We start from the raw sequence: 144,179 nt of genomic DNA on the forward strand, positions 1-144,179 counted from the left end.
CTAAACACACACACAATCTTACACACACACACACACCCTCTAAACCTTTTTATGCACTCTATTATCTTTAAAGGGCTTCCCTGGTGTCTCGGATGGTAAAGAATCGGCCTGCAACGTGGGAGACCTGGATTCAATCCCTAGGTTGGGAAGATCCCCTAGAGGAGGGTACGGCAACCCACTCCAGAATTCTTGCCTGGGAAATCCAAAAAAGCCTGGCGGTCTACAGTCCATGGGGCTGCAAGTAGCTGGACACAACTGAGCGACTGAGTACAACCACAAAAGTATACATTTTTGACAAAGCTGATCACAGGAATCATATTTATAAGGTTTCTCTCTAGTAAGAATTTTGTTACATTCCAGAAGGCTGAAACTTTGGCTACCCTTTGCCAAAATTTTATTTGCGTGGTTTCTTTTAAAGATGTACATTCTGCCACCAAATAAATATTAGGCACAGTTACAGGCTTTGCCACATAACGTATGTTTTAAATGATTTCTCTCCTTAAGGGGGGGTCTCTGATTTTAAGGTCTGACTACCTACATACATTTTATCTCAATCATTATATTTGTAAGATTTCTATTATTAATTTTTCGATGATGCCCAAAGCTTCAGCTTTTAATAAAAGCACTGCCACATAGATTAAGTTTATAATGTTTCTTTTCGGTATGTATTTTCTGATGCCTACCCAGGTTTGTAAACTGAGTAAAAGCTCTGCCACACTCATGACACTTGTAAGGTTTCTCGCCAGTATGAATGATCTTATGTCGATTGAGATGCGAACCATCTGTAAAGGCTTTGCCACACTCATTACATTGATAAGACTTCTCTCCAATATGAGTTCTCTCGTGACGCCAAAGTTGTGAATTTTGGGTAAAAGCCTTATCACATTTATTACATTTATAAGGTCTTTCTCTTGTATGAGTTCTCTGATGTGCTACAAGGCTTGAATGCTGGATAAAAGCCTTGCCACATAAACTGCATTTGAGTTCTCCAGTGAGAGTTTTCTCATGACTACAAAGTTGTGAATGTTGGACCAATGCTTTACAGCACACATCATATTTGTAAGGTTTCTCTCCAGTATGAGTTCTCTCAAGATCCCAAAGCTGCGAATGTTGGATCAAAGGCTTCACACACACATTGCACTGACTCGGTTTCTTTCCACTGTGCCTTCTCTGATGCCTACTAAGACTTGAAACTTGGGTAAAAGCTTTGTCACACTCATCACATTTGTAAGGTTTCTCTCCAGTGTGGGTGGTCTTATGTTGAGTAAGATTTGAATGTTTTGTAAAGGCTTTGCCACACTCAGTACATATATAAGGTTTCTCCCCAGTATGGATTCTCATATGTTGAGTAAGGATTGACCGCACAGGAAAGGCTTTGCCGCATTCATTACATTTGTAAGGTTTCTCACCAGTATGGATTTTCTCATGAATCCAAAGGAGTGAACGTTGAATAAATGACTTACCACATTCTTTACACTTATAAGGTTTCTCCCCAGTGTGCAGCCTCTGATGACTTGCAAGGATTGAATTTCGACTGAAGACCTTGCCACAGACATCACATTTGTATGGTTTCTCTCCTGTATGGATTATCTGATGGTTCCTTAGGGCTGAGTGCACACTAAATGCTTTGCCACACTCATTACATCTGTAAGGTTTCTCTCCAGTATGGACTACCTTATGTTGAGTAAGATTTGAATGCTTCCTAAAGGCCTTCCCACACTCATTACATCTGTAAGGTTTCTCTCCTGTATGGATTCTCTTATGCTGAGTAAGGCTTGAGCGCTTCCTAAAGGCTTTGCCACATTCATTACATTTGTAAGATTTCTCTCCAAAGTGCACTGTCTGATGACTTACAAGGACTGACTTTCGACTGAAGGCCTTGCCACAGACATCACATTCATAGACTTTCTTTCTTGTATGAATCAACTGATGTCTAGTGAGGTTTGAGCACTGATTGAAGGTTTTGCCACACTCTTTACATTTGTAAGGTTTCTCTCCTGTATGAATTCTCTGATGACACGCGAGGTGTGAATTTCGACTAAATACCTTACCACATACATCACAATTATAAGGTTTCTCTCCTGTATGGATTAACTGGTGTCTGCTGAGGTTTGAGCTGTAAGGAAAGGCTTTGTCACATTCATTACATTTATAATGTTTTTCCTTGTATGCTTTCTGGCCTTGTGTCAGTATTGAAGGGTGAATAAAATCATTCCCATACGGATTAGAAATGTTGGTTTGGACAACAGGAGAAATTGTCTGCAATGGTAAAAATGAGGTGCTACTGTTGCTACTCTTGTCAGCTTCATTAAATTCATCAATTTTCTCTTCACTTTTAAATATACACCATTCATCCTGAAAGCTTAATGCAAGCTTATTTTCAATAGGTTTGTTTCCTGGATCCCTTCTACCATGTTGATTTTTTCCATCAGTGAGATTTTCATTATTGTTTACAGACAGTCCTTTGTCATTTCCTTCATCATCTGTCCACTGACACTCAAAGACATGTATATTTTCCTGGATTTCCATGAAGTAAAAATCTCTGATTTCATGACTTTCATATCTTCCCAACATCATTCTCTGGAATACTCCTGTATCCCTGTTTGCTTTTTGTTTCAATTTCTTGATCACATGTATATGAGAGACAGCTACAAGATATAAAGAACCATAGGTATCCTATTAATTACAGATGGTAAATAAATGTTTCATATTGAAAAGGTGATATTACACCAAAGGCATTACCAATCCTGGACAGTTATTAAACTTCCCCACCATGACCTTCAAGTTTTCAGACACAACTAAAGAAACAGGATCTTTTATTAAAGAAAGAATAATTGCAAGTAATTCAAGTTAATTTTAGGGTAGCCTAGTCACTCAATGACAAAATCACTCACATTGTGCAAACTTACGTTAGCTCTCAAAGAAAGGATATTTTCCACCGTGACCTCAAAGATCACATATCTTTTGGCAGTAAACATATTGCTGTCTCATAACTGAGGAGAAAAATCTATTATACATATTTTATGTATAATTACTATACATATATAAGTACTAAAGAACAGTCAATGTATTGTAATGCTGCTGCTGCTAAGCTGCTTCAGTCGTGTCCGACTCTGTGCGACCCCATAGACGGCAGCCCACCAGGCTCCTCTGTCCCTGGGATTCTCCAGGCAAGAACACCGGAGTGGGTTGCCATTTCCTTCTCCAATGCATTAAAGTGAAAAGTGAAAGTGAAATCGCTCAGTCATGCCCAACTCTTAGCGACCCCATGGACTGCAGCCTACCAGGCTCCTCCGTCCATGGGATTTTCCAGGCAAGAGTACTGGAGTGGGTTGCTGTTGCCTTCTCTGATTGTAATGCTAAATAATCCAAAACAAGCTTTATCTAATAATCTAAATAACTTGTAGTTTAAAATTGCAAAACCATTGTAGAACTGAGAAAATAAAACAATTTATAAGAAAACAAAATATTTATCTTAATACACATTATATATCCACATGTACCCACTGAGAGAAGGCATTTTACAACATTAAGAGATGCTGTGTATCAGATATATTGCATAATGCATGCTCAAAGATCATCTATAAATCACAAAATAAATTGAAAATTATTCCAGTAAACCATGATAAAGTCAGCATATATAATAAGTCACCATATTACAGAAAATTTTTACTCTGCAGAACTCTAGACATTCCCCCTTAAGAATAAAGAAAGAACTTATATTCTAGAAGGAGCACACAATATGAGAGCTGGGAGTTATATAGAAATCACCGACTTATGAACTATCACGTCAGGAAAATACATAACATTATAAAAAAAACTGGAAAAAGAAGTCAGAAGTCACAATTATGATTTCATGACTGCAGCTATATCACAGTCAACTAATAGAGAAATTCCCTGTCTATGCACTGCCCTTTAGTTATCCTGGTCACACTGGCCCAAAATCATATGTGATACATTGCATGTGCTTTGAGAATTTATTAACGAAGGTCAGAGACAACACTGTTGAGAACATATTGGAAAATAAAAACATACACAGGAGCTTCCCTGGTGGTCCAGTGGTTAAGAATCCACCTGCAATACAAGGGACACGAGTTTGATCCCTGGGAAGATCCTACATGCCATGGAGCAACTAAGCCTGTGCACCACGAATACTGAACCCTAGAGCTCTAGAGCCCAGAAGCTACAACTTCTGAAGCCCAAGCACCTTACAACCACTATTTTAAAAATAAGGAGAGCAGACTCACAGGATTTATGTACCTGACACCAATGTACACAGGAAGCGAGAGAAAGACAATCTGAACCTGTATTTGCAGAATCAGAAAACATGTTCTTGAGTACAACTGGCTATTCAGGCAGCACACATTATAAAATACTACAATGAATACCAGGAGCTGAGAAAGAAATAATTCATGGGAGATAATAAGAGCTCTAACAGTCACACTTGGCTATCCCTCTTGGAATTGGCTTTTGAGTCATCAGCCCTGTACATACTGATTTAGGTTCTGTCGGGAGAAAGTTGTTCAGTGGATGAACATGCGTGCATATGTGCTCAGTCATGTCCAACTCTTTTCGACCGCCATGGACTGTAGCCTGCCAGTCTCCTCTGTCCATGGGACTTCCCAGAAAAAAAAATACTGGAGTGGGTTACCATTTTCCTTTTCCAGGGGATCTTCCCAACCCAGGGATCGAACCCACATCTCTCCTGCATTGGCAGGCGGATTTTTTATCACTGTGCCACCTGGGCTTCCATAGAACTGTACAAGAGTGACTAGAATACTGACCTTGGAAGAAAAGAACTGGCAGGCTCTGAGACTGAATTCAGAGCCTCCCAATATCCAGAGCTGCCCTCAGGAGGAAATGCAAAGCAAAACCACAGTGACATACCACCTCACACCTAGCAGAATGGCCATCATAAAAAAGTCAAGAGATAGAAAGTGGAGGTGAAGATATGGAGAAAAGGCAACCCACTGCAATACTGGTGGAAATGTAAATTGGTGCAGCCACCATAGAAAAAGAGCATGTAGAATTCCTCAAAGTATTTAAAAAAGAAAAAGAAGGACGACCATAAGATAGCAATCTCACTTCTGGGAATACACTGAAAGGAAATGAAAGCACTCTCTTAGATATTTGCACTGCTCTGCTGTTGCAGCATTATTTACAATAGCGAAGACATGAAATAAAGCTAAGTGTCCAACAGTGTGTAAAGAAATTTTAAAATATTATACATACAATGGAATATTATTCAGCAAAAAAAAAAAGTAAATCCTGCTATCTGTACCAATACAGACCTTCATGGCATTATGCTAAGTGAAGTAAGTCAGGAGAGAAATACAAATACAGTTATGACCTCACTTTTATCACATATATATGGAATCTTAAAAACAAAAGCCAAATGATTAGAAAAAGAGAGTAGAAGAGTGATTGCAGGGGCAGGGGAATATTATTACATACAGTGGAATATTATTACATACAGGGGAATATTACTATATACAATGGAATATTATTACATGCAATGGAATATTATTACATACAGGGGAATATTATTGCAGTTTTAGTTATAAGGTGAATATGTTCAGATCTAATATACAGCATGGTGACTACTGTTAACAAAACCGTCTTATATACTCAAACTTGATTAGACAGTAGACGTTAAATGTTCTCACCACACACACACACACACACAAATTGTAATTATGTGACTTGATGGATGTGTTAAGTGTGTTCTGGTAATTATTTAGTAATATATGTATATCACATCATCACTGTACACTTTACATTTATACCATGTTACATGGATTGAAGTGAAGTGAAAATTAGTCGTGTCCGACTCTTTGCGAAACCATGAACTATACAGTCCATGGAATTCTCCAGGCCAGAATACTGGAGTGGGTAGTTTTTCCCTTCTCCAGGGGATCTTCCCAACCCAGGGATCAAACCCAGGTCTCCTGCATTACAGGCGGATTGTTTGCCAGCTGACCCACAAGGGAAGCCCAAAAATACTGGAGTGGATAGCCTATCCCTTCTCCGGCAGATCTTCCAACCCAGGAATCAAACCAGGGTCTCCTGCACTGCAGGTGGATTCTTTACCAGCTGAGCTATCAGAACTCATGCTTTGATCTGTGTCCACATAACATATGTGGATTACATGTCAATAAATATGGGAAAAAAGAAAATACAAAGGAGTGCACAAAAGAAATCCCGGTTGACCATGTGAATAAGAATTTAAAAAAAGAGAGAGAGAGAAAGGAAGAAAAGATTGGGAAAAAAAGATCTCAGGAGAACAAAACAGAGCCAAAGCTAGAGAAGGAAGGAAGAAAAAGATTAAAGGAATTAAGAGAATAAAAAAAACTACAACCACAAAACTCAAAGTTGGTTCTTTGAAAAGAAAGACAAAATTTACACTCAGCAAGATTAAGAAAAAAATCAGAAGATTCAAATAGCTAAATGAAAGAGGGAACATTACAACTGGTCACAACTGATTCTACAGAAATCAAAAGAATTATAAGAGAATACTATGAGCAATTCTGGCTTCCAAGGTGGCACGAGTGGTAAAAGAACCCACCTGCCAATGCATCTGATGGAATCAAGAGAGACCAATAGAAAAAGACTATCCCATTCTCCTCAAAGTCAAGGAAGCAAAGAATTCTCAGGAGCCAGATGATGGAGTGTAGATGGTGATAAACACTTTGCCTTGGTCTGTGTGGGAGCTGCTGTAGCACCACTGAGCGTGAAAAGATAAACTTTACATATTGTAGGACAGAACAAGTCAGCTGCTGCTGCTGGTACGTCCGACTCTGTGTGACCCCATAAACGGCAGCCCACCAGGCTCCCCCGTCCCTGGGATTCTCCAGGCAAGAACACTGGAGTGGGTTGCCATTTCCTTCTCCAATGCATAAAAGTGAAAAGTGAAAGTGAAGTCGCTCAGCCGAGTCAGACTCTTCCAGACCCCATGGACTGCAGCCTACCAGGCTCCCCCATCCATGGGATTTTCCAGGCAAGAGTACTGGAGTAGGGGAACAAGTCAGGGAGGAGAACAATTTTCTCTGAAAATTCACAAGAAATAAACTTCTTTTTTCCCATAGACATCTCCCACTTAGGGAGAGTTTCCCAAACACTATTAATGGTGCGGTTTCCTCACTGCCCTTCTGAGCTCCGACCTGTGTTGGCACCTTTGATACATTCCCATTTGTTTACTTTTTTTTTTTTTTCTATTTTCACTTCATTCTCTAGAATCTAGAGTTCTTTCCCTTGCTCTAAGATGGAGATAATGTTCAGAAACAGAAAAGAACAGCCTTCCCTGGGTGGTGCAGTGGATAAGAATCTGCCTGCCGATGCAGGGGACACAGGTTCAATCCCTGGTCCAGGAAGATCCTACATTCCTTGGAACAACTACGCCCTTGCGGCACAACTATCGAACCCGAGATCTAGAGCCCATGAGCCACCACTACTGAAGCCCACTTGCCCTAGAGCCTGTGCTTTGCAATAAGAGAAGCCATTTCTTTCTGGGGATGTGCTGGTCCCCAGTCTGCCCAGGACCGTGGGGATGGCTCCGGGGCTTGGGAAAGCCAAACAGCCAAGACTCAAAGCAACCTCCTTCCCATCTGGGAGGCTGGGTGTCCTCATGCCTCTGGCTTCTCTGTCCCAGTGGGCAGAGTCTAGAGCCCACGGCCCCCAAAAGAGAGCTCTCGGCAGACAAAGCCAGTGGCCGAGCCTTACCTGTCCCTCCTGGCCTGCCGGCCTGGAGTCGTGTGCCCGGGCCTGTCAGTATTTATTGCCTCCATATGTACTGTCCTCTGGGCCCGCTGGCCTGCCACCTCTGCTCCCAGGCTTGGTGCCACCATCCCCAGAGGGCCCTCCCTGGACCAGCCTGGACAACCATGGGACCAAGCTTGCACAGCTGGAGCCGTCCCCTCTGCCTGCATCCCACCCTACCCAACCCTTCGTCGGTCAGGTCCAGGCCTAGAATGCACAGGGTCCTGTCCCTGATTCTTCTTTTCTGACCAGGAAATAAACTTCCCCTTAAGAGAGGAAAAAAAAGAGAGAGAAGCCATTTCAATGAGAAACCTGACAGCACAAGGAAGAGTAGCCCCTGCTCGCGATAACTAGAGAAAGCCCGAGCAAAGCAGTGAAGACCTAGTGCAGCCAAAAATAAATAAATAATTTAGAAGAAAAGAAAAGAACTCCCAGCTCCTCACTCAGCTGAGGAGTGAGGACATTACAAGGGGGAGGTCTGGGAAAATACTTCACACATTCATCCACTGCCTCCTTCTGAACGCAGAGGGAACATCGTAATATGCGGGTCTCGAGCTCTCTTCCTAGAACTACTGAATCAAAAGCAGAGGGAGAGAAAACAGGGAATTCAGGATTTTACAAGTTTGCCATTGGACTTCGTAAATACTTAAGCTCTGGAACAACTCCTAGTGTATCATGAAATGTGCATATTTCTGAAGAAATGGTTAAACTCCTGATGCCAATCACAAAGCTTTGCATGTCTGAGTCAACAAGGCTTTGAGGTCAGTCAAGCAAAACAGGGGCTCCCAAGAGGCACAGAGGGAAAACGCAGAGATACCCCAGGGTAGATCCCAACTTCTAGAGGAAAATGATCCTCACCCACTGAGAGCAGGTTCCTGTAGGTCTCCAGCATCACGTCCCTATACAGGGCCCTCTGAGCAGGGTCCAGGCATTCCCACTCCTCCTGAGAGAATTCGATGGCCACATCCTTAAAGGTCAAATGTCCCTGAAATAAAAAATATATCTCACTGAGGGACTACAAGGAGAGTTCTTATCTTCACACAAAATGAGGAGAGAGGATCAACTGGGTTGGAGAATAGGTTTTGACAGATTCCAGTACAGGCATTTTGAGCAAGTTATGTGCCTCGAATTTTCATTTCTTTGCTTCTGTAAGAGAATATGATACCCTCCAAATCAGTGTGGATGACTGATTTCTGTGGATGATACATGAAATATACAAGCAAAAATGAAACACAGGTTGGCTACATAGGAGAGTCTGATATTCTGTTGTACACACTGAGTGGGATTCAATATGCAGATGAGCTAGTGAGTGGTGTCCTGAGAGATGAAAAAGTTCACAATAACTTTACAAAAAGATCGAGATTTAACATTGAGATGAGGATTACAAGAGAAATGACAAAAAGCGTTTCAATACTTCCTATGTGCTAAGCATTACTCTTAATGCTTTATGTGTATTGACAGTTACTACATGTATTAACATAGAGGGTTCCCTGAGAAAGCTGAAACAAGTACAAGGTGAACCTGTGCAAATGCATAATGTGTGTACACATCCACACATAATGTTTCCATTTTTACTCCTATTTAAATTATTAATGTGACAGTGTAAAAAAATTAAGATATAATCTCAATTGCTAAAAAATAAAAAACTTACTATAAAATGATGTCTTTTATAAAAGCCATGAACTTGGACATGCATGCATGTACACACACATGTAAATATCCAATTCACTAAAACGAGAGTAGCTGTTTCAACGTATTTTGGGCAAGTTTTTAAATTATCATTTTTACTTAATGTAGTTCAGCATCTCTGGGACAAGGAAAATGTTCTAATCTTACATAATTTAGTTTGTCAACATTATTCTACAGTAGGTTAGCAAAGAATGAGTACAAGCATGAATATATAATACTTCAATCTCTGTAAAATACATATAACTCAAAATGCAAATATAATTTTACCCATTTAAATCCAGATAAGTAACTATTAACAAAAGCCAGAGTTTGTTTATTCCACTAACAAAATATTGATTCAAAATTGGAAAGGATATTAGTGGTATACAGGGGCTTCCCTCATAGCTCAGTTGGTAAAGAATCTGCCTGCAATGCAGGAGACCTGGGTTCGATCCCTGGGTTGGGAAGATCCCCTGGAGAAGAAAATGGCTACCCACTCCAGTAGTTTTGCCTGGAGAATCCCATAGACAGAGGAGCCTGGCAGGCTGTCAATGGGGTCACAAAAGTGCAAGAGTCAGACACGACGTGGTGACTAAACCACCATTAGTGGTATATATTAAAACAGTAGGGTTGAAAAGTTCTTGAATTAAAAATTGGAAAAAAAAACAAAACACTTTTATTGAGCAAGAACATACTTAACCATCAGAGAAGACTGGTAATTCTGAAGCAGGGCATTTTGGAAGGACCGACAAAATGATCAACTGAGGATATGACTTCACCTGAGAAAGAGCCATTCTTGACCTCTTTTCTTTCCTCTTCTGCCTCCTCTGGATTTCTTCCTCAGAGGTGAATCTTTCGAGGTCAATCCTGAAAGTTGAAAACAGGCTGCTTAAGGCTTAGAATCAACATCCCCTTTCCTGTGCCACAACCACACACACAGGGAAGACCTCACCATATGGAAGAGAGTCCTCTGCTGCCCACTGTCGCAAGAGGTGCGTGTAGGCACCCGCCAGGACTAAGGCACCCATCTTCCTGCACACAGCGCTCCCATGGGCTCAGCCCAGAACCTGTTTTAACAACATCACAGGAATACATTTCCCTCTGCCAAATAAATCCATTGCCTTCATTCTTCCACAGGTGAGATCATGTTACTCAATTCAACCCACGCATGCACATCTCAGCCTCAGCATCTGTGTGTCCCAGGAAACCTGAGTTAAGATGCTATGGTACCCACACCATTTCACGCAGCCCACATCATCCATAAACCCACTTGCAGATGCTCCAGCCAGAACAGCAACATCCTTTCCGAACAGCTCCGTACACCCCGTGATCCCACAACTATGCCTGGGACACACACACACACACAATTCACTGGGCTCATCCAGAGGCCCACACTTGCTCCCACAACTCTCCTGCAGACCCCAACAGGCTCCCCTCCATTTTGTCCATTTTTCCTCCTCTCCTCCACGCAAGCATGAAGAAACAGAGCTGAAAGGCATAGAGACCTCTGGGCACGAGCACTCTAAGAGGAACGCACAGAAGCTGCAAACCCAAGGACTCCGAGTGTCCAGGAATGGAGACCAAGAAGCTGACCCTTCTGGGAAAATACTGAAGGGGTTAGCTTGGAAATAAGCTCTGAGGGAATATGCTCATTATGAACAGAGGGGCTCTGTTGGAAGGTTTGAGGTCAATCAGCCCATTCTGCATCACCGGCAGAGAACACAGAAGACAGACCTGAGGGGAACATCCACTTAGTACCTCACTATTTTAACAGATCGCATAAAATGGAAGACAACGGAATATTAGACTGACTAAACTAGGTTTCAACTGCTAAAAAAAAATCACTGACATCCTTACCAAGTACTCACTGAAACAGGCCCTCGCCCGTCCTCTACGAGGCCATCTGTCCTCACTCATTCTTATTTCCTCCTTAGTTTTCCTACTTTTCTGTGAACCGCTGTCTCGGCTTCTCCTGATCCCCCTCGCCCACATATTTACAGGGATATCGACCGAATAAGATGCCTGCCTAGCGGAAGAGAGCATTTTCCAGCGAGAAAGCTGGGTGTCACGGGGCTGACCCATGTCACCTCCCCCCACACGCGGACGGGGAAACGTCACTATGAAGAGGCCTGCGCGGCAGAAGGACCGGCCCGACGCGAGGACAGAGGGGCTGGGAGGGCGGGGGTCTCAGGAGCCGCGAGGGCTCCCCAGAACCCCAGGACCGGGGAGAGGACGGGCGCGGCCTCTCCGGGAGCGGGGACGGGCGCGGCCTCCAAGGCGAGGTTATGGGGGACGAGGAAGGGGAGGAAGAGGAGAGAGCGAATCCATGTTGGGGGAGAGGGCTTTACGCGGGTCAGCGGGGGCGGTGGTCAGTAAAGGATTTTAAGCAGGAACATAGAGCGAAGAAAACCAAAGGGCGGGGCGGGGAGCCAAGGCACCGAACTCGCCTCAGAGAGATTTGAAACGCCCCCTGTGACGGCGACGTCTGGACTTACGGGGCACAGAGGGGTAGGTGCGGTGATTTTCAGGTCCCTAGTTATTCCCACACCCTGAGGAAGGGTTGGGCGCGCGGCTATGAGGCGCAAATTTACACGAAAAACCAAGACACAACGCGCCGCAATATGACCTTCGCTCCGCGATCTTCACTTCCGGGTCCGTTGCCAGCTGCGCAAGCGCGGACTCGGAGGCACGGCGGCGGGGGCGGAGCGCGGCCGGAGAGGGGCGGGGCGTGGGACCAAGGTCCGCGCGAGGCGGGCGAGAAGGCAGGAAAGGGGCGGGGCATGCGCGTCCCTCCGAGTCGAAGGCGTAGCTCTCTGCGTTAGAAACGCTTGAGAATCTTTTGCGTCTCTTGATGATGCATCGTTGCTCCCTGCTAAGAGATTAAGTTACTGTCTCTCCATCTAAAGGAAGTCACTCCTGAATATTCATTGGAAGGACTGAGGCTGAAGATGAAACTCCAATACTTAGACCACCTGATGTGAAGACCTGACTCATTGGAAAAGACCCTGATGCTGGAAAAGATTGAAGGCGGGAGGAGAAGGGGACGACAGAGGATGAGATGGTTGGATGGCATCACCGACTCGGTGGACATGAGTTTGAGTAAACTCCGGGAGTTGGTTTTGGACGGGGAGGCCTGGCGTGCTGCAGTCCATGGGGTCGCAAAGAGTCGGACATGACTAAGCCACTGAACTGAACTGAAGATGTTTTCCTCTAACACTGAAAACGGTTTAAGTCAAAAGCTTGTTTGTGCCAGCCAGTAGGTTGCACTCAGTCCTGTGAGACTGAAGCAATTCAGCGGTCTGAGATCTCGAAGAAGGATCTGTATGTGGTGGTGGTTAGATCCAGAAACATTTCCTGCGGTTGGATTTAATTTAAGCAGGATGCAGTTGGTCCATACAAACTAGAATGTGAAATACAAGCTCTGCATGCGTAGAAGTAGTTATTTTACACTGACGTTCTACAGAATAGCATTTTGGCTTCTATTGCCTGTTCTCACAGGAGGCGAACTTGGCATTGTGCTCTGTTCCGGAGACTCATGGCGACAGGACTGATCAAAGAATTTTTCACATATTGATAAGTAGGCAAGTCATTCTGATTTCAGTTAACCTGAATTTTATGCTAAGACAGCCTGTTTGTGTCCTTTTTCCTGTGGAGGGAAAAGTCCAGTTCCTCCTTCCTGTGTGTTTCTTCCCTCTGTCTCCTTTACCCTTAAACTACTTCCACACTGACAGAGAACACTCCACTTTCTGACACTTCTGATCAACAAATATGTGGGTGTTTTTTCCACAACAAGCAATTGCATGTGACACCAGCTGAGTGTCCTACAATTTAACTCAAGCTCGGCGTTTATCCGATATAGCATCAGATCCCACACATCCCGAAAATCTGCCCCTCCCCTGTCCCCACTCCACTCCTCCCACAACACACTTCAGGTGCCAGTAAAAGTCCAGGTTGTCATCTCTGCTTCTGACCAGCTGGCTTTAGATTGGGGTTTCCAAACCCTTTTTTGGTTCATACAAAAGTATACACACAGCTGGTTTATATAGTGCTGCTTCTAAGTCCTGAAAAAAAAGAAAATCTTAACTGGAAGCCCCAAATTTTAAATGTCTCCAGTGGAAACTTAGTATCACACCCCACCAAGCCACACATCAGTTGTAACTAGTCCTCAGCCACTGTAAATGTTCCTGTCCTGGCAATTTTCTCCTAGTTTGTCCACCCAATGGCCTTTCTCCATTTGCATGACACTCTTCAATTAAGGAGTGATTCTTCTCAAATATCACCTTATCATTAGAGCATTCTCTGAACACACTTTAAATCAGGACTCTCACTCTATCATTGCACATGCACACCTTCACTGTATTTATCACCGTCCTGTTTTATTATTGCTGACTTTCCTTACAGAATATAAGCTCTTTGAAGATGGTCATTGATTCCCTGCTGTATCATTAGTGATTAGAATTGTTCCTCATTGATAGAATGAGTGAATGCATTTTATCACTACAAAGAAGAAAGCTACTGTAATGCATAAGTTTACAGATCAGTGGGTTGTCATCAGGTAAACCTCAAATTATATTTGTGGCATTGAAACGGAGCTGGCCTCTATGATCCTTGCCTCCGCCCCACCCCTCACCATGTCTTCTGCCTGCCTTTTGCCTGTGAACACTTTAGTCAAAGAATAATTTTAATCAGAAAAGTGAGAAATGCTTAAACAAAGGAAGGAGACTAAATAATAATAATGTAGTCATTAAGCATAGTCAAGGACTGTTAGTTCTTTCTTAAGGGCTGTAGATAATATTCTGAACCATATCCTGTGAGCTGTCCTATAGATACCAAAACCCCAGATGGAGAAGTTAACTACAAGATGGCCAGACTGTACCCAGGACTTGAGCTTCCACAATTCCAAGAATTGACCACAAAGAAATGGGAACAAGTGCACCCCAGAACTAAAGATTAACTGTACCTTAAACAACCAAGACGCTACTGCTAGTCAGACCACTGATGACCAATATGAAGATGACTGTTAGAGATGACTGTGCTATTTCTGCATGTAATCTGCCCCCGCCCCCAACACACACACACACACACAGTGTCTATAGAAGCTCTCACCCCTGCTTGTCGGGGGCAGGGTGGGGAGTTAGCCTTTGGACAGATGTCCACCACCCCTCCCCCACAGTTGCCAGCAACTGAAATAAACTTTCCTTTTCCCCAACCTGGCCCATTTACTGGCTTTAGAGCCGTGAGCAGCCAGACCCCCTACCCATACCTTCTGGTAACAGCATCCGATTCTTTACTCCCGTAACATACAACCTAACATTCTGAACATTTCTGATAAATTGCCATGCTATTTTGTGTATACCGTTAATTTTGTGGACAGACATTGTGACAGAGATAACATGAACGTCCCAAAGAGATATACTACTTTTATTTCAGTAAACCCAGGATGTCTCATTTTACTATCAAAGTTTGTTCAGATCACATATAATCTTTCCAATTTAAGCCAAATTAAAAAAAAAAAAAAAGACCAGCCAACCCAGTTCATTACAAAGTTCCCTCAAGTTCCCTGCCTAGGGAAATTTTTTTTTTTTTAAACATTTGGCTGCATTGGGTCTTGGTTGTGGCATGTGGGATTTTCACTGCATCATGCAGGATCTTTCATCGTGGCACATGGGCTTCAGAGCGTGCGTGCTCAGTAGCTGCAGCGTTCAGGCTTAGTTGCTTCATGGCATGTGGGATTTTAGTTCCCTGACCTGCATCCCTGAATTGCAAGGCAGATTATTAACCACTGGGCCACCAGGGAAGTCCCCTGCCTAGGGAATGTTAAACCATACTCCCTCTGAGGACTCCAAGTCCTGAGAAAAAACAGCTCGAATAAAACTCAGGACATCATTTAAAGCAATGATGTCTGAATATCAGGAGAAATCACTAAAGTGCCCAAGAAACACCGAAGAAGTGGGCGGGGCTCAAAGGACCCATGCTGCTACCAAGCATGGGTTTGGGACAGACTCCAGGGTCCTCCAGTAGGTGTCCCTGATAACCTATTGACTACAAGAAAATGTCAACAAAATTCCATTAACAATCAAGAAGGAAAAAGGGAATTTTATTTGAGCCAAGCTGAGGATTATAATTTGGGAGACTCTCATAAAGCTCTGAGAACTGTTTTGCCTGTTAGAAGTCGAAGGCACAGTTGAATATACATTTTTAAGATAAAGGATAATTCATCAATATGACATGTTGATCGTTTATCATAAACTTCACCAAGGACATACAGTCCAGGTAACCATGTACAAAGCAAGCAGTAAGTCACCATGACCTTTCACAGAGTTGAGAAAGAACACTACTCTTTTAAAAAAATATCTAATTAATATTTATTTGGCCAGGTCTTAGTTGCAACATGGGGGATCTAGTTCCCTGACTGGGGATCAAACCCAGAACCCCTGCATTGGGAGTTCGAAGTCTTAGCCACTGGACCACTAGGGAAGATCCTAGAACACTTTTAAGGAGTTAGATCACTAGTGTCAGAAATAAAAAAGTAAGTTGACCTTTATGGTCAAGGAGGCACTCCCACCTCTGAGGAGCTGTGGTTTATGTGTAACGCAGATGTACACTGCACATTAGGGAGGGAGGGAGGGAGGAAGCCCAAGCAAACAGAAGTGTGTTTTTTTTTTTTTCTTGTCTTGCCTTGAAATATAAATTTTATTAAAATATGAACTCCAAGCACACACACACAAAGATTATTTTATCTATATTTCTGAAATTTTATCTCCTAGTATTTTTTATATGTTCACCATATCTTGTCACTTCACGTAAAGCTTCAAGTGCACACACACACAAATGTATGTAGGAATATAATCATACAGTGTAGATTTACAACCAAGGAGGCAGATTTCAGGGGGCTGAGTCTGAAATTGTACTGCTACAGTATTTTTATTATAGCTATAGAAATAATCTTGGTTACACTATGGAGTTTGTAACTCCAATGTAAATTGTGAATATATATCTTTTTCAAATACTTTGTTTAAATCTAATTTGAAAAGAAATTGTCACAGATGCCATTCAGCCTAGAGAACATGATGATGTATACTTAAGGGTCATTATTATGACGCCCCCAATGCAGTGGGATATGCTTGCATTAACAGAAGGCACACGATTCACTAAGGATCACAAAAAAGATTGGGTTTCCTTACTGGCTCAGATGGTAAAGAATCTGCCTTACACTGCAGGAGACCTGGGTTCAATCCCTGGGTTGGGAAGTTCCCCGGAGAAGGGAATGGCTACCCCCTCCAATATTCTTGCCTGGAAAATCCCATGGACAAAGGAGCCTGGTGGGCTATGGTCAATGGGGTCGCAAAGAATCAGACACGACTGAGCAACTAACACTGTAAAAAAAAGATTACACTTTATTCATTTGGATATGAGAAGTATGATACATTCTAATAAATAAAATGGTATCAAAACGCAACTCTAGAGGCCAAATCCGCAGCCTTCACAGATACACTACTCTGATTCTTTTGATGACTGTCCTCTGTAACATTATCCCTTTGGTTTCCGAAAATGAGACTAATTTTGAATATTTTATATATACAGTAGCTATTCCCCTTCAAAACACAGGGAGACCACTGTTCCACCCCCATTTTTTTCTCCCACATATGCCTTCCCTGAAGTTACTTAGCATGCACACATGCAGTGGATAATGCACTATTATGTTCCAGGTGTACCACAGAACTATTTTAACAACTGTATACAGGATGAACTAATCACCCCGGTAAGTCTAGTAGCCATCTGTCCCTGTTCAAAGTTACTGACTATACTCCTTGTTTTGTATATTACACCCTACACTTCATTATGTAACTGTAGACCTGCACCTCTTAACCCTTTCCTACTTCACACACAAGGGCCTCCCTGGTGGCTCAGACAGTAAAGAGTTGGCCTGAAGTGCAGGAGGCAGGGGTTCCATCCCTGGGTTGGGAAGATCCCCTGGAAAAGGAAATGGCAACCCACTCCAGTATCCTTGCTTGGAAAATTCCTCGGACGGAGGAGCCTGGTGTGCTACAGTCCATGGAGCTGCAAAGAGTCGGACACGACTGAGTGACTTTACTTTCACTTTTTCACTTTCTTTCACTTCACACACACCTGCCCTTCTGGCAACCATCTATTTGTTCTATGTATGAGACTATTTTCCTTTTGTTTTCTAAATTCCACATATAAGTGAAATCACAGGCTGTGTCATTCTGACTTATTGCACCCAGTCAAATACCCTGTAGAGTTGTGTATGTTACTGGAAATGGCAAGATTTTGGTTTTTCTTCACAACTAATATTCCACTGTATGTGTGTATATATGTGGATGTGTGTATATGTATATATATATTTTTTTTCCTTTTATCTATTTTATTGATTCATCTATTGGTGGACTTTTGGTAGGTTTCTTACCTTGGCTACTTTGTTTAAAAAAAATTTTTTTTTAATGTGGAACATTTTTAAAGTCTTTATTGAATTTGTTACAATATTCTTTGTTTTGTGTTTTGTTCTTTTGGCCTCAAGGCATGTGGGATTACCTCCCTGACCAGCGATTGAACCCATACCTCCTGCAATGGAATTGCGGATTCTAAGCCACTAGACTACCAGGTAAGTCCCTTACCTTGGCTATTATAAATAGTGGTACAATGAACGACAAAATGCATATATTTTTTGAACGAGCATTTTTGTTTTCTCTAGGTAAATGCCCAGATGTGCAATTGCCGGATTATATGGCAGCTCTATTTTTAATTTTTTGAGGAGTGGCCATAGTCTGCCATGGTAGCTACCAATTTACAATCCTACCAAAAGTGCTTGAGGGTTCCCTTTTCTCCTCATCTTCACCAACACTGTGAGTTGTCCTTTCGATGCCAGCCCATTCTGACAGGTGTGAGGTGGTATCTCATTGTGGTCTTGACTTGAATTTCCCCGATGATTAGTGATGCTATGCACTGTATCATGTACCTTTTGGCCATCTGTAAGTCTCCTCCTCCATGATGGAGTCTCTCAACCTGAGTAGGGCTTGAATACTTGCACAAGTTTTGTGTCAGGCATTACATTTTAAGGTTTCTTTCTACTATGAATTGTCGGATGAGCCCCAAAGCTCAAGTTCTGAATAAAAGCACTGCCACACGTGCTGGATTTATGTCTGTTTTCAGTATGCCTTTTTTGATGCCTAGTAAGGCTTGCAAATTGGGTATAAGCTTTGCCACATTCATGACATTTGTAAGGTTTCTCTCCAGTATGGATGGTTTTATGTTGAGTAAGGTATGAATGCATTGTGAAAGCTTTGCGACACTCATTACATTTGCAAGGTTTCTCTCCAGTGTGAGTCCTCTCGTGACCCCAAAGTTGGGAACGTTGGATAAAGGCCTTATCACAGTCTTTACATTTGTAAGATTTTTCTCCTGTATGAATTCTCTGATGTGCCATAAGGCTTGAACATTGGGTAAATCTCTTGCCACACACATTACATTTGTGTGGTTTTTCTCCAGTATGAATTCTCTCATGACCCCAAAGTTGTGAAAGTTCAATAAAGGCCTTACCACACACATTACACCTGTGTGGTTTCTCTCCAGTGTGCATTTTCTGATGTCGAGTAAGGCGTGAAAATTGGGTAAAAGCTCTGCCGCACTCACTACATTTGTAAGGTTTCTCTCCAGTATGGATTGTCTCGTGCTGAGTAAGATTGGATCTCATGGTGAAGGCTTTGCCACACACAGTACACTTGTACGGTTTCTCTCCAGTGTGGATTTTCTTGTGTTTGTTAAGCCTCGATCGCTCGGCAAATGCTTTGCCACATTCATTACATTCGTAAGGTTTCTCACCACTGTGCATCTTCTCATGACTCCAAAGGAGCGAATGCTGGATAAAGGCCTTACCACATTCACTACATTTGTAAGGTTTCTCTCCAGTGTGCATCCTCTGATGATTTTCAAGGTGTGAGTTTCTACTAAAGACCTTGCCACAGACATCACATTTATACGGTTTCTCTCCTGTGTGCACTCTCTGATGTGTAGTGAGATTAGAACCCTGGTTAAAGGCTTTGCCGCACACATTACATTTGTAAGGTTTCTGTCCAGAATGGATTCTCTTATGATTTCTGAGATTTGAGCTTTTGCTAAAAGCCTTCCCACAGTCCTTACAGTTGTAAGATTTTTCTTCAGTGTGTGTTCTCCTGTGTTGTGTGGGTAACACAGGAGGTTCCACAGTAGGAGGAATTCTATGAAGTGGGGAAACTGAGGAACCATTGTTAACTGACTTCTCAACTTGAGGGCCTCTATACATTTTCTCCTCAGCTGGAAATCTCTGCAGTTCAGCCACCTGTGCCTGCAGCCTTGCTCCAGTTCTACCGTCCAAATACTTTATATCTTTGCTTCTAGCAATGCTCATGTTATTTTTCATTGTTAACCAACTTCTTATGAATGGCTTGTCATGCACGAGATATTCATATGTATTACTTCTTACAGAAACACTCTGAGGAAAATTCATTAAGGATTTATTATCCTGATTTTCTCTCTGACTGAGATTTTTGTTAAGGGTCAAAAGCACTTCTTTGTCATTTCTTGCACCATATCCGCACTCACTCTCACTCTTCTGCATATTTTCACAGACTTCCTTGAGGTCAAAATCCTTGATGCCATGGTTTTCATTTCCATATAATTCTCCTAAATTAGTGTTCTCTCTTGGTGATAATTTGTTAATTGCAAATCCAGCAGAAAGGATTCCTATAAGATAATCTGGAAAATAAATATATTGAATTACATAATTATACAAAAATGTGTTTAATAGCATGTGGCAATATAAGAAAAAAATATTTTTAAAACTCTATATATCACCATGGGATTCCCAGGTAGCACTAGTGGAAAAGAACCCACTTGCCAATGCAGGAGACATAAGTGATGTGGGTTTGATCACCTCCTCCCTGGAGGAGGGCTTGGCAACTCACTCCAGTTTGCGTGCCTGGAGAACCCGATTGGCAGAGGAGCCTGGTGGGCTACAGTTCATAGAGTTGCAAAGAGTCAGACACAGCTGATGCAACTTAGCAGGCATGCATGCATGCAATCCATGATAAATCTAGCAGGTTAAGTTAATAAATAACCGCAATTATACCAAATAACAGTTTCTGGCATTCTAAAGGATTCTTCCATAAAAACAGAAGAAAGAATATATATTCCAGAAGGAATATATCATAGGAAAAGCAAAATATATTTTGAGAATTACTGAAGTTTGTCTATCTTCTGAGAAGTTCTCTCAAGGATATAAAATGTGAAAGGGAATGAACGAAACAGTCCTAGGGTCAGGACAACAGAGAACTTGATATGTATTAACTGAAAACCAAGAGAGATCAAGGGAAAAGATGACTCCTGAGAGAGCCATCTCAGTCCCTCTCAAACCAAAGCATCGAAATGGTTAGCGGTGTCCATTACAAAATAGAAAATAGAATGCTGTAGGTCACAACAAAGCCCTTTCTCAGCTCTGAATGAGCCACAGCATCATGGTGGAATGGAGTTTAAACTTTATATTTGAACAAGTTTGACTGTATGGGATGGATCTCCTTTGAGATCCGCTAAGAAACAAACTATTATTTTTCTACAGACAATTCCCACTTAGGAAGAATTTCCCGAGCAATATTTAATGGAGCAGTTTACTCTGTGCCCACTTGAGCTCCTATCTGTATTCACATCTCAATCTATTCATACTTGTCTGATTTTCCCCGATTTTCACTTTGCTTCCAAAGTCCAGGGCTCTTTCCCTTGCTCTAAGATGAAGATAACATTCAGCTTATAAGAGATTTCAATTCATAAAGTAAAATGGTACACGACATGCTAGGCTATTACAGAACACATGCCCACTCTTTGTTCAGCTAAGAAAGAAAATTATAGATGGGTCTAGAAATGCATCATAAAAATTAGTCAACTGACTGCCTCCTGAAGTTTTAGATTAAGTAGGGTCAGGAAAATCCACTGCAGAAGGGATAGGCTACCCACTCCGGTATTCATGGGCTTCCCTGGTGGCTCAAATGGTAAAGAATCTGCCTGCAATGTGAGAGACCTGGATTTGATCCCTGGGTTGGAGAGATCCCCTGGAGGGGATAGCAACCCACTTCATTATTCTTGCCTGGAAAATCCCATGGGGTCGCAAAGAGTCAGACACAACTGAGCCACTAAGCACACCACAGCACAGCGTGCAGGTTATCTAATTAACTTTAAAGAACTACTGAATCAAAAACACAAGGGTGGAAGCACAGAATGAGATGTTTTAAAAAAATGTGCTGTAACGCTTTCTGACTACTAATATTCTGCAACCACCACTGATCAAGCACGAATGCCCAACTTCTGAAGAAATGAGAAGTTATAGAGTGATAAGCCATGTCATGAAGCCTTTTCATTCTGAATCCAAACAGCTTCAATCACTCTCTTAAGAACAGGGATTTGAAACTTTAACAAGCATGCCAGGGGATCCCAAGTTTGAGACTCAGAAGGGAAAACTCAAAAGATACATAGAACTAGTTACCAACTTCCAGAGAGAAGTTATCATCACCCAGGGAGACCAGGTTCCTGTAGGTCTCCAGCATCACGTCCCTGTAGAGGGCCCTCTGAGAAGGGGCCAGGCATTCCCACTCCTCCTGAGAAAATTCGATGGCCACATCCTTGAATGTAAATAGTCCCTGAAAGGAAAGCACATTTCGCCAAGTGGACAAGGAGCAAGCTCCGAGTCTGACAAAATTACAGAAACAAACATGTAAGGATTGACTTGGCTGGAGCGAATGTCCTGATCGATCTGTAAGATAATTTTGAGCAAGTTACTTTTCTTAAATTTTTTTAAACTGAGGTGAAATTCATGTAACATAAAGGTAGCTATTTTAAGGTACCATTCAGTGAGTGGCATTTAGTACCCTCACAATGTTGAACAAACACTTGCCTATCTAGTTCAAAAACATTTTATCATTGTTAAAGGAAATTTACCCATTTAACAATCTCTTCCCGTTCCTCTTTGGCCCCCATCCCTGTATATCATAATGCTTACTGTCAATTATGCATTTACCTACTTGTGATATTTTCATATAAATGCAATGGTACAAAATGTGAGCTTTTCTGTGTGGCTTCTTCCACTTACAATGGTTTTTTCAATTTATCCATAATATGGTATCAGTACTACATTCCTAAAGTATTCCTTTTTCAGGGCTGAATAATATTTAATTCTATGACTACAACACGTTTTACATATCCACTCATCTCCTGATGGCCATTTAGTTTTTACCACTTCTTTCCTAATTTTAACAGTTCTGCTGGAACTTTCATGTACAAGTAAGTGTGCGAATACCTATTTTTAACTTTTTTTTTTGCCTGCACCTTGTGGGATCTTAAATTTTAATTCCCCAACCAGGGATTGAACCTGTGCCCACTACAGGGAAGTGCAGAGTCTTAACCACTGGACCACCAAGGAAAACCCTTTATTAATATTTTCTATTTGTTTAAACACAGTTCTCCCACTTTCCTTTAGTTCTTTGTCCGTGGCTCCCCGTAGCTCTTTAAGGATGTTTAAGATGGTTGATTTAAAATCTTTACTTAGAACTTGCAAATTCTGTTTTTCCTTAGAAACATCATCATTAATGCAGTAATCATGCTTAAGCTCTGGTGAAGGAAATGGCAAGCTGCTCCAGTATTCTTGCCTGGAGAATCCCATGGATAGAGAAGCCTGGCAGGCTACAGGCCACCGAATCGCAAAAGAGTTGAACACAACTTAGTGACGAAACAACTACAACAACAATAACATGCTTAAGCTGCTCAATCTGGAGAAATCCTTAGGCATCTGTACTGAAGCTAGCCTGCTCAAAAGCAGCCACTGTGAGATCTTTTATAACAGTAACAAATGTGAAACCCTTGTGTCTTCATGAAGAGAATGATCCAATGAGGATGTAAAAAGGAAAATTACCTCTATATTTTCTAAAGTGAAAGTAACTCCAACATGTATGGCTTGTGAAAATTTAAACTTGCAGAATAAATACCATAAGAAAAAATTTACTGAAAAATATTTTCTAAAATCACATGACAATATAAGATGCATTTTTATTAAGATTTGGGTTGAGAACAAAGAGTTGTTCCTGATGGAGACATTAAGCGATGCTGGAAGACGTGACAGAGAAAGGGACATTTTACTTAAAGCTTCTAATCTGCATCACTACGTGGAGTTGAATCACAAGTGTATATACATGAGATGTTTAATACAAAAAAAAAACAACACTATTTGTTATGGTGACCTGTGACCTCTGATGTTATGACTAAAACATAACTGAAGGCTGAAACATGCTGAAGGCTCAGATGATGGTTAGCATTCTTTTTTATCAATATACAACAGTGAATAACTATAATGGTAGAATCAGATCATGGCTCCAGGCTTTCTGATGGCAGAAGGTTCTGCTCCTATGTCTTGGCTGAATTATAACCATTTTAATCGAAAACACCTGCTACATGAGAGTCCCTACTGGAATACCTGGGTCTTTCAGCCATGAATGTGGTATGAATGAGATATAGAGCTTTTTCTGTTAGTCAATTAAGTTAATTGCATTTTTTACAGCTAATTATGTACTAAAACATGACTTCCCAGGTGGCACTAGTGATAAAGAATCCACCTGCCAATGCGGGAGACATAAGAGACTCAGGTTCAGTCCCTGGATCGGGAAGATCCCCTGGAGAAGGAAATGGCAACCCACTCTGGTATTCTTGCCTGGAGGACATGGACAGAGGAGCCTAGCAGCTACAGTCCATGGGGTCGCAAAGAGTTGGACACAACTGAAGCGACTTAGCATAGCACATGTACTAAAACACTCTCTTCTACCTCCTGTTTCCATTTGGGAACTTCCCATTTTAAAGTAGTGATATTTTAGAGTCAGAAACACAATGATTCACTCAACTTCAAATGCATTCAAAAGCATGTTTCCCGATGTAAGTCTTCCTTTCAGACCTCTTCAGGTATTGTGAGCATCGGAACATCACTTATCATATGTAGCCTCTTTGGCCCTGGTTTATATGGAGCTGAAAGGGCTTGCACAAGGGTTCTCTGAACAACCCTTAGTGCCCTACCTCACTGACACCACAGAGCCTACTCCTACCTCTAATCTACATCTGAGTACAAAACCTTTCACAGGAGGATCACCTAAAAGGACCGTCTTCCCAAATGCCAGGTCACTAAGTCACACTGAGGAGGAAATCTGCAGGGAAATGAGAGGAGATTCAGGGAAGGCCCAGGGTGTAATTAAATATTTTAGGCAAGAAACTTCATAGAGAAGTTTAACAAGTCCAATTCCTGTCATTTTAGGAAAGAGTTAACAGATCAACAAAGAATATGACTTTCACCTGGGAAATGGCCATCCCTTCTCCTTTCTTTCCTCTTCCTCTGAGCTTCTTTCTCAGGTAAGATTATTCTGTATGACAAAAAAAAACCCACATCTTTTAATGTTTGGAGTCAACAAACCTCCCTCCCCTGCCACAAGTATCCACACAGAAAGAAACTTCCTCTGGGGGAAAGAAGGTTCCCAGTGACTGGAGGGATCGGAGACACAGAACTCCTATCAGGAGACCAATATGTGAGTTTTCACCCCTTTCTTCAACCCTTTCTCCTGCTGGAACTCCCACTCTGCTGCAACTGCACCGTCCTTTGTCCATATGACATTCAGCCAAAGGAAACTGTCTCCTCCCGGTTCCTGGCTCCTCCCTGGGCAGCCAGCATCCAAGGACTGGCTGATACAGGATAAGATGCTCATCCATCCAACAATCTGGGTTTCCTTGGTGACTCAGACAGTAAAGAATCTGCCTGCAATACAGGAGACCCAGGTTCGATCCCTGGGTCAGGAAGATCCCCTGGAGGAGGGCATGGCAACCCACTTCAGTATTCTTGTCTGCTTAATTTTTTGTACATAATCTCTGCCTTCAGTAAAATATACTTTGTATTTTTTTACGACAAATGTCATAAACCAATAAATACTGTTTTTTGCACTTAGTTACTGTGCTGCAATGTTTATGTGAAGACTAACTCAACAATTATTCTAAAGTCACACTAGGGCTTCCCTGACGGCTTAGTGGTAAAGAATCTGCCTGCCAATGCAGGAGAAGTGGGTTCCATCCCTGGGTCAGGAAGATCCTCTGGAGAAGGAAATGGCATCCCATTCCAGCATTCTTGCCTGGAGAAGCGCATGGACAGAGGAGCCTGGTGGACTACCGTCCTTGAGGTCGCAAAGAGTCAGACATGACTGAGCAACTGAACAACAACAAAGTCACTTTCACTTTTTTTTTCTATTTTGTTGAAATATAACTGATGTACAATACTACGTTAGTTTTGAGTATACTACAGAGTGATTTGACATTTTCAAACATTATGAAATGATCACAATAAGTCTTAAAAAGACTTCATGTTATGATACAGAGATAGACACAAGCTAAGAGAAAAGTTATGTCTTTATCTCTGGTCCTGTGCCCTCTGCCCTTAAGTTTTTCATAACTGTTGGAGGACTGCAGCACATTTCAAATTCTCATTGTAACTGGCCACTCATCCCAGAAAATCACCAGATGCAAAAACAAGACCAACTTTGTAAATTATTTCTCTCGGAGGATCTCATTTGCTCAGACTCAGAAAACCGGGTCAACTTTACTTCTCCATGTTACCGGTGGTGCATGCATCCCACAGGGGAAGGGATTTACCAAGTTACTTTGAAGAAGTCTGAGTTGAGTGAGCAGAACTGACTGTAAGTGGCAGCCTGGATAGGTTTAAGTTGAAAGAGTTTGTCCTATTTGCAAATTACCTTATTTATTTCTGAGCAAGAGAGACTTCTTCTTCAGGGTTTAATGAAAGACAAACATTTAATTCCTCTACTGTAGAAAAAAACAGGACAAAAAATGCAAGCCACATCCATCCAGCCCACCCTTCAACATCTGCAGAAAAAGGATGAAGGGGACGAGCGAGGAACATCTATTCAATTCTTAGCTGGAGACTTCAGCTCAGAGCTCACTAACTTAGCAGATCTTTTAAGGGAGGAATAAAGTTGTTAAATACCAAAGTAACTGGTGAATCTAGGTTTTGAGTTTTAAAATATTATCAACATCCATAACCACAGACCTAGTGAAATACTGTAAAGTTATTTACCAGACATCAAAGAAGAGCTCCAAGTTAGGATATAAAGCATACAAACATCATAATGTGAACAATCAAATTAAGAGGGAAAATAATCTGTAAATTTAAAGGGGAGGAAAGCAGTACCATTAACAATGCCCATTTTAGCGGGCTTCCCTGGTGGCCTAGTGTTTGGAAGTCTGCCTGCCAGTGCTGGGGATACGGGTTTAATCTATGGTCCAGGAGGATCCCACATGTCTCAGGGCACCTAAGCTGGTGCGCACAACTACTGAGACCCTGTGCTGCAACTACTGAAGCTCGAAAGCTCTAAAGCCTGTGCTCTGCAACAAGAAAAGCCACTGCAATGAGAAGTCCAGTGCTCCATGAGTAAGAGTAGCCCCTGCTTGCCAAAACTAGAGAAAGCCCTTGCAAGCAAGGAAGACCCAGCACAGCCAAAAACAAAAATAAATAAGTTAATTTTAAAAATAGTCATTAAAAAAAAGCACCAGGTGGTGAAAGAAATTCGTCCTCCATTTCTCGGAGGAAGACCTAGAAGTGACAGTTAAGCCTCTGCCTTCAGGTTGAATAGGGACTGCAAATAGAATTATCATTTGATTCCAATACCTGGTTTTGCAACTCTCATCTCTTCTGCATAATTTAGACAAGTCAACAAATTTTATAAAAATTAGGTTGTAGAGCCACAAATTCACTACTTCAGAATTTAACAGTCCATACCCAATCTACTCGATACTCACCTAGGTTTGGGTACCCCCCGCTTTCTATACCACTATGCTTTTTTTTTCTCTGTATATCTCCCCGGATCCTTCTGTTTTTCTCTTCTCCTTTGCCCATTTCTGCGTTTCTTCCTCTCTTTTCTATGCATCTTTTTGTTTCCTTCTCTTTCTATTCCTCCTCCCACAGACTGGCCTCGCCCTGTTGTAATACCTGACGTTCTTGCTGCACAGTATTTCTGATGCCTCTCTAGTTGCAGAAACTTCTGCCTCAGTATTCCCTTTCCGCTCTCCTTAGAGGGAGGTCAAGGAGGATCCATCCTCCAGGAGTGAGGACTTGGCAGAACGAAATCGGGCCGAGGAGGGTGAGGTCGGGCAGGGGAGCCGGGCGTCGGATAGAAGTTTGAGAAAGGGAGTCAGAGCAGGAAAACAGAGCTGCAGGAGGTCAGCGTCTATACGGACCGAAGGCAGAAAGTTGGGGCCGATGCCTGCCTCAGAGCGATTTTAACAGGAACCGGGCCCAGACTGCCGGGACCGAGTCTTCAGATGACGCCGCAACAGGCGAAATGAGAGGACTCAGAGCGAGAGCGACGACCGCGTTCAGGGGTTTTAACTTACTGGGGGCCGCTCCGAAACCCCGGCCGCGGGCCGCGATGCTAGAAGAACGCATAGCGCGGTCACCAACGAAACCAAGACTTTCTCTTCCGAGGGTACCCGTTGTTCGGCGAAAATCACTTCCGGCTCTTCAGGGAACTGCGCGTGTTTACTGGGGCGGGACTGTGGCTTTCGGGTGGATGGAGGGGCCTCCGCCTGTGGTCCTCGGACCTGCTCCTCTTCCCTCTGGACAGGTTTCTCTACTTTGGATCCTCTGCACTTGTCTGCTGTCCTTTGAAGCCAGGCCTCGGTGCAGAATTAGAGATGCGCAGACCACTTCTATTAGAAGCTGAAAGTTGAGAAACGTGGACAGAGAAACGTGGTGGGCTGCAGTCCGTGGGGTCGCACAGAGTCGGACACTACTGAGCGACTAATGCTTTCACTCCCCCCCACCCCCGCACCCACTTACGTGGAAAGGGCCAGCAGAGGAAGAAACTGGATCCTCTGAGCAGCGAGGATGCAGGAGCCCTGGACCTAGGGCGGGGCTTGGCGCTGTGGGCGGGGTTGGATCCCGGAACTTGAGACCTCAGCCAGTCACACCTTTTTGAAAGTGAAAGTGAAGTTGCTCAGTCGTCTCCACTCTTTGCAGATCCCAAGGACTGTAGCCGGCCAGGTTCCGCTGTCCATGGGGATTCTCCAGGCAAGGATACTGGAGTGGGTTGCCATTTCCTTCTCCAGGGGCTCTTCCGGACCCGGGGATCGAACCCGGGTGCCCTGCATTGCAGGCAGACTCTTTACCCTCTGAGTCACTAAGATTATTTATTTTAAATTTATTTATTTATTTTTGACTGTGCTAGGTCTTCCTTGCTCCTTGGGCTTTTCTGTAGTTTCCTTGTGGGCTTCTCCTTGCAGTGGCTTCTGTTGTTGCCAAGCCTGAGATCTAGACCTTTCTGGCTTCAGTAGTGGTGGTACAGGGGCTTAGCGGCCCTGTGGCATATGGAATCCTTCCTGATCAGGGATTGAACCCTTGTCCCCTGTACTGGAAGGCAGATTCTTAACCGCTAGACCACCAAGGAAGTCCCACAGCTTTTTATTTACTTAACCAAAAGCTTGAGTTTTAGAGCGGGTGATGGACACTGGTAGTGTGACAGGAAATGCAGAACTGTGCATGTGGGGAACGTGCAATTTTATACTCGCTTTCCTCCTGGGCTTCCCTTGTGGCTCAGCTGGTAAAGAATCCACCTGCAATGTAGGAGACCTGGGTTCAATCCCTGGGTTGGGAAGATCCCCTGGAGAAGGGAAAGGCTACCCACTCCAGTATTCTGGCCTGGAGAATTCCATGGACTGTATAGTCCATGAAGTGGAAAAGAGTCGAACACAACTGAACGACTTTCACGTCACTTTCCCTCCAGAGCATAATTTAGACTTCTGTTTCCCATTCACTTGGAGGCATCACAAACTAAGTGAGGAAAAATTTCAACCCTAAACATGTCATTATCCAAGGGACGCCTTTGGAGATTGTGCGCAAGTAGGCTACAGTCAGGCGCTCGAGAAAGAAGCTTTAGGAAGGAATTCAACTATATATATATATATATATGCAGTATAAATTTTTTTCTTTTACTTGTATCAGGCTAGTGGATTTGAAGAATAAGACCATTTTGATAGAAATTTCCACTTCCCAAATATCAACTATTAATGTTATCTTCACTGTAGTTCTGCTGCTTATTAACTTTAGCTTATGAGAAGAGCTGACTCATTGGAAAAGACTCTGATGCTGGGAGGGATTGAGGGCAGGAGGAGAAGGGGACGACCGAGGATGAGATGGCTGGATGGCATCACAGACTCGATGGACGTGAGTCTGAGTGAATTCCGAGAGATGGTGATGAACAGCGAGGCCCGACGTGCTGCAATTCATGGGGTCGAAAAGAGTCGGACACGACTGAGCGACTGAACTGAACTGAACTGAACTTTTCTTATGCACTTTAGCATATTTCTGAATGATTTATCAGTTGAGAACAAACATATCTCCTTTGTCCAAGGCTCTGGGGCAAAACTCCAAAAACCTTTGGAATTTCCACTAACTGAACAGTTTGCTGTACAGCAGAAACTGATACAACATTGTAAATCAACTACCCTTCAATTAAAAATAAAAAACACGATTGGAGTTTCCTGAATGACAGACTTGTTTTTGTTATTATGTTAATAAGGTAACTTTGAGTGGGGGTTCCATACAAAATTTTGGAATAGGAGCTTAGACCCCAGAAAAACCAACCAGGTTATGAGAGAATTGGAATATTACACAGTGGTGAAGCTCAATGAACTAGAGGTACATATGTAAGAAGAAAATCTTCTCAAAAACAATTGGGAGAAAAGTCATGATACAAAATTAGATAGCATAAAGACATATTTATAAACATTTTTCACTCACAGAAAATAATATTTAGTGTTAAAAGTATGTATGTATGTGTTAGAATTTCTAAAAATGCTTGGGAAAGACAAAGATCAAGCTATAGTTATGTATCAGATACATATGTGATCAAATGAAAATGCAAAGTAAACAGGAAATAAGTTTATCTTCCGGTCTTGTGGATGAGACCTGCCAGGTCAATTCCCATGGACACCCATGATTAGATCTCATGTGATTGCATTATATTTGATGTCAGAGGGAATGAAAAGCCCAATGAAACAAGAAGGCATCTTGAAACCAAAGCAGGGAGGTAAGGATCTTTATGTAATCAATGAATCAGTTTATTGTAGGGTGACTGACTCCAAGAGCCTGATCTAGATCAGGGTGACAGTGATAAGAGGAAATTTTCACAGCTGCCCTCCACACTGCCCCAGAGCCATTCTGACAACTCTACAGTTAACCTAGGCTATCTGGGTAAATGCTTGGAAGCAGAATAAATTTTCCTAAAATTTATGAATGGATTCTGTCTCTTCTAGGATCATCACATCAGGAGAGGGAACAGATAAAGCATCCATTTGTTCACATGGGACTAATTCAGTAGCATCTCTGTTCTCCTATTTTGACAGATGTTTACTGATGCAACTTTCATGAAAATTTTGGGTTTTGTGGTATATTGGTAGTGCTCAAAAGGTTTGTTTTGTGAACACTCCATGGCTTGTGAAACTGTGACCTCATTTCAGATGGAATCTAAAATTTTAATCTAAAGAACTAATGCTATAAATGGTACAGTTTGCAGAATATCTCAAATATTACCCATGAAAATTAAAAATTTTACATCACCAAAAACAGACCTACGTGGCATGTTTATAGAATTATGTTGTCTCTAAAACAGAGGGCTTCCCTGGTGGTAAAGAACCTGCTTGCCAATGCAGGAGAGGCAAGAGATGCGGGTTTGATCCCTGGCTTAGGGAGATCCCCTGGAAGAGAGCAGGGCAAACCATTCCAGGGTTCTTGCCTGGAGAATCCCATGGACAGAGGAGCCTGGCAGGCTACCGACCACGGGGTCACAAAGAGTGGGACTTGGCTGAAGCGACTTAGTGCACATGCATGCCCCCAAACTGTAAGGAACCTAAATGTCCAACAAATGATGGATAGATAAACGACCACCAGTCAATCTGTAAAACTGAATGGCAGTCAGCAATGAAAAATAATAAACTCTTACTCTGTGCAAAAACGTGACTGAATACCAAAGGCATTATGCTGAGTGACAGAAACATACAAACGGATAGTATTCAGCCTTAGAAAGAAAGGAAATCTTGTCACATGCTACAGAATGGATGCACCTTGAGAACATTATGCTGAGCAAACCATGCCAGTCACAATAACACAAGTATCATATGATTTCACTTACTGAAATATCTATAGTCGTCAAATTCATAGTTACAGAAATAGTAGGATGGTAGTTACTGGGGACTGAGGGGAGGGAGACCCAGAGAGTAATTTAATGGGTACAGAGTTTCAATTTTTCAAGGTGAAGAAAGTTCTAGAGCTCTGTTGCCTAACAATGTGGATATATTTGAGCTCTGTGAATGTGTGTGCGTGTCTCTGTGTTATTACTATTTTTTTAAATTGCCATTATACTTAGTTAACTTCCATCACCATGGTGGTGGTTTAGTCGCTAAGTTGTATCTGACTCTTGCAGTCCCCAGGCTTCTCTGTCCATGGGATTTCCCAGGCAAGAATACTTGAGTAGGTTGCCATTTCCTTCCCCCAAAACATTACTGTTTACTTTGTCACTAAGTGATATGGAAATAAGACGACAAAGGCTAAAATAGATTTCTGAAACTTTAATTTCATTTTTGTTACATAAAAATTATATACATTTATATGCTGAGACTATATGATCCCAGTGTAAAGTGCAAATCAAAACTATACAGAATTAAATACAATAATATATAAAGCCAACAATAATATATATATGACATTTAATATCCTCTATGAAAACATGGCAAATTGAAATCTATGAAGTAGGAGAAATCCAAAAGTAGGTACATAATAAAAAATACGCAAGGTCAAGAAACCTTTTCATAGATCTTGACTTAGGTTTTATCTAAATTAAACAAAAATGTGGTGGCATTACCATCTTTCATCAACCTGAAAACTATAAACATTTCCCAAGACAGATCTTAAAGCTTTGTGAATATCTGCTTCCATGGCCTGGAGGTGAATGAGGAAAGATCTAGTGCTTTTTCAGACCAAAAAAAAAAAGGGTATGAATATGTTTTCAGTTCTACACTTCAAAGTGTGCAAATACATGTGAATTACATCCTGATATTTGCTCTCATAAAAGACTGCCAGTGTGGTACATTCACCTCAGCTTTAGCCCTCCAGAGAGGCAAGGGGCCTGGGAGTCAGTGGGGTAGGGTGGGGGAGCAGGGGGAGAGGGGCCAGTAGGTAGGCGGGAAGGGTGGTGGTTATTAATACACCAACTTGGTTTTTCCAAGATACTCAAAGTGCATGCATTGTCTAGCATGAATTTTAAACTCTGTAATCTGAGTCCTCAAGGAAACCCAGATTTCACCATTCTGAGTCCATTTCTCAAGTTCCTCTCCTATCACCACCCCGGGTTTGTGACGAACAATCGGCCCTGCTGGTCATTTTGGAGAATCTAGGGGGTTTCAAGGCTTGGCTCTCACTGTCAGAGCTGTGGTCTCTGCTGAGCAGGCTTGGGTCCCCCTGTCTCAAATCAAGCTTCTTCTGACTCTCTGACGTCTAGAGAAGAGGTGGACTGGCCTCGGAGCTTGGCCCTTCTCCTCCATCCTTGGTCAGCCCCGGAGTACCCTGCGCTGGGGCTGGAGAGAGCCAGCCCTCGGCGGGGAAGGCATAGGCCGCCTGGTTGGCCATGGCGTACGTGGTCTGTGCTGCGGCCCACAGAAGGCCCCGGAGCTGGACCAGCCGCTGCCAGCACTGCGGGGAATATCCCGGCTGCTTGTGCACGTGGACTATGCTCTGATAAATGGCCTCGGACATAGAGCGCAGGGAGGTCACGAGGCTTTTTCGGAGTGGAGGCACCTGGTCTTCGGGGGACCTGGATCTGGGCTGCTGGCTGCGCCCAGGGCGCCTCGGGTGGGGTCTTCTGGAGCGAGGAGCCCGGGTCTTTTCGCTAGAGCTGCTGCGGCCAGACTCAAGCACCTTCCGTTTCTTGTTTTCCGAAGTCACACTGGGTTCATCTGGAGAGGCCCCTACGGACAAAGCATACGGGTGAGAGACCTGCCACATCAATTTCCAAGGACCCTCCATCCCAGGGATCTCACCACACGCCTTAAGGTACACCCCACCTCTCCTGCGCCACACCCTCAGCTCTAGAACGAGGTGATGCTGCGCCCATCTTGGGCGCTCAAATGCTCCAGGGACCCCAGAGTTTCTAAACGCCTTCAGCCGTTGGACAACCACGCACTGGGCAGGTCACCTGTTTTCTCTTCACACACCTCGAGACCCAAAAGCAAGATCCTACCTGTTCTATCGCAGGTGCGGTCCCTGGAATCCATCTTCCGCTTTCTGGAACTCTCGGAACTGGAACCGCGTTCTGAATCTGTGGATCAGGTGAGAGTTTTGAGTGACTGCTTGCCACCCGTGCCTTGACAACCTAGCTGATCCCTGACACAAGAAGCCAAGATCGCAACAAAAGCTGGTTTGCCTGGTACGCATCCTAGAGTTCAGGATGGGCAAGGCCTGGCAGCCAAAGCTCACCTAGTTCCCTGCCCAGGGAGACTGGGGTACCCCCTGTTCTGTTCCTCTTCTCCAGAAAAATGAAGTCTTACCTGAAGGAGCAGTGCGTCTCTTTCTGTCTTGGGTCTCATTTTCCTTCAAATTCTCTTTCTCATCCATCTCGGGCTCCGACCCTGGAAAAAAGAGGGAATGAAATGACTGCCCTCCTTGAGGGACGCTTTAGTGTTTAGTCCATCCCTCACCCGTATTTCTGGGCAAATCTCTCAACTGAGGCCCTGCAGACGCATCCTATGCGAACTGGAGCCATACGGTTCTGGGGGATCATCGCCACAGTACTCAGAGCCCTCATAGGACTGAGGTTCGGCTCCTATCACCAATCTCCAAATAAAATACCCACAAATTAGATGTCCCTGATTCTATTCCTCCTTTCCACCCCAGACCAACAGGTCAGGTTCCTATCTGGCCTCTGGACGTGGCTAAGTGGAAAGACAAGGTCTTGCCTTTATCTTCAGATCGTTTCTCCTCCCCATCTGAGCCTCTTTCTTCCACGGAGTTCTGTTGGAGTTGGGAAGAGACTATTTCGCCTTTCCCTTCAGAGAGTTTCTCCTCCACATCAGAGCTCTTTTCTTCAAAGGAGTCCTGTTGAGAGGGGGTCTGGTCAGTGGGTTGTTCCATGGAAGGGCTGTAGGGGTACCGGTCTTCTGAGCCGGATTCCATCAGGAGCTCCAAACGAAGAGCCTGCTGTCAGAGAGGTTCAGAGTGAGACGTGTCCACTGGAGGGATGAACTGGCCTTTTATTAGAACTTCAGGGGGCGTGGCTTGTTCCTATTGGCTGATTGGATTATGCCTTCTTCTCGTGAGAGTAGGAGCCTTATTTGTGGTTGTACTGTCAGACAAGACTGAAGCGATTTAGCAGCAGCGGCAGCCATTTCCTGTTCCCTGGAATCTTCCCGACCCAGGGATCGAACCCTCGGCTCTTAAGTCTCCAGCATTGGCAGTCAGGTTCTGTACCACTAGTGCCACCAGGGAAGCTATGGTTTTAAATATTATACAAATTGGCAAAACCTAATTGTAGCACGTTGTTTCAGATGTATACATTTGAGAAAAAAGTGGAACGTATGAAGTAATGGTAAACACCTATAAAACATTCCATCCAATCAGGGGGATGGGATCGGTGATTAGGTTAGGATGATGGGATTATCTGGAGGGCCTAGCCAGTGGGTCCTGAGACAGTATAAAGACCAGCAGAAGAAGGAATTCTAGTCTGCAGTTGCTTCTCCAGTCATCTTGGTGAACATTCTGTCTCCAGTGGTTTTGTGCAATGTCCACGGATTTAATCGGCTCAGGACAGAGGGCAAGGACACAGCTTAGTTCTGATTTCTCCTATACTCAACTAATCCCTCAGAGAAATTGCTGAGTGGGACAAATCTACTGAGGACCAATTTGAGTGTTGAGGTGAGGATTAGTTAATTGTTAAATAGCATTTCTTGGCATCGTGCCTGCTTCACGAAATACTTCTAAAATGTCCATTTTTAGATGAAAGTCAAACTTTTTAAATAATGGTTACTCGGGGACTGATTTGTTTGTGTGTGTGTGGCGGGGGTGGGGGAGGGTGGGGGTGGTGGTGAGCGGTTGGATTATCAGTTATGGAGCCCTGTTGTCTTTGAGCAAGGGCTTTAAAAAATTGTGAGTTGTTAACTTCTCTCTATCCTGGTGTACTCAGGAAAATTAGTTTGCAGCTGATTTAAATTCAGGACCCTGAATATTTTTAATGCATGGGTTTTTTTTTTTTTTAAACAGGGTCTATTTTTATTGCAGTTTTTAGCTCACAGCAAAAATGAGCAGGAAGCTCAAATATTTCTATGTACCCCGCCTCCCCAACTCATGCATATCCTCTCCCACTGGCAGCATAGGCTTAAATATTTTAAACATAGTATATAATTGCAAAGTTGTAGTCATATGTCTGTCTTTCTAAGATTATATGGAATGCCAAAGACCAAATTATATTATATTTCTTCATTTCTACACACTGGATATAATTTGGAGTGTGACAGAATGGTTAACAACCACTAGAACATTCCATCCAATCAGGGGAGGTGGGCGGGGCTCTGTTACCATGTGATTAGATTAGGATGATGGAGTTACCTGAGGGTGTGGCCAGGAGGTCCAATGGTTAAGACTCTGCACTTCCATGGCAGACGGCCAAAAAATAAAAATATAAAATACTGAGTTACTCATTTATTTTTATCCCAATGTGTTTAGCAGAACAAATTTGGAGCTGGTTGAAATTTAGGACCCTGATCACAAACCTGTAACAGCTATGTGGAAACCAGAGTTACATTTTCTTTTTAGAAATTTTATCTTTTTATTTTTTGGCCTCCTCCCATGGAAGCGCAGAGTTTTAACCACTGGACTGCCAGGAAGTCCCAGAGATGAGTGATTCTAACTTAATTTGTGTTTGGGAAGTGCTTCCTCAGTACTTGAAATTGGTCATGGAAAATATGAAGAGAAAACACACTTTATTCTAGACCATCAAATATCCCAGTCCCATGATCAGATATACCGTGTGCTGACCCTTTCTTTCCTGTTCCTGGTAGAACTGTCTTTTCTTTTTCTTACTATAATCCATTATGGTAAATTTTATTTACTTCTTATGACAGCTTGTGGAATAGGATATATTCCCACTGCAATCTATTTGTATTTCCATTAGATCCTATTGATTTTTTAGTCAACCCATTCCATCCTTTCAAAGTAGTTCCCTGAATGAGGAGGCTTCCCAGGAGATTCAAGGGTAAAGAATACACCTGCAATGCAGGAGACATGGGTTTGATCCCTGGGTTGAGACGATCCCCTGAAGGAGGAATTGGCAACCCACTCCAGTATTCTCCCCTGGAGAAACCCATGGACAGAGGAGCCTCACTGGCTACAGTCCATGGGTCAGAAGAGTCCGAGAGCACTGAGGGACTAATGTTTTCACTATATTGTTTAAATGAAGTAGTTATACATGTATCTTTCTAAAGTCATAGGGAATGGCAAAGACCAAATTCGACTATTTTTTTCAGGTTTATACTTCGAAATAAAGTGGGAGTGTAAAAGAATGGTAAAAACGCAATACAACATTCTATCCAATCACGTTAGGTGGGCGGGGCCTTGTCACGTGATTAGGTGAAGGAGATGGGGATATTGGGAGGGCGTGGCCGGGGGGGGCGGTCCTAAGACAGTATAAAGGCCAGCAGAAGCCATTCTGGTCAGTGGTCTCTTCTCTCTTCATCCAGGTAACGCTCTGTTCTCCAGCGGTTTGCCCAGTGTCCACATATCTGAGCGGCTCTGGACAGACAGCAAAAGCACGGTTGAATTCTTTTCTCTTTGGGGGCCTCAGTTTATCTTCAGCAAACTAGGAGATTGGGAAATCTCTGCCGTGGTCCATTTTCAGGCATTGAGGTAAGGATTAGTTAATTCTTTGCTAGAATTTCTAGCACAGTGCTGATTCACAAAATACTTCTGAAGTGTTAATTTTTACATGAAGGTTAATGTCTTGTATACAGTAGAATGTTTCAGTTATATAAATTTATATGTATTTTTTCATATTCCTTTCCATTCGGTTTGTAATAGGATATTGAATATAGTTTCCTGTACCATACAGTAAGAACTTGTTGTTTATCCATTTTATATATAATAGTTTGCATCTGTTAACTCCAATCTCTCACTTTATCCCTCCCTCACCCCTCGTCACCCTTGGCAACCACAATCTGTTCTCTATGTCTGTGAGTCTGTTTCATAGATAAGTTCACTTATGTCATATTTTAGATTCCACATATAAGTGAAATCATAAGATATTTGTCTTTCTGACTTACTTCACTTGTATGAGTATCTCTAGGTCCATTCATATTTCTACAAATGGCATTATTTCATTCTTTTTTATGCCTGAGTAATACTCATATTTACCACATTTTCTGTATCCATTCATCTGTGGATGAGCATTTAGGTTGTTTCCATGTCTTGGCTATTGTAAATAGTATCACCTTATTTTTCATTAATTGGTACTCTGTTCCCAGTAGAAGAATAGGTACATATCCTTTGAATAAAAGGTAGCAGGTGAGATGGTAGACAGAGAAGAGGGATGGAACTTGACTGTCCTGTATGTGGGAGGTTCTAAGAATGTCTAAAATTCAATGGCCTAAAATTCAATGTCTAAAATAAAATTTCATTTTCTTTACTCCACAGAGAAAGAGAATCTCCGAGGTAAAACCAGCAGCGATGGACCCCAGCAAACTTTCCATGGAACAGGGTAAAGCATTCTTACAGGAGATCGGGATCCCACAAAGAGATGTAAGTACTCGAGGTTTTAGGTCGGGCAAGTAGGATGCTGAGGAATAAGGTGGACTTCCGCTCTGGTGTCAGTGCTAAGGCAGGCTTTCCTGTGCACAGGGGTGAAATTCAGTGATGAACAACATGGGTGGGCATAGGAAAGGGTGCTTGGAGATTGAGTTCAATCATATGACCAATAATTCAATCAAACTCAATCAAAAATTGAGTTTCGATCTGATGGAGACAAAAGAGAACCAACATGCTACGGCTCTGGCTCTTCAGTTCTCACTTGGAGATTCCCAGTATTCCCTTAACACCCCACGTTCAGCCCCTGCTGCCTGCTCCTTGAAGATAACAAGAAAACACATTATGGGGTTGGAGGAAAGAACGTTTACACTCAGACTAGCATTACATTAAATACCTTAGGAAACTGGGAGTGTTTTTCATCTTCTGTAACCCCAAGGCTTCTTCCTGGGTGCAAAACTCAGATTGTATGTTGGTTCTCTTTTGTCTCCATCAGCTCGACTTGATGACAGAGAAATGGGTAGTTGATGCTTCCGTGGAGGTTCTGCTACGGTTCCCTCTATCGCCAGGAGAGGACCCAACTGCCCGCTGTGTCCCCGATAAAAAATGTCAGCCTCCAGAGCACAAGCCTCACGGAGCTCCACAGAGACCTGGAGTCCAAGAGGAGAGGTAGGTCAGACATCAGACAGTGATGTGGGTAGAGCCTGGAGGGATTCCCAAGGGCACAGATGTAGCTGTAGATTTCTGCTTGCATAGATTAAAAAAAAAGTTGTTTTTTTTTCTGGAGTATAGTTGCTTTACCATAGGTCAGTTTCTGCTGTACAGCAAAGTGAATCAGGCACATGTATACATATATCCCCTCTTCCTTGGGTTTCCCTCCCATTTAGGTCACCACAGAGCTTTGAGTAGAGTCTCCCCTGTTATACAGTAGGTTCTCATTAGTTATCTGTTTTATACGTAGTATCCCAATTCCTCCCTCCAGTAGACTTTAACACAATTATTTATTTAGTTATTGGCTATACTGGGTCTTTGATGCTGCACGGGCTTTTCTGTAGGTGCGGCGAGCATTGTGTGTGTGGGGTACTCTTTCTAGTTGCCATGTGTGGGCTTCTCTATGGCAGAGCACAGGCTCTGGGGCACTCCGGCTCCAACAGTTGCAGCTCTTGGGCTCTGGGCACAGTAATTGTTTAGGCACAATAGCTTTAGTTTAGGCACAATAGTTGTGGCACACAGGCTTTGCTGCTCCACAGCATGTGGGATCGTCCCGGACCAGGGATTGTCTCCTGCCTGGCAGGTGAATTTTTCACCACTGAGCCACCAGGAAGACCCTCCCCACCCTCAATAGACTTTTGACTTGTGTGTGCCCCAGCACAGCACAGCACAGCCTCAGCCTGGTGTGAGTTTGCACATATATGGGAGCTTGTACAAGGACCCTCAGACTGCTTGTTCATCTGTGGCTTTGTGCAAAAGCCTCTATTGAACATTGACCTATGGGGTTGGGGTCATGTCTGAAATTTCACAGGTGTTCATTAATTTACATGTCACATCTTTGCAACGCTTTGTCGGAAGAACTGGCAGGTTTTCTCAGTGAGAAGTTGTTATGTGAAAATTGTGAGTTTTCTGAAAATATGTGGGAAAAAATTCCATAGTTGTTGGCTGCCTCTGTTTTGGCTTTAATAAATATTGGTAGATGCTTAAATGTTGGAGGGAGTACTTGGCTAAAAATCTAAAATTCAGGCCCAAGTTTAGGTGGAAATTCTCAGGGAGAAACATTAGAAGTAGCCCTGATCATAGCCAAGTCATCAAAACCAGGCATTCAAGGTTGCAAATCTAATTTCCCTGTTTGTTAATAAGAGGATTCATCTCAGGCAGTGTCCTACTCTGGAACTAAGTAATGGTGGGAAAAGATGACACATTTCACAGAATGGGACATGGGTTCATGAGTAGACCAACTCACAGAGGGTGTGCCTTAGTGTGTGTCCAACTCTCTTGCGACCCCATGGACTGCAGCAGGCCAGGCTTCCCTGTCTATCTCCAGCTCCCTGAGTGTGCTCAAACTCATGTCCATTGAGTCAACGATGCCATCAACCATCTCATCCTCTGTCATCCCCTTCTCCTCCTTCCCTCAGTTTTTTCCAGCATCAGTGTCTTTTCCATCAGGGTCTCTGTGTTTACCTGTATTTTTTTTCTTGTGACTAGAAAATCCAACAGCCAACTCCCAAGGAAGAATGCCCAGAAGCCCCAGGAGGTGAGGCAGATAAAAAGTCACTACATTCATCAACTGCCCCAGAGACCTACTATGGCTCAGAATGTGAAGAAGCTACTGAGGGGACCTGTGGAGCAGAGGACTACTTTCTCAGATGAGAATAACAAGGTAGGTGGAAGCTTGGATGTTTCAAGAACCAAGGTGTCTGCATGCATCCCAGAGAGTGGATTTTACTGTGGAAATGTTTGCAAGATCTTAGTTCCCCAAGTAAGTACTGAACCCCTGCTTGGGGCAGTGAACGTGCTGAGTCATAACCACTGGACCACCAGAGAACTCAAAAACATCTGTGTCTTATGACTCAGATGTTCTTACTTATCCAAGGCTGGCTTGGTTTGTAGTATCCTCACCAGGGCAATTGACCCATCAACTCCTCTGAGGAGCAACTTTATTCAATGTTCAGTGTCATGTCAAGCTGGGTGTTTTCCAATGCACAAACCTAGCTCATTTTTATCACCTTTAGACACTAGGTTCTTTTCTCCTTGATCTCTCTAAAATGCTCTGTGGGCAGCACCATCAGTTCAGTTCAGTTCAGTTCAGTCACTCAGTCATGTCTGACTGTTTGCAACCCCATAGACTGCAACATGCCAGGCTTCCCTGTCCATCACTAACTCCCGGACTTTACTCAAACTCATGTCCATTGAGTCGGTGATGCCATCCAACCCCTCTGTCGTCCCCTTCTCCTCCCACCTTCAATCTTTCCCAGCATCAGGGTCTTTTCCAATGAGTCAGTTTTTCTTATCAAGTGGCCAAAGTATTGGAGTTTCTGCTTCAGCATCAGTCCTTCCAATGAAAAATCAGGACTGATTTCCTTTAGGATGGACTCATTGGATCTCCTTGCATCATGGTATCTCTAATTTCCTGGCAGCTCTGGTCCATGTCTTCTATCCCAAATCAATATGCAACTTCAAAAATCTGTCCTTATGCAGCTGATCCTGAAACAATGCAAGAGTTAGGAGCTGCAAACCTTAGTCAGTGGAAAATCCAACTATGACTTTAGAGCCAGCCCTGTGGTCCATTATACTTGCAGTTGGTTTCCCATCTGATAATTCAACCAACTTTGGATGTGGTCATCCTACAGTATGTATGGATGAAAAATATCTGAGTGTAAATGGATCTGCCCCGTTCAACCCATGTCTCAAAGAGTCAACTGTATTAACCTTTGAAATTTGCCTGTGGGGACTTCTCTGGCGGTCCAGTGGTTAAGACTCCATGCTTCCAATGCAGGGGGCATGGGTTCGATGCCTGGTCAGGGAACAAAGATCCCACATACAACGTTGGTATGGCTTTAAAAAAGTTGAAAAAAACTATAAAATAAATTAATCTGAAAAAAGATTGCCTGTGACACCTGTTAACTCCACACTCCTCCCCCACCCCCAGGTGAAGTGCAGAAACTGTGGTGCTTTTGGACACCTGGCCACCAGCAAGTGGTGCCCCATGAAGTCCTGGGCTGGGGCCGTTGCTCCACAGCCTTTGGGCTCCAAGAGGAAGGAGAATCTGGAACCGAGGAGACCCCAGGACATCCAGACTCCAATGTTCTTTAATGAGGCTGTAAGAGAGCAGGAACCAGAACCAAGGTGAGGAATCCTGGAATTCAGAATGATTTGTGGTGGTGGGGGGAACACCCTCAGAGCTCATTCTAGTCCTGAGAATCACAATGGGGGAAGGGCCAGCAGCTCTCTTGAAAGGATGGAGAGAACCACCTGAGAGTGTTCAAGGATGAGCCCTCAGGAAGGGAAGAGGCGCTTCCTGGGAGAGGAAGCTGCCTCTGAAATGGTGGAAGGACTTGCCTTTGCAAAAATCTCAGAACCTTGGCCGCCTTCCTCACCCCAAACAGGGGCTAAGACCAGGCTCCAGGGCTGCTCTTGGTTCCTGGTCAGTGGTGAAGACAGAAAGGTGGGGGCATCCAGACACTTAAGATGAACTGTTCTGCAGGCAAGAGGTGCAGCAGAGAAATGCTGTTCCCCAGACCCACCCCGTGAGTTGCCAAGGGAAGAGGCAGAGACCCTGGCAGGAGCCTGAGGAGTTGTGTGCCTTCATGAGGGTGAGTCTTGCCCAAGCCCCCTTGCTCTGTTCCTCCCTTCCATCCCCCTTGTGCTTCTATGTGATAGAGCACTCTTGCTTGGAAAATCCCATGGACGGAGGAGCCTGGTAGTCCACAGGGTCGCTAAGAATCGGACATGACTGAGCGACTTCACTTCACTTCATGCCTAGCATGTGTGCAAGGTCATGTTAAACCCGGGCTGACCGCTAGGTGTCCTGTTTTTTGTTTTCATTTTCTATATTTTTCAGGTTCCATTTTTTTTTCACACTGTGGGTTGGGGAATCCAAAATTCTGGTCCCGCTTTATTTTAATTTTTTCTCTTTTGTGCAAGTAGGCCAGCAAAAGCTAGTGAAGGCATTTCAGCATTTTTATTGTTCAGTGGCTCAGTAGTGTCCGATTCTTTGCCACCCCATGGACTGTAGCATGCCAGGCTTCCCTGACCTTCACCATCTCCTGAAGTTTACTCACATTCAGGTCCATTGAGTTGGTAATTCTATCCAACCATCTCATCATCTGTTGCTCCTTCTCCTCCTGCCCTCAGTCTTTCCCAGCATCAGGGTCTTTCCCAGTGAGTTGGCTCTTCACATCAGGTGGCCAACTTACTGGAGCTTCAGCTTCAGGATCAGTGCTTCCAATGAATAATCAGGGATGATTTTAGCATACAAAGTGTTTTATCACATGCCTTCTCTGACTTCCAAGTCCAGATGAGGCATCTTTTAACTTGCAATTACTCCTAATTGTCCTCAAAAAGATAGTTGCTATTGACATTCTCCACATTGCATAGGAAAATGTTTCTACCGTTGACCTTAACAACAGACAGTATAGGGAAGTTTTCATGGCCATAACTGATGGGCAAAAGCCTCGGATTGGTATTGTAATTTTCCCCCTTGACCACCTCTGAGGTGGATTTCTCTGCAAATGTGTAATGACCATTTATTTGCATGTCTTCTCTGTGAAATTTAATTTTGCATGTGTTGTCTGTGTCTAATTGGGTTGTTTCTCTTCCTGTTGTAGAAAAAACTCCTAGCGTATATTTATTTTCCGTCTATTGTATTTCATTTTATTTTATATATATTACCTATATATATTTATATTGTATTAGTCTGCCAGCGAATACATTTGTTCCAAATTGCTTATGATCTTCCTGTTTTCTATTACTATATGGTTGAAACGATCAGTGCCGTATTGCATTCAGTTAGATGATTCTGACTCCCGAGGTATCTAATGAGGTTCCCTCTCCCACAGCAACCCACCCGGCCGATGCCTGTCCAAACGTCCAAGAGGAGACCTGTCCTAGGCCCTGTCGTCATGGGTCAGCCACTGGCCCAGATCCCCAAGAAGAGATGACTCTGCCCTTGAACTGAGTGCTTGTGGACACAAGACACGAGGTGGACGCTAATGCCTCACCCACCCAGCTGTGCAGACCTTCTGCCTGGAGGCCCCTCTCATGGCCGAGTCGACAGCCAGTGGGCCTGATGGTGTCCCGTGGGATATTCCACTCCACCCGGCTTGCCCTGGGTTGTGTCTGTGACCTCTGGGCACAAAGCTAATGTCCTGATGTGGGCTCAAAGCCCAGCCCCCAACGTGCTGCAGAACACAGTGCAGCATCCAGGCATGACTTGAGAGGGCTTCTTAGATCCCCATGCAGACTTGCCAGAATCTCTCACCAAAAGGCAAACTTGGCCTGTCTTACAGCTTCCAGCCCCATTCCCAGCCACCTGCTCTGGGGCTGCCAGGCTCTCCCATGTCCCCTCAGTACACCTGGACTTGGATCCTAACAAGCACCCACGTGACCAGGAAGACACCACCCGTGGCGCCCAACTTTTTTCCTGGCTGCACTCTGCGGCATGTGGGATCTTAGTTCCCTAACTGGGAATGAACCCTCACCCCCTGCATTGGGAGAGTGGAGTCTTACCACTGCACGCCCCCAGGAAAGCCCCTTCATGCCTGCAGGCTCCACCCAACTCAGTTTGGCCGAGCCCTGTCAGGATCTGCAGTGTCCCCAGGGGTGGGAAGGAGGCAGGAGGACGAACTGAGTAGTAGCACTGAATGGCTAGTGGGAAGTTGCTGTAGAACACAGGGAGCTCAGCCCAGTGCTCTGTCATACCCTGGAGGGGTGGGGTGGGGTGGGAGGTGGGAGGGAGTGTCTGGAGGCAGGGTACATATGTAGTCTTATGGCTGACTGTTGTGTGGCAGAAATCAACACAGCCTTGTGAAGGAATTATCCTCCAGTTAAAACTAAATTAAAAAAAAAAAAAGATCTGGAGTGTCTCCAATCCACACCATGAGTGTTTCTGGTCAGCCAGACAGAACTGTCTTTATAAGGTGGGATGAGGGCTGGCCAAGCTCCAATCTCAGGTGCTTCCTCCACTCAAGAAGTCCACACTCATTGGTGAGAACCGTCACATCAGTGAGGAATCTGAGGGACAGGTGTGTCCTCGTCTCTTTCTCCCCTGAGTGACCGTGTGACCCTCCCCCTCGCTCCCATGGAGGGAGGCTCGTCTTCAAGTATCGCAAGATTGGGATGAGCCTGAGTGGCGTAGAGTTGGAAAGATGTAGGCATCCCTGAGTCTGGTGAATCTGCACTTGCCTGTGCAGATTCTGGAACTCCAGACATGACTGGGGACCGAGGGACAAACACTGCCTTGACGTTTTGTAAATTTATGTTGTATTTAAAATGGAGCTTGCGAAATTATCATAGGTAGTCCTTTGTAAGTTAGCTATGTAAGAAGTGGAATACAAAGAAACTGTGTTATAATGTCAGTAGAAAGCTATGAAATTCATCCGTGTGGATGAGTAAATGACTAAAATATGGGTAACTGGGCAAAAGGCCTCTTTATGATTTTGGAAAATGTCTGAAGAATTTCGGTGGAAGTTCTTTTCACTTGGTTAAGGGCACTTATTTTCTTAACTTTTTACAGTTTGTTATCAAAAACCATTATGATGTTATTTTTTGATTGATTTAAGTATTAATAAAATGCTCTGAAATAGAATGTATATTGTAGGTGTTTTCATTTTTGTTTGTCACCTCAAGTTAATTTTCTTTATTTTTCTTCATCAAATTCTCTTGAGTAAAGAGGATCTTGGTACCTGCAGTGAAGTCCAGGGACTAGCTTGAAAGAAATACAAATCCTTAGCCACAAGCCAGTACTCTCAAACTAATATCTTGAATCTTATTAATAGTTCATATGCAGCTTGATAAGCGCAAAAATAAACTGGACCTGACTTTGCACATCAGAATCACATGGTGAGCTTTAAAAGTTGTCATGACTGGGTCCTGCTCCCAGAGATATTTCTTTACTGGGTTTGGCATGGTGTGAGACGATTGGGGTTTCCCAGGTGGTGCAGTGGTAAAGAATCTGCCTGCCAGTGCAGGAAACACCTGAGAGGTGGGTTCAACCCTTGGTTTGGAAAGATGCTCTGGAGTAGGAAACGGCAAGCCAGTCCAGTATTCTTGCCGGGAAAATCCCATGCACAGATGAGCCTGGTGGGCTATAGTCCAAGGGGTCTCAAAGAGTAGGACATGACTGAGCACACACACACATACACACATGAAAATATTGAAAATATGAATATTGGTCTCTTGCCCCTCGCTTCCTGGCACCAAGCTTGTAGTTCAGTTCAGTCGCTCAGTTGTGTCCGACTCTTTCTGACCCCATGGACTGCAGCATGCCACGCCTCCTTGTTCATCACCAATTCCTGGAGTTTACTCAAACTCATGTCCATCTAGCCTGCGATGCCATCCAACCATCTCATCCTCAGAGCTTGTAAGACCCATGTAAATTCCTAAGTGATAAGAATACTAGTGAAATGGAACAAAACCCTCTGTTTTTTTTCCCGTGTCCTCTGATTGCCTTTTGTCTGTGGGAAAAATGTTAGCCAAAGAATAAGTTTAATCAGAGAAGTGAGAAAATGCAGAAACAAAGGCAAACAGTCCAACAAGACTAAATAATAACAATTTGGTTATTAAGCAAAGTCAAGGACATTTAGTTCCTTCTCAAGTACATAACAAGACTGTAGCCATGACAACAGCTGACTCAGTTCTGAGACTGGACCTCAAAGAAATGGAAACAAACTGATCTTGTGACTGAAGATTAGCTGTACCTAAAACAATCAAGACAACACTGGTCAGACCACCGGAGACCAATTTCAAGATGACTGTCAGAGCTGACTGTTGTTTGTGCATGTAGCCTCCTCCCTCCATCTATAAAAGCTATAGGGGTGAAGAGTTAGCCTTTGGACAGGAGCCCATTCTTGGATGACCCCTGGTTGCCGGCATTCAAAATAAAGCAAATTTCCCTTTCCACCAACCTGGATTGTTTATTGACTTTGGAGCAGGTGAGCCCCCGAACCCCATTCTCACTTACACTAGGAGCGTATTTTGTTCTATTGAGGTGACTCAAGTTGGGCTCTTGGATGGAGGCTGATCACTGGAAAGATCAAGCCATGATTCTGTCATTGTTCAGTCGCTAAGTCGTGTCTGACTCTTTTCAACCCCATAGGCTGCAGCACGTAGGCTTTCCTGTCCTTCACTATTTCCTGCAGTTTCCTCAAACTCATGTCCACGGAGTCGGTGATGCTATCTAACCATCTTATCCTCAGCGACCTCCTTCTCCTTTTGCCTTCAATCTTTCTCAGCATCAGAGTTTTTTCCAATGGGTCAGCTCTTTGCACCAGGTGGACAAAGTGTTGGAGCTTCAGTTTCAGCATTAGTCATTTCAGTGAATATTCAGGGTTGATTTCTGTGATTAGAAGCTTGGAATTTTCAACTTGCCCTTCATCTTCCAGAGAGGGTGGAGGGGGCTAGGAACAGAATTAATTATTGATCATGCCTACATGAGTAAGCCTTCATAACATCTCAGTTCTGGGAATGTTTGGTGAATTTCCAGGTTGGCAGGCATGTTCACCCTGAGAGAGTGAAGCAGCCCAAATCCACAAGTGCCAAAGCTCCCGTGACTCGGACCATCTCAGACCTTCTCCTCTGTGTCTATTCATCGGGCTATTCATCAATAATCTTTACCATGCTGCTGCTGCTGCTGCTGCTGCTAAGTCACTTCAGTCGTGTCGAATCTATGTGACCCTATGGAGAGCAGCCCACCAGGCTTCTCTGTCCACAGGATTCTCTAGGCAAGAATACTGGAGTGGGCTGCCATTTCCTTCTCCAACCTTTACCATCTCATTTCATTAATGTTAGCTTCAATAAATATTTCTCTGAGTTCTATGATCTGTTATAGCAAAAATTATTTTGGCTGTGCCACATGGCTTGTGGGATCTTTCTTTCCTAACCAAGGATCAAACCCATATCCCCTGCAGTGGAAGCATGGAGTCTTAACCACTAGACCACCAAGGAAGTCCTCATAAGCACAGATTTAAATTGGCATACCCCGGAACCTGGCAAGTGCACTTTCATTAGACTGATCATCACACTGTATTTTACTTAATTAGTGCTTACTTATCCCAGTTGTCTTACTCCTTTTAGGCTGCTATATCATAGACTGGTGGCTTAAAGACTAAACATTTACTTCTGACAGTTTTAAAAGATAAGTCCTAGATCAAGGCACCAGCAGATTCAATGTTGAGTGAGCGCCCCTATCCTGCTTCATCAGTTCAGTTCAGTTGCTCAGCTGTTTCCGGCTCTTTGAGACCCCCACGGGCTGCAGCACACCAGGCTTCCCTGTTAACCACCAACTCCTGGAGATTGCCCAAACTCATATCCATTGAGTAGATGATGCCATCCAATCAGCTCATCCTCTGTTGTCCCCTTCTCCTCCTGCCTTCAATCTTTCCCAGCATCAAGGTTATTTCCAATGAATCAGTTTGCCACACCAAGTGGCCAAGGTATTGGAGTTTCAGCTTCAGCATCAGTCCTTCCAATGAATATTCAGGACTAATTTCCTTTAGGATGGACTCGTTGGATCTCCTTGCTGTCCAAGGGACTCTCAAGAGTCTTCTCCAACACCACAGTTCAAAAGCATCAATTCTTCGGTGCTCAGCTTTCTTTATAGTCCAACTCTCACATCCATACAAGACTACTGGGAAAACCATAGCCTTGACGAGATGGACCTTCGTTGGCAAAGTATTGTCTCTGCTTCTTAATATGCTACCTAGGTTGGTCATAGCTTTTCTTTCAAGGAGCAAGCATCTTTTAATTTCATGGCTGCAGTCACCATCTGCTGTGATTTTGGAGCCCCCAAAATAAAGTCTGACACTGTTTCCACTGTTTCCCCATCTATGTGCCATGAAGTGATAGGACTGGATGCCATAAGCATAGTTTTCTGAATGTTGAGTTTTAAGCCAACTTTTTCACTCTCCTCTTTCACTTTCATTGAGAGGCTCCTTAGCTTTCTGCTAAAGAGGTTCTTTGCTTTCTGCCATAAGAGTGGTGGTGTCTGCATATCTGAGGTTATTGATATTTCTCCCGGGAATCTTGATTCCAGCTTGTGCTTCATTCAGATGCTTAGGAAGCATGACTTCAAGGAAAGCTAGTGGAGGTGATGGAATTCCAGTAGAGCTATTCCAAATCCAGCTTGTGCTTCATCCAGCCTGGCATTTCACATGATGTACTGGTTCCAAATTGGGAAAGGAGTACGTCAAGGCTGTATAATGTCACCCTGCTTATTTAACTTCTATGCAGAATACATCATGAGAAACGCTGGGCTGGATGAAGCACAAACTGGAGTCAAGATTTCTGGGAGAAATGTCAATAATCTCAGATATGCAGATGACACCATCCTTATGGCAGAAAGCAAAGAAGGACTAAAGAGCCTCTTGATGGAAGTCAAAGAGGAGAGTGAAAAAGTTGGCTTAAAGCTCAACATTCAGAAAATGAAGATCATGGCATCTGGTCCTATCACTTTATGGCAAATAGATGGGGAAACAATGGAAACAGTGAGAGACTTTATTTTTGGGGCTGCCAAATCACTATAGATGGTGACTGCAGCCATGAAATTAAAAGACGCTTGCTCTTTGGAAGAAAAGCTATGACCAACCTAGACAGCATATTAAGAAGCAGAGACATTAGTTTGCCAACAAAGGTTCGTCTCGTCAAGGCTATGGTTTTTAGAGTAGTCTTGTATGGATGTGAGAGTTGGACTATAAAGAAAGCTGAGCACCGAAGAATTGATGCTTTTGAACTGTGGTGTTGGAGAAGACTCTTGAGAATCCCTTGGACTGCAAGGAGATCCAACCAGTCCATCCTGAAGGAGATCAACCCTGGGATTTCTTTGGAAGGAATGATACTAAAGTAGAAGCTCCAGTACTTTGGCCACCTCATGCGAAGAGTTGACTCACTGGAAAAGACTCTGATGCTGGGAGGGATTGGGGGCAGGAGGAGAAGGGGACAACAGAGGATGAGATGGCTGGATGGCATCACGGACTCGATGGATGTTGAGTCTGAGTGAACTCTGGGAGATGGTGATGAACAGGGAGGCCTGGAGTGCTGTGATTCATGGTGTCACAAAGACTGAGCTACTGAACTGAACTGAAGGTCACTTGTTACTGAACAAGGATCATTATTTCCTTGCTTCATCATCAGAAAGCATTTAGAGAATCATTTTCAAAGGCATTTGTCTCTTTCCCACACACTTCTAACCCAACATCCTTTGCTGCCCTTCTTTTATGTTCAAAGAAAGCTGTGATATAAACCCCTTCAGACTCCTGGTCTCTGAAGCTGGAGACCCCCTACCTGTAGACAGGTGGTCACAATGCAAATTATTTTGCGAAAACCTGTGTCCCCAGGCTGCAGAGGGGAATGAAAGAAATGAAGGACTCAAGATATCTTTGAGAAGAATTTTGATCTTCCTAGGTGGCACAATGGTAAAGAAATGGCCTGGCGAGGAAGGAGACGTGAGAGAGATGGGTTCGATTCCAGGGTTGGGAAGATCCCCGGCTTAGGAAATGACAACTCACTCCTGTTGCAGCCAAGAAATTAAAAGACGTTTACTCCTTGGAAGGAAAGCTATGACAACGTAGACAGCATATTAAAAAGCAGAGACATTACTCTGTCAACAAAGGTCCCTCTAGTCAAGGCTATGGTTTTCCCAGTAGTCATGTATGGATGTGAGAGTTGGACTACAAAGAAAGCTGAGAGCCAAAGAATTGATGCTTTTGAACTGTGGTGTTGGAGAAGACTCTTGAGAATCCCTTGGGCTGCACAAAGATCCAAGCAGTCGGTCCTAAAGCAAATCAGTCCTGGGTGTTCATTGGAAGGACTGATGTTGAAGCTGAAACTCCAATACTTTAGCCACCTGATGCGGAGAGCAGACTCATTTGAAAAGATCCTGATGCTGGGAAAGATTGAGGGCAGGAGGAAAAGGGGACGACAGAGGATGAGATGGCTGGATGGCATCACCAACTCAATGGACATGGGTTTGGGTGAACTCAGGGATTTGGTGATGGACAGGGAGGCCTGGCGTGCTGTGGTTCATGGGGTCTCAAAGAGTTGGACATGACTGAGTGACTGAACTGAACTGAACCTGTATTCTTGTGTGAAAAGTTCCATGGACAGAGAAGCCTGGAGGGCTACAGTCCACAGGGTCGCAAAGAGTTGGACACGACTGAGATACGGAGTATGCACAGCTGAGAGCAAAGCCTTTTCAAAACCCAAGGCCCCCAGGTGATTCCCACCAAGCAGTCATCCCCCACCTCCCCTCCCCTCCTTCAAGGGCACAGCACAGGCCACACCCATCCTAGAAAGAGCCTCTCCCCAGGGAATCAGGTTGACATTCTTTGTTTCTAGAAGTTCCCGCCCTAACTCCTCCCTTTCTGAGGTCTCCTGAGTGCTGAGTGTGAGGCTGCAGCTCCGGGCTCCTAAACGCGGGTCTTCCTCCTGCGTTATTTCAGAAACCCTCAGAGCCTGGGTCTGGTAGCCCAGTTGGCGGGTCCATTATTGTCTCTCATGAATTGTTCTGCGGTCTGCTCTCTGTAACACAAGAAGAAAGGAGAACTCGCAGGGGCGGTCTGCAACGAGCGTGCAGGAAAGGTGAGCACCAAACCCAGGATGTGATTAGCATATCAAGTTAGTCTTGATTACCTACTAGGAGAACACAGAAAGTCAGAAAAGGGTGAGAGAACCAAGAAAACTTTTTCTTCTTGCTCACTGCAGCAGTTGCAGGCTTAAGAGTTGTGTTGTTGCATTTGAAGGTATTTTCACAACATGTAGTTATGAGTTTGCAACATAATATCCCCAGAGAAGACACAGAGCAGGAGGAAGAAGAGGAGGAAATGGCAGCTTCTCAGGTAATTGTCCTGTCCCTGGTCTGGGGCTGTGTCTGCTTTTCCTTCTGAAATGCCTGGACTGAGAATCTGCAAACCTTTAGTTCTCCGCTTCTAATTTTTCTGCCTGGGGTGTCTGTTATCAAAGCCTTGTTTTCTCTCTCTTTTCTTTTAACAGTGAAGCCAGTCTCCTTAGACTATTTCTCCCTTGTGTCCCAGAGCCTTTTCTCTATTGTTTGTATCCCAGTTTTCTAGAGAGAGTGATGCATTCCCAACGTGAAAAGTGACTTTCAACTGGTGAATGTATTCCCTTGGTGAGAGATCAATTGGGAGAGGCACTGGTATCTGAGATTCCCACTAGGATGTAGTTCAGTGTTGGGATCTTAGAGAAGCAGGGGAAATAAATGCATTGATGAGTTTATGTCTGGATGCAATCCAGTTCTTTAGAACAGGAGTAAGAAAATGTCCTTATAAGTAGAATGAACTCACCAGTCCAGAATTTTTCAGAAATGAAAAAAGTAGCAGACACTGCCCTCTCTATCTATAAGAAAGAATGGCTGCTAAACGTATTATTAGGTTACAGATCATGGGAGGTAAATATGAACTGAAATTTGCTTAAAACTGACATCTTTTCACCATAGGTTCAGATCATGGATTCCATAATATTGCCAAAATATCCGGTGGTAATAGTGCATTTTTCTTTGTACTTCTTACCCCATGACCTCAGATGTTCACTGGTTTAGATGTTTGTGTGAGATTCCCATGCTGTGAAGTTCTTTTTTTTTTTTTTTTTTCTGTCTGTCTTGAACAAGAGTCTTGGAAAGAAAAACTGAGGGATGTGTCTAACTATCACAGTTAATGGGGAAACTCAGTATCTTTTTAGTTTCTCTCTGGTTTGGAAAATGAACACTGTTGGCTAAAACCAATGCACAACTTGATAGCTGTGAATCAAGCTTTATCTAGGGCAAAATGAGGACTGCAGCCTTGGAGACAGCACCTCAAAGAGCTCTGAGAGACTGCTTTATGGTGGCAGTGGGGGAAAGTCAGTCTATATAAGGTTTTGGCGAAGGGGTGTTTTGCCAAAGTTTTCGCTTTTGTCTCAGGTTAAAAGGGTTTGTTACGTGTTACATACAAATAAATAATACAGATATTTACTTAAAAATTGCCAAACTGACTTTCAATATACTAACATTAAAAGAAAAGAGAAGTAAAAACAACAGAGGATACCTCACCAAATTGGCTTCTGACCAACATCCAGACTCGGAACAGCACTGGGAAGTCCCAGGACACAGCACATCTGGAGTCTCAATGGGGAAAAGGTCCTAAGCAGAGCTTCTGCTCATTGGGTGAGACTTCAAACTCTGCATTTTGGGTCTGGTTTATAATCCCAGGAGGGATACAAACTGATAACTTCACCAATCTGTGACCAAATTACAAGCCTGGTTCTATGTTAAAGCTGTTTGTTTTGTCTTGTAAAACTTGGAATGTTGCTAAGCCTGGGGTTCGGTTGGCTGGGCCCCCCAGTGTCTCAACAATCTCAAGATTTCTCCCCCATCTTATCTCTGGTGCTGTAAGTCTTGCACTCACCGCAGGCAGTCACTTAGTCGCTTTCAGTCAGGGCAGTGTCCAGGCAGGTTAGAAGCAAGGTCAGAGGCCTGCTCGGCTTTGTCTCTGAAGCCTAAACCAGACTATTCACTTCATTTCCCTAACAAGGGGGAGTTCAATGCAGTCAAGCTCTTACTTTACAAAAGGTTTTCTGCCAGTCGTGGGAAGCTGGTGTCACCATTTAGTGATTTTCTAGATATAAAGAGATGCAAGGGTTTGGATCATGAAATCAGTTCCTGACAAGACCTGTTCCACTAGATTCCCTGGAGTAGAGTGCCTCAATCCACCCTGAACTCCCTCTGGGGAGAGTTGACAGCTGCAGGGACCATAGGGCTCATTCTCCCCAGAGGCAGATGGCAAATGCCCTTGTTGTTCAGTTGCTGGCAATGCCCTTGACAAGTGCCAATTTGTAGTTGACAACATTCACGTGTGTTTAGTAGAGATGCTGGGTTTTGGGAGGGAGGGTTTTCATTACTCAGATCCAGGTCTGATCATTTCCAGTACACTCCATGCTCACATCACACATATAGTCTCATTACATTTTTGAATTTTCCAGAATGTTTACAAGAATCGTGTTAGTGCTAATCTATGTTCAACTGTGCTAAATTTTAAAATATAGCTCTGTGCAAATGATACATATTTTCAGGAAATTAAAAAATTCAGAGTCAGAGCTCTACTTTATTTTATATCATTGTGTATGTCTGCATCCTAGTCTATTTTTAAAAATTAATAATATCATCCTCAAATACTTATGCACATTTTTAATCAGTTAAAAATTATACTGATTTTATTGACATGACAGTTTTTCTCTGTTACTAAGTATATAGGCCCATTTTAGTGTATGTTTATGTGTGAGAACATGTTGATATGATTTGATCTATTTTTTTTCTTTAAAGAGTCCCTCAGAAGGAAATCATGATCCACTCCAATATTGTCTGGAGAATTCCATGGACAGAGGAGCCTGGCAGGCTACAGTCCATGGGGTTACAATGAATAGGACAAGACTGAGTGACTAACACTTTCTTATTTACAAATATTATCAAATATTATTTACAAATATAGAAATTTCTACAAGTTTTCATTAGAGTTGTCTCTGTGTATTTTTCTATTTTATTAAAGTCTAGAGTCCATAAATTGAAGTAAAATTTTAAGCTCTGCCATTTACAGAATGTTTGTTAAAGTATTTGCCAAAAGGTGCGTCAGCAGCATTATTGATTTTACATTATTTCTGTTGCACATTCAAGACTTCTAAAATTGTCAGAAAGATATATAATATATACTAAAATTAAAATGATTCTTACTGCCAAGTTTGCTATCCTATTAGACTGTAAAATCATTAAAACTCTTGAAGTTGAAAGTTAAGTATGAATTCTTCCCTTACTTTCCACTTCGTTGCTGTTCAAAAATGGTCATTAATGGAGCACAGTTTTCAACATTGCTAGTTAAAATAAACTTGTTAAAAATGGGCCACATATGTCCCACTCCGTACTCTTGGATCAGAGTACGCTTTTTAAAAATATTTCCTGTTTCTTTGATAAACAATTTATCCCATGTCACATGAGTAAAACACTAAAAAATAAATATGCCAATGTTGATCTGATAATTTACAATTTCTCTTCCAGATCAGAATAGTTTCTGTAGTGATTTGTGGATCATATCTCATCCTCTTCTCTTGGGGTTAGAAATATGGTAGAAAATATTATATTATATTGTATTATTGTGTAATACCGGCCACTCTCCTAGATCAAAACCAGGTCTCTGAACTTGCTGTTTTCATCTTGGGTCACATTAGGAAGTCTTCCCGGAGAAGGCAATGGCATCCCACTCCAGTACTCTTGCCTGGAAAATCCCATGGACAGAGGAGCCTGGTAGGCTGCAGTCCATGGGGTCCCTGAGAGTCGGACACAACTGAGCGGCTTTGCTTTCCCTTTTCACTTTCATGCATTGGAGAAGGAAACGGCAACCCACTCCAGTGTTTTTTCCTGAAGAATCCCAGGGACAGGGGAGCCTGATGGGCTGCAGTCTATGGGGTCACACAGAGTCGGACACGACTGAAGCGACTTAGCAGCAGCAGCAGCAGGAAGTCTTCCCGCAGCCATATGACACATGTACTTTGTATTTCAGGGACGACTGAGGTTCCAGGATGTGGCCATAGATTTCACTCTAGAGGAGTGGGAGTGCCTGGACCTCGGTCAGCGAGAGTTGTACAGGGACGTGATGTTAGAGAATTATGGAAACCTGGCCTCCTTGGGTGAGGATAACTTTCTTCCAGAATCCCTTATCTACCCACATGGTTTTGGCCCCTTCATTTGTAGAATGTCTCCTGGAATCTTCTGCTTCTTATAATAGAGTTTCAGATCCCTGCATTTTAGGGGAAAATGGGAATCTGTGAGTTTAGAAAGAAGACTTCATGATGGTTATGATTGTAACCTTTTTCTTCCTTGATGTAATCTGCCACCTTTTAGGTTAGTGGCAATTCTGTAAGTTTTGTAGTATAAAAGGGTGTCACTTTCCTTTTCAAATCAGATTTCTGCTACTTACTTTTACCTTAGTAGTACTTCAGTAGAATCTCAGATCTGTTCTTTAATGTATTTGCTAGTGTTGTAAATGTCCTTTCAATAAAGTATTTGGGAAAATTGTTCTCTAGGCTGTATTAACAGTCCACCATGTGTTCTCTTCATGCATGAATACATATTGGATTGGAAACTGATGAAACTCTAGCAAAACAAATATTCCTTTCTCTGATGAATAGGTCTCGTAGTCTCTAAGCCGGACCTGGTCACCTTTCTGGAGAAAATGAGGGATCCTCAGGATGTAAGGGGAATAGAGACAACAGCAATACACCCAGGTATGTCTGAATGGATGGAGCAGATGACTCAGGTGAGAAGTCCAAGCATCAGAGAGGAATCTATCCTTTGTGTATGGTTTCAGAAGATCTGCTTCAGTGGATATGATTTTGGGGAAGTCTGGTTATATTTCTGTTGCTGTCATAGACGGATATCTCCTGCCCCATTCTATCTCTTTAATCAATCATGAATTCATCTCCAGTGGTTACTTTTCTCATTCACAGTGAGAATTAAAATTCTCTTCTTGGCCTGTGACAACCTGCATGAGCTGGCTGCTCTTCCATTTCTTGGGGATCCTGGGAAAACTGTGCCCATTTCTGAGTAACTCTATGATGCTCCTTTTAAAGTTTGTTTCTACCTCTAGACAAAAGTGTGTGAGTGAAGTTGTAGACAAACTGTTAAAGTTCTAGAAATACTGGGGACAAATGTTTTTTTTCTTCTGATTTATAATTTCTAAAACACTGGAAGCTACAAATATCAACTTATAAGTTTTAAACTCAAGTCATTTCTTCACTGCATCAGTCAAAACCTCCCTAAAATGAAAGAACACAAATCTCAGGGTTACTTCAAAGTTTCTTTTTTCTTCATATGAATTCATGTTAAATATATTAAGTATATCTGTCCCAATTCCTCAATGCTAAAATACTTGAATATATTCAATTACCTCAAAGAATGTTAAAATAAATTGGCATAAGAGATTTGACATTTTCCACCATATTTTTAATGGTTGTTAAACTATTAGAATTTTTAGATAATATAAGGAAATCCTTCAAAAATGACCTTATTGGAGTATAGCTGTTTTACAATGCTGTGCTACTGTATAGCAAAGAGAATCAATTATACATATATATGTATATCCACTACATATCCACTCTTTTTTGATTACCTCTCATTTAGGTCGCCATAGATCACTAGGTAGAGTTTCCTGTGTTCTCCTCATATCTTTAAAGTCTTCTTATTTAGTTTCTGAAGAATGACTGCTTTATTCATTTATCTTGTTTGTTATCAGTTTCCCTGGACTTTATCCCACATGTCCTCACTTTCTGATGAGTTCTCTGTCAATATCAGTTATGACTTTTAGATTTAAACATCCAATATAACATTCTCAAATAAAAACCTGTGTGATAAGAAGTAGAGCCCAGTGAGAGCCCTTCCTAGAGCCTGGCAAGGAGGGGCTGGCACAGGAGAGAGGCTGCAATGGTGGGTCTTCCCTTTGGACATCACTCACCAATGGCGCTCTGCACTATAGAGATACAGGCTTCCTCCACAAACTGTTTGCAGAGCTCCTCTCTCCCTCCTGTCCCCTCAGGATGTCTCCTCACAGCCAACCACAGTCCTCTGCCTGGGTCTGCTCTCCAAACCCCACATTCCAGCACCCAGCCCTTGTCTGCTGCGGTGGACACCCTCTCAGGCTGGGTGGGCAGGGCTGGGGTCAGCACAGTGTCCTGCTGCCACAGACTGTTGCCGTGTTCTCTTCCCACAGAGAATGAGGCTCCTCTTCTACCCCAACTGAGCTCCCATCCCCGGATGGGACGGGCTTCCCCGGATGTCAACCTCTCCTCTCTTCAGTTCCCCCACTAGGATTGGAGGTCCCATACTGCCTCTTCCATTTCCTTCTTCTTTCTTTTGTCCTACCTGGCTAAGCAGGAAACTTTCTTGTCCTTTGAGGTGTCCAAGATCCCCTGTTAGTGTTCAGCTGGGCTCTGTGAGAGTTGTCCCATTTGCACATGTATTCCCGATGCATCTGTAGAGAGATGAACACCATGTCTTCCTAATCCTCTGCCATTTTGATATTTCTGTCTCTATTTCATCCTTAATCTAGTGAAGGGTTCATCAATGTCATGTAAATATTTAAGGATGTTCACTGAAAATACCAAGTAAAATGGCTTGTTATTTGGTATCTTTCAGCTGTGTCTTCTTAGGACACCCAGGGTTTGATGCCAAAGAATCCAGGGTTAGAAGATGTATTCCCAAAAGCAAACCTAGAAATAAATGAAAGATTTCACCTTGGCAACTTGCATTTAATGAAAGACTGGGAATATACAAGGGCATGTGAAATACAGAGAGGATGTTTGCAAGGACATAAGGAAATTGAGATAGTTTCACATAATACAGATATGACTGCCAAAAAAAAGAAAAGTACTATGAGTCAGTTTGGGAAAAACACCAATTTCAGGCATCAATATCTGCAGAGAGTGCATGTTTTTAAGCAAAGACCCACATCGTTTTTGAAATATACATATTCTCTGAAAGGAAATGTCTCAAATCTGGAAAGGTATCCAGTCTATACTGCAAATACTCATTCAAACTATTCTGAACATAGGCTTTGATTAAACATAAATTCAAACATGTCTGAAAACTAGATATTTAAAAATCAGGGGGAAAACTCCCAATATAAGCAGTTTGAGAGATCCGTAAGCAAAGCGTCATTAGTCTTCCAACAACAGATTATTCTCTCTGTTCCAATATTTGTAATGTTGATAATAATACAAGACACTTAATCCAACCACCATAGTTCAATACATATTGTGATATGGTTAATATGGAACAACTTTTCATGTGTACTAAAATAGGTCAGGCCTTAAGTAAGAGCTCCACCCCCAATGATTACAAGAGTATTTGTGATGGAGTGAGACGCTATACATGCAATAACACTGGGCATAAGGTTGAACAAGTCTCAAACCTGAACAAATATCAGGGACCTCAATGTTCACACAAGGTTTTTAAAAGTAATAAATTTAGGAATATCTTTTATCAATGAATGCATCTATATATAGTGGAGAAGGCAATGGCAACCCACTCCACTACTCTTGCCTGGAAAATCCCATGGACGGAGGAGCCTGGTAGGCTGCAGTCCATGGGGTCGCTAAGAGTCGGACACGACTGAGCGACTTCACTTCACTTCACATCTTTATATAAGAGTATACATATCGGAGAGCAGACTTATAATTGTAATGAATATGATAACGTTTTTTTTTCTTGTTTTTTTGAGATTAAAAAAATTTTAATCCAGTTCAAATCAGTGTGTGTGGTTCATTTCCGCTCCTTCACTGCTGAACCTGGGGGCTGAGTTTGCTTCGGCTTTCCTGCCTTGTTGTCCGTGATGACCAAAGTGTAAAGGTATCTGCTGCATCGAACTGGAAACTTCATATTATCCTTATTTTTCTTGATCTTGACAGACTTGGCGTCCTTTCGCCCAGCTGTGAGCCGATTGTCCTCGATTTCCTCAGTTTTGCAAGGCATGGCGACCATGCGTGGAGATTGCAAGGGGAACAGCAGGAGAGAATTACTTGGAGCACTCCGGAAAGTTTCTGATCTGTCTTCAGATCTTACTCGACAGCAGAGGATTCAGAATCCACGGAAAGAGAACAAGTGTGATATATGTGGGAAAGTCTTTACTTACTCATCCAATCTAACGAGACATAGGAAAATCCATTCAGGAAGGAAACCTTTCAAATGTACAGAGTGTGGTAAAGGCTTTATGCGTGGCACTGATCTTACCCAACATCAACGAATCCATACTGGCCAGAAACCTTATAAATGTAAGGTATGTGACAAAGCCTTTAACTGTAGCTCAAGTCTTACTAGACATCAGCGAGTTCACACTGAAGAGAAGCCTTATAAATGCACACAGTGTGGCAAAGCCTTTAAACAGAACTCAAGTCTTAATCATCATCAGCGACTTCATACTGGGAAGTCCGACGAATTTAACAAATGCAGTGAAGTCATTACTTGCTGTTCAAGTCTTACTGAACATCAGGTAATTCATTCTAGAGAAAAGCCTTATAAATGTAAGGATTGTGGCAAAAGATTTATCAAGATTACGAGCCTTATTCCACATCGCCGAATCCATACTGGAGAGAAACCTTATAAATGTAAGGAATGTGGCAAAGCCTTTACCCAAAGTTCAAGCCTTACTCAACATCAGCGAATTCATACTGGAGAGAAACCTTATACATGTAAAGAATGTGGCAAAGCCTTTCGTCAGAGCTCAAGTTTTCATAAACATCAGAGAATTCATACTGAAAAGAAACCTTACAAATGAAAGGAATGTGGTAAAGGCTTTCATCAGAGTGGTCATCTCACTAGACATTTGCGAGTACACCCTAGTAATGAAACAAGTGATGGAAGAGATTTGTCCTAAATCTACACCAGAAAACATGACCTGTTTTCTGAAGTTACTCTGAAGGAGAATTACTGCAGAGAGTAATCTGTAGTTAAAACATGTAGAAAATTGATGTGTTAGTATGGATCATGAGATGAATGGTTGGTGTTTAAGAAGTTGTGGTTATTAGCACTGTGTCCTTGTTTAGACTGACATGATTTGAGATTATTTGAAAACCAAAATGAATGTAATTCAACTCTCAAATACTCCATGCTAGGCCTTGTTTCTAGTGTGTATTCAAACTTTTTCTGATGGTTGCTGCCTCAAAGATGAGAGAAGACCTTCTATATTGTGTTGGAACCATTTATATCTAATCTCCATTAGAAGATTAAAGACACAGTAATGTAAAATGTACAATGAACATCTAAATGGAGGTGTTTGTCACTGATGTCAAATATCCCTGTAGGTCACGTCATGTAAGTGACGATGGACTCTTTCCATGTATTAAAGTAAGACAGGTTTGTTCTAAATTTTCAGTAGTTATATCACTTGATTTGTAAGAACTCAGTGATGGTTAACTAAAATATTGATGTATCTATAATATCAACAGAAATCATGGATATTAGTTGACAACATTGAAATAAAAACATCTTCTGTGATAACCTAGAAATGTATGGGAAACCCTTCCTGAAAAAATCATATAATTAGGGTTTGTCAATTTACTAAGTGATTCCTAGCCTCTGTTTTGTAAACCATAGAAATCACAATTCTCAGGTCATTGTATCAGAAAAATAAATATCTTTCTCTACTCTTGTAATTTGTATTTTAATCAAGGATAACACAGTGGGTTGTAAAAGGTTTTATTTCAACTATGTGTTAAATATGCTAATTAATAAAAGTGAATAGTTTTTAGTATTTTGGTTGATTGTAATGAATTCAGTGTTAACCCACCACCACCACCATTAACCTCTCCCACCTTTTTTAAGGTTGTAGAGAAGAGACCGTAACAAACTATTTGGTAGCAGAGAGAGATGCCATCTGTAGAAATTAGTTCCTTACTGGCTTTAAACCTCTAATAACTTCAGATATTTTCCACCATTTCTATGTTGTATCTACTCTCTCATTTTGTAACTACTTGGACATTGTGATGGTTCTAATAAGAAGGATCATACAGAGTATTGCTGAGAGATTCCCTGACTGCCCCGTGCTGTTGCTGCCTCAGCGTCTGTCTGGGGAGCAGGCAGCCTGCAGGTCCTTGAACTCACAGCAGCCAGTCCTGTGAGCACCTGCACTAGGTGACCCCCTTCCTTGAGATCAGCAGTCTTGCTGAACCCCAGGGTCTACTGCACAGGCCCCCCTTCAGTGACACCCTCAGAGCGCACCAGATTCCTGCTCCTCTGGTTTGAATGGACCCATCCACACTCAGCCTGGGGAGCCCACAGCACTTCACCCAGTGTCCCTTAGAAAGGCCTGAACCCCAAGTACTGGAGCTTTACCTGGTTCTAGCCTGACCTCCCTTAGAAATTCCCACCCTAAACCCTCCCCTCCTGAGATGTCTCAGCTGTGCTGAGTGAGATTCAAGCTCAGGGCTCCTGAGTGTGGGTCTTGGAGAAGCATCATCAGAATAAACAGGGAACTTGCTAAAGACTCCTTTCATGGCCCCACCTCAGACCTGTAGATTAATAACCTCATAGAGTGGGGAACCTGACCTCGAGGGGTTTGTACTCACTGAACTGGTTCAGAAAGAATCTTCGGCCAAGTGATTTCCATCTGCTTCCATCAGGATCACGTGATCAGTATTAGGAAATGACCTCCCTTGTGCCCTCCCCACCGAGTTCTCTCTTGGTCCTGTGGGAGCATCAGTGTGGTGTGTAGGAAGTGCTCCAGGGGATTCTAAGGGGAGGCCCAGGTTAAGCATTTGGCTCCTGGTCCATTGGTGAGAGCTGAGGCCGGGCTTCAGTCTGAGGAGAGGCAGCAGGGTTGGTCTAGCTGGATTTGGACCGGGTAAGTCAGCTCATATGGTCTGTGTGAGCAGAGGGTTAGGAGCTCTCTGTGGGGAAAGAACAATCAAGAAATAAGTTCACAGGCTGGTCTCCAGGTAGGAAGTGATTGTTCTTGAATCTTTCCTGAGACAGAGGACAGGAGAGGTGGTTGCAAGTTATAGAGCTGCACAGATGCCTTTAAACGTATTTTCTCAAGACGCAGAGGTGTGTTTGCTATATAACATCCCCCAGAGAAGACGCAGAAGAGGAGGAAATTGCAGCTTCTCAGGTACATGTCCTGTCCTGGGTCTGGTGTTGTGTCTGCTTTTCCTCCTGAAATGCCTGGACTGAGAACCTGCAAACCTTTAATTCTCTATTTTTTTTTTGGGGGGGGGGGCGGGGGCAGGCTTGGGCTGTTTGTTTTCAACTATTTGCTTTTTCCTACAATAGTGAAGACCAGCTCTTTAGACCACCTCTCCCTTATGTCTCGAGCCTTTTCTCCATTGTCTGTATCCCAGCTATCTATAGAGCAAGATGAATTCTCTGTGTAATTGAGTGACTTTCAACTGGTGAAAGTTGAAAGTATATTCCCTTTGTGAGAGATCAACATGAGGAGTCACTGGTATCCAGGATTCCCCCTGGGATGTGGTTCGCTGTTGGGATCTTAGGGAAGTAGAGGAACTGCAGTGAGGAGCTTCCATCTGTATGAAACCTCAGATCTTTAGAACAGGAGTAAGAAAATGCAGTTATAGATAGAATGAACTCAGTGGTCTGGAATTTTTCAGAAAATTTTGAAACAAAAAATAATAGTGTAAGGTCTATATCATTAAAATAACTTGCTCTTAAAATACAGGACGCAGAACAGGGGAGGTATATGTGAACTGAAATTTGCATGACTGACATTTTTCAGGGTAGATTCAGATTACCTGTTACCATTTATCCCATTATACCACATCTTTCCTGGTTCAGAGTCTTATGTGAGATTCCAGCACTTGTGATGTTCACATTTTTCCTCTTCATCTTTAAGAAAGGTTTTGGATGATTGTCAGGGACATACAGAAGCCACCAGTTACTGTAGAAACCCGTACCTTCTTAGTTTCTCTTTGCTTTGGATACTGAACAAACCTGTGGTTAGTGGGCATATTGAGTTTTGGAAGTGGAGGTTTTCATTACGCAAGTCCAGGTCTGAGTTTACATTGTACTCCACTGGCATATCTCAAATAATCACCACATTTTTTGATTTTCACAAATAGTTATGATTATTCCTAATGTTTGTGTAACTATGTTAAATTTCTAAAATATAGCTCAACACAAATGATATAGATTTTGAAAGAAAGGACTCAGAACCAAGAACTCTAATTTATTTTATATTGTTATGTGCATTTGTATGTTAGTGTATTTAAAGCACACAGATTATCATCCACATTATAAAATTTAACCAGACTTTATTGATTTGAATACCTTTTCTCACTTTTAAAACATATATACTCCCCATTTTAGTGTGTGTGCACAAAAATGATAACATTATTTGATCCATTTTTGAGGTATATTTTTATGTTTTTCCCAGTTACCTACACTGGTATACACATTTATTAGAGTTGTCTCTGTATTTGTCTGTGCTCCTTTTTTAATTTTTCTCTTTAATTTTTTATATTATGAAAGTACATGTGAGAGACATGTGAAATACAGAACAAAGTCACATATAAATTCTATTATATATTTTAAAAATAGACAAATTATGATTTTTAATTGGTGTTTCAATGTCAGACCCTCCAAAGTTAATGGAATGAAGATTCAGAAAAGTACAAGGATATCAGTTCAGTTCAGTTCAGTTGCTCAGTTTTGTCCGACTCTTTGCGACCCCATGAATCGCAGCACGCCAGGCCTCTCTGTCCATCACCAACTTCCGGAGTCTACCCAAACTCGTGTGGATCGAGTCGGTGATGCCATCCAGCCATCTCATCTCATCCTCTGTCGTCCCCTTCTCCTCCTGCCCTCAATCCCTCCCAGCATCAGAGTCTTTTCCAATGAGTCAACTCTTTGCATGAGGTGGCCAAAGTATTGGAGTTTCAGCTTTAGCATCAGTCCTTCCAATGAACACGCAGGACTGATCTCCTTTAAGATGGAATGGTTGGACCTCCTTGCAGTCCAAGGGACTCTCAAGAGTCTTCTCCAACACCACAGTTCAAAAGCATCAATTCTTTGGCACTGTCTTCACAGTCCAACTCTCACATCCATACATGACCCCTGGAAAAACCATAGCCTTGACTAGATGGACCTTTGTTGGCAAAGTAATGTCTCTGCTTTTTAATATGCTATCTAGGTTGGTCATAACTTTTCTTCCAAGGAGTAAGCGTCTTTTAATTTCATGGCTGCAGTCACCATCTGCAGTGATTTTGGAGCCCCCAAAAATAAAGTCTGACACTGCTTCCACATCTATTTCCCATGAAGTGATGGGACCGGATGCCATGATCTTTGTTTTCTGAATGTTGAGCTTCAAGCCAACTTTTCCACTCTCCTCTTTCACTTTCATCAAGAGGCTTTTTAGTTCCTCTTCAATTTCTGCCATAAGAAAGTGATACTATCTGCTTATCTGAGGTTACTGATATTTCTCCCAGCAATCTTGATTCCAGCTTGTGCTTCTTCCAGGCCAGCGTTTCTCATGATGTACTCTGCATATAAGTTAAATAAGCAGGGTAACAATATACAGCCTTGACGTAATAACCATGAACTTACCAGTTAAAAATGAGCTTGTTAAAGAAGAACAACTCTGGTCTGACTCCAGAACTCTTGAATTTGAATCCACTTTTAAAAAATATTCCCAGTTTGGAGAAAAATATTCAGGTTTGGTTGATAGACGATTTATTCTGTATAACAACACTCTAAATAAACATGCCTCTGTAGATCACATCATAGTACAGTTTTTCTCCCAGATAAAAAGAACCTCTACAGTGGTTTTGTGAATTGTATACCATCTTTTTTTCTGGGGCTAAAAGTATGATAGAGAATATTAGTGTGTAAAAATTATATTCTTGTGTAATATCAGACATTCTCCTAAATCAAAACCATTTCTCTTGCTGGTTCCTTCTTGGGTCACATTAAGAAGTCTTGCTATGGCCACATGGCACGTGTAACTTGTATTTCAGAGAGAGCTGACGTTCCAGGATATGGCCATAGATTTCACTCTAGAGGAGTGGGAATGCCTGGACCTCGGTCAGCGGGAATTGTACAGGGACGTGATGTTAGAGAATTATGGGAACCTGGCCTCCTTGGGTGAGGAGAATTTCCTTCCAGAATCCCTTATCTACCCTCAGGGTTTTGGTTCCTGCATTTCTAGAATGTCTCCTGGAATTATCTGCTTCTTATAATACAGTTTCAGACCCCGGCTTTTTAGGGAAAAAATACAAGTTTGTGAGATTAGAAAGACTTCATGATGATTTATGATTCTAACCTTCCTCTTCCTTGATGTAATCTGCCTCCTTCTCTCTGGATTACTAGCAATGTTATAAGTTCAGTGGTATAAAATGGTTTTGCCCTCATTTCAAAATCAGATTTCCACTACTTACTTTTGCCTTGTAGTACTTGACCAGAATCTCAGGTTCTCATTTTTATGTATTTGTTAGTGTTGTAAAGGTACTTTCAATAAAATATTTGGGGAAATCATTTTCTAGGCTGTGTTAATATTCTACCATACCTTCTCTTCTCACCTGAATACACACTGGATCAGAAACTGATGAATCTCCAGCACAACTAAGTTCCCTTTTTCTGATGAACAGGTCTTGTTGTCTCTAAGCCAGATCTGGGCATCTTTCTGGAGCAAAGGAAGCATCTGTGGGATGTAAGGAGAATGGAGACAACAGCCACATACCCAGGTAGGTGTGAATGAATGGAGCCGATGACTCAGGTGAGAGGCCCAGGGATCTATGAGGAAGTCATCCTTTGTCTTGTGATTTGGGAAGACCTGCTTCGGTGGATAAGATTTTGGAGAAGTCTGGGTTTATTTCTGTTGCTGTCATACAGGGACATCTGCCCCATTCTGTCTCTTTAATCATTCATGACTTCATCTCCAGTGATTACTTTTCTCACTCACAGTGAGAACTGAAATTCTCTTCTTGGCTTGTGACAATCTGCATGAGTTGGCTGCTCTTTCATTTCTTGGGGATCTTAGGAAAACTGCCCATTTCTGAGTAACTCTATGATACTCTTTTTAAAGTTTGTTTCTACCTCTAGACAGAAGTGTGTGAGTGGGGTTGTAGATTCACTGCCAAAGTTCTAGGAAAACTGGATACACTTTTTTTCCCCCTGATTTATATTATCTATAACACTGCAAGCTACAAATAAAACCTTGTAAATTTTAAACTCAAGTAATGTCTTCACTGCATAAATCAAAACCACCCCAAAATGAGAGAATGCAAATCTCAGGGTTACTTCAAAGTTTCCCTTTTCTTCATATGAGCTCATGTTAAATATCTTAAGTGTATTTGTTTTGACTTCTCAATGCTAAAATACCTTAATGTATTCATTTAACTCAATGAATTTTCAAGTAAATTGGCATGGGAGGTTAGAACATTTTCTACCATATTTTTGTAGTTCTCACTGTTAAGATTTTTAGATTATATGAAGACATCTTTTTAAAAAGTTCTTATTGGAGTGTAGCTATTTTATAATGTGCTGCTGTACAGCAAAGAGAATCAATTATACGTATATATATCCACTGTCTTTTAGATTTCCTTCCACTTAAGTCTCCACGGAGCATTGAGCAGAGTTCCCTGTGTTCCCATCATATTTTTAAAGTCTCATTTCTTATTTAATTTCTTAAGAACTACTACTTAAGTTTATCTTGTTTGTTATCAGCTTCCCCAGACTTGTTCTATATATTCTCACTTTCTGATTAGTTGTATGTCAATATCATTTATGACTTTTGGACTCAAATATTGAATAGAATATGCTCAAATAAAAAACAGACATGGTAAGAAGTGGATTAAAGAATTATTAGGCACCTAGTATTTGTGAAAATGTCTGGTGTCTCAATTCAACATGACTTAAACCAAAAAATCATCATTAGATTGCCTATCTCCTTTTCATTTAGTGGTTCTTGTAGGTTTTTATCTTGCTCCTTCCTCTACAACATATTTCTTTGTCCTCTCATTTTGTCCAGTTTTTTGTGCGCCTGTGGTCTCTCTTATGAAGGCTGCAGGATCCTAGTTCCTCTAGCTGTGGTGTCTGCACCCTCATGGGTGAGGCTGGTCGAGAGGTTGTGCCCTTATCTCTTTGATCTGGCTTTGACTGTTGTTACTGTGACCCGAGCCTGCCCTGGACATTGAAGCGAGCTTCCCCTTGGCTCTGTGGTTGTCACTGCCCTGTCTGTGGTGGGGTCTGCTCCCTGGTTGGTGGAACAGAGCCCCCAGATCTGTTTCTTCGCTGTGATTCTGATCTGTGGTCGAGGCAGGTGGGACTGGAGCACACCCACTGGGAGAGAAGACCCTGAGGATTGCTCCTCTGGGGGTGTTCACCTCTGTGTGCTCTGTGGGTCAATTTCACCCACTGCGTGAGTCTCATGTGGCCCTGTGTTGGCACTGCCCTTGGCCCTACTTAAACCGTGGGTATGCCAGCACATGGCCCGGGTGTCTCTCAGATGTTGTTTTCAGCAGGTCACCAGCATAGATCCTCTGAAGTCAGGTCCCAGGATGGCATTCATCATGGAGCTGGACCCACTGTGGTGCTGTGGTGCAGCTCAGACTCTGGCCTGGCCCCGCCCCCTAGTGTAGGAGCCCACAAAGTCTACAGCTGCTAAAGCTGCATGCTGTGACTCGGGGAGCCTTGGTTGTCCACTCAAATGCTTTGTAGTTTACAAAGACAGTTGTGACGGTATAGAAACGAGTTTGTGCAGCTTCCAGTAGAAGATTTCAGCTTTACTTCCTTAATTTCCAGACTCTGGGGCTCAGCAGTGTTTAGCCCCCTCTGTGCATGTGGATAACCCATAGGCACCTGCTCCCGAAGTTTCCCAGAGCCCACCAGTCTACGCTGGTAGGGAGGGGGCACAGAGGGGGAGGCAGCAACCAGCATCGTGAGAGCACCCACCCTGGCAGGAGCCCTTCGTACTGCCTGGTGAGGAGGGGCCAGCACAGGGGGAGAGAGGCTACAGACGATGGTGGGTCTTCGCTTTGGGCATCACTCACCAATGGTGCTCTGTGCTATGGTGGCTCAGGCTTCCACCTCAAGCATTCCTGTTTGCAGAGCTCCTCCCTCACTCCCATCCCTCAGGATGCCTCCTCAGAGCCAACTGCAGTCCTCCGCCTGGGTCTGCTCTCCAAACCCCACATTTCAGCACCCCGAGCCCTTGTCCGCAGCAGGGGACACCCTCTCAGGCTGGGTGGGCAGGGCAGGGGTCAGTACCCCGTGTACAGGTCTCACTCTGTCTTGCTGCCACAGGCTGGCTGCCATGTTCTTTTCCCCAGATGTGGAGTCCACCCTTCTCTTTCTGCTGCCCTCAGGGTTGCAGATCCCATCTAGCTTCTTTTCCTCCTCCTTTTCCTTCTTCTTTCTTTTGACCTACCTGGCTCAGCAGGAATCCTTCTTGTCCTTTTACGTGTCCCAGGTCCTCTGCTAGTTTTCTGCAGAGGCTCTGTGAGAATTGCTCCATTTGCAGATGTATTCTTGATGAGTTTGTGGAGAGAGATCAACTCCATGTCTGCCTAATTCTCTGCCATCTTGGTCCTTCTGTCTCTGTTTTATTTTCAATCTAGCTAAGGGTTCATCAATTTTATGTAAATTTTAAAGGATTTCACTGAGACTTGTAAGTAAAATACCACGTTCTTTGGTATCTTTCAGCTGTCTCATCTCACAACATGCAAGATTTGATGCCAAAAAATCCAGAGTTAGAAGATTTAATCTCCAAAGCAAAGCTAGGAATATATGAAAAAATTCACCTTGGCAACTTATATTTAATGAAAGACTGCGAATATATACAAGGGCATGTGAAGGACAGAGAGTATGTTTACATGGACATAAAGAAATTGAGACAGTTTCCCATAATGCAAACATTACTGCCAACAGAAATCGAGGATATGAGTCAAATTGGGAAAATACCAATTTGAGACATCAACATCTGCAGAGAAGTGTATGTTGGTAAGAAGAAACCCACATTGTTGTTTGAAACATACATGTTCTCTTGAGAAAAATGTGGAAAATCTGGAAAGTCATCCAGTCTCTACTGCAAATAATCAGTCACACAATTCTGAACATAGGCTTCGATTAAACATACATTCAAAAATGCCTGAAAACCAGAAATTTAAAAATGAGGGGGAAAATTCCCAATATAATCAATTTAATAAATCGTATAGCAAGGGTTTATTATTCCTCAACCAACAGATATTTTCTGCCCATTCCAAAATCTGAAATGTTGATAATACTGGGAGAGACCTTACTGAACCATCACTGTCCAATACATATGGAGTTATAATTAATAACTTTAATTATTATTAATAATTATTCCAAGTTATAATTAATAACTTGGAACAACTTTACAAGTGTAGTAAAATGAGTAATGCCTTCCATAAGAGCCCTACTCTCAATAATTACAAGAGTACGTATGATGGAGTCAGAAGCTATTCATGCAATGAAACTGGGTATAACCTTGACCAAGACCCAAATGTTATGAAATATCAGGCACTTCAATTATCAGACAATGATTCTAAAAGTAATCAATGTAGGAATGTCTTTTATCAAATCTCAAATCTTACTAGTTATAAGAGCATTCATATTGAAGAGAAAAATCATAATTGTTGTGAATACGGTAAAGGTTGTAATCAGTCTTCAAAACGTATTCAGACGAAGCAGAAATGCTGCAAACATAATACATGTGGAAAAGTTCTTAGTAAATCATCAAGTCTAAACAGACACAGACCAAGTCATATAGGAAGGAAGCCTTTCAAATGTACAGAATGCGATAAAGCCTTTGGCAATCAAGCCTTACTCAACATCAGCGAATTCATACTGGGGAGAAACCATACAAATGTAAAGAGTGTGGCAAAACCTTTAGCTGCTGTTCAAATTTTATTCAACATCAGGTAATTCATACTGGGGGGAAGACTTATAGATGTACAGAATGTGCAAAAGCCTTTAATCAGAGCTCAAAACTTACTAAACATCAAAGAATTCATACTAGGGAAATATCTTAAATGAAAGGAGTGTGACAAAGCCTTTAAGCGGCATGCAAGCCTTACTCAACATCAGCGAATTCATACCGCGGAGAAACCATACACATGTAAAGAATGTGGCTAAACCTTTATCCGTTGTTCAAATCATATTCACCATCCGGTAATTCATACTGGGGAGAAGCCTTATAAGTGTAAGGATTGTGGCAAAGCCTTTGCCCGTTGCTCAGCTCTTGACACCAGCGAATCCATACTGGAGAGAAACCTTACAAATGTAAAGAATGCGGCAAAGCCTTTAATCAGAGCTCAAGTATTATACATCTGCGAATTCATACTGGAGAGAAACTTTGTACAAGCACACGTGTGTGTGCTAAGTGACTTCAGTTACGTCCGACTCTTCGAGCCCTCCAGGCTCCTCAGAGGTCCAAGAACACTGGAGTGGTTCCCATGCCCTCCTCCAGGGGGTCTTCCCAGCCCAGTGGACTGAACCCAATTCTCTTCTGTCTCCTGCCCTGGCAGGCAGGTTCTTTTCCACTAGCGCCACCTGGGAAGCCCCAGAAGCCTTCTAAGTATAAGGAATGTGGCCAACCTTTAACTGGTTTGGAAGCATTACTCAACATCAAGGAACTCACACTGGGGAGAAATTATGCAAATGTAAAGAGTGTGAGCTTTTACCCAGATCTCAAATGGCAACCCACTCCAGAACTCTTGCTTGGAAAATCCCATGGACAGAGGAGCCTGGTAGGCTACAGTCCTTGGGGTCATGAAGAGTTGGACGTAATGGAGTGACTTCACTTTCACTTTTCACTTTCAAGTCTCACTAGACATCAGAGATTTCATGCTCTGAAGAAACTTTACATTTACACATAGTCAACATAAAACATTTTACAATCCTCTCTGTGATCCTTGGGCTTCTGAGGTGGCGCTAGTGGTAAAGAACCCGTCTGCCAATGCTGAAGACATGAGAGATGCATCTTACTTTGTGATCACTGTGTGATTCTTGATTAAATAGAGATTATAAGCTTTCAGAAACACTCCTGTTCCTATGATAAAATGATCTGAGAATTGTGGTTTCTCAAAAGCCATATGTGGCAAAGGCTTTAATCAGAGCCATCACCTTACTTGACATTAGACAGCACATACTGGAGAAAAACGCTAGAAGTCAATAAGTGATAAAAGAGGTTTGTCCTAAATATTTACACACTTTAGAAAAAAAATGAGAGCATTTACACTGGATAAATGTGTGAATAATGTAAAAAAATGTAGAATAATGCTTAATTAAAAATCATATGTAAATAAATATCAGAGAATGCATACTAGAAAACCTTGCATCTATACCTCTTTTTTGGAATGATTCTAAATTGAGAATACTGTAGAATGTAATCCATTGTTAAAATGCATAGAAAATTAATATGTTAGTATGGAACACAAGATGAAGGGGTGGATGTTTGGAGAGGTACAGTTATCATCAATATATCTTGGTTTATACTAACACTATTTGAGATTATTAAGAAACCAAAATGAATGTAATTCGACTCTCAGATTTCTACATAGTAAGGTTTCATTTATAGTGTATAAATTGACTTTTGTTTTTGATGGTTGCTGCCTCAAACATAAGAGAAGCCCTTCTAACCTAGAGAGAAATCATTTGTATTTATTTTCCATTAGATTAAGAACACGGTAATGTAATGTGTATACTGAACACCTAAGTGGTGTTGTATGTCATTGACGTCAAACATCCCTATAGGTCACCATGATGGAAGTGTTCAGGAATCATTCCCTGTATCAATGTATGACAGAGGTTTGTTCTAAAATTATAATACTTATGTCACTTGATTTTTAAGAATAAAACTATATAGTCCATTAAAAAAATCTGATGTATTTTTATTACATCAACACGAGAAATCATGCATATTACCAGACAGACTTGAGGTAAGGACACCTTCCATCTCCCTGAGAAAAGTGTAGAAAACCCTTCCTGGAAAAGTCATATAGCTAATGTACATCCATGTTTACTAAGTAACTAGCCTCCATTTTGTAAAGCATAGAAATCACAATTCTCAGATCATGTTATCATAGGAACAGGAATGTTTTTGAAAGCTTGTAATCTCTATTTCATCAAGAATCACACAGTGATCACAAAGTAAGATGCATCTCTTATGTCTTCGGCATTGGCAGACGGGTCCTTTACCACTAGCACCACCTCAGAAGCGCAAGGATCATAGAGAGGATTGTAAAATGTTTTATGTTGACTATGTGTGAATTAATATATGTTGATTAATAGAAGAGAATGCTTTGTAGTGTTACATTTGATGTGTAATGAAGTGTTAACCAACTGCCAAAATTAACCTCGCCCATGTTTTTTAAGTTTACAGGGAAGGTATTGTAACAATAAACTACTTCTAGCACAGAGGGTGGCATCTGTAGAAATTAGCTTCCTTAGTGCCTTTAAACCTCAAATAATTTCCTGTATTTCCCATCGTTTCTACATTGTACATTTTTCTCTCTCTGTAACTACTGGGACATTGTGATGGTTCTAATAAGAAAGATTATACAGATATTGTTGACAGTTTCCCTGAACTGCTCCGTGCTGTTGCTGCCTCAGCGTCTGTCTGGGGAGCAGGCAGCCTGCAGGTCCTTGAACTCACAGCAGCCAGTCCTGTGAGCACCTGCACTAGGTGACCCCCTTCCTTGAGATCAGCAGTCTTCCTGAGCCCCAGGGTCTACTGCACAGGCCCCCCTTCAATGACACCCTTAGAGCGCACCAGAATCCTGCTCCTCTGGTTTGAATGGAGCCATCCATGCTCAGCCAGGGGAGCCCACAGCACTTCATCCAGGGTCCCTTATAAAGGCCTGAACCCCAAGTACTGGAGCTTTCTCAGCCTGGTTCTAGCCTGATCTCCCTCAGGGGGCCCTCAAGGCTGCCTGTGAATTCTCTCAGGACCTAGAGTCATAAACTCACCTCCCTCATTTCCTTTGTGGTCCTTTGTGGAACTGAGACATTCCACAGACTGCCACAGTCTCATTTTAACAAGTGCAAACCTTAAAAACTGCCAAGAACTAAAATTAAAAGCCATGTTAATATTCTGAACTAACATTCATAAAATTCGACATTATGTATTTTTGAGCACGTGTTTCTTGCCTATGCTTAAGCTTCTTTCCATGGCTTTGACATACATTGAATGCAATATATAAACATGTGAAGGTATACATTAGCAGTGAGAAAACTAAGAATGAAGAGTGTGTCTATATTTGTACCCATGGTCTTTTGAAGAATTAAGAAGCATTAGATAAAAATTGATACTTTCAAACTTTTTGATTTACTAAGAACTGAGAAATGACGGATTTTTAAATTAGATATATTTTACGTATTTTCCATTGAGTTCATTTCCCCCAAACTTCAGGAATCTGTGTTTTAAAGGAAACACCATACTGTTTTATGGTGACATAAAACTGAACACCAGACTGAAACCACAATCACAGGCAACTAGCCACTCTGATCACACAGACCACAGCCTTGTCTAACTCAACGAAACTAAGCCATGCCCGTGGGGCCACCCACGATGGACGGGTCATGGTGGAGAGGTCTGACAGAATGTGGGCCACTGGAGAAGGGAATGGCAAACCACTTGAGTATTCTTGCCTTGAGAACCCCATGAACAGTATGAAAAGGCAAAAAGATAGGCTACTGAAAGAGGAACTTGCCAGGTCGGTAGGTGCCCAATATGCTACAGGAGGTCAGTGGAGAAATAACTCCAGAAAGAATGAAGGGATGGAGCCAAAGCAAAAACAATACCCAGTTGTGGATGCCACTGGTGATAGAAGTAAGGTCTGATGCTGTGAAGAGCAATATTGCATAGGAACCTGGAATGTCAGGTCCATGAATCAAGGCAAATTGGAAGTGGTCAGACAAGAGATGGCAAGAGTGAATGCCGCCATTCCAGGAATCACCAAACTAAGATGGACTGGAATGGGTGAATTTAACTCAGATGACCATTATATCTACTACTGTGGGCAAGTAGATAGAAGAAATGGAGTAGCTATCATGGTCAACAAAAGAGTCCAAAATGCAGTACTTGGATGCAATCTCAAAAATGACAGAATGATCTCTGTTCATTTCCAAGGCAAACCACTCAATATCACAATAATCCAAGTCTATGCCCAGACCAGTAATGCTGAAGAAGCTGAAGCTGAACAGTTATATGAAGACCTACAAGACCTTCTAGAACTAACACCCCAAAAAGATGTCCTTTTCATTATAGGGCACTGGAATGCAAAAGTAGGAAGTCAAGAAACACCTCGAGTAATAGGCAAATTTGGCCTTGGAGTACAGAAGGAAGCAGGGCAAAGCCTAACAGAGTTCTGCCAAGAGAACACACCGGTCATAGCAAACCCCCTCTTCCAACAACACAAGAGAAGTCTCTACACATGGACATCACCAGGTGGTCAACACTGAAATCAGATTGATTATATTATTTGAGCCAAAGATGGAGAAGCTCTCTACAGTCAGCAAAAACAAGACCGGGAGCTGACTGTGGCTCAGATCATGAACTCCTTATTGCCAAATTCAGACTTAAATTGAAGAAAGTGGGGAAAACCACTATACCATTCAGGTATGACCTAAATCAAATCCCTTATAACTATAGAGTGGAAGTGAGAAATAGATTTAAGGGACTAGATCTGATAGACAGAGTGCCTGATGAACTATGGACAGAGGTTTGTGACATTGTACAGGAGACAGGAATCAAGATCATCCTCAAGAAAAAAAATGCAACAAAGCAAAACGGCTATCTGAGGAGGCTTTACAAATAGTTGTGAAAAGAAGGGAAGTGAAAAGCAAAAGAGAAAAGAAAAGATATGCCCATTTGAATGCAGAGTTCCAAGGAGCAGGAAGAGATAAGAAAGCCTTCCTCAGAGATCAATGCAAAGAAATAGAGGAAAACAATAGAATGGGAAAGACTAGAGATCTCTTCAAGAAAATTAGAGATACCAAGGGAATATTTCACGCAAAGATGGGCTGAAAAAAGGACAGAAATGGTCTGGACCTAACAGAAGCAGAAGATATTAAGAAGAGGTGGCATGACCCAGATAACCATGATGGTGTGATCGCTCACCTAGAGCCAGATATCCTGGAATGTGAAGCAAGTGGGCCTTAGGAAGCATCAGTACGAACAAAGCTAGTGGAGGTGATGGAATTCCAGTTGAGCTATTTCAAATCCTGAAAGATGATGCTGTGAAAGTGCTGCACTCAATATGCCAGCAAATTTGGAAAACTCAGCAGTGGCCACAGGACTGGAAAAGGTCAGTTTTCATTCCAATCCCAAAGAAAGGCAATGCCAAAGAGTGCTCAAACTACTGCACAATTGCACTCATCTCACATGCTAGTAAAGTAATGCTTAAAATTCTCTAAGCCAGGCTTCAGCAATACGTGAACTATGAACTTCCTGATGTTCAAGCTGGATTTAGAAAAGGCAGAGGAACCAGAGATCAAATTGCCAACATCTGCTGGATCATGGAAAAAGTGAGAGTTCCAGAAAAACATCTATTTCTGCTTTATTGACTATGCCAAAGCCTTTGACTGTGTGGATCACAATCAACTGTGGAAAATTCTTCAAGAGATGGGAATACCAGACCACCTGACCTGCCTCTTGAGAAACCTGTATGCAGGTCAGGAAGCAACAGTTAGAACTGGACATGGAACAGCAGACTGGTTCCAAATAGGAAAAGGAGTACGTCAAGGCTGTATATTGTCACCCTGTTTATTTAACTTCTATGCAGAGTACATCATGAGAAACGCTGGACTGGAAGAAGCACAAGCTGGAATCAAGATTGCTGGAAGAAATATCAATAACCTCAGATATGCAGATGATGCCATCCTATGGCAGAAAGTGAAGAACTACAGAGCCTCTTGATGAAAGTGAAAGAGGAGAGTGAAAAAGTTGGCTTAAAGCTCAACATTCAGAAAACTAAAATCATGGCATCTGGTTCCATCACTTCATGGCAAATAGATGGGGAAACTGGAAACAGTTGCTGACTTTATTTTTCTGAGATCCAAATCATTGCGGATGGTGATTGCAGCCATGAAATTAAAAGATGCTTACTCCTTGGAAGGAAAGTTACGACCAACCTAGATAGCATATTAAGAAGCAGAGACATTATGTCGTCAACAAAGGTCCATCTAGTCAAGGTTATGGTTTTTCCAGTAGTCATGTATGGTTGTGAGAGCTGGACTATAAAGAAAGCTGAGTGCCAAAGAATTGATGCTTTTGAACTGTGGTGTTGGAGAAGACTCTTGAGAGTACCTACTCAAAGAGATCCAACCATTCCATCCTAAAGGAGATCAGTCCTGGGTGTTCATTGGTAGGACTGATGTTGAAGCTGAAACTCCAGTATTTTGGCCACCTGATGTGAAGAGCTGACTCATTTCAAATGAGTCTGATGCTGGGAAAGATTGAGGGCAGGAGGAGAAGGGGACGACAGAGGAGGAGATGGTTGGATGGCATCACTGACTCAATGGACATGGGTTTGTGTGGACTGCGGAAGTTGGTGATGGACAGGGAGGCCTGACATGCTGCGGTTCATGGGGTCGCAAAGAGTAGGACACAACTGAGCAACTGAACTGAACTGATACTGTTTTAAGTTTTAGTTTTTTAAGGAACGTCCATCCTGCTATCTTTAGTGATTGTAGCAGTTTACATTCACATGAACACTGTGGGATGGTTCCCTTTTTTCCACACCCTCTCTAGGCTTTTTTCATAGCTCAGTCAATAAAGAATCTGTCTGCAATGCAGGAGACCCAGGTTCGATCCCTGGGTCAGGAAGATCCCCTGGAGGAGGAAATGGCAACCCACTCCAGTATTGTTGCCTGGAGAATCCCATGGACAGAGGAGACTGGTGGGCTACAGTCCATGGGGTCACAAGGGTAGGACACAACTTAGTGACTAAACCACCACCACCACTCAGCATTTCTGATACTATTTGCAGGCCCTTTGATAGTGATCATTCTGACTGATGTGGAATGTGCTATTATTGTAGTTTTGATTTGCAATTATCTAATAATTAGTGATGTTGAGCATCTTTGATGTACCTAGTGGCCACCTAAATGTCTGGAGAAATGAGGTGTTCTGCCCATTTTTTGATTGTGCAGTTTGTTTGATATTAAGTTTTTTGATATTATAGTCACTGTTTCCCAGGGGTTGCAAAGTTCAGGCTATAAATATCCTGATCTAGAGTACTTCCAGAACCATGAAATAATCTGTGTAAAACTGTCACGATGGACACACGTTGCTATACATTAGCCCAGACTCATAGTGTGCAAACACTTCCTAAGTGACACTAGTCATAAGAAAAAAAAAAAAAAATCCACCCGCCAGGGCAGGAGTGGAGAAGGCAATGGCACCCCATTCCAGTACTCTTGCCTGGAAAATCCCATGGATGCAGGAGCCTTGTAGGCTGCAGTCCATGGGGTCACTAAGACTTGGACACGACTATGTGACTTCACTTTGAATTTTCACTTTCATGCATTGGAGAAGGAAATGGCAACTCACTACAGTATTCCTGCCTAGAGAATCCCAGGGATGGGGGAGCCTGGTGGGCTGCCATCTCTGGGGTCGCACAGAGTTGGACACAACTGAAGCGACTTAGCAGCAGCAGCAGCAGTGCAGGAGATGCAAGACGGGCAGGTTCCATCGGTAGGTTAGGAAGATACCCTGTACAAAGAAATGATACCCATTCCAATGTTCTTGTCTGGAAAACTGCATGGGCAGAGGAGCCTGGCAGGCCACAGTCCATGGGGTCGCAAAGAGTTGGACATGACTGAGCGACTTCACTTTCAATTTCAAATACACATTTATGGTTCATGTCCAGAGGCTTTGGTCCCTTCCCAACATACATTTTAATCCATCCTCCATGCCTGCCTAGGGTTTATTTTCAAAGAAAGCTGTGATGTCAACACCTTCGTAAAATCATGCCTCCCCGTCTCTGAAGATGGAGTCAAAACGCAAATCATTTTCGGAATGCCTGTGGCCCCAGGGGTCTTCCCATTTGGCTCAGTGGTAAATAATCCGTCTGCCAGTGTAGAAGACCCAGGAGACGTGGGTTCGATCCCTGGGTCAGGAAGATCCCCTGAAGAAGGGAATGACAACCCACTCCAGTATTCGTGCCTGGGAAATCCCAAGGGCAGAGGAGCCTGGAGGGCTACAGTCCACGGGGTCGCAAAAGAGTGGGAAACGACTGAGCTACTGAGCATGGAAGCACGTGGCCCCAGGGAGGCGAGGGGGAGACAGGACCCAAGGACTCAGGGTAACTTTGGGAAGATCTGGGAGAGCAGAGCCTCATACCCCATCAAGGGCATCATGTGACTTTGTGGACCACTCGCCTCCCGCCTCCCCTTCCCTAAGCGCAGCTGCAGGCCACGGAGGGCCTCCCCCAGGAGGAGCCCTTCCCCGGGGCATCAGGCGGCCGGAGCCGGTGTTTTCAGAGGTTCTAGCCCCGCGCCCTCACCGGCTCAGGGCTCCCAGGTGTGCTGTGTGGGATGGCTCCAGCTCAGTGCCACGGAAGACAGATGCTACAGGAGCAGCGCCAGCACCCACCGGGGGCTTGTTCAACGTGTCGTTTCACGGGTTCCCCTCAAACTGGCTAATTCATAACTTCTTCGACTGGGGAGGGTTTGTATCCACTATAAAGCTGCAGAAAAAAAAATCTTTAGGCAAGCGGTTCTTGTCTGGGGTCCCAGGAGGATCCTCCTCGCAAACTCCGGCCCCTGGCCCTGGAGGAGCATCGGCGCCGCTTGTCTTCCTGCTCCAGGGGAGGCCGGGCTGAACACGGGGCTTCGGGCGCGTCTGTGAGAGCTCAGAGCCAGCTTCAGGCCGGGAGGGGCGGCGGGGTCTGCTGTTCTGGGGTCGGGAGGGGGACGTCAGTGCCGCTCACCTGTCCCGTGCTGGCAGAATCCGGGGAGAGAACACCGTGTGGATAGCAAAGGAGAACTTGACGTGCGTCTCCGGGAGGAGCTGATCGTCCTGAGACGAAGGGCAGGAGAGCTGGGCCCTCTCAGCTTTTCAAGCTCCTCTGCCTGTGGGCGTGTTGCGAGCAGGCGAAGCGCTGGGCTGACGCCTTGGAAGGGGTTCTCTCACGATGCTGAGGTGATCCTTCCCATGACCTTGAGGAGAAAACGACCCAGGGCAGGAGGAAAAGAGGAGGAAATGGCAGCTCCTCAGGTAAATGTCCTGTTCTGGGTCATAGGCTATGTCTGCTTTTCCTCCTGAAATGCCCTGGATTAACAGTTTACAAACCTTTCATTCTCTATGTCTGATGTTGCCTATTGACGTGGTTTTCAACTGCTAAATTTTTTCCCCTTTTATTCTGATGATGGTCAAGATCAGAGCTTTCGAATGTTTCTCCCTCACATCCCACAATCTTTTCTCAGGTGTCTGTCTTCATCAAGGCTCCCTGTAGAACACGAAGTATTCTCACCAAGAACTAATGACTTTCCTTGTGGCTAAGAATCCCCCTGCCAGTGCAGGGGACGCGGGTTCCATCCCTGGCCTGGGAAGATCCCACTGGCCCGCAGAGCAGCTAAGCCTGTGCGCCACAACTAGAGAAAAGCCCACACAGCAACAAAGACCCAGTGCAGCCAGACATAAATAAATGAATAATTAAAAATAGAAGGGCCTGGGATTTAGGAAGACTGCTGGTTACCAGGGCTGCTGGGGAAGACCTATGAGGAATTTACATTTGCTTATGAATTTTCAGGCTGTTATCTAGTGCATGTGCTTATGAGGATAACTGGTGTCAAAGCAAGGCACCCGTGGGCTACCAGTCTACACAAATGATGCCAAGGCAGCAATATCATGGAGCAGTGAAGGTAACTCTCATCAATACTCCTATGCAATCCATACAGTAATCAGCATAATGTCCCAGTAGTTAAAAATGAGGAAATGACACACTGAAAAATATGATCTCAAGTTATTTGAGGGTTATGGCCAGTAGAAAAAGGGAATTACTATGAGATGTCATTCTATGTGCATGCTAAGTTGTTTCAGTTGTGTGTGACTCTTTGCAACCCCATGGAGTGCAGCCATCCCGGCTCCTCTGTCCATGGGATTCTCTACAGAACAATACTGCAGTGGATTGCCCTGCCCTCCTCCAGGGGATCTTCTGTACTCAGGGATCAAACCAGCATCTCTTATGTCTCCTGCATTGGCAGGCAGATTCTTTACCACTAATGCTATCTGGGAAGCCCCATGAGATATCATCCTACTGTGTTATTACAGATACTTTATATTCACCATCTGTCAATCAGTTCAGTTCAGTTGTTCAGTCATGTCCGACTCTTTGTTACCCCATGGACTGCAGCACGCTAGACTTCCCTGTCCATCACCAACTCCTGGAGCTTACTCAGACTCATGTCCATTGAGTCGGTGATGCCATCCAACCATCTCATCCTCTTTCTTCTGCTTCTGCTCCTGCCTTCAGTCTTTCCTAGTACCAGGGTCTTTTCAAATAAGTTGGTTCTTCGCATTAGGTGGCCAAAGTATTGGAGTTTAAGCTTCAGCATCAGTCCTTCCAATGAATATTCAGGACTGATTTCTTTTAGGATGGACTGGTTGGATCTTCTTGCAGTCCAAGGGACTCTCAAGAGTCTTCTCCAACACCACAGTTCAAAAACATCAATTCTTCGGCACTCAGCTTTCGTTATAGTCCAACTCTCACATTCATACATGACTACTGAAAAAAATATAACTGACTAGACAGACCTTCTTTGGCAAAGTAATGTCTCTGCTTTTTAATATGCTGTCTAGGTTGGTCATAGCTTTTCTTCCAAGGAGCAAGCGTCTTTTAATTTCATGGCTAGTCACCATCTGCAGTGATTTTGGAGCCCCCCAAAATAAAGTCTCTCATTGTTTCCATTGTTTTCCCATCTATTTGCCAAGAAGTAATGGGACTGGCATCACTGACTCGATGGACATGATCTGAGTGAACTCCAGGAGTTGGTGATGGACAGGGAGGCCTGGCATGCTGTGATCCATGGGGTCACAAAGAGTTGGACATGACTGAGCGACTGAACTGAACTGAATTGAACTGACTAAATGGGACCAGATGTCATGATCTTAGTTTTCTTAATATTGAGTTTTAAGCCAACTTTTTCATTCTCCTCTTCCACTTTCATCAAGAGGCTCTTTAGTTCTTCACGTTCTGCCATAAGGGTGGTGTCATCCGGACATCTGAGGTTATTGATTTCTCCCAGCAATCTTGATTCCAGCTTGGGTTTCATCCAGATGCTTTGGAAGCATCACTACGAACAAAGCTAGTGGAGGTGATGGAATTCCAGCTGAACTATTTCAAATCCTAAAAGATGATGCTATTAAAGTGATGCACTCATTATGCCAGCAAATTTGGAAAACTCAGCAGTGGCCACAGGACTGGAAAAAGTCAGTTTTCATTCCAATCCCAAAGAAAGGCAATGCCAAAGGATGTTCAAACTACCACACAATTACACTTAACTCACACGCTAGCAAAGTAATGCTTAGAATTTTCCAAACCAGGCTTCAATAGTACGTGAACCGTGTACTTCCAGATTTTCAAGCTGAATTTAGAAAAGGCAGAAGAACCAGAGATCAAATTGCCCAAATCTGCTGGATCATCAAAGAAGCGAAAGAGTTCCAGAAAAACATCTACTTCTGCATTATTGACTATGCCAAAGCCTTTGACTGTGTGGATCACAACAAACTGTGGAAACTTTTTTAAAGAGATGAGATTACCAGATCATCTTAGAAATCTACCTCCTGAGAGGTACCTCCTGAGAAATCTGTATACAGGTCAAGAAGCAGCAGTTAAAACTGGACATGGAAAAACAGACTGGTTCCAATTTGGAAAAGGAATACATCAAGGCTGTATATTGTCACCCTGCTAATTTAACTTATATGCAGAATACATCATGCAAAATGCCAGGCTGGATATTCACCATCAGTTATTGACAACTTAAAAAAACCTGGGAGATGATAATGTTGGTATTAATCTTTACGTTGGTGGAGGAATACATGTGTATGTGCTTAGTCGTGTCTGACTCTGCAACCATGGACTGTAGCCCATAATACTCCTCTGTCCATGGGATTCTCCAGGCAAAAATACTGGAGCTGGTTGCCATTTCCTTCTCCAGGGGATCTTTCTGACCCAGGGATGGAACCTACACCTTCTGTGACCCCTGCATTGGCAGGCAGATTCTTTACCATTGAACCACCTGAGAAGCCTGTACCAATGAGAACACTTCATCAATAATACATGAAGTTTAATATATTAAAAGCCATTCCATTTTATTAACTAACATATAGGAAGTTTACACATAAGCTAAATAAAACTTTCCAAAGTTTATGATCTTTGATCAAAATACAGATTACAAGTATTCAGAAACATTCTTGTTCTCCTGATATACTGATCAGAGAAACAAGATATTTATGGTTTACAGAGAGCAATTACTTAGTAAACAAAGATGTAGATTAATTAAGTAACCCTTCAGGGAAACATTACATATACTTTTCTTAGGTGTAAGATTTCCTGATTGCTACTATGTCAAGTAAAATTTATGACTTCTAGTTATTGCTGTTATACATGGGGATTTCAGTGAACTGCCATCTTTATATCCATAAAGAACCATAGGCACCACTATTTAAAATTTAGAATGACCCTCTGTCTTACTTTAATACAAAGAATTATTTTCTGAACACTTGCCTAATGGTGACATAGAGGTATATTTTAAACAATGACAATCATCACCTCCATTTAGACTTTCATTGTACATTTCACATTTCAAGGTCCTTGATATTCCATAGAAAGGTAGATAAAACTATTTCTACCTAATGGAGAAGGGCTTCACTTAACTTTGAGGCAGGAAAGGTCAAGAATATTAGTTAAAAAAAGAAAATTAGCTCACATACACACTAGAAACAAAGGTTTGGCATGTAGTATTTTGAGACTTAAATTTCACTTTCACATAATGTCAATATAAATAAGGATACAATGATAATTTTACTGTCAAACATCTCTCACCTTGATCCTATGATCCGCAGTAACAAATAATTTTTCTAAGTGTTTTAACTTTGGATTATTTTCTATAATATCCTGATTTTAAGTAATACCAGAAAAGGCTCAATGACTGAATGCTATCTATTATGAATTCTCTGTATTTATTTAGACCTGAGTTTTTAAATTCATTTCGTACATTTCTTACAGCATTCAACGTCCTTCCCAGTATGAACTCTCTGTTGTTTCCTGATGTGTATGCTTAGGACAAACCTCTTTCATCACTGATTACATTTGTAGGGGCTCTCTCCAGCACATGCTCTCTGATGCTGAGTGAGGTGATGGCTCGCTCCAAGGCTTTGTCACATTATTTATATTTGTAAGACTATTTGGTGCTATGAATTATTTTATGATGAGTAAGGTTTGAGTAGCAATTAAAAGCTTTGTCATATTCTTCATATGTGTATGGTTTCTCCCCAGTATGAATTCGCCTATGTTTATTAAGGTTTGAAGTCTGATTAAAGGCTTTGCCACATTCTGTACATTTATGAGGCTTCTCTCCTGTATGAATTAGCTGATGTTGAGTAACATGTGAACGCCTGGTAAAGGCTTTGCCACATTCTGTACAGTTGTATAGTTTCTCCCCAGTATGACTTCTTTGTTGCTGAGTAAGTCTTGAGCAACTGATAAAAGTTTTGCCACACTCTTTACACTTGTGTGGTTTCTCTCCAGTATGGATTCGTTGATGTTGAGTAAGTACCGTACTTTGGTTAAAGGCTTTCCCACAATTCTGACATTTATATGGTTTTTCCCCAGTAGGGATTCGCCTATGTCGATTAAGGTCTGAACTGCGAGTAAAGGCTTTGCCACATTCTGTACACTTGCAAGTCTTCTCTGCAGTATGAACTGTGAGATGTTGAGTAAGATTGGAGGGCTTGCTAAAGGTTTTGCCACATTCTGTGCATTGGTTAGGTTTCCCTCCTGTGTGGGTTTTCCTGTGTCTGTTTAGATTTGATAATTGAGGAAAGACTTTCCCACATTTATTCCACTTGCAGTGTCCCTCCTTAGTATGAATACTCAGATATTGAGTAAGTTGTGATGACTGGTTAGAAACTTGACCGCATTTACTAATTCTGTAGTTATTTTCTTCATTATGGTCGTTCCTATCTGCAATAAGATTTGAGCTTTGATAAAAGACATTTCTACATTCATCCCTTTCATCATGGTTCTCTGAACATTGAGTTCTCTGATGATTCATGAGACCATCTTGGTCAAAGAGATTCCCAGGTTCAAGGCATGGGTAGATTGTGGCTCCATCATAAATACTGTTGTAATAACTGAAGATGGAGCTCTCGCTTAAGGCCTCACTCGTTGGATTACACATGGAAGGTTGTTCTGCATTATCTGTACTATGACACCCATTGAATGAAGGTGGCTGGATAAAGACTGTCTCATTATTACCGACATAACAGATATTGGAATAGGGAGAAAATGTTTGTTGGTGGAAAAGTAATGAGCCCTCATGAAAGGATCTCTCAAATTGATTATAGTGAGATTTTCCTCCTTCACTTTCAAATCCCTGACTTTCAGACATGTATGACTGACTGTTTAACTCAAACCTATGTTCATACTGGCTTGAGTGATTATTTGTAGCATAAACTAGATGACTTTCCATGTTTTTCAAATTTCACATCAGAGAATACGTGTGTTTTTTTTAAGTCATGTGGGTCCTTGCTAAAAAAAAAAACATTTTTCTGCCAGACTTACTGACTTCAAATAGAATTTTTACTAGTTTGACACACATCCTCAATTTCTTTTGGCAATCATATTTTCATCATGAATAACTGTCCCGATGTGGTTACATCTAAAATAATATCCTTTTTGCACATCACAGGCCCCCTTAACTTTCCCAGTCTTTCATTAAGTACAAATTTCCAAGCTGAGAGATCTCAGAACTTCCCAGCACATCACACATGAATCTTTTATGTACGGCTTCTTTGGGAACAAACCCTGGATGTCCTGAGACAATATCGCTGAAAGATAACAAATAACCGAGATCCCACTTAGTACTTTGAGTGAATATGCTTTATAATTGTATGCAATATTGACAAACCCTTAGCTAGATTAATAAGAGATGAGATGCAAGGAAGATCAGAAGTAAAAACTAATGGCATTATATGTGTTACATGGAACAAGAAGTATTTCTATCAGGCTTCTATGAACTATACTACACCAAAAAGTTGAATACCTCAAAGAAAGTTTCAATTTATAGAAACATAGAACCCCTTAGATGTTTGCATGAGTGAATTAAAAAATTACAACATATCTACAGCTATTAATAAGACTAAAAAGTACTTATAAAATCCCTGGATTTTTAGATGAATTCACTGGAAAATTCCAGCAATATTTCAAGAAAAACTAATATCAGTTCTCCATAAGAGATCGGCATGTACACACTGCTCTATTTACAATGGATACCAAACAAGGTCCCTTTGTACTTGTTCAATGTCATGTGGCAGCCTGGATGGGAGGGGAATCTGCGGGAGAATGGATATATGTGTATGGATGGCTGAGTCGCTCTGCTGCCCACCTGAAACTCACAACATTGTTAATCAGCTATACTTCAATACAAAGGAAAAGAACAGTAAAAAAAAATTCTGTAAGTTAATATATGTATTAAATGGTTTTAACATTGATGAGTTGGGGTAAATGCACTTAAAATGTCTAAAATTTGTTCATAGAAGAAAAAATTGGGAGGTAGAAATTGGGGATTACATTTTATGATTTCAGGGACTGAATCTGAACTTCGGAGAGCCATGTTTGAAGTTTCCATTGGAAATCAGAAAGCAGGAAGCATATATCTGTTCCCAGTACTTCTGGAAGTTTGTCAACTAATCCCAGGATCTCCACAACTCTCCTCACACTTTCCTGACTTGAGGCAGAGACGGAAATTTGGAAAGGTTTTAAGGCAGAGTTTGTCAGAACTGTTAGCAGCTTTTCCTAGGTCCCCCAAAGCAGCGAGAGTATGCAGGTCCCCATAGACCAGGAGGAAGGTTTTGGCTCTCAGTGAATGTGAGGGCAAACCACTGGAGCTGAAGAACACATGGAGGATTTAAGAGCACAGAATGGGGCGTCATGTCCCTCTTTGACAGAAATAAACCCAGGCTTCTCAAAAATCCTTCGAGTGAAGCCAATCTCCCCGAACTATCTGAACAAATCTGGCTTCCTCTGTGGTCTTTGGATCTCTCACCTGTATCATCTACTTCATTCATTCACACCTAGCACCAGGATTCTTCCTTTACTCCAAAGGGGACCTGCTCATTAGAAAAATGAACATAATTAGGACTTTAGGTTTAACATATATACTCTAGTATATACAAAAATAACCAACAAGGACATGCTGCATAGCACAGGGAACTGTTTTCAATATTTGTAATAACCCATAAGGGAAAAGTGTCTGACTTGACTGATGAAAGCCTCTCCTTACAACTGAGTGCTCATATTTCAAAGCCAACTAGCAGCAAAGAGACACTAGGAGGAAAACGGAGTTTCCACCTTAACTTTGTTGGATTGTGCACCTCCCTTACTACGTCTTTCCAAGATTTTATTAAAGATAAACAGAAAAAAAAAAAAGGAACTTGATGGTGTGGGAATCTAGCAGAAAACACCCGAATTGGTGACCATCAGGTGTAATGGGATAAGCTGGTGTCAGGTGAGAGAAAAGCTCAGGAAGACACATGGGTGTCACTGCTCAGGTATTTTCGGCAAAAATAAGGAAATCTCAATGTATCTTGAAAAAATTTCAGTTTTATGCATTCTTACGCCATATGTAACTTCCCTGTTCTGTATCCCTGATAGTGCATTTAAACAGCAAACCTTTCTTACCATGTAGAGACTACTCTGATTTTTTTCAGAAGTCTCTAAGGAATTCTAGACCACTAAGGTTTACTGTTCAGTTTAGTCACTCAGCTGTATCCAACTCTTTGTGACCCCATGGACTGCAGCAAGCCAGGCTTCCCTGTCCATCACCAGTTCCTGGAACTTGCTCAAACTCATGTCCATTGAGTCAGTGATGCCATCCAATCATCCTCTGTCATTTATCCCCTTCTCCTCCTACCTTCAATCTTTCCCAACATGAGGGTCTTTTCCAGTGAGTCAGCATCAGGTGGCTAAAGTATTGAAGCTTCAGCATCAGTCCTTCCAATGAATGTTCAGGGTTGATTTCCTTTAGGATTGACTGGTTGGATCTCCTTGCAGTCCAAGGGACTCTTAAGAGTTTTCTCCAACACCACAGCTCAAAAACATCGATTCTTTGGCTTATAGTTTTCTTTACAGTCCAGCTGTTACATGCATCACATGACTACTGGAAAAACTATAGCTTTGACTAGCTGGACCTAGTCAAGGTCATGCTGTTTATATGTGCATTTTCTTAATCTTCCTCTAAAGAGCTGAAGTTGTATCCAGATATAAGGAAATGACTCCACTTTCCTGTTATTCACTAAGATCCCAACACTCCGCCCCATCCCAAGGGGAATTTTGGATATTGATGCCTTCCCTTGTTGATCTTTCCGAAAGGGAATATTTTGAATAAGTGAAAGCTGTTAATTCATACTGGGAATGCTTCATGGCCTGTAGGGAGCCTGGAGGCAGACAAGGAGAAGAGGCTCATGGAGAGAGAACAGCCTCATTGTGACTCATACAAATAAAAGAAGAAACAGTATTTAATAGCTGAAAACCACCTCACCAGGCAAGAATATCAGAAACAGAGAATTTAAAATGTGTATGTTTTCAATCCAGGGTGTTTAAGGAAGAAAAAGCAGACACAGCTTCTCACCTGGATCTGGATCAGGGCATTTACCTGAGAAGCTGCCATTTCCTCCTCTTTTTCCTCCTGCCTTGGGTCGTTTTCTCCTCAAGGTTATGGGTAAGAATCACCTCAGCATCATGAGATTACACCTTCAGAGGCGTCAGCACAGCTCCTTCGCCTGCTCCTAACACCCCCACAGGCAGAAGGGCCTTGAAAAGGGAGAAAGGCCAACCTCTCCTGTCTTTCGTCTCAGGAGAGATCCGGGACAATCAGCTCCTCCGTGGAGACCAATCTAGGAATTGTTGTTGTCTACACTTCTTTCTTCATATAAATCCCCCCAAATTCTGCTAACACGGGGTGTGTGGGCTGCACTGACTTGCCCCTTTAAAGCCCACGAAGAGCAGAACTTGCTGCCTCTCTGCGGACTGAAGCCGGGCCTCAGCTCTCAAAAACAGACCAGGAGCCGTGTCCTTAATCCGGGCCTCCCCTCTCAAAAATGGACCAGGAGCCGCGTCCTTAATCTGGGCCACCCCTTAGAATCCCCTGGAGCACTTCCTACACACTACACGGATGCTCCCACAGGACCAACACAGAACTCTGTGAGGTGGGCACCGGGGAGGTCACTGCCTGACACTGGTCACATGATCCTGATGAGAATCAGATGGAAACCACTTGGCTAAAGATTGTTTTGGCTTCCCTGATGGCTCAGCTGGTAAAGAATCTGCCTGCAATGTGGGACACCTGGCTTCGATCCTTGGCTTGGGAAGATTCCCTGGAGAAGGGAATGGCTTCCCACTCCAGTATTCTGGCCTGGAGAATTCCATGGACTGTATAGTCCCTGGGGTCACAAAGAGTTGAACACAACTGAGCAACTTTCACTTCACTTTAAAGATTGTTTCTGAACTATGTCAGTATATACAATCCCATGAGGTCAGAGCCCCACTGGAAGAGGTTATGAATCTGCAGGTCTGAGGTGGAACCATGAAATGAGTCTTCAACAAGTTCCGTGTTTGTTCCGATGCTTCTTCCCCAAGACCCACACTCAGAAGCCCTGAGCTTCAGCTGTCACACTCAGCACAGCTGAGACCTCTCAGGAGGGGAGGGTTTAGGGCAGAAACTTCCCCGGAACAAGTTATCAGTTCACATCCCTCAGAATGGCCATCTTTGAAAAGATCTACAAAGATTAAGTGCTGTCGAGGGTGAGGGAAACAGGGAATCCCCCTACACTGTGGGCGGGGCTGTAAATAGGTGGGTGTAGCCACGAAGGAAAACAGTATAGGCATTCCTTAAATCACTAAATATAGTTACCACCTGTACCTGCAAGCTCGGTACCTCTTGCCTTAGATCCGGAGAAAATAATAATTTAAAATAATACTTCCTTATTTTCAGGGCAGCACTATTGACAATATTTAAGACAGAGCATCAATTACAGTGTCCATCAATAGAGAAATGAAGAGTCACTGGTCCACCTACACATTGGGTACACTCAGGCATCAAAAAGAGAGAAAAAGTACCATTGTCAACACCATGGATAGACCAAGATTTACCATACTAAGGTAAGTCAGTCAGAAAGGGGAACAGAAATATCATATTACTTACAGGTGTAATCTATAAATTTATAGAAATGAATGAATTCATAAATAGAAACAGACTCACAGACTTAGAAAACCAAGTTGTGATTATTTAAAAGAAGGTAGGGGGAGGGAGACATTAAGAGGTTGAGATTAGCACATACTTATGACTTATTATCAGCTAGATAATCCAAAAGGGCCTACTAAATAGCACAGGGAAGTCTACTGAACAAAATGAAAGATCCTACATGGGACAAACCCTGAAAAGGAAAAGATATAGGTCTATGTATAACTGAATCAAGTTCCTGTGAACCTAACCCTACTTCAATAGAAAATAAAAATTAAATTAGCCAAAACAAACAGACAAAACAGCGAAGCGTGAAAAAATGCTGCTAACTTGTGGCCACTTTTGGTTACTGAAAAACATCTGTTTCTGGGGAGTCAATACTCACCAGGCTAGGGGTAAAGAAGGAAAAAAATCTGTCCTCAGCAAATATCCTCAGGTAGGGCCTGGAAAAAGAATCAAAACAGGGCAGAACACCAAGAGGCTACTCTTGAAAGGTCAGTTTTACATTTCTTAAAAAAATAATAGTGAAAAAGTTTCAACCTCCTGAAATCTTAGAAAAATGCAAATCAAGATTACAATGAGGTATCACTTCTCACTAATCAGAATGGCCTTTGTTAAAAAATCTACAAACAGTAAAGTTTGGAGAGGCTGTGGAGAAAAGAGAACCCTCCTACACTGATGCTGGCAATGTAAATTGGGAACAGCCACCATGGAGTATGAGGTGGATGTTCCTTAAACAAAGGAAAAGAGAATGAAATTATGACAACTCCCTAACCCCATACAAAAAAAGAACCTGAAATCAATTAAATATCTAAATGGTGGGATGATTACTCTAAATCTCCTGAGGAAAACATATGCTTTGATATAAATCACAGCAAGTTCTTTTTGGATCTACCACTTAGGGTAATGAAAAATGAGACAAAAGTCAACAAAAAGGACCTCACTGACCTTTAGGAAACCCTAAAGGAAAGAAAAACTCAACCCTCAGAATGGGGAAAAAAATGTAACAAAGACCTACATGGACTTCATCTCCAAAACATGTAAACTGCTCATGCAGCTCAAAAAACAAACAAACAAACAAAAACAACAAAAGACCCAATAGAAAAACAGGCCAAAGATCTAAATACACACAGCTCCAAAGAAGGCATACAAAAGGCCATTAAGCACATTAAAAGATGCTCAGCATCAATAATTATTAGAGAAATGAAATCAAAACTACAACGAGGTGTTATCTGACACCCCATTTTGGAAGAATGGCCGTCTTCCAAAAAGCCTCAAAGATTGAATGCTACCAAGGGCATGGGGAATAGGGAATCCTCCAACACTGTGGGCAAGGATGGAAATGGGTGGGTACAGCCACAAAGGAAAACAGTATAGACATTCCTTAAAACACTAAATATAGAGTTTCCACATGATTTTTAACTCCTTGCCTTAAATTCTGAGAAAATCATCATTCAAAATGATATATACACCTCCTTTTTCAGGGCAGTGCTATTGACAATATCCAAGACAGAGCATCAACCAAACTGTCCATCGAGAAATGAAGGTCCACCCAGACACTGGAATACACACAGCCCGCAAAACGAACATCAAAAAATGCCGTTGTCAGCAGCACGGATGGCCTACGCAGTGAAGTCAGTCAGAGAGGGAAAGAGAAATATCATTTCACTTACAGGTGGGACCATAAACTAATTCAAATGAATTAATTTATAAACAGACTCACAGCTTAGAAAACCAATTAATGATTGTTAAAAAAAAAAGGGTAGGGGAAGGGAGACATTAAGAGTTTCGGATTAACATATACACACTACTTATTATCAGCTAGATAATCCAAAAGGTCCTACTGAATAGCACAGGGAAGTCTGCTGAACACTGAAGAACCTATATGGGAAAAGACCCCAAGAAGAATAGATATACGTCTATGTATAACTGAGTCAAGTTCCTGTAAACCTAAAACAAGCACAACGGAAATCAACTCCACTCCAATAGAAAATAAAAACGAAATAACGAAGGAAAAAAAAGTGGAGCATGAAGAAATGTTGCCTCCTCGTGGTAGCTGTTGGTAACTACAACTGAAAAACCGGTGCTTATGATTCACCAGGCCAGGAGGATGTAAGGAAAAAACCCCTTTCCTCAACAGATGTCCTCGGGCAGGTCCTGGAAAAAGAATTCAAAACAGGACAGAGGGTCAAGAGGCCAATCCCCAGAGGTCAGTTTTACTCACACTGGTTTTTGTTTTCTTTTTTTAAAAATCGCATGGAAATGTTTCAACATCATGAAATCTTAAAGAAATCCAAGTCAAAATTACAATGAGGTACCATCTCACCCCATTCAGAATGGCCTCTGTCTAAAAGTCTACAAACAATAAATGCTGGAGAGGTTATGGAGAAACGGAAACCCTCCTACCCTGGTGCTGGCCAGGTAAATTGTTAACAACCAGGCTGGAGGACGGGGTGGAAGTTCCTTAAACAGTGAAAAGAGAATGAAATTACGTCACTCCCTCACCTCTTCTCACTTTCTTCTCTGCAATCACTCTCTGTGCTTTTTCAGTGTTTCAAATTATTGGGACTTTCAATGGCTAAGTCAAAGACCTGTCTTGGTAAATGTTACATTGCACTTGAAAATATGTGGGCTATTTTCAAGTATCTGTTGATATTGATCGCTAACATAATTCCACAGTAATAAGAGAACAGCTTCTGTATGATTTCAATCCCTTTAAACCGTGAAATTTTTGCACCTTGTTTCATGTCCCTTGGTATAGTCCAGTGTCTCCTAGTTTATCGTCTATGGGAACGTTAATAGAATTTGTATTCTGCTGCTGTGTGAAAATTGTATAATTTTTAAAAAATAAATCTTAATTATGTTGAATCGGTTCACAGCACTTTTCAGGTCATCACTGACTCAATGGACATGAGTTTGAGGAGACTTCAGGAGATAGCGAAGGACAGGAAAGCCTGGAGTGCTGCAGTTCATGGAGTTGCCGAGTTGGACACAATTTAGTGGCTGAACAACAATGACAAACATCCATCTACTCCTGTCTGCTCATTCTATTAATTTTTGGAAGTTTGATAGTGAAATTCCAACTAAAAATCTTAATTTATCTATGTAGAAAAATAATTGCAATATATAGTGGACCTGTATGTAACTTTGTTCTGTATTTTCCAAGTCTTCTGTAAATGTGTTATCACACTTTAATAATTGAAAAAATAAAAAGAAAATAAATTTTAAAAGATGCAGGAAAAAAAGTGTAAATTTAAAAGTATTTCTGTAACTCCTCACCAAGGCATAACAAATCATAAAATGATCAATAATCAAGAAGGAAAATAAGTTTATAAGTTACAAATAGATTATGGGTAATAATTAAACATATCATTTTATTAGCAATAGATATATGGGAGAGTCATATTTGAATTCAATGCTATATTAATTGTACTTAGTCAAAATTGTCATTTACATTCATGAAATATAGGTCAGGTAAAAACAAAATTAAAAGTAACAAACTTGGGGGAACTTATCATCAAAAAGCAATCAAACTCATATGGCACAGCTAAATAAGAGAATTTTTTTTTGCCCAAAATTCTGAATACAACTTGTATGTTCTATTAAAAAAGAATCCTTCTAAATTATATTTTTTGCTATGACTGTGCACATGTAGAAAGCAACCATTTTAGAACCTGGCATGGGTTGCAAGCCAGGAGATAACCACAGAAAATGGAAAAAATCATTCTTAAAATCTCTAATGAAAAATTAAAATGAATAAGCACTTTTACCCCAGTTGAGAAATTTAGCATGTTATTAACAAATTGCTGACGCTTACTCCTTGGAAGAAAAGTTATGACCAACCGAGATAGCATATTCAAAAGCAGAGACATTACTTTGCCAGCAAAGGTGCGTCTAGTCAAGGCTATGGTTTTTCCTGTGGCCATGTATGGGTGTGAGAGTTGGACGGTGAAGAAGGCTGAGCGCCGAAGAATTGACGCTTTTGAACTGTGGCGTTGGAGGAGACTCTTGAGAGTCCCTTGGACTGCAAGGAGATCCAACCGGTCCACTCTGAAGGAGATCAGCCCTGGGATTTCTTTGGAAAGAATAATGCTAAAGCTGAAGCTCCAGTACTGTGGCCACCTCATGCGAAGAGTTGACTCATTGGAAAAGACCCTGATGCTGGGAGGGATTGGGGGCAGGAGGAGAAGGGGACGACAGAGGATGAGATGGCTGGATGGCATCACTGACTCGATGGACGTGAGTCTGAGTGAACTCCGGGAGTTGGTGATGGACAGGGAGGCCTGGCGTGCTGCGATTCATGGGGTCGCGAAGAGTCGAACACGACTGAGTGACTGCACTGAACTGAATAGATGATTTTTGGTATAAAACTGATCAGACTGTAAAAATATAGGAGACCAAAGATTTTGGCTCCTATGGAGATGAAGGAGCCAAAACAAGCTGAATTTTAACTACATATCTGGTTTATAAATGGCCATTGTGAATGGTACAGAAGTGAAACAGCCATGTGAAAAATCATAGTTAAGAGTGAACTTCAAGCATTATACAGATTTTACAGGTTTAATAGATCAGTAAACCTAGAAGAAACAATCCTTTAGACTATTTATATACTATATATCTAACACTTTTTTACTTTCAATCTTGAATGAGACACATAAATAATTTTAGATCAATAATAATGATATCCAAAATTGTTTTGAATATTTGGTCAAATATTCAGGAAATGGTAGAGCTTGGGATTTACTTCAGTGGATCTGAGCTTGATTTTCTCTAAAAAGAAAAAAGGCAGCACACAGACAGTTCTAATGGATGTTTTACCCAATTGAGGTAACTGGCAAAAATATCAGAAACAGAAAAAATAAATCATATAATGTTAACATTTTCATGCACACATACATACACTACTTAGGAACTATATACATATTAAAAGTGATAGAGAAAAATTATTCATGTCAATAAAATCAAGAATAGATTTCCCTGTTTAAATTTTATAATTTGTTTCTGGTTGATTCTCTGTATTTTTAAAACATGCTAGGGCAAAAACACACGATGATATGGTATAAATTAGAGCTCTTGCTTCTGAATCTTTTATTCTTTTGAAAATCTCTATCATTAGTGCTGAGTGATATTTTAGATTTAACAGAGTTGAACATATATTAGTAATAAGATTCTTGTAAATATTATAGAAAATACAAAAATATGATAAGAATTCTATTTTTGGAATATGTTGTTGTTCAGTTGCTCAGTCTGGTCCGACTCTTTGCGACTCCATGGACTGCAGCACGCCAGGATTCCCTGTATTTCATCATCTCCCGGATTTTGCTCAAACTCATTTTCATTGAGATGGTGATGCCATCCAGCCAGCTCATCCTCTGTTGTTCCCTTCTCTTCCTGCCTTCAATCTTTCCCAGCATCAGGGTCTTTTCCAATGAGTCGGCTTTTCATAAAAGGTAGCCAAAGTATTGGAGCTTCAGCTTCAGCATCAATATTCAATATTCAGCATTCCATATTCAGGGTTGATTTCCTTTAGGATTGACTGGTTTGATCTCCTTGCAGTCCAAGGGACTCTCAAGAGTATTCTCCAACACCACAGTTCAAAGCATCAATTCTCTGGGGCTCAGACTTTTTTATCATCCAGCTCTCACATCCATACATGACTAATGGAAAAACCATAGCTTTGAGTATATGGACCTTTGTCGGCAAAGTAATGTCTCTGATATTTAATATGTTGCCTATGTTTGTCATTGCTTTTCTTCCAAGAAGCAGGTGAGTTTCAATTTTATGGCTGCAGTGACCATCCACAGTGTTAAATAAATAAAGTCTGTCATTGTTTCCATTGTTTCCCCATCTATTTGCCATGAAGTGATGGAACCAGATGCCATGATCTTTGTTTCTTGAATGTTGCGTTTTAAGTCAGCTTTTTCACTCTCTTTTTTCACCTTCATCAAGAGTCTCTTTAATTCCTCTTTGCTTTCTGCCATAAGGGTGATGATATGTGCATATCTGAGTTTACTGATATTTCTCCCTGCAATTGTGATTCCAGCTTGTACTTCATCCAGCCCAGCATTTCACATGATGTACTCTGCATATAAGTTAAATAAACAAGGTGACAATATACAGCCTTGACATACTCCTTTTCCAATTTTGAACCAGTCCGTTGTTCCATGTCTGGTTCTAATTGTTGCTTCTTGACTTCCGTACAGGTTTAGAAGGGGGCAGGTAGGGTGATCTGATACTCTCATCTCTTTAAGAATATTCCACAGTTTATTGTTATCTACACAGTCAAAGGCTTCAGCGTAGTCAGTGAAGTAGATGTTTTTCTGAAATTCTCTAGCTTTTTCTGTGATCCAGTTGGTGTTGGCAATTTGATCTGTGGTTCCACTCCCTTTTCTAAACCCAGGTTGTGCATCTGGAAGTTCACATACTGTTGAAGCCTAACTTGAAGGATTTTGAGCATTACTTTGCTAGCTTGTGAAATGAGTGCAATTGTGCAGTAGTTTGAACATGAGTGCTGAGTATATTAAAAATGGAAACAATCAGACCTGAGCTTAAGCAATGAAAACTCAAAAAACTCAAGAAACCTACTAAACACAGGTGACTGTTCATTTTTCCAAAGCAAACAGAACTAAGAAGGCACGGATTTCTCATTAACTGTGGCAGCTTATTCACATTCCTCACTAAATCTTTCAAGGATTTTTATTTAAGATAAAAAGTATGAACATCTTAGTGCTGGAATCTCAGAGAGCCACCTGAACCAACGGAACATGAGGTGTAATGGGATAAATGTTAGCAATGATCTGAGTCTCTCCTGAAAAAATATCAGTTGTGTGCTAATCTGTATGCAGGTCAGGAAGCAACAGTTAGAACTGGACATGGAACAACAGACTGGTTCCAAATAGGAAAAGGAGTGCATCAAGGCTGTATACTGTCACCCTGCTTATTTAACTTATATGCAGAGTACATCATGAGAAACGCTGGACTGGAAGAAATACAAGCTGGAATCAAGATTGCCAGGAGAAATATCAGTAAACTCAGATATGCAGATATCATCACCCTTATGGCAGAAAGTGAAGAGGAACTAAAAAGCCTCTTGATGAAAGTGAAGGTGGAGAGTGAAAAAGTTGGCTTAAAGCTCAACATTCAGAAGACGAAGATCATGGCATCCGGTCCCATCACTTCATGGGAAATAGATGGGGAAACAGTGTCAGACCTTATTTTTTGGGGCTCCAAAATGACTGCAGATGGTGACTGCAGCCATGAAATTAAAAGATGCTTACTCCTTGGAAGAAAAGTTATGACCAACCTTGATAGCATATTCAAAAGCAGAGACATTACTTTGCCAACAAAGGTCCGTCTAGTCAAGGCTATGGTTTTTCCTGTGGTCATATATGGATGTGAGAGTTGGACTGTGAAGAAGGCTGAGTGCCGAAGAATTGATGCTGTGGTGTTGGAGAAGACTCTTGAGAGTCCCTTGGACTGCAAGGAGATCCAACCAGTCCATTCTGAAGGAGATCAACCCTAGGATTTCTTTGGAAGGAATGATGCTAAAGCTGAAGCTCCAGTACTCTGGCCACCTCATGCAAAGAATTGACTCATTGGCAAAGACTCTGATGCTGGGAGGGATTAGGGGCAGGAGGAGAAGGGGACGACAGAGGATGAGATGGCTGGATGGCATCACTGACTCGATGGACGTGAATCTGAGTGAACTCTGGGAGTTGGTGATGGACAGGGAGGCCTGGCGTGCTGTGATTCGTGGGGTCGCAAAGAGTCGGACACAACTGAGTGACTGAACTGAACTGAACTGATGCTAATTTCACTTCACATATAACTTCCAATGTTCTGTATATTAAAAGTACAGTTAAGCATGAGTCCTTCCTGCCAATATAGAGAAGAGTGTCTCACATTTTTCTTCTCCATCTTTTCCGCAAACTTTCTGTGGAATTCTGGACTGCTGAGGTAATTCTATTTATAAGGACATTTTCTTAATCCTTTTCTAAATGTCTGAAGTTGCACCTACAGGTAAATTCATCACTAATTTTCCCCTACTTCTCTAAGATCCCAAGAGTGAAGCACATCCCAATAGGATTCTCAAAACCTATGCTTCCCTGGGTTGATCTCACACGAAGGAAATGTTTTCACCAGTTGAGAGTCATTAATTCATGTTGAGAATTCGTCATACTCCATAGAAAGCTGGGATACAGACAATGCAGAAAAGACTCTAGGACTAAGGGAGATGTAGTCTAAAGAGCCAGTCTTTACTATTATAAGAAAAAAAAAAGGGGGGGGGGAATAAGTTGATAACAAATGCCCTGGGCAAAAATATTAGAAGCAGAGAAGTAAAGGTTTGCAGATTCTCAGTCCAGGCATTTCAGGAGGAAAAGCAGACACAGCCCCAGACCCAGGACAGGACATTTACCTGAGAAGTTGCCGTTTCCTCCTCTTCTTCTTCCTGCTATGTCTTCTCTGGGAATGTTATGTTGCAAATTCACACCTGTGTCTTGAGAAAATACCTTCAAAGACATCTGCACATCTCTTTAACCTGCAACCACTTCACCTACAGACAAAATGACCTTGAAAAGCTGAAAAAAGCCCACCTCTCCTGTCCTTTGTCTCAGGAGAGATTCGGGAACAATCACTTCCTACCTGGAGACCAGACTGTGGACTTATTTCTTAATTGTTCTCTCCCCATAGAGAGCTCCTAACATTCTGCTCACACAGATGATGTGGGCTGACAGACTTCCCCGTCCAAATCCAGCTAGACCAGCCCTGCTGCTTCTCCTCGGACTGAAGCTGGGTCTCAGCTCTCACACAGTGACCAGGAGCCACATCCTTAACCTGGGCATCCCCTTAGGATCCCCTGAAGCACTTCCTACAAACCACACTGATGCTCCCACAGGACCAACACAGAACTCTGTTGGGAGGGCATCAGTGAGGTCATTTCCTGATCACTAGTCACGTGATCCTGATGGGGAACAGATGGGAACCACTTGGCTAAAGATTCTTTCTGAATCATTTCAGTGAATACAAATGCCTGGTGGTCAGGTGCCCACTCCAAGAAGTTATGAATCTGCAGGTCTGAGGTGCAGAAATGAGTCTTTCCCATATATTCTGATGTTTCTTCCCCAAGACCCATATTCAGACACCCAGAGCTCCAGCCCTCACACTCAGCACAGCTGAGACATCTCAGGAGGGGAATATTTAGGGTGGGAACTTCTGAGGGAGATTAGGCTAGAACCAGGCAGAGAAAGCTCCAGTGCTTGGGGTTCAGGCCTTTCTAAGGGACCCTGGGTGAAGTGCTGTGGGTTCCCCAGGCTGAGTGTGGATGGGTCCATTCAAACCAAGAGGAGCAGGAATCTGGTGAGCTCTGAGGGTGTCACTGAAGGGGGGCCTGTGCAGTAGACCCTGGGGTTTGGCAAGACTGCTGGTCTCAGGAAGGGGGTCACCTAGTGCAGGTGCTCACAGGACTGGCTGGTGTGAGTTCACGGACCTGCAGGCTGCCTGCTCCCCAGACAGACGCTGAGGCAGCAACAGCACGGAGCAGTCAGGGAAGCTCTCAACAGTACTCTGTATGGTCCTTCTTATTAGAACCATCACAATGTCCCTGTAGTTACAGAGGGGGAAAAAAGTACAATGGATAATTGATGGGAAATACATGATCAAATGATTTGAGGCATAAGGGTAGTAAGGAAACTAACTGTTACAGATGCCATCCCACTGTGCTACAAGAGTTTATTGTTATGCGCTCTTCCCTGCAACCTTAATAAGAGGTTAATGGTGGTGGTAGGTTAACACTTCATTCATTCACACCAACTTTACCACAAGAAGCCATTCAGTTTTATTGATGAACATGTCTGAACATCACACACAGTCAGAATAAAAACCTTTTATACTCCACTGTGTAACTTTGATTAAAAGACAGATTACAAGCATAAACAATGATATTCATCCCTCTGATATAATGATCTGAGAGTTGTGGTTTCTATGGTTACAAAATGGAGGCCAATCATTTAAGAAAGGAGACTTACAGTAATTACAGGAATTTTCTGGGAAAGGTTTCCCATACATTTTAGGGTATCAGAGGTTATTTGAAATATGTCAAATAGTCATAATTTCTGTTGATATTATAAAACACATCAAGATTTCAGTGAACTGTCATTATATTAACCTTTAAAAGCATAACTTGATAATTTACATCTTTAGTATGTGGAATTATTCCCTGAACATTTACATCATGGTGACCTACAGGGATGCTTGACATGAATGACAAACACCTCCATTTAGATGTTTACTGTACATGTTACATTACTGTGCCCTTAATCTTCTAATGGAGAATACATATAAATGATTTCTCCTTAGAGAGAGGGCTTCTCTCATCTTTGAGGTACCAACCATCAAAAACATAAGTTTGCATACACACTAGAAATGAAGTATATCATGGAGTAATTAGAGAGTTGAATTACATTCATTTTCAAATAATCACAAATCATGTCAATATAAACAAGGATACATTACTAATAATTTTACCTCTCTAAACATCAACCTTTCATCTTGTGATCCACACTAACATATCAATTTGCTATCTGTTTTAACTGTGGATTACTATCTACAGTTCAGTTCAGTTCATTTCAGTTGCTCAGTCGTGTCTGACTCTTTGCAACCCCATGAATTGCAACACGTCAGGCCTCCCTGTTTATCACCATCTCCCGGAGTTCACTCAGATTCACGTACATCGAGTCCGTGATGCCATCCAGCCATCTCATCCTCTTTCGTCCCCTTCTCCTCCTGCCCCCAATCCCTCCCAGCCTCAGAGTCTTTTCCAATGAGTCAATTCTTTGCATGAGGTGGCCAAAGTACTGGAGTTTCAGCTTTAGCATCATTCCTTCCAAAGAAATCCAAGGGCTGATCTCCTTCAGAATGGACTGGCTGGATCTCCTTGCAGTCCAAGGGACTCTCAAGAGTCTTCCCCAACACCACAGTTCAAAAGCATCAATTCTTCAGCACTCAGCCTTCTTCACAGTCCAACTCTCACATCCATACATGACCACTGGAAAAACCATAGCCTTGACTAGATGGACCTTAGTTGGCAAAGTAATGTCTCTGCTTTTGAATATGCTATCTAGGTTGGTCATAACTTTTCTTCCAAGGAGTAAGCGTCTTTTAATTTCATGGCTGCAGTCACCATCTGCAGTCATTTTGGAGCCCAAAAAAATAAAGTCTGACACTGTTTCCCCATCTATTTCCCATGATGTGATGGGACCAGATGCCATGGTCTTCGTTTTCTGAATGCTGAGCTTTAAGCAACTTTTTCACTCTCCTCTTTCACTTTCATCAAGAGGCTTTTTAGTTCCTCTTCACTTTCTGCCATAACGGTGGTGTCATGTGCATATCTGAGGTTGTTGATATTTCTCCCGGCAATCTTGATTCCAGCTTGTGCCTCTTCCAGTCCAGTGTTTCTCATGATGTACTCTGCATAGAAGTTAAATGAGCAGAGTGACAATGTACAGCCTTAACATACTCCTTTTCCTATTTGGAACTAGTCTGCTGTTCCATGTCCAGTTCTAACTGTTGCTTCCTGACCTGCATACAGATTTCTCAAGAGGCAGGTCAGATAGTCTGGCATTCCCATCTCTTGAAGAATTTTGCACAGTTGATTGTGATCCACACAGTCAAAGGCTTTGGCATAGTCAATAAAGCAGAAATAGATGTTTTTTCTGGAACTCTCTTGCTTTTTCCATGATCCAGCAGATGTTGGCAATTTGATCTCTGGTTCCTCTGCCTTTTCTAAAACCAACTTGAACATCAGGGAGTTCACAGTTCACGTATTGTTGAAGCCTGGCTTGGGGAATTTTGAGCATTATTTTACTAGCATGTGAGATGAGTGCAACTGTGCAGTAGTTTGAGCATTCTTTGGCATTGCCTTTCTTTGGGATTGGAATGAAAACTGACCTTTTCCAGTCCTGTGGCCACTGCTGAGTTTTCCAAATTTGCTGGTATATTGAGTGCAGCACTTTCACAGCATCATCTTTCAGGATTTGAAACAGCTCCACTGGAATTCCATCACCTCCACTAGCTTTGTTTGTAGTGATGCTTTCTAAGGCCCACTTGACTTCACATTCCAGGATGTCTGGCTCTAGGTGAGTGATCACACCATCATGTTTATCTGGGTCACGAAGATCTTTTTTGTATAGTTCTTCTGTGTATTTTTGCCACTTCTTCTTAATATCTTCTGCTTCTGTTAGGTCCATACCATTTCTGTCCTTTATCGAGCCCATCTTTGCATGAATTGTTCCCTTGGTATCTCTCATTTTCTTGAAGAAATCTCTAGTCTTTCCCATTCTGTTGTTTTCCTCTATTTCTTTGCATTGATCACTGAAGAAGGCTTTCTTATCTCTTCTTGCTATTCTTTGGAACTCTGAATTCAGATGCTTATATCTTTCCTTTTCTCCTTTGCTTTTCACTTCTCTTCTTTTCACAGCTATTTGAAAGGCCTCCCCATACAGCCATTTTTCTTTTTGCATTTCTTTTCCATGGGGATGGTCTTGATCCCTGTCTCCTCTACAATGTCATGAACCTCAGTCCATAGTTCATCAGGCACTCTATCTATCAGATCTACTCCCTTAAATCTATTTCTCACTTCCACTGTACAATCATAAGGGATTTGATTTAGGTCATTCTTGAATGGTCTAGCGGTTTCCCCTGCTTTCTTCAATTTAAGTCTTAATTTGGCAATAAGGAGTTCATGATCTGAGCCACAGTCAGCTCCCGGTCTTGTTTTTGCTGACTGTAGAGAGCTTCTCCATATTTGTCTGCAAAGAATATAATCAGTCTGATTGTGGTGTTGACCATCTGGTGATGTCCATGTGTAGAGTCTTCTCTTGTGTTGTTGGAAGAGGGTGTTTGCTGTGACCAGTGCATTTTCTTGGCAAAACTCTAGCAGTCTTTGCCCTGCTTCATTCTGCATTCCAAGGCCAAATTTGCCTGTTACTCCAGGTGTTTCTTGACTTCTTCCTTTTGCATTCTAGTCCCCTATAATGAAAAGGACATCTTTTTTGGGTGTTAGTTCTAAAAGGTCTTGTAGGTCTTCATAGAACCGTTGAACTTCAGCTTCTTCAGCATTACTGGTTAGGGCATAGACTTGGATTACAGTGATATTGAATGGTTTGCCTTGGAAAGGAACAGAGATCATTCTGTCATTTTTGAGATTGCATCCAAGCAGTGCATTTCGGACTCTTTTGTTGACCATGATGGCTACTCCATTTCTTCTGAGGGGTTCCTGCCCACAGTAGTAGATATAATGATCACCTGAGTTAAATTCACCCATTCCAGTCCATTTTAGTTAGCTGATTCCTAGAATGTCGACATTCAAGAGGAACTTTGGAAAACAGGATTGATGTAAAGCTTTCTAGTATGGATATTCTGGAATTTATTTAGATTTCATTTTTCAATAAACCATTTTTCTACATTTTTTTCTTTTACATTTTTACATCCTTCCATATCTTTCTTATATCAATGGTCTCATGATTTGACATGTATGTTTAGGACAAACGTCTTCCATCACTTATTTCATTGCTAGGGTTTCTCTCCAGTGTGTGCACTGAGATGACTAGCGAGATGACTGCTGTGCCTAAAGGCTTTGCCACAATCTTTACATTTATAAGGTTTCTCTCCTGTATGAATTCGCTGGTGTTTAGTAAGAGTTGAGGAATCACTAAAGGCTTTTCCACATTCTTTACATTTATAAGGTGTTTCTCCAGTATGAATTAACTGATGTTGAGTAAAACCATAGCGCTGGCTAAAGGCTTTGCCACAATCTTTACATTTATAAGGTTTCTCTCCAGTATGCATTCTCTGATGTTGAGTAAAATTTGAATTTTGATTAAAAGTTTTTCCACATTCTTTATATTTATAAGGTTTCTCTCTTGTATGAATTCGCTGGTGTTTGGTAAGTGTTGAGGATTGACTAAAGGCTTTTCCACATTCTTTACATTTATAAAGTTTCTCTCCAGTATGAATTAACTGATGTTGAGTAAAACCATAGCGCTGGCTAAAGGCTTTGCCACAATCGTTACATTTATAAGGCTTCTCTCCAGTATGAATTCGCTGGTGTTTAGTAAGAGTTGACTTTTTATTAAATGCATTTCCACATTCTTTACATTTATAAGGTTTCTCTCCTGTATGAATTCGCTGGTGTTTAGTAAGTGTTGAGGATTGACTAAAGGCTTTTCCACATTCTTTACATTTATAAAGTTTCTCTCCAGTATGAATTAACTGATGTTGAGTAAAACCATAGCGGTGGCTAAAGGCTTTGCCACAATCCTTACATTTATAAGGTTTCACTCCAGTATGAATTCGCTGGTGTTGAGTAAGATTTGAGTTTTTCTTGAAGGCTTTTCCACATTCTTTACATTTATAAGGTCGCTCTCCAGTATGAATTCGCTGGTGTTGAGTAAGACCATAGCGCCGGCTAAAGGCTTTGCCACAATCCTTACATTTATAAGGTTTCTCTCCAGTATGAGTTCGCTGGTGTCGAGTAAGATTTGAGTTTTGATTAAAGGCTTTGCCACACTTTGCACATTTATAAGGTTTCTCCCCAATGTGAATTCGTTGATGTTGACTAAGATTTGAGAAATAAATAAACACTTTGCCACATTCCTTGCATTTATAAGGTTTCCTGCCAGTATGGATTTGTCGATGCTGACTAAGATTTGAACTCTGATTAAAGGCTTTGGCACATTCTGTACACTTGAAAGGTTTCCTTCCTGAATGTATTTTCCTATGTTTACTTATATTAGATGAGTTACTAAAGACTTTCCCACACTTATTACACTTGTATTGTTTCTGCGGATTCTGAATCCTCTGCTGTTGAATAAGATTTGAAGACTGATTAGAAACTTTACCATATTCACTACAATTGTAAGTTTTCTCTCCATTATGAATACTCTTATTTAGAGGAAGACCTGATGCTTGATAAAAGATATTCCTACATTTATTACTTTTACAATCCTTGTGTGAAGAGTGAGCTCCCTGATGTTCCAGAAAGTTTGAGTCGTGTTCAAAGTTATGCCCAGTTTCATTGCGTGAATAGACCTTCACTCCATCATAAATAATTGTGTAATTATTGGAGCTGGAGCTCTTACTTAAGGTCTGACTCATTTTATTACACATGGATAGTTCTTCTGTATTAACGATATCATGGGATGTATTGAACAATGATGGTTGGATTACATCTCTTCCATTATCATCAACATTATACACCTTGGAATGGAGAGAAAATATCCGTTGGTGGAAGAATAATGACTTTCTGCTCACAGATCCCTCAAACTGATGACATTGTGAGTTTTCCCCAACATTTTTAAATTTCTGGTTTTCAGACATATTTAAATGTATGTTTAATTGAAGCCTATGCTCAGAGCGGTTTGAATGAGTATTTACAGTAGAGACTGGAGGACCTTCCAGATTTTCCACATTTCCTTTCAGAGAACAAGTATGTTTCAAAAAACGATGTAAATTTTTTCTGAAAAACTTACACTTCTCAGCAGATGTTGAAGACTGAAATGGGTGTTTCCCCCAGTTTGACTCATGTAGCTCATTTCTTTTTGCAGTAATGTCTGCATTATCTGTAACTGTCTCAATTTCTTTATGTCCATATAAACATCCTCTCTGTCTTTCACATGCCTTTGTATGTTCTGAGTCTTTTATTAATTGCAAGTTTCTGAGGTGAAATCTTTCATATATTCCTAGGTTTGCTTTTGGGATCAAATCTTCTACCCTTGGTTTCTTTGGCATCAAATCCTGGGTGTCTTGAGGAGACATAGCTGAAAGACACCAAAGAATCAGTTTTCTTACCTACTATTCTCAGTGAATATCCTTAAAGATTTAGAGAAAATTGATGAACTCTTCACTAGCTTAAAAATAAAATAGAGATGGGGGGATCAAGATGCCAGAGGATTAGGCAGACATGGACTTCATTTCTCTCCACAAATGCATCAAGCATACATCAGAAATGGAACAGTTCTCACAGAGCCCAGCTGAACACTAGTAGAGGACCTTTGAAATCTAAAAGGACAAGAAAGATTCCTGCTGAGCTAGGCAGGGCAAAAGAAAGAAGAAGGAAAAAGAACAGGAAAGGAAGTGGGATGGGGCCTGCAACCCTGGGGGGGTCTGAAGAAAGGAGAGGTCTCCATATCTGGGGAAGACCCTCACTAGGGGAGCCCAGTTGAGACAGAAGGGGAGCCTCATCCTCTGTGGGAAGAGAACATGGCAACAGTCTGTGGCAGCAGGACAGAGTGAGACGTGTATACAGGGTACTGACCCCTGCCCTGCCCACCCAGCCTGGGAGGGTGTCCACCACTGCAGACAAGGGCTGGATGCTGGAATGTGAGGTCTGGAGAGCAGACCCAGGCAGAGGACTGCTGTGGGCTGTGAGGAGACAACCTGCAGGAAAGGCAAGGAGGGAGGAGCCCTGCAAACAGAAATGCTTGGAGAGGAAGCCTGAACCACCACAGAGTAGAGCGCCATTGTTGAACGATGTCCAAAGCCAAGACCCACCATTGTTTACAGCCTCTTTCCCCCTGTGCCAGCCTCTCCTCACCAGGCACTATGAAGGACTCCATTAGGGTGGGTGCTCTCATGAATCTAGCTGTTGCCTCTTCCTCTGTGCCCCTCATTACCAGGGCAGACTGGTGGACTCTGGGAAACCTTGGGAGCAGGTACCTGTAGTTTATCCACATGCACAGAGGGGGTTGAAGCACTGCTGAGCCCCAGGGTCTGGCAATTTAAGGAAGTCAAGCTGATATCTCTACTGGAATTTGCACAAACTCGTTTCTATACCATCACAGCTATCTTTGTAAACTCAGCCCCTTTAGAACATCTGAGTGGACAAGGAGGGCTCCCCCAGTCACAGAAGGTATAGCATAAGCAGCTGTAGACTTTGTGGGCTCCTACACTAGGGGGTGGGGCCAGGCCGGAATCTGAGCTGCCCCCAGAGCACCACAGCGGGTCCAGCTTCATGATGAATGCAATCCTGGGCCCTGACTTCAGAGGATCTATGCTGGTGACCTGGTGAAAAGAACATCTGAGAGACAGCAGGGCCATGTGCTGGGATACCCATGGTTGAGGTGGGGCCAAGGGCAGTGCCGACCAGGGTCACATGAGAGCTTGCACAAGGCATGAAACGTGACACACAGAACACTCCCCATGGTGAACATCCCCAGAGGAGCAATCCTCAGGGACTTCTCTCCCAGTGGGTGTGCTCCAATCCCACCTGCCTCCACCACAGATCAGAATCACGGTGAAGAAACAGATCTGGGGGCTTCTACTCCACAAACCAGGGAGCAGACCCCACCACAGACAGGGCAGTGACGGTCAAAGAGCCAAGGGGAAGCTCCCCTTAATATCCAGGGCAGGCTCGGGTCACAGTAACAACAATCAAAAGTCTATCAAGGGGATAAGGGTGCAAACCTCTGACCAACCTCACCCACCAGGGGACAGACACCAGGAGCAAGAGGAACCAGGATCCTGCAGCTTGCAGAACGGAGACCACAAACACAGAAAATGTGACAAAATGAGAGGACAAGCAATATGTTGCAGAGGAAGGAGCAACATAAAAACCTGCTTAGATAAAAACTTAGTGAAGACTAGAGAGGTAATCAAATGATTACTTTTTGCTTAAAGTCCTCTTTTTTTTTTTTAATTTTTATTTTTACTTTATTTTACTTTACAATACTGTATTGGTTTTGCCATACATTGACACAAATCCGCCACGGGTGTACATGAGTCACCAAACATTTTCACAAGTACTAGGTGCCTACTAATTCTTTAATTCACTTCTTATCACCTGTGTTTTTATTTGAGAATGTTCTATTAGATGTTTGAATCTAAAAATCATAAATGATATGACATAGAACTAATGTCCTAGCAAGTGAGGACATATAAGACAGAGTCCAGGGAAGCTCATAACAAACAAGATAAATTGACAAAGTAGCAGTTCTTAAGAAATTAAATAAGAAGTGAGACTTTAAAAATATGATGGAAACACATGGAGCTCTACTCTTTGGAGACCTAACTGGGAAGGAAATCTAAAACAGAGTGGCTATATATATGTATAATTAATACTGTTTGCTGTACAGCAGAGAAACTTTGTAAAACAGCTACACTCCACTAAGAACTTAATAAAAGTATTTCTATATATTATCAAAAAATCTTAACAGTTTGACACAACCCCATTACAAATATGGAAAATGTTCTAAGTTCTTATGCCAATTTATTTTAAAATTCTTTGAGGTAATTGAATATACTAAAGTATTTTACCATTCAGGAATTGAGACAAATACACTTAGGTATTTAACATGAGTTCGTATAAAGAGAAGAGAACCTTTAAAGTAACCAAGAGACTTTCATTTTCCCATTTTAGGGAGGTTTTGCTTTATGCAGTAAAGACATTACTTGAGTTTGACATGAATAAGGTCATACCTGCAGTTTCCAATGGATTGGAAACTATAAATCAGAAAAAAAAAAAAAAAATCTGTCTTAACTATTCCTAGGACTTTGGCAGTATGTCTATGACTCCACTTACACAGTTCTGTTTAAAGGTAGAAACAAACTTTAAAAGGAGTATCATATAGTCACTCAGAAGTGTGCACAGTTTTCCTAGGATCCCCAAGAAGTGAAAAAGCAGCCAACTCATACAGGTTGTCACAGGCCAAGAGGAGAATTTTCGCTCTCATTGTGAGTGAGAAAAGCAACCACTGGAGATGAATTCATGAATGATTAAAGAGACAGAGTGGGGCAGGTGACAGCTGTCTATGACAGCGACAGAAATAAATCCAGACTTCTCCAAAATCATTTCCAGTGAAGCAGATCTTCCCAAACCACCTGACAAAGGATGACTTCCTCACTGATTCTCATAGAATCAACCATACATATATATAGCCACTCTGTTTTAGATTTCCTTCCCAGTTAGGTCTCTCACTGGACTTCTCACCTGAGTCATCGGCTCCATCCATTCACACCTACCTGGGTATATGCCTACTGTCTCCATTCTCCTTATATTCCTGAGATCCTTCATTTGCTCCAGAAAGGTGACCAAATCTGGCTTAGAGACCACAAGACCTGTTCATCAGAGAGAGGAATATTTGTTGTGCCAGAGATTCATCAGTTTCCAACCCAATATGTAGTCATGTGAGAAGAGAATGCATGGGTGAATGTTAATACAGCCTAGAGAATGATTTCCCCAAATACTTTATTGAAAGTACCTATATAATGCTAACTAATACAAAAAAGTCAGGTCCTGAGATTCTGGTCAAGTGCCACGAAAGCAAAAGTAAGTAGTGGAAATGTGAAACTAAGAGAAGGTACAACTATTCAATACCACAGAACTTACACAACTACCACCAACCTAGAAGAAGGAGGCAGATTACATGAAGGCAGAAAAAGTTACAAGCATAACGAACCATCATGAAGCCTTTCTTTCTAAACTCACAGCTACCCATTTCCCCTAGAAAGCAGAGATCTGAAACAAATGTGTAGAGCAGAAAATTTCAGAAGACATTCTAGAAATGAAGGAACCAAAACCCTGAGGTTAGATAAGCGATTCTGGAAGGAAGTCATCCTCACCCAAGCAGGCCAGGTTCCTATAGTTCTCTACCATCACGTCCCTGTACAATTCCCGCTGACCGAGGTCCAGGCATTCCCACTCCTCTTGAGTGAAGTCTATGGCCACATCCCGGAATGTCAACCATCCCTGAAATACAAAATACAGATGCCGTGTGGCTGTGGGAACACTTCCTAATATGACCCATGATGGAAATGTCAAATTCAGAGACATGGTTTTCATTTAGGAAAGCGGCTGCTATTAGACAAGAATATAATTTTTACACAATAATATTTTCTTTTGGGGGGTGTTAATTCTAGAAGGTCTTGTAGGTCTTCATAGAACCGTTCAACTTCAGCTTCTTCAGCATTACTAGTCGGGGCATAGACTTGGATTACTGTGATATTGAATGGTTTGCCTTGGAAATGCACAGAGATCATTCTGTCATTTTTGAGATCGCATCCAAGTACTTGCATTTCGGACTGTCTTGTTGACTGTGATGACTACTCCATTTCCTCTATCTACTTGCCCACAATAGTAGATATAATGGTCATCTGAGTTAAATTCACCCATTCCAGTCCATTTTAGTTTGCTGATTCCTAAAATGTTGACGTCCACGCTTACCATCTTCTGTTTGATAGCTTTCAATTTGCCTTGATTCATGGACCTAACATTCCAGGTTCCTATGCAATATTGCTCTTTACAGCATCGGATCTTGCTTCCATCACCAGCCACATCCACAACTGGGTGTTGTTTTTGCTTTATCTCTTCATTCTTCCTGAAGTTGTTTCTCCACTGATCTTCAGTAGCATATTGGGCACCTACCAACCTGGGGAGTTCATCTTTCAGTGTCCTATCCTTTTGCCATTTCATACTGTTCATGGGGTTCTCAAGGCAGGAATACTGAAGTTGTTTGCCATTCCCTCCTCCAGTGGACCACATTTTGTCAGAACTCTCCACCATGACTTGGGTGGCCCTGCACAGCCTGGCTCATAGTTTCACTGAGTTAGACAGGCTGTGGTCCATGTGATTAGATTGGTTAGTTTTCTGCGATTGTGGTTTTCAGTCTGTACTCTCTGGTGGAAAAGGATAAGAGGCTTATGGAAGCTTCCTGATGGAATAGACTGACAGAGGAGGAAACTGGGTCTTGTTCTGATGGGTGGGGCTATGCTCAGCAAATCTTTAATCCAATTTTCTGTTGACGGGTGGAGCTGCGTTCCCTCCCTGCTATTTACCTGGGGCCAAACTATGGTTGAGGTAATGAAGATAATGGTGACATACCTCAAAAGATCCCATGCATGCACTGTTAGTCTGTGCTCCTAATCCTGCAGCAGGCCACCACCGACCCTTCTAGAATTAACACCCCAAAAAGATGTCCCTTTCATTATAGGGGATGGGAATGCAAAAGTAAGAAGTCAAGAAACACCTGGAATGATAGGCAAATTTGGCCTTGGAGTACAGAATGAAGCAGGACAAAGGCTAACAGAGTTCTGCCAAGAGAATGCACTGTTCATAGCAGATGCCCTCCTCCAACAACACAAGAGAAGACTCTACACATGGACATCACCAGACAGTCAACACTGAAATCAGATTGATTATATTCTTTGCAGCCAAAGATGGAGAAGCTCTATACAGTCAGCAAAAAACAAGACTGGGAGCTCACTGTGGTTCTGATCATGAACTCCTTATTGCCAAATTCAGACTTAAATTGAAGAAAGTAGGGAAAACCACTAGGCCATTCAGGTATGACCTAAATCAAATCCTTAACTATTATACAGTGGAAGTGAGAAATAGATTTAAGGGACTAGATCTGATAGATAGAGTGCCTGATGAACTATGGACGGAGGTTCATGATATTGTACAGGATGATCAAGACCACCCCCAAGAAAAAGAAATGCAAAAAAGCAAAATGGCTGTCTGAGGAGGCCTTACAAATAGCTGTGAAAAGAAGAGAAACCAAAAGCAAAGGAGAAAAAGATAGATATATCCATTTGAATGCAGAGTTCCAAGGAATAGCAAGGAGAGATAAGAAAGCCTTCCTCAGTGATCACTGCAAAGAAATAGAGGAAAACAACAGAATGGGAAAGACTAGACATCTCTTCAAGAAAATTAGAGATACCAAGGGAATATTTCACGCAAAGATGGGCTGAAAAAAAGACAGAAATGGTCTGGACCTAACAGAAGCAGAAGATATTAAGAAGAGGTGGAAAGAATACACAGAAGAACTGTACAAAAAAGATCTTCATGACCCACTATCATGATGATGTGATCACTCACCTAGAGCCAGACATCCTGGAATGTGAAGTCAAGTAGGCCTTAGAAAGCATCACTATGAACAAAGCTAGTGGAGGTGATGGAATTCCAGTTGAGCTATTTCAAATCCTGAAAGATGATGCTGTGAAAGTGCTGCACTCAATATGCCAGCAAATTTGGAAAACTCAGCAGTGGCCACAGGACGGGAAAAGGTCAGTTTTCATTCCAATCCCTAAGAAAGGCAATGCTAAAAAATGATCAAACAACTGCACAATTGCATTCATCTCACACACCAGCAAAATAATGCTCAAAATTCTCCAAGCCAAGCTTCAACAATACGTGAACTGTAAACTTCCAGATGTTTGAGCTGGTTTTAGAAAAGGCAGAGGAACCAGAGATCAAATTGCCAACATCCGCTGGATCATCAAGAAAGCAAAGGAGTTCCAGAGAAACATCTATTTCTGCTTTATTGACTATGCCAAAGCCTTTGACTGTGTGGATCACAATAAACTGGAAAATTCTGAAGACATGGGAATACCAGACCACCTGACCTGCCTCTTGAGAAATCTGTATGCAGGTCAGGAATCAACAGTTAGAACTGGATATGGAACAGAAGACTGGTTCAAAATAGGAAAAGAATACAGTCAAGGCTGTATATTGTCAGGCTGCTTATTTAACTTATATGCAGAGTATATCATGAGAAACGGTGGGCTGGATGAAGCACAGCTGAAATCAAGATTGCCAGCAGAAATATTAATAACCTTAGACATGCAGATGACACCACCCTTATGGCAGAAAGTGAAGAAGAACTAAAGATCCTCTTGATGAAAGTGAAAGAGGAGAGTGAAAAAGTTGGCTTAAAGCTCAACTTACAGAAAACTAAGATCATGGCATCTGGGTTCCATCACTTCATGGCAAATAGATGGGGAAACAGTGGAAAGAGTGACAGACTTTATTTGGGGGGGGGGGCCTCCAAAATCACTGCAGATGGTGACTGCAGCCATGAAATTAAAAGACGCTTACTCCTTGGAAGAAATGTGATGACCAACCTAGACAGCATATTAAAAAGCAGAGACATTACTTTGTCAGCAAAGGTCCATCTAAAAGGCTATGGTTTTCCAGTAGTCATGTACGGGTGTGAGAGTTGGACTATAAAGAAAGCTGAGAATTGAAGAATTGATACTTTTGAACTGTGGTGTTGGAGAAGACTCTTGAGAGTCCCTTGGAATGCAAAGAGATCCAACCAGTCCATTCTGAAGGAAATTAGTTCTGAATATTCATTGGAAGGACTGATATTGAAGCTGAAATTTCAATACTTTGGCCACCTGATGCGAAGAACTGACTCATTTGAAAAGACCCTGATCCTGGGAAAGCTTTAAGGCAGGAGGAGAATGGGATGACAGAGGATGAGATGGTTGGATGGCAACATTGACTCAATGGACATGAGTTTGAGTCAACTCTGGGAGTTGGTGATCGACAGGGAGGCCTGGCATGCTGCAGTCATGGGGTTGCACAGAGTCAGATACGACAGAGAGACTGAACTGAACTGAACATTTTCTACCATTTTTTTAGCCCCGAGAAAAAAGGATGAGATATGATCCACAAACTACTACAGAAACTGTTATGACTTGGAAGAGGGATTATAAAATAATCAGATCAACATTGACATATTTAATTTTGAGTGCTGTCCTCATGTGACACAAGATAAACTGTCTATCAAAAAAAAAAAAAGGGAAATATTTTTAAAAGCACATTCTGCTCCAAACATGCTGTGGTGGGCTCAGTGTGCCACATTTTTGATAACCTTATTTGAGCTAGTAATGTTGAAAATTCTGCTTCATGAATGACCATTTTGAACAGCAATGAAGTAGAATAGTAAGGGAAGAATTCATACTTAACTTTGAACTTTAAGAGTTCTACAGATTTTACAGGTCTGATAGGATTGTAACCTTGGTGGCAAGAATCATTTTAACTATTTAGTACATATTATATATCTTTCTGACAGTTTTTCAGAGTCTTGAATATTCAACAGAAACTATTTAAAATCAATAATGTTGCTGTTGCATCTCTTGACAAATATTTTAACGGACATTCTTTAAATGGCAGAGCTGAAATTTTACTTCACTTTATGGACACTGCTGCTGCTGCTGCTAAGTCACTTCAGTCGTGTCCGACTCTGTGCGACCCCATAGACGGCAGCCCACCAGGTTCCCCCATCCCTGGGATTCTCCAGGCAAGAACACTGGAGTGGGTTGCCATTTCTAGACTTTAATAAAACCCAGACAAATATACAGAGACAACTCTAATGAAAGTTAATAGAAATTTCTGTATTTGTAAGTAATACTGAAAACAGGAAAAGTGTCACTCAGTTGTGTCCTACTCTTTGGGACCCCAGGGACTGTAGCCTGCCAGGCTCCTCTGTCCATGGGATTCTCCAGGCAAGAATACTGGAATGGGTAGCCATTCCCTTCTCCAAGGACTCTTAAAAAACAAAACAAAACAAATAACAAGAAAAAAATCGATGTAATCATGTTAACATGTTTATGCATACAGACATATACTACAATGAGACTCCATACTCAGTAATAGTAATAGAGAAACACTGTCATGTCAATAACATCAGGATAATTTCTAACTGATTAAAAATGTACATAAATATTTCAGGATGATATTATTTTAATTTTTTAAAATAGTAGAGTGCAGACATATTCAACAATATAAAATAAAGCAGAGCTCTGGTTCTGAATTTTTTAATTTCCTGAAAGTCTGTATCATTTGCACTGAACTATATTTTAAAACTTGACGCGGGGCGGGAGGGAGGGAACTTAACACTATTGAACATAGATTAGCACTAATATGATTCTTGTAAACATTTTGGAAAATACAGAAATAGGATAAAACTATGTCTGTGATGTGAGCATGGAGTGTACTGGAAATGATCAGAGTGGGTCTTGAGTGACGAAAACCCCCACTCCCCGAACACAGCATCTCTACTAAACACAGCTGAGTGTTGTCAACTACAAACTGGCACTTGCCAAAAGCATTGCCAGCAAGTGAACAAGGGCGTTTGCCATCTGCCTCTGGGGAGAATGAGCCCTATGGAGCTGCAAGTGTTGACTTCAATCCCCTGAGAGAGTTCAGGTTGCATTGAGGCACTCTGTGCTCCACGGAATCTGGTGGAACGGGTCTTTAGAGAGCTAGATATTTTCAGGAACTGATTTCATGATCCCAATCCTTGCATCTCTTCCTATCTGTGTGTGCTGGGCTTAGTCACTTCGTTGTACTCTGTCTGTGGAAATTCTCCAGGCAAGAATACCAGAGTGGGTTGCCATGCCCTCCTCAAGGGGATCTTCCCAACCCATGGATCAAACCAAGGCATTGCAGGCAGATTCTTTACCATCTGAGCCATCAGGGAAGCCCCTTCATATCTAGAAGAAGAAAGAAAGTGAAGTCGCTCAGTCGTGTCTGACTCTGCGACCCCATGGATTATAGCCCACCAGGCTCCTCCATCCATGGAATTTTCCAGGCAAGAGTACTGGAGTGGATTGCCATTTCCTTCTCCAGGGGATCTTCTTGACCCAGGGATTGAACCCGGGTCTCCTGCATTGCAGGCAAACACTACCGTCTGAGCCACCAGGGAATCAGCACTAAATCACTGAACGGTGACATCAGCTCCTCATGACTGGAAGAAATGCTTTTGTCAAGTTAGCACTTGACTGCACTGAACTCTCGGTTCACTAAAATCTTATACACCGACTTTCCCCTACCGCCTCTTGGAGCAGTCTCTCAGAGTTATCTGAGGTGCTGTCTCCTGGGCTGCTGTCCGCGTTTTGCTGTAAATAAAATTTAACTCACAATTCTCAAGTTGTGCATCTGTTTTAGCCAACAGTGTTCATTGTTCAAAGCAAAGAGAAACTAAGATGATAAAGAGTTTCCCCATTAACTGTGGTAGTTATGCATATCCCTCAGTTTTTCTTTCCAGGACCCTTTTTGAAGACAGGAAAAAAAAAAAAAAGTGCACTGGAATCTCACAGAAGCACCTGAATGGGTGAACATTTGAGGTCATGGGGTAAGAAGTACATGGGAAAATGCGTTATCACTGTCAGGTATTTTAGCAATATTATGAAAACCATGATCTCAATATATTATGAAAAATATCAGTTTTATGCAAATTCCACTGCATATATACCTCCCATGATCTGCAAACTAATAACACATTAATAGTACTAATAGTACATAATAGTGAGTTTTTTTTTTATTGATACAGAGGATAGTCTCTGGTACTTTTTTCATTTCTGAAAATTTTCTAAAAAATTCTGGACTGCTGAGTTCATTCTACTTATAAGGGCATTTTTTACTCCTGTTCTAAAGAACTGAATTGCATCCACATGTAAACTCATCACGGCATTTCCCCTACTTTCCTAGGATCCCAACACTGAACCACATTCCGATGGGAATCTCAGATATCCGTGTTCATCTCTCACAAAGGGAATATATTCACCAGTTGAAAGTCACTAATTCATGTTGAGAATTCATCATGGTCTGTAGAAAGCCAGGATAGAATGAAGAAAAGGCTGTGGGACACAAGGGAGAAGCAGTCTCAAGAGCCAGTCTTCACTATTATAAGAAAAAAAGAAAAAGTTGATAACAACAAACCCCCAGGGAGAAAAACTGGAATCGGAGAAGTAAAGGTTTGCAGCTTCTCACTCCAGCTGTTTCAGGAGGAAAAGCAGACACAGCCCCAGACACGGGACAGGACATTTACCTGAGAAGCTGCCATTTCCTCCTCTTCTTCCTCCTACCCTGAGTCTTCTCTGGGGATATTATGTCCCAAACTTGCATACATGCAGAGAAAATACCTTTAGAGGCATCCACACAGCTCTTTCACCTTCAACTGCTGCAGTGAAAAAGAAGAGAAGGTCTTGTTTCTCTCTCCCTTTTCTGAGCTCTTTTCCGACTTCCTCTGTCCCTGAGCTGTAGTTGGTAATCAAGATTAAGCTGATATGCTAATCACATCCTTGGTTTGGTGCTCACCTTCCCCACTCTCTTTGCAGACCACCCCGAGAGTTCTCTTTCTTTTCGCATTAGAGAGAGCAGGCCCCAGAACAATTCACAAGAGACAATGGGCCCCACTTCTCGGCTACTTGACTCTGCCTCTGAGGCAATGCAGCAGGAAGATGGGCTTCCAGGAGCCATGAGCTGGAGCCCTCTCCTCTGCCTGCCCCAGAGCTCTGGAGCTAGGGTTGAGAGCGGGATCTTCTCCAAACAAAGACTGTCAGCCTGATTCCTGGGGAGGGGCTCTCTCTGGAACGGTGTGGCCTGTGCCTGTGCCCTTGGGGGAGGGGAGGGGAGGGGAGGGGTGAGCGTCACCTGGGGGCCCTGGGTTCCTGCAAGGCTTTGCTCTCAGAATTCTACCAAAGATGGCCCGAGTCCTTAGGTTTTTTTGTTGTTGTTGTTTTTACTTCCCTCTCTAAACTGGGGACACAGGTTTTCACAAAATGCTTTGCACTGTGAACACCTCTCTGCAGGTGGCGGGCCTCCTACTTCAGAGCAGGGGCCTGGAGGTGTTTCCATCACAGCTTTCTTTAAAAATAAACCAGGGGCAGCAGTGGACTTTGGGTTAACAGTGTGTATGTGCAGGGACATATGCCTTTGAAAATGATGCCCTAAAAGCTATCTCATGACCAACCAAAGAAATAAGGATCAGTGTTAGGTCATAAGTGAACTTACCCATAAATTAATACACGTAAGGGATTCTCTGGTGGCTCAGATGGTAAAGAGTCTGCCTGCAGTGTGGGAGACCCAAGTTTGATCCCTGGGTCAGGAAGATCCCCTGAAGAAGAAAATGGCAACCCTCTCCAGTATTCTTGCCTGGAAAATCGATGGACAGAGGAGACTTAGCAGGCTACAGTCCGTAGGGTTGCAAAGAGGCAGACACGACTGAGCGACTTCATTTTCACTTTCAACACATAAAAATGTTGCTGCTCTACTTCATGGTTGTATTTCTAGGTTTATGAATCATCTACCATAGTTTGTTCTCTGCTCTTTTTAAAGAGTTCTATTTTTTCACATCTTTAAAGGATAACTGACTAAGGAAAAATTAAATATAGGAGCATATCCATTTTTCTAATAGTATATATTCTAAAAAATATTTAGTGTGCATGTACCAGTACCAATATCTTAGATGATTCAGTTTCACAGCAGAAATGAGAGTAAGGTACAGAGATTTCCCATATACATCTTATTCCCACACATAGACAATCTCCCTACTTATCTTTCCCCATCTGAAGGTACATTTGTTAGCACTGATGAATCTACATAGACATTAAGTAAAGTTTCTAGTTTCACCTTAGGTTTCTCTTTTAGGGATGTGTACAGATATCCTGGAATGTGAAGTCAAGTGGGCCTTAGAAAGCATCACTACGAACAAAGCTAGTGGAGGTGATGGAATTACAGTTGAGCTATTTCAAATCTTAAAAGATGATGCTGTGAAAGTATTGCATTCAATATGCCAGCAAATTTGGAAAACTCAGCAGTGGACACAGGATGGGCAAAGGTCAGTTTTCATTCCAATCCCTAAGAAAGGCAATGCCAAAGAATGCTCAAACTACCACAGAATTGAACTCATCTCACACTCTAGCAAAGTAATGCTCAAAATTCTCTAAGCCAGGCTTCAGCAATACGTGAATCGTGAACTTCCAGATGTTCAAGCTGGATTTAGAAAAGGCAGAGGAACCAGAGATCAAATTGCCAACATCCACTGGATTGAGAAAGCAAGAGCGTTCCAAAGAAACATCTATTTTTGCTTTATTGACTATGCCAAAGCCTTTGACTGTGTGGATCACAAGAAACTGTGGAAAATTCTTCAAGAGATGGGAATGCCAGACCACCTGACCTGCCTCTTGAGAAATCTGTATGCAGGTCAGGAATCAACAGTTAGAACTGGACATGGAACAACAGACAGGTTTCAAATAGGAAAAAGGAGGGAGTATGTCAAGGCTGTCTATTGTCACTGTCCTTATTCAACTTCTATGCAGAGTACATCATGAGAAACGGTGGGCTGGATGAAGCACAAACTGGAATCAAGATTGCCGGGAGAAATATCAGTAACCTCAGATATGCAGATGATACCACCCTTATGGTAGAAAGTGAAGAACTAAAGATCCTCCTGATAAAAGTGAAAGAGGAGAGTGAAAAAGTTGGCTTAAAGCTCAACATTCAGAAAACGAAGATCATGGCATCTGGTCCCATCACTTCATGGGAAATAGATGGGGAAACAGTGGAAACAGTGACAGACTTTATTTTTGGGGAGTCCAAAATCACTGCAGATGGTGACTGCAGCCACGAAATTAAAAGATGCTTACTCTTTGGAAGGAAAGTTATGACCAACCTAGACAGCATATTTAAAAGCAGAGATATTACTTTGTCAACAAAGGTCCATCTCGTCATAGCTATGATTTTTCCAGTAGTCATATATGGATGTGAGAGTTGGACTATAAAGAAAGCTGAGCACCGAAGAATTGATGCTTTTGAGCTGTGGTGTTGGAGAAGACTCTTGAGAGTCCCCTGGACTGCAAGGAGATCCAACCAGTCCATCCTAAAGGAAATCAGTCCTTTGGAAGGACTGATGTTGAAGCTGAAACTCCAATACTTTGGCCACCTGATGTGAGGAACTGGCTTATTGGAAAAGATGCTGATACTGGGAAAGATTGAAGGTGGGAGGAGAAGGGGATGACAGAGGATGAGATGGTTGGATGGCATCACCAACTCAATGGACGTGAGTTTGAGTGAACTCTGGGAGTTGGTGATAGATAGGGAGGCCTGGTATGCTGCGGTCCATGGGGTCGCAAAGAGTCAAACATGACTGAGCAATTGAACTGACTGACTCTATGGGTCTGGGCCAATGTATAATAACTTGTGTCCATTTAAACAGTTTAACACAATGATTTCATGGTCCTGAACTCAGGATATTCATAACCCCTCCTTTGCAACCCATGGCAACCACTGACCATTTAAATCTCTTCTACATTTCCGACTGTGTTCTCACATGGCTCTGTGGTAAAGAACCCACCTGCCAATGCAGGTGACCCGAGTGATGTGCATTCATCCGTGGGTAAGGAAGTTCCCTGGAAAAAGAAATGACCACCCACTCCATTGTTCTTTCCTGGGAAATCTCATGGACAGAGGTACCTGGCAGGCTACAGTCCATTGGGTCCCAAAGACTCAGACACAACTGAGCACATAAGAACATTTACCTACACCAAAATGCCATGTTGTAAAAATCCTACTTTTTGTAGCATTTTCAGATGGGCTTCCTTCACATAGCAAAATGCATGGAATGATCGTCCATGTATTCTATGCCTTGAAAGCTTAATATGAAAAAGTTTAATGTCTACATCTGCACTTCTAGTCCTGCTCATTAAATAGGTTCACCAATAACATTTTCTAGATTCCATATCAGTTCAGTTCAGTCACTCAATCGTGTCCGACTCTTTGCGACCCCATGAATCGCAGCACGCCAGGCCTCCCTGTCTATCACCAACACCCGGAGTTCACTCAGACTCACGTCCATCGAGTCAGTGATGCCACCCAGCCATCTCATCCTCTGTTGCCCCCTTCTTCTCCTGCCCCCAATCTCTCCCAGCATCAAAGTCTTTTCCAATGAGTCAATATGTATGTTAATACAATATTTTCACAAATACAGAGACTAGACTTGTGGACACAGTGGGACAATGAGAGGGGGACCAATTGAGAGAATAGCCTTGACATATATTCACCACAATGTGTAAAATAGGGAGCAAGAGGGAAGCTGCTGTATAGCACAGAGAGCTCAGCTCGGTGCTCTCTGATGGCTAGAGGGGTGAGATGGAGATTGTGGGTGAGAGGTTCAAGAGAGAGTGGGTATACATATGCTTATGGCTGATTGATGAAGTTGTACAGCAGAATCTAACTCAACATTGTAAAGCAGTTATATTCCAAAAATATATATACATCTCAAAAGAAAAAAAAAAGAAAAAACAGATTAATAACCCAGTACTTAAGAATCCACCTGACAGTGCAAGGAACATGGGCCTCATCCTTGGTCCAAGAATATTCCACATACTTTTGGGAGACTAAGCCTGTGCGCCACAACTGGTGAGCCTGGGTGGGGCAACTTGGTCATGTAGATGGGCAAGAGGCAAATGAAAGATGCTCAGCATCACTAAATAAGAAATGCAAAACAAAACTACAATGCTGTGTCATCTCATGCCAGTCAGAATAACAACTAGCAAAAAGCCCGCTAATAATATCATAAATGCTAAACAGGCCTGGAGATCAGGGAACTCCTACATGACTGGAAGGAATACAAACTGGTGCAGTCACTTGGGAGGACAATGTGTAAGTTCCTTAAAAAATGTAACCTCCTGACATTTAAGGAAATGAATTCTAAGAATAGTAGACAAAATAGATTAACTGACAAATGTAAGATTTGCAGTTTTTAGTAAATCACCTGAAATTCTGAAATGACCAGTTGTGATCTAGCATTTCTAATTTAAGTACGTGTACTAATATACATATACTCACATGTTCCTTTTCTCACTGCTAGCATTTATACCTTTAGATATTTATTTATTGTTATTGTATTCAATAAATAAATGTTATATAAATTATATAACATATATACTTTCAGATATTTATATATTACATTCAGTGTATGTCAAACCCATGAGAAAACAGATCCTTTAAGCCTTACAAAAACTTATGCTAAGAGTTAAACAGGGTAAGATTTTATAAATCTTAGTTCAGAATTTTACCATCATGGCTTTTAATTATTCTTCTGTGACAAATGTTAAATTTACATTGGCTTAAATGAGCCCATGAAAAGTCTTACTTAGCTCAATAGAAGGACAAAGGACAACTGAAGCAGGTGAGTTTATGACTCTAGGTCCTGAGAGAATTCTCAGCAAGCTCTGAGTGGAGTCAAGGATAGAACTGAACAGAGAAAGAGGCAGTAATTGGGGTTCAGGTTTTTATAAGAGAACCTGGGTGAAATGCTGTGGGCTCCTCAGGCTGAGTGTGGATTGGTCCATTCAGACCAAAAGGATTAGGATTCTGGTGAGTGCTGTAAGGGTGTCACTGAAGGGGGGCCTGTGAAGTAGACCCTAGGGTTTGGCAAGACTGCTGGTCTCAAGGAAGGGGGTCACCTAGTGGAGGTGCTCACAGGACTGGCTGGTGTGAGCTCAAGGACTTGCAGGCTGCCTGCTCCCCAGACAGACGCTGAGGCAGCAACAGCACGGAGCAGTCAGGGAAGCTCTCAGCAGTACTCTGTATGGTCCTTCTTATTAGAATGTCACAGTGTCCCAGCAGTTACAGAGAGGGCAAAAAGTACAATGGAGAAATGATGGGAAATACATGATCATATGATTTGAAACTTAAGGCAGTAAGGAAACTAATTATTACAGATGTCACCCTTCTATGCTACCAAAGAGTTTCTTGTTAGGTATTCTTTCCTGCAACCTTAAAGTGGTAGGCTAACACTTCATTCACTACACAGCAACTTTTACACAAGAAACAATTCAGTTTTATTGATTAACATGTATGATTATCACACACAGAATAAAACCTTTTATACTCCACTATGTAACTTTGATTAAAATACAAATTATAAGCATAAACAATGATATTCATTCCTCTGATACAATGATCTGAGATCTGTGATTTCTATGGTTATAAAAGGGAGGCTAATCATTCAAGAAACAAGACGTATACTAAATACATGACTTTTCTGGGAAGGGTTTTCTGTACATTTCTAGGGTAGCAGAGATGTTTTTAATTGAAACATGTCAACTGATATTCATGACTTCTGTTGATACTATAAAATACATCAAGATTTTAGTGAACTGTCATTGTGAAAGTGAAAGTGAAGTCGCTCAGTCGTGTCCGAATCTTTGCAACCCTGTGGACTGTAGCCCACCAGGCTCCTGTGTCCATGGGGTTCTCCAGGCAAGAATATTGGAGTGGGTCGCCATTTCCTTCTCCAGGGGATCTTCCCGACCCAGGAATCGAACCCAGGTCTCCTGCATTACAGGCAGATGCTTTAACCTCTGAGCCACCAGGGAACTGTCATTGTATTTTACTTTAAAAGCAAGTGACATAACTATTGAAAATGTACATCTTACTTTAATATGTGGGATTATTCCCTGAACATTTACATCATGGTGACTTATAGGGATGTGCGACATGAATGACAAACACCACCATTTAGATGTTCACTGTACATGTTACATTATTGTGTCCTTAATCTTATAATGGAGAAAAATATAAATTTTTTTTTCCAGATAGAAGGGCTTCTCTCATCTTTGAGGTAGCAACCATCAAAAACATAAGCGCATGCACACTAGAAATGAAACGTAGCATGGAGTAATTTGAGAATTGAATTACATTCATTTTGGTTTTCATATAATTACAAATCATGTCAATGTAAACAAACATACATATCTAGTAACTGTACATTGCTAAACATCAACTCTTCATCTTGTGATCCATACTAACATACCAATTTTCTATTTATTTTAACTATGAATGATTATCTACAATATTTCTCCCTAAGAGGAACTTCAGAAAACAGGATTTATGAAATGCTTTGGAGTATGTATTTCCTGATATTTAGATTTGATTTTTTATAAATAGTTTTCTATATTTTCTTTACATCATTCCATATCTTTCTTTAAAAAGTCTTGGGTTTCCTGAACTGTATGTTTAGGACAAACCTCTTCCATCACTTATTTCATTATTAGGGTTTCCCTCCAGGACATGCTCTCTGATGTCCAGTGAGGTGAGAGCTCTGATTAAAGCCTTTGCAGGTTTCCTTACGTTTATGAGATTTCCTCCAGTATGAATTATCTGATGGTAAGTAAGACCAATGTGCTGGGTAAAGTCTTTGTCACAATCCTTACATTTATAAGGCTTCTCTTCAGTATGAATTCGCTTGTGTTTAGTAAGATTTGAGTAGTGACCGAAAGCTTTTCCACGTTCTTTACATTTATAAGGTTTCTCTCCAGTGTGAATTCTCTGATGGCAAGTAAGACCTGTGCGCTGGCTAAAGTCTTTGCCACAATCTTTACATTTAAAAGGCTTCTCTCCAGTATGAATTCGCTGGTGTTGAGTAAGAGTGGAGCGTTGACTAAAGTCTTTTCCACATTCTTTATATTTATAAGGTTTCTCTCCAGTGTGAATTCTCTGATGGCAAGTAAGATCTGTGCGTTGAATAAAGCCTTTGCCACAATCCTTACATTTATAAGGCTTCTCTCCAGTATGAACTCTCTGATGGTAAATAAGACTTGAGTATTGGCTAAAGTCTTTGCCACATTCCTTACATTTAAAAGGCTTCTCTCCAGTATGAACTCTCTGATGGTATATAAGAACTGAGAGCCGGCTAAAGTCTTTGCCACAGTCTACATTTATAAGGCTTTTCTCCAGTATGAATTCGCTGGTGTTGAGTAAGTTGTGACTTCTGATTAAAGGCTTTTCCACATTCTTTACATTTATAAGGTTTCTCTCCAGTGTGATTTCTCATAAGGTAAGTAAGATTTGAGTGCTGGCTAAAGTCTTTGCCACATTCCTTACATTTAAAAGGCTTCTCTCCAGTATGAACTCTCTGATGGTATATGAGAACTGAGAGCCGACTAAAGTCTTTGCCACAATCTTTACATTTATAAGGCTTTTCTCCAGTATGAATTCGCTGGTGTTGAGTAAGATGTGACTTCTAATTAAAGGCTTTTCCGCATTCTTTACATTTATAAGGTTTCTCTCCAGTATTAATTCTCAGGTGGTAAGTAAGACCTATGCTCTGGCTAAAGTCTTTGCCACAATCCTTACATTTATAAGGCTTCTCTCCAGTCTAAATTTGCTGGTGTTTAGTAAGAGTTGCATATTGACTGAAAGCTTTTCCACATTCTTTACATTTATAAGGTTTCTCTCCAGCATGAATTACCTGATGTTTATGAAGACATGAGCACTGTCTAAAGGCTTTGCCATAATCCTTAACATTTATAAGGCTTCTCCCCAGTATGAATTCTCTGATGGTAAATAAGACTTGAGTGCTGGCAAAAGTCTTTGCCACATTCCTTACATTTATAAGGCTTCTTGCCAATATAGATTCGCTGATGTTGACCAAGTTTTGAACTCTGATTAAACACTTTGCCACATTCTGTACATTTGAAAACTTTCCATCCTGTATGAATTTTCTTATGTCTACATAGATTGAGTGCGTTAGTAAAGACTTTCTCACATTTCTTACACTTGCAGTTTTTCTGTGGATTCTGAATACTTTGCTGTTGAATAAGTTCTGAAGACTGATTAGAAACATCACCATATTCACTACAATTGTAAGTCTTCTCTCCCGTATGTGTACTCGTATGTAGTGGGAGACCTGATGTTTGATGAAAGATATTCCTACATTTATTACTTTTAGAATCCTTATCTGAAGGTTGAGGTGCCTGATGTTTCACAAGGTCAGTCTTGTTCAATGTTATATCCAGTTTCATTGCATGAAGTTTCTTGCTCCATCATAAATACTCTGGTAACTATTGGGGTTGGAGCTCCTACTTAAGGCCTGACTCGTGTTATTACACATGAAAAGTTGTTTCATATTAACCCTATCATGATATGTATCACACAGTGATGGCTGAATGAAGTCTCTTCCACCATTATCAACATTACACATTTTGGAATGGAGAAAACCTGTCTGTTGGCAGAAGAATAATGACCCGTTGCTCACAGATCCCTCAAAGTGACTATATTGTGAGTTTCCCCCATCATTTTTAAACTTCTCCTTTTCAGACGTGGTTGAATGTATGTGTAACTGAAGTCTATGTTCAGAGTGGTTTGAATGAGCATTTGGAGTAGAGACTGGATGACCTTCCAGATTTTCTACATTTCCCCTCAGAGAACATGTATGTTTCAAAAAATGATGTAAGTCATCACTTACAAAGATACACTTCTCTGCAGATGTTGATGACTGAAATGGGTGTTTTCCCCAGTTTGACTCACATTGTTCATTTCTTTTGGCAGTCATGTCTGCATTATGTGAAACAGTCTCAATTTCTTTATGTCCATATAAACATCCTCTCAGTCTTTCACATACCCTTGTATATCCCCAGCCTTTGGTTAAATGTTCATTTCCAAGGTGAGCTCTTTCATATAGTCCTAGGTTTGCTTTTTGGATTAAATTTTCAAACCTTGGATTCTTTGACAGCAAACCATGGGTGTTGTGAGAAGACATAGCTGAAAGATACCAAATAAAAGTTTTCTTATGTACTATTCTCAGTTAATATCCTTAAAGATTTAGAGAAAATAGGGACACAAGGATCAACATGCCAGAGGATTAGGCAGACTTGGAGTTCATCTCTCTCCACAAATGCATCAAGAATACATCTGCAAATGGAACAGTTCTCACAGAGCCCCCTCTGAACACTAGCAGAAGACCTACAACACCTAAAAGGACAAGAAAGATCCCTGCTGAGCCAGGCAGGACCAAAGAAAGAAGGAGAAGGAAGAGGAGAGGGAGTGGGGTGGGACCTGCAACCCTGGGGGATCTGAAGACAGAAGAGGGCTCCACCTCCGGGGAAGCCCCTCACTGGGGCTGGTGTGAACTCAGTTGGGACAGAGGGGAGCCTCATTCTCTGTGGGAAGAGAACACGGCAGCCAGCATGTGGCAGCAGGACAGAGTGAGACCTCTTCACAGGGTACTGACTCCAGCCCTGCCCACCCAGCCTGAGAGGGTGTCCACCACTGCAGACCAGGGCTGGGTGCTAGAGTGTGGGGTCTGCAGAGCAGACCGAGGCAGAGGACTGCGGCTGGCTGTGAGGAGACATCCCGAGGGGACGGGAGTGAGGGAGGAGCTCTACAGATGGGAATGCATGTGGAGGAAGCCGGAACTACCATAGCGCAGAGTGCCATCGGTGAGTGATGCCCAAAGGGAAGAAGCCCATTGCAGCCCCTCTCCCCCTGTGTTGGTCCCTCGTTCCCGGCACTAGGAAGGGCCACCACCCGGGTGGGCTCTATTGAGCCCCAGCCACGGCCTCCCTCCATGCGCCTCCTCCACCATCAGCAGACTCCTGTGCTCTGGGGCAGCCTCTGGAGCAGACACCTGCGGGTAGGCCACATGCACAGATGGAGCTGAAAGCACAGCTAGCCCCAGGGTTAAGGAAGAAAAGCTGAAGTCTCTCCTCGCAGCTGCACACCATACTTTTACACCCACAACCGGCTTTGTCAACTCAGCCCCTACAGAACATCTGAAGGATAAGGAGGGCTCCCCCAGTCACAACAGGTGTCCCTTTAGCAACTTTAGCAACTGTAAACTGTGGGCTCATACACAAGGGGGTGTGGTCAGGCCGGAGTCTGAGCTGCCCCCACAGCACCGCAGCACCGGGGACCTGGGCCCTGACTTCAGAGGATCTATGCTGGTGAAAACATCTGAGAGACCCCAGGGCCATGTGCCAGCATACCCATGGTTGGGGGGGGGGGTGGGGGAAGGGCAGTGCCAACACTGGGTGACATGAGAGCTCGCACAAGGCACGAAGGTGACACACAGAGCACACCCCGAGGTGAACATCCCCAGAGGAGCAATCCTCAGTGGCTTCTCTCCCAGTGGGTGTGCTCCAATCCCACCTGCCTCCACCACAGATCAGAATCACAGAAACAGATCTGGGGGCTCTGTTCCACCAACCAGGGAGCAGACCCCACCATAGACAGGGCAGTGACAGCCACAGAGCAAAGGGGAAGCTCCCCTCAGTATCTAGGGCAGGCTCAGGTCACAGCAATCAGGTGCCCATAAAGGGGATAAGGGCACAAACCTCAAGACCAAACTGGCCCCCCTAAGGGGCAGGCACAAGAAACAAGAGGAACTAGGATCCTGCAGCCTTCAGGGTAGAGACCACAAACACAGAAAATGTAATAAGATGAGAGGACAAAGAGTATGGTGCAGAGGAAGGGGCAAAATAATCAGCTACAAGAACCACTAAATGAAGTGGAGACATGCAGTCTAATGATAACCTTTTGCCCTAAGTCGTCTTAAATGGAGACACCAAACATTTTCAGAAATATTAGGTGCCTTAAAATTCTTTAATCCACTTCTTACCACTTGTGTTTTTATTGGAACACATTCTATTAGATGTTTGTATCTAAAAATCATAAATGATATTGACATATAACTAATTAGAAACCGAGGGCCACTGGAAGCTGATAACAAATGAGATAAATTAATAAAGTCTGGGGAAGCTGATAACAAACAAGATAAATTAATAAAGTCTTAAGCAATTAAATAAGAAGTGAAATTTAAAAAAATATGTTGTGAACACAGAGAACTCTACTCAGTGCCCTGTGGAGACCTAAATGGAAGGAAATCTAAAAAAGAGTGGCTATTTATACATATATTTTATTCTCTTTGCTGTACAAGAGTAAAACATTATAAAACAGCTACACTCCAACAAGGATTTAAAGGACTTAAAATGACTTCTTTATATGATCTAAAATGTTAATAGTTTGAAACAACCATTAGAACTATGGTGGAAAATGTTCTAAACTATTATGCCAATTTATTTTAAAAATCTTTGAGTTAACTGAATAAAGTATTTTACCATTGAGGAATTGCAGCAAATACACTTCAGATATTTAAAATGAGTTCACATAAAGAAAAGTGAAACATTGAAGTAACCCTGAGATTTGCATTCTCTCATTTTATGGAGGTTTTGCTTTATACACTGAAATGACTTGAGTTTGAAATTTATAAAGTCATATTTGTAGTTTCCAGTGTTTTAGAAATTATAAATCAGAAAAAAAAAAATTCTGTCCCCATGATTCCTAGAGTTTTGGCAGTTGTTTGCAACTCTACTCACACGCTTCTGTCTGGAGGTAGAAACAAACTAAAAAAAAAAAAGTCCTATATTTACTCATCAATGGACACAGTTTTCCTAGGAACCCCAAGAAATGAAAGAGCAGCCAACTCATGCAAGTTGTCACAAGCCAAGAAGAGAATTTGAATTCTCACTGTGAATGAGGAAAGTAATCATGGAGCTGAATTCATGAATGATTGAGAGGCAGAATAAGTCAGGCAATGTCTGTCTATGACAGCAACAGAAATTAACCCAGAGTTCTTCAAAATCATTTCCACTGAAGCACATCTTCCCAAGGCACATGACAAAGGATGACTTCCTCACTGCTCCTTGGACCTCTCACCTGAGTCATCAGCTCCATCCATTCACACATACCTGGGTATGTGGCTGTTGTGTCCGTTCTCCTTACATCCCAGGGATTCTTCATTTGCTCCAAAAAGGTGATCAGGTCCGGCTTAGAGACCACAAGACCTGTTCATCAGAGAAAGGAATATTTGTTTTGCCAGGGATTCATCACTTTCCAATCCAATATGTATTTGGGTTAGAAGAGAACACACAGGTGAATGTTAATACAGCCTAGAGAATGATTTCCCCGAATACTTTATTGAAAGCACCCTTACAACACTAACAAATACATAAAAATCAGATCCTGAGATTCTGGTCAAGTACTACAAGGCAAAAGTAAGTAGTGTAAATGTGATTTTAAGAGGAAGGTCTCACTATTTAATACCATGGAACTGATATAATCACTACTATGCTAGAGTGACCAAGAATAGCAAGAAGAGATAAGAAAGCCTTCTTCAGAGATCAATGCAAAGAAATAGAGGAAAACAACAGAATGGGAAAGACTAGAGATCTCTTCAAGAAAATTAGAGATACCAAGGGAATATTTCATGCAAAGATGGGGTCGATATAAGACAGAAATGGTATGGACCTAACAGAAGCAGAAGATATTAAGAAGAGGTGGCAAGAATACACAGAAGAACTGTACAAAAAAGATCTTCACGACCCAGATAATCATGATGATGTGATCCCTAATCTAGAGCCAGACATCTTGGAATATGAAGTCAAGTGGGCCTTAGAAAGCATCACTACAAACAAAGCTAGTGGAGGTGATGGAATTCCAGTGGAGCTATTTCAAATCCTGAAAGATGATGCTGTGAAAGGGCTGCACTCAATATGCCAGCAAATTTGGAAAACTCAGCAGTGGCCACAGGACTGGAAAAGGTGAGTTTTCATTCCAATCCCAAAGAAAGGCAATGCCAAAGAATGCTCAAACTACCACACAATTGCACTCATCTCACATGCTAGTAAAGTCATGCTCAAAATTCTCCAAGCCAGGCTTTAGCAATACATGAACCGTGAACTCCCTGATGTTCAAGTTGGTTTTAGAAAAGGCAGAGGAACCAGAGATCAAATTGCCAACATCCTCTGGATCATGGAAAAAGCAAGAGAGTTCCAGAAACACATCTATTTCTGCTTTATTGACTATGCCAAAGCCTTTGACTGTGTGGATCACAATAAACTGTGGAAAATTCTTCAAGAGATGGGAATACCAGACCACCTGACCTGCCTCTTGAGAAATCTGTATGCAGGTCAGGAATCAACAGTTAGAACTGGACATGGAACAACAGACTGGTTCCAAATAGGAAAAGGAGTATGTTAAGGCTGTATATTGTCACCCTGCTTATTTAACTTCTATGCAGAGTACATCATGAGAAACGCTGGGCTGGAAGAAACATAAGCTGGAATCAAGACTGCCGGGAGAAATATCAATAACCTCAGATATGCAGAGGACACCACCCTTATGGCAGAAAGTGAAGAGGAACTAAAAAGCCTCTTGATGAAAGTGAAAGTAGAGAGTGAAAAAGTTGGCTTAAAGCTCAACATTCAGAAAACGAAGATCATGGCATCTGGGCCCCTCACTTCATGGGAAATGGATGGGGAAACAGTGGAAACAGTGTCAGACTTTATTTTGGGGGGCTCCAAAATGACTGCAGATGGTGACTGCAGCCATGAAATTAAAAGACGCTTACTCCTTGGAAGAAAAGTTATGACCAACCTAGATAGCATATTCAAAAGCAGAGACATTACTTTGCCGACTAAGGTCCATCTAGTCAAGGCTATGGTTTTTCCAGTGGTCATGTATGGATGTGAGAGTTGGACTGTGAAGAAGGCTGAGCCCCACAGAATTGATGCTTTTGAACTGTGGTGTTGGAAAAGACTCTTGAGAGTCCCTTGGACTGCAAGGAGATCCAGCCAGTCCATTCTGGAGGATATCAACCCTGGGATTTCTTTGGAAGGAATGACGCTAAAGCTGAAACTCCAGTACTGTGGCCACCTCATGCGAAGAGTTGACTCATTGGAAAAGACTCTGATGCTGGGAGGGACTGGGGGCAGGAGGAGAAGGGGACGACCGAGGATGAGATGGCTGGGTGGCATCACTGACTCGATGGACGTGAGTCTGAGTGAACTCCTGGAGTTGGTTTTGGACAGGGAGGCCTGGCGTGCTGCGATTCATGGGGTCGCAAAGAGTCATTCACCACTGAGCAACTGAACTGAACTGAACACTAGAGTGAAGGAGGCAGATTATATCAAGGAAGAAAAAGGTTAGAATCATACAGAATCACCATGAAGGCTTTCTTTCTAAACTCACAAATATCCATTTCCTGCTAGAAAGCAGGGATCTGAAGCTATTGTTGGAAGCAGAAAATTCCAGGAGACATTCTAGAAACCAAACCCAGTGGTGGATAAGGGATTCTGGAAGGCAGTTATCCTCACCCAAGGAGGCCAGGTTCCCATAGTTCTCTAACATAACGTCCCTGTACAGTTCCCGCTGACCGAGGTGCAGGCATTGCCACTCCTCTAGAGTGAAATCTATGGTCACGTCCTGGAACATCAGCCGTCCCTGAAATACAAAGTACAGATGCCATGTACTTTGGGGTCACAAAGAATCAGACACAACTGAGATCACAAAGAGTCAGACACGACTGATGACTGAATGACTGAACTGACTGACTGACTGTCATATGGCCAAGTGAAGACTTCCTAACGTGGCCCTAAATGAAAACAGCAATTTTGATTTTGATTTAGTGTAGTTTCTGGTATCACACAGTAGTAACATTTTCTACCATATTTTTAACCCCAAGAAAAGAGGATATGATTCACAAGAACCTATTCTGATGTGGAAGAGAAATCATAATGTAATCAGATTAACACTGGCCTATTTATTTTTGAGTGTTGTACTCATGTGACTGAGAATAAATTGTCTACCAAAAAACAGGAAACATTTTTAAAAAGCAGATTCTGATCCAAGAGTTCTGGAGTGAAGAAAATGTGTCCCATTTTTACCAAGTTATTTGAACTACTAATGTTGCAAATTCTGCTCCAAGAATGACCATTCTGAACAGCAACAAAGTAGAATAGCAGGGAAGAATTCATACTTAATTCTGAACTTTAAGTCTTTTACAGATTTTGCAGGTCTTATAGGATAGTAACCTTGGCACCAAGAAATATTTTAACCATTTAGTATATACTGTATATTTTTCTGACAGTTTTTACAGAGTCTTGAATGTGTAACAGAAATGATAGCTCCTCTGTCCTTAGGATTCTCCAGGCAAGAATACTAGAGTGGGTAGCTATTCCCTTCTCCAGGAAATCTTAAAAAAAAAAAAAAAAAAAAAGCGATCAAATCATGTTAACATGTTTATGGACACAGACATATACTAAAATGGGACTATATACTTATTATTAATAGTTAATAGAGAAAAGTTGTCATGTCAATAACATAAAAAATATTTTAACTTATTAAAAATGTACATAAATACATGAGGATGATATTATTTTTATTTCTTTACATAAACTAGGATACAGATATACACAATTATGTAAAATAAAGTAGAGCTCTGGTTCTGAATTTTTTAATTTCCTGAAAATCTATATCATTTGCAAAGAGCTATAGTTCAAATTTTAATACAGTTGAACATAGATTAGCACTAATAAGATTCTTATAAACATATTGAAAAATAAAAAAATGTGATGAGACTCTGTGGTGTGAGCATGGCGTGTACCTGGAAATGATCAGACCTGGGCTTGAGTGACAAAAACTCCCACTCCCAAAACCCAGCATCTCTACTAAACATTAAGTTATCTTCCAAAGCAAAGAGAAACTAAGAGCATATGGGATTCCCCCATTAACTGTGATAGTTTAGGCACATCACTCACTTTTTCTTTCCAAGGCACTTGATTTAAAGACAAAAGGAAAATACATGAGCTCCATAACATGGGAATCTCACAGAAGTACCTAAACCAGTGAACATCAGAGTCATGGGGTTAGAAGTACATGGAAGAATGCATTATCACTGCATGGGTATTTTGGCAATATTACAGAAACCATGATTTGAATCTATCATTAAAAAATGTTAGTTTTAAGCAAATTTCACTTCATATATACCTCCTGTGTAGTCTAATACTACATTTAATTAGAGTCACGTGAGTGTATGTTCCTCGGTTCTTTGTCTCGTCACAACAAAGAAAGATTTGGAGTGATGGACATTAAAGCCCCCTTGGCATGTCACAGCTCTCAGGTCTTGGATAGACGGTGTTATAGCTCTCAGGTCTCAAATGCACCATGTTATAGCTCTTAGACAAATCAGTGTTGCAGCTCAGTGTTACAGCTCTATTTTATTTAGAAGATAGCAGGAAAATCCATCTTTGTGGCATGAGGGTGTGTCGATCTAAAGACATGAGAAGAGCGCCCCAGCACTCGGGGGGTGGGGGCTGGGGGTGGGGGAGAGAGCTAGCTTTGGCTCCTCTATTGGTATGTTTCTCTCTCCCTCGGCCTGTCCTGTGTAAATTGGGCCAGCCAGGAGTGTTGTTTGTTTTACCTGAGGTCCTCACTCCAGTCCTTGGACCTTCTTTTGTTCTATTTTCGTGGGCTTTCCCCTTCCTTGTCTTTTAGCCACCGCCATTTTGGACTCCTTTTCCCTATTCTACCTACCTAACAATTAGTAAGTCTTTCTTATCGACGCAGAGGAAAAGGATAGTCCCAACTACATTTTTTTATTTCTGAAAATATTCTGAAAAATTCTGGACCACTGAGTTCATTCTATTTCCAAGGGCATTGCCTTTTGCTCCTGTTCTAAAGGCCTGAAGTTGCATCCAGATATAAACTCATCATGGCATTTCCCCTAATTCCCTAGGATCCCAACACAGAACAACATTCCATTGCGAATCCCTTATACCAGTGCCTCCCCGTGTTCGTCTTTCACAAAGGGAATATGTTCCACATTGAAACTGACTAATTCATGTTGAGAATTCACCATGCTCTATAGAAAGCCAGGATACATACATTGGATAACGGGCTCTGAGACATAAGGAAGAAACAGTCTAAAGAGCCAGTCTTTTTTAATACAAGAAAAACCGGAAAAAATAAGCAGTTGGCAACAAACACCCTAGGTAGAAATATTAGAAGCAGAGAATTGAAGGTTTGCAGGTTTTCAGTCCAGGCATTTCAGGAGGAAAAGCAGACACAGCCCCAGATCTGGTACAGAACATTTATCTGAGAAGCTGCCATTTCCTCCTCTTCTTCCTCCAGCTCTGCGTCTCCTCTGGGGATATTTTATCACAAACTCACATCTGGGTGTTAAGAAAATAACTTTAAAGGCATCCACACAACTCTTGAATCTGCAAGTGCTGCAAGGATTGAGAAAACTAGTTTTCTTGTTTCTCTTTGCCTTTTTCAGAGCTCCTTTTTCACTTCCTTGGTTCCTGGTCGGATAATCAAGACAAACCTGACATGCTAATCACATCCTGTGTCTGGTGCTTACCTTTCCTGCATTCTCTTTGCAGACCACCCCTGCTAGTTCTCCTTTCTTTTTGCATTACAAAGCGCAGGCCACAGTACAATTCATGAAAGATAACGGACAGAACTACAAGGTTACCTGACCCAGCCTGTGAGGGTTTTTGAAACAATGTAAGAGGAAGACCCAGGTCGGTGAGCCAAGAGCTGCAGCCTCACACTCATCACTCCTGAGACCTCAGGAAGGGAGGATTTAGGGCGGGAACTTCTAGAAACAAAGAATGTCTGCCTGACTGATTGGGGAGCGGCTTCTTCTAGGATGGGTGTAGCCCTCCAAGGCCTGGTATCTGTGCCCTTTAGGGAAGGGAGATGGGGAGTGATTGCTTGGTGGGAATCACCTGGGGGCCTTGGGTTGCTGGAAGCCTTTGCTCTCAGCATCCTTCCCAAAGATACCTTGCCTGCTGCAGGCTAAGTTGCTCAGTCCTGTCCAACCCTGCGAATCCATGGAGTGTAGCCCCATTGGCTTCTCTGCCTATGGGGAATCTCCAGGCAAGAATACTGGAGTGGGTTGCCATGCTCTCCTCTAGGGGATATTCCCAACCCGCGGATGGAACCTGCATCTCTTACATCTCCCCATTGGCTGGCGGGTTCTTTACCACTAGCGCCACCTGGAGACCCCCATGATACCTTGAGTACTTAGTTTTCACTTCTCTCTACAGCCTGGGGGACACAGCTTTTCACAAAATGATTTGCATTGTGACCACCTACCTGCAGGTGAGGGACCTCCAACTTCAGAGACAAGGAGCCTGAAGATATTTCCATCACAGCTTTCTTTGAAAACAAACCAGGGGCAGCAGTTAACACTGGCTTAAAAATGTGTGTGCCTAGAAGCTTAGTCATGTCTGACTCTTTGTGACCCCTTGTATTGTAGTCCAGCAGGTCTCTCTGTCCATGCGAATTCCCAGGCAAGAATACTGAAGTGGGGTGCCATTTCCTCCTCCAGGGGATCTTCCTGACCCAGGGATCAAGCCCATGTCTTTTGGGCCTCCTGCATTGGCCAGCGGACTCTTTAGCACTATTGCCACCTGAGAAGCCCAAAAGTGTGTATGGGAATGGACAAATGCCTGTGAAAATGATGCCCTAAATGCATATCTGATGACCAACAAAGGAAATAATGATCTGTGTTAAGTAATAAGTGACAGAACTCTCAGCTGAAAAAAAAATTGTGAGCTCAAAGTTGAGAATTAGGTTTTATTTGGTGGGAATGTTAGGTCTTGAGCCCAGGAGAGAGTATGTCAGGTGATCTTGAGACAGCTGACTCTGAGGAGGCAGACAGTTTGCAGCAAGGGGCAGGTAATCTGATTATTAAAGGTTACAATAATTAAGAAAAAGATCCCTCACATTAAGAGATTTGGTGATCTTTTCTGTATGGTAAGATGCAAGTGTCCAGGCTTACTGAAATAATTTCTTTCACATGTATCTAGATACCTGGAAGAAATCCTGCTTCCTCGATTGTTCACATCCTAATTACTTGTTTACCACAAGAGATGGTAGATCAGGCAGCTGGACTCCTCTCACAATACACCTCCCTCCCCCGCCCCTGCCCCCAGCAGTTAGGGAGTAGGAAATAGCCAATGGCTTCTGAATAGCTCAAATATGACAGAATGATCTCTGTTCCTTTCCAAGGCAAACCATTCAATATCACAGTAATCCAAGTCTATGCCCTGACCGGTAACGCTGAAGAAGCTGAAGTTGAACGGTTCTATGAATACCTACAAGACCTTTTAGAACTAACACCCCAAAAATATGTCCTTTTCATTATAGGGGACTAGAATGCAAAAGTAGGAAGTCAAGAAACACCTGGAGTAAAAGGCAAATTTGGCCTTGGAATACGGAATGAAGCAGGACAAAGACTAATAGAGTTTTGCCAAGACAATGCACTGGTCATAGCAAACAGCCTCTTCCAACAACACAAGAGAAGACTCTACACATGGACATCACCAGAGGGTCAACACCACAATCAGATTGATTATATTCTTTGCAGCCAAAGATGGAGAAGATCTATACAGTCAACAAAAACAAGACCAGGAGCTGACTGTGGCTCAGATCATGAACTCCTTATTGCCAAATTCAGACTTAAATTGAAGAAAGTAGGGAAAACCGCTAGACCATTCAGGTATGACCTAAATCAAATCCCTTATGATTATACAGTGGAAGTGAGAAATAGAATTAAGGGAGTAGATCTGATAGACAGAGTGCCTGATGAATTATGGACTAAGGTTCGTGACATTGTACAGGAGACAGGGGTCAAGACCATCCCTATGGAAAAGAAATGCAAAAAAGCAAAATGACTGTCTGAGGAGGCCTTACAAATAGCTGTGAAAAGAAGAGAAGCGAAAAGCAAAGGAGAAAAGGAAAGATATAAGCATCTGAATGCAGAGTTCCAAAGAATAGCAAGAAGAGATAAGAAAGCCTTCCTCAGTGATCACTGCAAAGAAATAGAGGAAAACAACAGAATGGGAAAGACTAGAGATCTCTTCAAGAAAATTAGAGATACAAAGGGAACATTTCATTCAAAGACAGTCTCGATAAAGGACAGAAATGGTATGGACCTAACAGAAGCAGAAGATATTAAGAAGAGATGGCAAGAATACACGGAAGAACTGTACAAAAAATATCCTCAAGACCAAGATAATCACCATGGTGTGATCACTCACCGAGAGCCAGACATCTTGGAATGTGAAGTCAAGTAGGCCTTAGAAAGCATCACTATGGACAAAGCTAGTGGAGGTGATGGAATTCCAGCTGAGCTATTTCAAATCCTGAAAGATGATGCTGTGAAAGTGCTGCACTCAATATGCCAGCAAATTTGGAAAACTCAGCAGTGGCCACAGGACAGGAAAAGATCCATTTTCATTTCAATCCCAAAGAAAGGCAATGCCAAAGAATGCTCAAACTACCGCACAATTGCACTCATCTCACATGCTAGTAAAGTCATGCTCAAAATTCTCCAAGCCAGGCTTCGGCAATACATGAACTGTGAACTTCCAGATGTTCAAGCTGGTTTTCGAAAAGGCAGAGAACCAGAGATCAAATTGCCAACATCCTCTGGATCATGGAAAAAGCAAGAGAGTTCCAGAAAAACATCTATTTCTGCTTTATTGACTATGCCAAAGCCTTTGACTGTGTGGATCACAATAATCTGTGGAAAATTCTTCAAGAGATGGGAATACCAGACCACCTGACCTGCCTCTTGAGAAACGTATAGGCAGGTCAGGAAGCAACAGTTAGAACTGGACATGGAACAACAGACTGGTTCCAAATAGGAAAAGGAGTACGTCAATCCTGTATATTGTCACCCTGCTTATTTAACTTCTATGCAGAGCACATCATGAGAAACGCTGGGCTGGAAGAAGCACAAGCTGGAATCAAGATTGCCGGGAGAAATAACAATAACCTCAGATATGCAGAGGACACCACCCTTATGGCAGAAAGTGAAGAGGAACTAAAAAGCCTCTTGATGAAAGTGAAAGAGGAGAGTGAAAAAGTTGGCTTAAAGCTCAACATTCAGAAAACAAAGGTCATGGCATCTGGTCCCATCACTTCATGGGAAATAGATGGGGAAACAGTGGAAACAATGTCAGAGTTTATTTTTTTGGGCTCCAAAGTCACTGCAGATGGTGATTGCAGCCATGAAATTAAAAGACGCTTACTCCTTGGAAGAAAAGATATGACCAACCTGGATAGCATATTGAAAAGCAGAGACATTACTTTACGAGCAAAGGTCCGTCTAGTCAAGGCTATTGTTTTTCCAGTGATCATGTATGGATGTGAGAGTTGGACTGTGAAGAAAGTGAGCGCCGAAGAATTGATGCTTTTAAACTGTCGTATTGGAGAAGACTCTTGAGAGTTCCTTGAACTGCAGGGAGATCCAACCAGTCATTCTGAAGGAGATAAGCCCTGGGATTTTTTGGAAGGAATGATGCTGAAGCTGAAACTCCAGTACTTTGGCCACCTCATGAGAAGAGTTGACTCATTGGAAAAGACTCTGATGCTGGGAGGGATTGGGGGCAGGAGGAGAAGGGAACGACAGGATGAGATGGCTGGATGGCATCACTGACTCGATGGATGTGAGTCTGAGTGAACTCCGGGAGTTGGTGATGGACAGGGAGGCCTGGCGTGCTGCGATTCATGGGGTCGCAAAGAGTCGGACATGACTGAGGTACTGAACTGAATACATGAGGAGATGCAAGGATTGAGATCATAAAATCTATTCCTAAAAACATCCAACTATCTAAAGACCTGTCCCACCAGATTCCCTGGGGCACAGAGTGCCTCACTCCACCCGGAACTCCCTCTGGGGTTGTTGAAGGGCAACAGCTATGCAGCATGGGGTTCAGTCTCCATAGAGGCAGATAGCAAATGCCCTTGTGGCTCAGTCATTGGCAATGCTATTGGCAAGTGCCAATTTGTAGTTTACACTGGGAAAGAGTGAAGGCAAAAGGAAAAGGGACCAGCAGAAGACATGGTTGGTGGCATTATTGACTCAATGAACATGAGTTTGAGCACACACTGGGAGCTGACCAAAGATAGGGAAGCCTGGCTTGCTGTATTCCATGGGATCCCAAAGAGTTGGACACAACTAGCGACTTACCAAGAATAAGAATGAAGAAGACAAGTTACATTAAGAAAGAAGGTTAGAATTATAAGGACTCATAATAAAATCTTTCTGTCAAATGTCATAAATACCATTTTCCCCTAGAAAGCAGATATGTGAAACTCTTGTAGGAAGCAACAGATTTCAGGAGGCATTCTAGAAATGCAGAAACCAAAACCTTGAGGGTAAATAAGAGATCCTGGAAGGAATTATCCTCACCCAAGGAAAGGAATGAGCCTAAGATGGTGGAGTACAAGGACGTGTGATCATCTTCTGCAAGAACTCCAAAATTACAACTCACTGCTGAACGACCATTGACAGGAGAATGTTGGATACCACTAAAAAATGATGCCTCACGTCCAAGGGCAAAGGAGAAGTCCCAGAAAGATGGTGGAGGGATGAAATCGCATTTAGAATCAAACTCCATGCCCGCCAGAGACCCTCAGAGGGCTCAAACAAAACATTTTGCACACCAGGACCCAGAGACCCCAGAGAGACTGAGCCAGAACTGTGTTTGAGTGCTCCCTCAGAGGTACGGGTCAGCAGTGGCCTTCCACAGGGGCAGGGGCTCTGGGTGCAGGAGACCTGGTCACGCAGCCTGTGGCATAAGCCCTCTTGGAGGAAGTCGTCATTAACCTCACTATAGAGCAGCCAAGCAGATGACCCACAACTGCAGAACAATTATAACAAAGACATTCTCACATTGTTAAGAAAGTTTCAGGACCCACAACAGATTTCCCAACCTGGGGATCTGGCAAAGGGACTGAAAACTCCCAAGGAACTTGACTTTGGAGGCCAGTGGGATTTGATTATAGAACTTACACAGCACTGAAGAAACAGACTCTTGGAGGACACAGACAAGACCTTGTGTGCACCAGGACCTAGGAGAAAGGAGCAGTGACCCCACAAGAAACTGACCCAGACTTGCCTGTGAGTGTCCAGGAGTCTCCAGCGGAAGCGTGGGGGTGGTGATGGCCTGCTGCAGAGTCAGGGGCACTAAGCGCAGCAGTGCTTGCACAGGACCTTTGGGAGGAAGTCCATTACCTCCACCATCTTTGGTCTTAGGTCAAACAATAGGGAGGAAGTACAGCCCTGCCCATCAACAGAAAATTGGATTAAAGATTTGCTGAGCATGGCCCCACCCATCAGAACAAGACCCAGTTTTTCCCTCAGTCAGTCTCTCTCATCAGGAAGCTTCCATAAGCCTCTTATCCTTCTCCATCAGAGGGCAGACAGAATGAAAACCACAATCACAGAAAACTAACCAATCTAATCACATGGACCACAGCCTTGTCTAACTCAGTGCAACTATGAACCATGTCACGTAGGGCTGCCCAAGACGGATGGGTCATGGTGGAGAATTCTGACAAAACGTGGTTCACTGGAGAAGGGAATGGCAAACCACTTCAGTATTCGTGCCTTGAGAACCCCATGAAGACTATGAAAAGGCAAAAAGATATACATTGAAAGATGAACTTCCCAGCTCGATAGTTGTTCAATATGCTACTGGAGAAAAGTGGAGAAATAACTCCAGAAAGAATGAAGAGACTGAGCCAAAGCGAAAACAATATTCAAAGACAGAGGAAAAATATACGAACTTCATAGCCTGATAATCTTAGTGAAATCACCAGAACCAGTGGACAACAGATATCATAGTATAAATGGATCACACGGAACATACACTGCCTGGGTATTTTGGAAAAAATAAGGAAGTTTTAACTTTAGTCTAACAAAAAAATGTCAGTTTTATGCCAATGTCATTTCACATATACTTCCCCTGTTTAGCATCCTACTAATTCACTTAACTAGGAAGTGTTAGCATTACAGAGGACAGGATCTCCTAGTTATCTTTTTATTTCTGAAACTTTTCTGAAAAATTCTGGACCACTGAGCTGATTCCATTTATAAGGATATTTTCTCAGTCCTGTTTTAAACAGCTGAATTGCATCCAGACATAAATTTCTCAGGGCATTTCTCTGACTTCTCTAAAATCCCAACACCAAACCACATCCCAGTGGCAATCTCAGATACCAGTGACTCCTCATTCTGATCTCTCACCAAGGGAGTATTTTCACCAGCAGAAAGTCACTAATTCATGCACAGAATTCATCGTGCTCCATAGAAAGCCGGGATGCAGAAAACGGAGAAAAGGCTCTGGGACACAAGGGAGAAGTAGTCTAAAGAGCTCGTCTTCACTATTATAAGAAGAAAAGGAAAAAAATAAGTTGATAGCAAAGACCCCAGGCAGAAAAATTAAAAGTAGTGAAGTAAAGGTTTACAGATTCTCACCTCAGGCATTTCCTGAGGAAAAGCAGACACAGCCCCAGACCTGAGACAAGATATTTACCTGAGAAGCTGCCATTTCCTCTTCTTCCTCGTGCTCTGCATCTTGTCTGTGGATGTTATGCAGCAAACTCACAACTGCGTATTGAGAAAATACCTTCAAAGGCATCAACACAGCTCTTTAACCTGAAACTAATGCACCTACAGACAGAGGATGTTGAAAAGCTGAAAAGACTGACCTCTCCTGACCTCTGTCTCAGGAAAGATTCAGGAACAATCACTTCCTACCTGGAGACATTACTTTGCCAACTAAGGTCCGTCTAGTCAAGGCTATGGTTTTTTCCAGTGGTCATGTATGGATGTGAGATTTGGACTCTGAAGAAGGGTGAGTGCCGAAGAATTGATGCTTTTGATCTGTGGTGTTGGAGAAGACTCTTGAGAGTCCCTTGGACTGCAAGAAGATCCAACCAGTCCATTCTGAAGGAGATCAGCCCTGGGATTTCTTTGGAAGGACTGATGCTAAAGCTGAAACTCCAGTACTTTGGCCACCTCATGCGAAGAGTTGACTCATTGGAAAAGACTCTGATGCTGGGAGGGATTGGGGGCAGGAGGAGAAGGGGACGACAGAGGATGAGATGGCTGGATGGCATCACGGACTCGATGGACGTGAGTCTGAGTGAACTCCAGGTGTTGGTGATGGACAGAGAGGCCTGGCGTGCTGCGATTCATGGGGTCGCAAAGAGTCAGACACGACTGAGCGACTGAACTGAACTGAACCTGGAGACCAGCCTGTGAACTAATTTCTTGATTGTTCTGTCCTCAGAGAGAGCTCCTAACCCTCTGCTCACACAGATGATGTGAGTTGACTGACTTCCCTGGTCCAAATCCAGCTAGACCAATCTCTCCTCAGAATGAAGCGTGGCTTCAGCTCTTACAAACGGACCAGGAGCCACGTCCTTAACTCGGGCCTCCCCTTGGAATCCCCTGGAGCACATCCTACAAACCACACTGATGCTCCACTGGACCAATAGAAAACTCTGTGGGGAAGGCCCTGGTGAAGTTATTGCTTAACATTTGTCACGTGATCTTGATGGGAAATCAGATGGAAAGCACTTGGTTAAAGATTCTTTCTGAAACATTTCCATCAATACAAACCCCTCCAGGTCAGAGTCCCACTCTGAAAGATTATGAATATGCAGGTCTGAGGTGGGGACATGAAAAGAGTCTGTAAAGTGGGAACTTCTAGACACACAGATGGTCAGCCTGACTCCCTGAGGAGGGCTCTTTCTTGGATGTATGCAGTCCTCCAGGACCTGGTGCCATGCCCTTGGAGGAGGGGTGGTGGGAGTGAGTGCTTGGTGGGAATTACCTGCTGACCTTGTTTTTGTGAAGGCTTTGGTCTCAGAATTCTGCAAAGATACCTCGAGTCCTTAGCTCTTTTCACTCCCTCCCAAGTCTGGGGCCACATGTTTTCACAAAATGATTTGCATTGTGGTCACCTATCTGCAGGTAGGGGGCCTGCATCTTTTAGACCAGGAGTCTGAAGATGTTTCCATCACAGCTTTCTTTGAACATAGACCAGGAGCACCAGTGGACGACGGGTTAAATATATTCAAATGAAGAAACTTAGACTTTGAAAATGAGGCTCTAAATGCATATTTAGACCATCAAAAGAATGATCTGAGTTATAAAATGAATGATATTGAAGAAAATTAACACATGCGTGTGTAGTTGTTGGTCTATTTAGTGTGTGTATCTTTCTAGGTTTTTTGAATCATCTTGCTGCAGTTTGCTCCCTGCTCCATTTTGGGAGTTATATAATATTTTCTCACATCTTTAAAGGTAATGTTAATAAAATTAGAAGAAGCATATTCATTTTATAATATTATATGACTTAAATGAATACTTTAAATATTCAGTACAATATATTCAATGTGCATGACCCGGGACCAATGACTTTTCTTTTTATTTTAGAGATTTTTTTTTAAATGGATCGTTTCATTTCACAGCACCACTGAGAATAAGGTGCAGAGTTTTCCCTTACAGCTCATGGTTCCCCACGTGGAGAGCATCTCTACTTATCTTTCCCTACCAGAGGAGACATTTGTCATCACTACCGAATCTACCAGCATCCCTTGTAGCTCAGTTGGTAAAGAATCCACCTGCAATGCAGGAGATGCAGGTTTGATCCCTGAGTCAAGCAGATCTCCTAGAGAAGGAAATGGCAACCCACTCAAGTATTCTTGCCTGGGAAAGTCCATGGACAGAAGAGACTGGCAGGCTACAGTTCATGGGACTCGCAAGAGTTGAACATGACTGAGTGACTAAACAACTACCACCACAAATGAATCTACATGGACATTAAATGGATAAACTTCCTAGAATACTGGAATGGGGAGCCATTCCTTTCTTTTGGGGATCTTTGTAACCTAGGGATCGAACCTGTGTTTCCTGCATTGGCAGGCGGATTCTTTAGACTAACACCATCTATGTAAGCGTTTGCATACTATGAGTCTGGGCTAATGTATAATAACATGTGCCCATCATGGCAGTCTTACACAGATTATTTCATGGTCCTGGAAGTTCTCTAGATTAAGAATATTCATAGCCCCACCTTTGCAATCCCTGGCAAACACTGACTATAATATCAAAGTGAAAGTCGCTCAGTCCTGTCCATCGCATCAGTGATGCCATCCAACCATCTCAT

The 144,179-nt window shown here is 42.2% G+C and overlaps 4 protein-coding genes and 3 pseudogenes across 8 annotated transcripts; 3 read left to right on the plus strand and 4 right to left on the minus strand.

Moving 5' to 3' along the window:
- Positions 1-365: 365 nt before the first annotated feature.
- Positions 366-12,099, minus strand: LOC138419240 (zinc finger protein 665-like). 5 transcript variants are annotated; one of them, XM_069551826.1, is made up of 5 exons: positions 11,919-12,084; positions 10,376-10,490; positions 10,203-10,290; positions 8,614-8,740; positions 366-2,648 (listed from the first exon to the last, which is right to left on the minus strand). In XM_069551826.1, the coding sequence occupies exons 3-5, from the start codon at positions 10,215-10,217 to the stop codon at positions 607-609; spliced, it is 2,184 nt and encodes a 727-aa protein (XP_069407927.1). In that variant the 5' UTR covers positions 10,218-10,290; positions 10,376-10,490; positions 11,919-12,084; the 3' UTR covers positions 366-606. The 5 variants fall into 5 exon arrangements, with proteins under 5 accessions (XP_069407927.1, XP_069407929.1, XP_069407926.1 ...); XM_069551828.1 differs by having other exon boundaries at positions 10,203-10,308; XM_069551825.1 differs by lacking the exon at positions 10,376-10,490 and having other exon boundaries at positions 11,919-12,099.
- Positions 12,100-16,794: 4,695 nt separating this feature from the next.
- LOC138419632 (zinc finger protein 721-like) lies at positions 16,795-109,677 on the minus strand. Its single transcript, XM_070289304.1, is given in 6 exon segments — positions 16,795-19,658; positions 83,920-84,621; positions 103,585-104,161; positions 104,228-105,829; positions 109,029-109,124; positions 109,629-109,677. Coding segments are annotated over 6 exon segments (4,173 nt in total). The 5' UTR covers positions 109,663-109,677; the 3' UTR covers positions 16,795-18,496.
- LOC138419250 (large ribosomal subunit protein eL38 pseudogene) lies at positions 59,343-59,552 on the minus strand (annotated as a pseudogene).
- Positions 59,560-60,453, plus strand: LOC138419630 (zinc finger protein 678-like). Its single transcript, XM_070289302.1, is given in 1 exon segment — positions 59,560-60,453. A coding segment is annotated over 1 exon segment (894 nt).
- LOC138418530 (KRAB domain-containing protein 5-like) lies at positions 65,123-66,282 on the plus strand. Its single transcript, XM_069549927.1, has 3 exons — positions 65,123-65,311; positions 65,543-65,669; positions 66,173-66,282. The coding sequence occupies exons 1-3, from the start codon at positions 65,123-65,125 to the stop codon at positions 66,280-66,282; spliced, it is 426 nt and encodes a 141-aa protein (XP_069406028.1).
- Positions 66,292-70,930, plus strand: LOC138929717 (zinc finger protein 678-like; annotated as a pseudogene).
- Positions 109,678-123,631: 13,954 nt separating the features above from the next.
- On the minus strand, positions 123,632-125,384 carry LOC138419633 (zinc finger protein 420-like; annotated as a pseudogene).
- Between the last annotated feature and the right edge of the window lie 18,795 nt (positions 125,385-144,179).

The sequence above is a fragment of the Ovis canadensis genome, chromosome 14 (assembly GCF_042477335.2).
Source record: "Ovis canadensis isolate MfBH-ARS-UI-01 breed Bighorn chromosome 14, ARS-UI_OviCan_v2, whole genome shotgun sequence".
Taxonomy (NCBI): Eukaryota; Metazoa; Chordata; class Mammalia; order Artiodactyla; family Bovidae; genus Ovis; species Ovis canadensis.

What these genes read in the sequence shown, in the direction of transcription:
- LOC138419240 (XM_069551825.1), bottom strand. An exon ending in CAGGAACCTGCTCTCAGTGG is followed by an intron (nt 2,649 to 8,613) that starts GTGAGGATCATT and finishes TATATCTTGTAG; the next exon opens with CTGTCTCTCATATACATGTG.
- LOC138418530 (XM_069549927.1), top strand. Translation starts at nt 65,123, where the DNA reads ATGAACTTACCAGTTAAAAATGAGCTTGTTAAAGAAGAACAACTCTGG. An exon ending in CCTCTGTAGATCACATCATA is followed by an intron (nt 65,312 to 65,542) that starts GTACAGTTTTTC and finishes CTTGTATTTCAG; the next exon opens with AGAGAGCTGACGTTCCAGGA. An exon ending in TGGGAACCTGGCCTCCTTGG is followed by an intron (nt 65,670 to 66,172) that starts GTGAGGAGAATT and finishes TCTGATGAACAG; the next exon opens with GTCTTGTTGTCTCTAAGCCA.